The sequence below is a fragment of the Micrasema longulum genome, unplaced genomic scaffold, assembly GCF_059751315.1.
Source record: "Micrasema longulum isolate JH-2025_06_02 unplaced genomic scaffold, ASM5975131v1 h1tg000201l, whole genome shotgun sequence".
NCBI lineage: Eukaryota > Metazoa > Arthropoda > Insecta > Trichoptera > Brachycentridae > Micrasema > Micrasema longulum.
In genome coordinates this window covers 176,587-320,765 of record NW_028277406.1, presented here as the reverse complement: position 1 = coordinate 320,765, position 144,179 = coordinate 176,587, and the positions used below count along the sequence as shown (strand labels likewise).

General features: G+C 31.9%; 1 protein-coding gene across 1 annotated transcript; it reads right to left on the bottom strand.

The window, feature by feature from the left end:
- Window positions 1-43,360: 43,360 nt before the first annotated feature.
- Window positions 43,361-131,420, bottom strand: Cngl (Cyclic nucleotide-gated ion channel-like). The gene is made up of 27 exons (XM_088243308.1): window positions 131,409-131,420; window positions 114,163-114,317; window positions 112,289-112,461; window positions 111,159-111,178; window positions 92,531-92,743; window positions 87,377-87,625; window positions 86,968-87,120; window positions 81,737-81,867; window positions 77,736-77,819; window positions 70,278-70,431; window positions 67,856-68,017; window positions 65,494-65,593; window positions 64,404-64,542; window positions 57,875-58,047; window positions 57,131-57,213; window positions 55,891-56,079; window positions 55,035-55,148; window positions 52,015-54,235; window positions 51,843-51,942; window positions 51,466-51,736; window positions 51,276-51,376; window positions 50,794-50,982; window positions 50,301-50,414; window positions 47,669-47,844; window positions 45,497-45,674; window positions 44,420-44,663; window positions 43,361-43,651 (listed from the first exon to the last, which is right to left on the bottom strand). Exons 1-27 carry the CDS (start codon window positions 131,418-131,420, stop codon window positions 43,361-43,363), a joined length of 6,189 nt encoding a protein of 2,062 aa, XP_088099434.1.
- Window positions 131,421-144,179: the final 12,759 nt, after the last annotated feature.

The window sequence follows — 144,179 nt, the reverse complement described above, 5'->3', positions numbered from 1 at the left end:
ATGCCTAGGTTGATTTAAGTGCTCCGTTTACCCTATTTCCGGCTCTCGCTCTCCTTCCAATACCTTTCACAGTATGCGGACTCACGGATCAAAGGTCCGAGGTTCTAACCCCACTCTACCCCAACTTGATTTCCATTTTCTAATATTTCGTTATTTACAACTCGTTGAAAATGGCCACCAAAATTGAAACATTTGTGGAACTTATAAGAACGATAATTTTTTTTTTTTTTTAAATTTAAATTCCTAGTAAACATACTTCTCAAATTCACAGATTCCATTAATAAAATGTGATAAAAAGCAATGTTATAAATGCCATCGATGTGTCATAGACGTTACTGAAATAGATAACTTAGCTACATTCACAACAACAAAGTATGTATCAATACATCTCGCATACATATGTAATAATATGTAACCAGCTTCCCTCGAGAGAACCCTTTACAAACAATAACATTGTGATTATAAGTGTGGCCTTTGGATTGTATATAGGGTGGTCCAACCATAACGCACAATGTTATTTGTAAATAAAACAAAAAGTTTTCAGAGAATTATCTTAATTTTTTTCATTATGATTGAAAAAACTTTGAAAATTATGTGTTGAACAAAATATCGGCCAAATGCTCGCCACGGCTTCGGTGGCATACCTCTATCCGATGGCGCATATTTTCAATGACGGTGAGGCATAATTAAGGTTCAATGTCGTTAATTTTCCGAATTATCTCGGATTGCTCTTGGCTTATTGATGCACACTTTTTCTTTAAAACATCGTCCAATGGTTGTTATGTAGTAGATTTACATAACTTTCATACAGATCTAACCTACCTATATATAGATTAGTATAGATTTAATATGTAAAATTAAGAAATAGTTTGACGCAAGGGAATATTAATACAAAAATACTAAAATTATGGTCACCCTATCTATAAAATCAAGGACATGTTTGCTTAGGCAGTTTTATGATCAAGGAAATAATAACTCATAATGAAATATAGCTGCCGGATGTTCAAATTTACAAGCGTTTACAATAGTGAAGATCTGTTCCTTTTTGAATTACGTCAACATCAGTGGCCTCCCAGAATTTCAGGGAATTATACACACACACAGAGAAAGTGTGCGTTACCATAACTCATTTATCCATAAATTAGCCACTAATGTAATTGTAGACGAAGAACTAAAACTAGTAAAAAATTGTAGTCAACATGGACATAATACGAGAATATCAGACAAATACCATATACAACTTTCTAAAACAAGACAAGGACAATCAAGACTAATGAACCAGGGACTGAAATTATATAATAAACTACCAGACAAAACTAAAAAACAAAAGACTCAGACAAACTTTTCAAAAGATGTAAAAAATATTATCTTGAACAACAGAGTATAAATGAAAAATGTATATATTATTTTATGTCATATGAATGTAATAATCCGTAAGGGTTTATAAATAAATTTTCAAATAAAAAAAATAAAAAAAAATAAATAAAAAAACATATTTTAAAATGGACCGCCAATAGATCTTATTGGCTTACTTATGGATAGAATCCTAGCGGCCATTTTGGGTATGTATTATCTAGTCTCTCATTGGACATTCAATTTTGCACTAAGCCGTTACAGATCTAGCTCTTACTATTGGCCACTCACACTGTCAAGTGTAATATTTTATTAATTAAATGCTATAAAAGCGAAAACTTAAATTTTAGAGGCATTCTAGGGTATTCTAACATCGGTCAGTGTCCGTAGTTTAATCTTGTCGTATCGCGGACTTATTCCCGCTGAATAGTTTGGATTCCATCATGTTGAAGATGGACAAAATCCTGTTCTTCCGAGAAATTGCTTAGTGCGGAATTAATTAATTTAATACACTCCGTGAAAATATTATTTTCATCAACAGCAGTTCTTTACCGTCGATTCCGTCGCCTAGAGACTGAAGTCCGGGATATTAGGTATCGCTGCCTACCGGCAATAATATTTGTGAATGGGGTATGTAAACCATTACCCCAACCACTATACTCGAACGTCTAAATAAGAACCCGAGCGGTAAATTAATTGTATGGATAATTGCCGACACGCAATTGTGCAAATAAATCCGACAAAAAGTTACGAGTGGAAGAGCCAGTGCCCAGCCGTCCCCCAGACCATAGAGACTGCACAATCAACCTGGAGCTCTACCCTAGTTCTGGCCAGGAAACTACAGTCAGCCGTGAGTCCTTTTTGTCTTCCAAACAATTTCTTATAAGGACAATATGATTCGATAGTTAGATTAGCTGTGGCAATTATTTAGCTCGCAGGGATTGACCTCCCCGTCATGTATTCGTCTACTTTATTATAACAGATGTAATCTTAAGCCCAATTTTAGTTGGTTGCTGAAATAAACATGCTCCACCAGAGCTTATCTTAACTTGGATTTTTATTTCTTATTTATCATCTAATTGTTGTACCTCGGACACGTGAAATCAAACCTGTGGGAAATCAAGGCAGAATATGATGAAGGGGTCAAAAGACCCCGACGGAGCCTAAAGCCGAGGTCCACCTCTACATGGTGTCAAATCACGTGATCGTGATGACCAATTGACATCGCCACGACGTGTGTTACACAGCCATTGAATTTCTCGCGCAAAAGAACCATTGTTTCGTTGGCTGTGTGGCAAGTGGCACCATCTTATTAGAACCACTTATTGTACAGCTCTATATCCTCAATTTCTGGCCACAAAAAGTCCGTTATCATCTCGCAAAAGCGAACACCATTTACGGTAACTGCTTGGCCGACCTCATTTTCGAAGAAGTACGGGCCGATGACGCCGCCAGCCCATAAACCGCACCAAACAGCCACTCTTTGTGGATGCATCGGCTTTTCAACAACCAAAAACAAGTGTACAATATGTATCAATAAACCAAGAACAATTCAAGAGCTAAAGGATGATATTATTCGGCGTATTAAGGGCATTGAACCTCAATTGAACATAGTTATGCAGAAAGCAGCCAGTCCAAAATTTTACAAAAATGGGATTTTTGTGTTTTCGGGTACAGTAAAGTCAATTCTATGTTCTGTTAAAAATAGCCAGACCGGTTTGATACAAAAAACTGTAAAAATCATATTTTGAAAATAGGGTCGATCACAAAAACGTCATTTCACGATCTGCAAAAAAACTCACAGCAATGGAAAAATCTGATGCTGCTGTAAAAATCATTAAAACTGGTCAAATACAAAATTAGATTCTTGTTTGTAATACAAAAAATAATAATCTGTTCATTGTTTATCATTGTTGTCAAAGTCAAAAACATTCCAACTGATGTGTAGATTTGACAGTTCACTCGTTTTATAAAGGTGCTATTATCTTAGTTTCACTTTTGTATGGCTGGCTGCTTTCTGCATAACTACGTTCAATTATGTCTCAGCGTCATCAAAAATATGGACCATGGGCTAGAGGTTTGCCACCGAAGGCAAGCATTATGCCCATATTTTGTTTTACAGATAACAGACATAGATCTTTCAATCATAGTTTTTAAAAAATAAGATAATTCTCTGAAAACTTTTTGTTTTATTTACAATTAACATCGTGCGTTATGTTTGGATCACCCTTTACATGAATACAATACACATAGGTTCTTGAACAACATAACAATCAATGCAAAACGATATTATATGTTCACATAACATGTAAAATATACATATACTCAACACTTGATCTAATTAGGGGAACACGAGACTATTGAGAGATATCTCCTTGAGAAGTGAATATTGAATTCTAGGTTAGAGCTTATAACTTGTTATAGGCTTGACTTATTTGTTCGAGGATATGTACTTACAAAAATAAACCATTTATATACCTTATTTAAAAAATACTGAAATCAATCCCAATGTCTTCCAAATTGAACCTTACACCATATATGATTATATTGCCTGTACATACAATGAAATGCAGCTCTAAAAACCCTGAACTCGGTAGAATTCAATTCTTAATTATGCTGATAATGCTTACAGACGCTTAATTGTGTCGTTGAGTATAACATTATTTGAGTACCTGGACACCAGCGGCGAGCAGTGATTTATTTTATGGGTAATCTACAAAAAATGTTCATTCATTTGAACCTACATAATAAATTAACTCATACAACAATTATAATTTACTTGGCGATATACGTAACTTTATTAAAAAATATTTTAATGCAACACTTTTACAAAAGTTTATTGAAAAATATAACAATGCAATTCAGCAGATATTTCCATTATGATTGAGATGTTAACACTAATCACTGGCCGATTCCTTATAAAATGAATAATCCTGAAAACGGTCCCTTCGAACGACACATGTCCCATGTGATAAATAATATGTCAATAGTATCCTGTCAAATAAAAATAGTCCTTTGGAAATAATGTTCGAAATACTAGTTTCCAAATAAAGAATCTCCAAATAATACTTGCACAAATGTACAAATATTTAATAACATTTAGTAAAATGTTTGACCATAAAGTAAATGCTTTAAATATATTTAATATTTTATCAACGATGTTACACCTTTACACATGTTTTGTGAATGTGATGTTTTGTATCACAAAAGAAGCCGCATCTTCGGTGGACTATTAGTTGAACCTAAGGATGTGATAACACTTACCCCTTACCAATCCATTTAATGACACCACAAGACAGTGACATTTTACAGTGGTAATGCATTGAAGATGGTAGGATTTGTTCTGCGTACTGCCAGGGTTTTTAAAAATACCCGCGTACTCAGAAACTCTTTACAACTCCTTGGTGCGAAGTAGACTCGAGATTGGCTCGATGATTTGGAGGCCACATGAACTGAAGTACTCTCTTATGATAGAGAAAATCCAAAAGAAGTTTCTAAGATATATCTACATGAGAGAGTGCGGGTATTATCCTCGGCTCTACCTGACTGAGTTTCTCCAGGGTATGCTTGGCTACAATAGTTCAAATACTAGAAGAAATGTGTATTTGACTACACATTTTTATGGATTGTTGCGCGACATGATCGATAATTCAGAGATTATGATGAGCATTGGTTTATATGTTCCTGATAATTACCTAAGACAGCGTCAGCGCAGATTGTTTCATATTCCAATAAACAAGACCAGCCTGCCTATGGTTATGCCTGTTGGAAGGGCTACCGCTACGCTGAACAACGTCGCTCTGGATGTTAATCTGTTCCATGTAGCCGAAGACGTTTTCCGGAGCAGCATTCTCCTACTACTTTGACATGAGTCTCTTTCATGTATTTTTTTCTTTTATATAATATGTGCATATTGAATATATGTTTGTATTATATATTATATTTAAAATAAATTAATTGAATTGAATTGAATTGAAATACTTAAAATATAACAGCACTCGTTCTCAATTAAGTAGTCTACCTCGCCAAAGGCCTGGGCTTGGAGGCCAAGAATTAATGTTCATAGACTCATCACAATTCATTTATTTATTTACTTACAAACAATTTATTACCCAATTTTGAGACATAAGTACCGACTCTATTGGATCAAAAGTCATGTGCTGAGTTGGAACGAACAATAGATCTTTATACGTCGCAGTGATGACTGGAGCTTGTTTGGCTCATCAGAGTCATCGTATCCAAGAAAACTGTATATTTCAATGGGTTTATTGCACCAAAAAAGTAATTAACTATTAGTAGGGTATCAATAACAAAACATCATTGAAATCAATGTCATATATAAGACTGCATAACATGACTTGTTTCATATTCTAATTGCATTTTCAAACTTGAACTTGTCTGAAAATGTCAAATGAAGACAAAACGCGTCACAAAATACACTCTGTTTTTATTAAATAAATGCCGAATTTTATCCAGTAATAGTTTGCTCTGAAAACGTTACATACAAGTACAATTATAACAAATTCTAATAATAAATACTTTAATAAGTTGAAGGAGCATATAAAAGCTTTTCTGAATAGTTAAAGTTTCCATATGAACTTCCATACAAAATACGCCCTTTTTCTTGTTACATAGGAATTCATATATATATACGAGTATATTTAAAAAAAAAATATTTATCAAAAGCATACAAAAATTAACATATAAATTATCAAGTCTTACTGAACTGCATAAAATGCAGTTCGTCAGCAGGTGCTTATAGTAAAGTTCTAATATACATATATACTTAATCTTATCCCTTAAATTCTATAAACATATAAAAACTCTTATTACTTTGGAAAAAAAAAATATGTACTTCGAAAATAAAAAAATTTCCAAATAAAAAAGAAAAACACAAAAAAACTGAAATATAAAAAAACACGTTCTAAAAGCTATATTCTCAGCAGACGTCTTTCTCTTGCGCCAGATAAGTTTTTTTGATTTTTGATTTTTTATATTTAATGGGAGCATATTGTACATTTTTGGGGTATTGTACTCTAGTGTTCTTTTCCCGTATTTATTATTGAATTAAGGGAGAGCTAGTCTATTTACACTAGTGAACCGAGTATTATATACATACTCCAATTTATTTCTATATTCAGATAGAGACGCATGCTGAGAAACCAGCTTGGACTATAATAGAGCTCTTACGGATAAAATATTTATACTAAAAGGATATTGGAATATCGTGTCGCTGACAGTACAATTTTTTTCAATTAATAATTTGATCATTGAATTTTGTAAGTAAGAAAAAGCCCATGAGGTTAAAGCGTATTAAACAGTGGTAGTAAAGAATCAATAATAAATTTTATAATTGATTCTGAAAGTGACAAAAAAATATTCTTAATATACATTAGTACAGTCTTCTACTACATAGTCTGGTGATGTCAGTCACGATAAAATCCAGTCACTGGTGTACAACTTAAAAGTGCTTGAAACTTAAAGACGTAGTTTACTCATTATTATTCAAAAAGTAAAGCTTAAAAAGTTTGAAATAGTTCTTGCGATATTGTCAGCATTCGAAAAATTATTTTTTTGTTTTGACGAAACAGCAACCGTTATTGAACTGTTAAAAGTTTAATTCTAAAGAATCGTGCGACGAGATCTTTATATAACAGAATAAACACAAAATATTGGATCAAAAATACTTGGCCTGTCTCGTGATTATAATCATCATCATCATTATAATCTTATCCACAAATAATGATGTTCATAGATTTTTAAACTACGTGGATTTCTTTCTAAAACGTGGTCCATAAAAAATTTGAGAACGTGAAATAAAATCGAGAAAGGTTAGCAGTAATGTGTTACTAATAAAAAGCAAACTATACAAAAAACCTTTCATTGCTTTTCGATACCATTACTGGGAAACGCCTCCAAACCCAAGTACCGACTTGTCATTCAAATGTATACAAAAGATATCACAAAACTCTTCATATAGTCGCTTCTTTAGGCAGGACACAAAGGCGGGCAGTGCTTGATAATAATTTGTTTATCTGTTTATTAAAATAAAAAGAAATTTCATAATGTAATTTTTTGTTGTATTAATACACCGATCACTGGGCTACGTAGTTTTTATCAGGTCATAGTAAATTTAATGACAAATTTGTTTTCAATATTGTTGATGCCTCTTCGTTCTGTTGCGGGTATCCAAATGAATTTTCTGAACACATCCTGAACTCTCGTTTTTTTTCTCTCTTCTTATATTACTCTCTTTTTCTCGCATCTCGCTACTATCCGTGGCCCTGCTATAGGTCCTGTCGGGCATACAGATCTGGTGACTTCCAAAAAGAATTTCAAGACTTTTATAAAGTTTTGCAATCATTTCAGCGAATTGAATGCTATTCTATGGCTCAAATTTGTTACTAGATATCGATTTGATGGTGATTCCCAGAAAAAGTATATTCATACACACAATACAAGGCTAGCACAACGTGAAAGCTTGTCAGTACCGAGGTATATTATTATTTAATTGATTTTATTGTTGAAGTACTTGTACGAATCAGGTTGTTCTTCCGCAGCTAGTGTCTCGGACTCCAAACCAACTTGATTACCAGTTTCTTATTGTGAGTTATTTACAACTCATTGAAAATTGTTCTCAAAATTAAATATTTCGGTAACTCATAAGAACGCAAATATTTCTTTTTTTTTTAAACATAAAAAAATATTCTGTGTAATTCTCTTATTACCAATACATACATTTTGAATGCTATTGAAAAATATTGACGAATTGTATGCTTTTTAGGTATGAATTTTCGTTAAATCACCTCATAAAATATATGACTTTATTGAATGAAAGTTAAAATTAAATCAAATAAAATTTGTTCCGTTACAATACGCCTTAGGCCGTAATACGTATACGGTACAGTATTCTAAAGCCAAAAGCATAAAAGAAAACATGCAAAGTTATTATAAGATATTCAGAGAAATCGGCATTAACGCAGACTATACAGATCAAAGTCTTTACTCTTTATACAGCCTTTAAAACAAAGGGTTTTTCTGTATATCCCTTTTATGTAGTCATTTTTCCTTCGAAACTTTCTCTGGTTATCTTAGATTTGAATATTTTTAATAACATCGATATTTATTGAAAATATTTTTTTTTAAACTCGATTAGATAATCATTTTGATAAAATTGGCAATAAAATGTCTCAGTTGCTTTGTTTAATTTGACCAACGAGTGATTTCGCCTAAGGCCCTAAGGCATATTTGGGGCTGTTTTTTTTTAATAGACCGCCCCCAATTAAAATATTAACCTGATCTTTTTATCTCCCAAAACTGATTGTTCGCATTCGATTTTCTTTGTTCTTCCATTCAGATAGTTCAATATATATGGATATTTTTTTTTTCTTTCAGGAAAGTATCAGTGTGGACTGTGTCTAACGCCTAAAAAAGTAAAAAGTAATAAGTAAAAAGTAAAAAGTAAAAAGTAAAAAGTAAAAAGTAAAAAGTAAAAAGTAAAAAGTAAAAAGTAAAAAGTAAAAAGTAAAAAGTAAAAAGTAAAAAGTAAAAAGTAAAAAGTAAAAAGTAAAAAGTAAAAAGTAAAAAGTAAAAAGTAAAAAGTAAAAAGTAAAAATTAAAAAGTAAAAAGTAAAAAGCAAAAAGTAAAAAGTAAAAAGTAAAAAGTAAAGTTTAAGTGGGGTCACATTATTTCCTTCATCTTTAATTGTTTGTATTAAGTTGTATATTGATGTCAACGACACGAAAATCTGTGAACGTATACTCAATTTTTGAAATCCATGTTATTATTTGGAATTTAATTAAGGTTTCCAAGGTGTTGGTACAGTCGATTGTATAGGACTTTTTAAAATATATTAGTTACCATATTGATGTGCCATATATGTATTTTTTTTTTTAAATACTATTTTTTATGTTTCTGATCTTATATTTGTGGTGATACACTCATGTGTCTGTGTCAACTAATTGCTCGTCCCAACTCAACTCAGGACTTAAAGGTCCCATGGAGTTGGGACTTATGTCTCAAATAATGTACAATAAACTTTTATTTTTAAATAAATGGTCAAGTTTGTAAGTAGTCTGAAGGTGCAAGCTCCTTTTTGTAAATTGTGGTCATTTTAGCTGCTTTCATTTCTCCAGGAAAAATTCCGCTTGCGGATTTGTGGTTGTTAATTAGGTTTACATTGGTCGTTGTTATTCCACACTTGGTTATTTTACTGTTAGTACTTTAAATTTCGTCATAGCTGGGTGATTTTAAGCTCGTTCAATTTCTTTTTTATTCGTGTTTTTTTTTTAATTTGGAAATTTTCGCTTGGATGGAAAGACCGAGAAAAGATATTGAAAGGAGTATGGAGTGAATGGCAACCTTACAAGGGCTGATGCGTCACTGTACAAGGACAGCACAGCATGTGTGAAAGTGAATGGGTCATTCACATCGTGGTTTAACATTCCTAGAGGAGTCAAACAGAGACATGTAATGTCACCATGGTTGTTCAACGTATACATCAATAACTGTATGAAAAATTTCAGAATGAGATAAAAAATGAGTAGTACAACTATTTTCTGTATGCTGATGAAACGAATATGTAGGCCTCTTCCTCGTTTCTTTATTAATGTACATATGATACAGGAAAAGATCCTACATACTGATAAAAAGTGTGACACAAGTTTCAATGGGATTGGACAGGGTCTGATTTCCCGCAATCCGATACATATATGTGGCAAGGGTCTCGATATTCTAGTTTCTGCCCCTGCGAGTGACATGATTTACCGCCTTTATTTAAGGGGCAGCTAATTAGATTACAAATCGAGACTCCTAGCCGAAAATAAGCCAACACATAAATAATACTGTAAAACACTTGTATCGTACACTCTCGTCCGAGCGCCATTCGTCGCCCTGGCGGCCACTCGGGAAGCTTCGGTCGCGGCCGGGGGGTTCAACCGCCTCTCCGCGTTCATTTGCACGATTTTTCTCGTGCAGCTATCATCTCCGACTAGGAGCCCGCAAAATGGCCGCTCAGCTTGGTGTCGATGTTTAATGCTCAGCGCTTATTCGCCACGTCACGGGCCGCGTTCTATGTCCCTTCGCCGCACGCGCGGCGATGTCCGATACAATATGTACACAAATGTCGAGATCCGTGAAGTGTGTAAGGCTGAGACATGCATCATTGACAGGATCAAGAAAGGGGTGCTGCGTTGGTTTTGACATGTAAAGCGAATGGACAGTGAAAGAACTGCTAAAAGGATCTACGATGCGAATGTTGGTGGATGCAGAAAACGAGGAAGACCGAGAAAGCCATGGCACGATTAAGTCCATCAAATACTTGAAGATGGACATGTCAAAAGTAGGAATAATCGGCGTGCGTGCATGAGAAGATGTATGAATGTAGAGAAAGCGAGGTCTGTATGCCAAGATAGAGTGTTATGGCATTCTATCTTCTCTTCCTATCCCTACGGGGAAACGGCGTGATGGTTTGTTGGTGTTGTTGTTGGAAATTTCGTCCTTTTTAATTTTCTTTGGTTATGGTTTTAATTGTTTTCTGTACTTCGTAACTGTTTTTATTTGTTTAGTTAGTGTGACTAAAAAGTGGTTTTTTTGTTCTTTTTTGTTTTTTTTTATTTTTTATTTGTACAGACGGTCTCTTATTTTTATTTTTTATTGCATGTACTTTGTCATCCAGCCTTATTTATTTATTTTTATCATTATTATGGATAACTTATAATATAGCGCCATTTTCGCAATATAAAACAACGAGATATTCTTAACTCCTCGTCCACCCCCCAACTACATGGAAAATCACAATGTTAGAGCTTCAAATAATATTCATACTATATTTATTAATAATCCACAAATAATGAAGTGGTTAAACTATTTTTTAAAAAATAAATATTAGCGTTCTTGTAATTTACCCAAATATTTCAATTAAGGTGACTATGTTCAACAAAATGTAAATAACTCACTCTTAGAAAATAGTAATCGAGTTGGGGTAGAGTAGGGTTCGAGCCTCGGATCTCTGATCCTTGAGTCTGCAACACTAGCCACTGGAATAAAACCCGATTCCGACTAAAATTATTCATATTTTATAGCAGAGGTGGAGAATAATTTAGAGGAGGTGATATGGAAGTCTAGACATTAAAATGTCTTATAACTTATCATTGGCTGGTTTATGTGACCACTTTACACACTTTGTAAAATTCACAGCTGTTGCAATATATTAATTGAAATAAATCCACAGGGGCCAAATCAAAATGCAATTAAAAAATTAATAGATTTAAACATATTTATTAACAAACATAATAAAAATTCGTTTTCGAAATTGAGAGAACATGTTTTCATAATTACTCTGAGTAGGGTTAAAAAATAAGGGTGTTTGTGAACTAAACCCAATCACAACTAGTAAACAACTTTATGCATTTCTACCTTAATGGTCTAGCATTTAAAGCCTTCAATACGTAGGGTGGTTTGAAGTTGATTGAGTAAAGATACTAAAAGGCTTCGCGGGTAGGCTTTGAAGTGGTTTATCTCGGGTTAATTTTCAGGAAAACATACCCCAACCCTATTAAAACATATAAGGGATATTTTCTCTGCAATAAAGCTTCTTTATTGGCAGTTTAAACTGCATTTTGCTTTATAATCTCGTAACATAACGAAATGTCACTATGAATGTTTTATTACTGTTTCTATAGGGGCCATTTAAATATAGCATAAATAAAACTCGATTTCATTCAATCCGTGAAAGTAGATTTCAATCAATTGCTTTCTAACATTATGTGAGAGTAATATTTAAGGTTTTATAAAGCACATATACAGTATAATATAATTGTAAATATATATTTTTTTTTTCAAAAATGCAGACTTTACTTTTAGGAAAATTGAAATAAAGGTATCCTTATTGGAAAAAAGGGAATAAATTAGAAACAACAATATTTTGTGTTTATCCAAATTTTTCTAGACAAGAAAAGGATTAAGCTCCTTGGGTAGCTGTTGATATTAGCATATTACAACAGAGATAAAGAACATTTTTGAGAAGGTAAAATAAAAGTCTAGGCATCTACAGGGTTAAATGACCTGTAATTGGCTGGTTTGATTGGCCACTTTAAACACTGTGTAACATTCACCATTCTGCCCATGGTTGAATGATTACGTAAAATAATACAACTTCATGAATCTCATCCGCATAAATAAAGGTTTTAGCTCTTTTACTGAAGTTTGTGAAAAAACATCAACAGATGAAAGAATTGAAGGAATAAAGATGTTCAAATATGGGCAGGATGGTGAATGTTACCTAGTGTGTAAAGTGGCAACTAAAACCAGCCAACGACAGGTAACAAGCCTTGTAGATGCCTAGACTTCTATGTTACCTTCTCTGAAATTTTCTTTATCTCTATTGTAATATGTTAATTTTAACAGCTCCCCGGGGCGTTGAATCCAGTCCTTGTCTATAAAAAATTGGATGAACTCAAAATATTTTCGATATTGTTAAGTGTCCTCGGCACGAGTAACACTATTGACGTTATATTCATTTTATTAGATATTAATCTTTGTTAAAAATAGAAAAAATGAATAAATAAACATGTTTTACCCATTATACGTGAACACCCACTTATTTTTTAACATTCATTTCCTGTAGCAGTAAATTTCCTCATATTCTAGCATCCCTACTTTATAATCGACTAAGTAAGGAGACATTGACTGATAAAAGAAAGGTGTTATTAAGATTATTTAAGCTTTCATATTGATCCAAAAATCGTATTATTTTTGAAATCTTATTGTGGCATTATTTTTCTTTTTTATTATTACCTAGCTAAATACTAGTCACTTTATGTTTATGTTGAATTATTCTCAATTTTAATTTGCTTTATTTATATTAAGAACATAGGGTTTTTTGCTTTAATTGTTATCTTTTATTTGTCATCTCAAATATGTATGTTCCTTTTTTACTTTTTTGCAGTTATTAAAAAAAAATATTTACTAATTTGTTTAGTTTTAATTATTTAGTTGGATTAAATAGTTGTTTTTCATATGATATTTATTACACAATGAATTGTTCACTGCTAGAATTATTTCTGTAAAACCTTTTACTGTAAAAGGTTTTTTTAACCGTTATTTTTAAATAAAAATAATAAAATAAAAGTAAGTAAGTTAAATGAATAAAAATGCTTTCAACTGTAAATGCCGATTCATTTATATTACCTTCGTTAAAAATGTTATCATCCATATTAAAATACTTAGATGAACAGTTAAACTTCATTGATAAACTTCTCTGGTTGCTGTCTTCAACCATTTGGACGTACTCAAATATTGTTGATTAACATTTACTCAGCTTGTAACTGCATTCTAATGGTTGTTTAAATTAAATTGAATAAATTTGACTTAGCCCATAAGATTGACAACTGTTTTAAAACAAACTTGTTCAAACAATTTAATTGTGCTCTTAACTTGGAGCGACTAGGCCTTAAAGTGGTCAAATTTGAATATCTTACAAACTTCTTGGAGAAATATTTTAATATTTATGAACCTAAATAAAATTAAAGCAATCAATCATTGTAAACCAAAAATTATTTCGAGTTTACCAATTTCCAAATTATACCTACATGAACGATAACTTTATATCCACAAATGTAAGAAAGTTCTTTTAAAAAAACACTTATTGACCTCTTAAAAATATTTGTTATTGTTTTAGCATTTTCTTTCTATTATTTTTTCGTTTTCTTGTTCATTTAATAAAATTTATTTATTTTTCTCTTATATAGTCCATAATAACCTTTTTTTCAATTTCAATTTTACATATTTATATATATGTATATCAAAAAATGAAATATCTTTATTCATACATATATAAATAATTTAAGTAATAAGGTTAAATTATGTATGTATAAAAATAACACATAAGTAATTTTAATATCCAGAGAATAATACGTTTAAAAAGTAAGAGAATCTTGTGACGAAAAACTCCCTTAGAGACGTAAAAAATGTCAATGTCCAAAGTAATATTGTTCAACATAAAGATAGTCCTTCTAACAGGCAAAACCATTGGCAGGTTAGTTCTGTATATTGAAATATGAAACAGTCTATGCTGACGCTGTCTAAGATCCGGAACATAAAAGCCAATGCTCCGCATTATTTCAGGGTTGTCGATAATACTGTGCAACAATCGAAAAAAGTGCGTAGTTAAATACACATTCTTTCTGGTCTTCAAACTGCTGCAACCAAGCATAGCCTGGAGAAACTCAGTGGGATAAAACCATGGATAATATCCGCACTCTTTGATGTAGAGAAATCGAAGAAATTTCTTCTGAATCCTCTCCACCATAAGAGATAACTTCAGCCCACACGTTCCCCAAATCATCGAGCCACTCTCAAGTCTACTTCGCACCAACGAGTTTTAAAGAATTCTCAGTACTCGTGTATTACCAAAAGCCCTGGCTGTACGTAAGACGAATCCTAACAGATTTTGAAGATTCAACGAAGTATAAATATCACTAAAACTTTAAATTTCATTGTCAAATAAAAAGTAAATAAAATGCAAACAGGGGTTAGATTTTTTACTGTCCATGCTCTCTGTAGCTGCAAAACGTGCTGTAATCTAGCTTATATATATCATAATTGGAAACTAGGAATTAGAATCCCAACTGTTCATGCGCTCTGTAGCTGCAAGAAGTGCTGGGATATTTATTTACCAAACAGCGCCCTTGAGGTGATTTTTACAAAAATGGTGCTATATAAATTGTCAAAAAATATGAGAAATAGAGGTGATACTAAACCACGCTTGCCTACTTCACGAGACATCCGGCTCTCGAAGTCTTGGACTTCCACTGTTGTATGTTTGTTGGCAGATTATGTCAGAACTTCGGGACGCTAACCTTACTTGGGAGGACGCATATGAGCTGGCAGCCGACAGAGATGCGTGGAGGCTCACCACCATATGCTCCAAATAGGGAGCGGACATGAAATAAAATGATGGTGATCTTCACATAAGTGGTGTCTGTTTTTTCCAAATTCTAGAATGAACACCAAAAGTGAAACAAAATGTTAAAAGTCAGTCGAATGAAAGTTTTCTGCGCCACAAGATATAAAATTTGCTTTTAAATAACGTTTATTATTTTATTTGATGACATGACTTCAAAACAGAATGTTAAGTGGACGAAAGCTATTGTTGTACTGATGCGGTGCCCTATGGACCATTAGGTGCGGAAAGAGATGATGATGATGATGCGAGAGTAGTGATGAATTTAACTGAACTATATTTTCATGGAATTTATTGCTTATGAATTTCCGTTTGAATTTTCTCTTCAAAATTACAACCGGTGCTAGGTAGTTATTTGAAGTTTGGCATAACACAAGCTACATGACATTAGCATGAAAAAGATAATAAATTCTCTTTGTCAAATGAAATTTCAATATCCTCCATCTGAAAATACAATTTTTCAGGGAACAGAATTTTTAGAAAAATATTCCTGAAAGTATTTGACTGTTTCGTTACTTTGTACAATTGAAAAATAGAAAAAAAACTTATCCGACTGAGAGGTTTTTTTTTCTTTTTTCATCATTTTAAGTCGGTATTTGTAAAGAAAATGTAAAAATGGTAAATATTGCGAGATGTTTTATAAGGGAGACGGAAATCTTTTTTAGGAAAACAAAATTAATTATGAAAATTAAAGCCTTAATGAGTTTACGAAAAGTCGTTGACTGGTCCATATGCCCTATTTATTCACGTGAAAAGTTTTTTTTTTAAACGTTTGTCTAAAAAAACTCTACGAATAACTAAGTAAATTAATATTCATTAAAAAAAATTGCAACAGAAAGATAAAATATTTTAAGCCATTGGCTGATTTAGATGGCCACTGTACAAACTATGCCCATTTCCTCAACTCTTCCATTCGTTGATTTTTGCGAAGTATTCATGCGGTAGAACCATTTCACCTACTAGGCAATGCCTGAAAATATTTTTCAAACTTTCATACTTTTTCCTCTACAAGTTGTTTTAATCAACAATTTTAAGTGTTTGAACCAAATGTATACCTACCTACCCGTCCTTCCCAGTTCTTAGCGTACTCAACGCAACAACAATTCTACATGTGAGTGCCGTAACAAAAATTTTATTATCATTACAAAATCTAACATAACGAGTGAAGTGCTTTGCCAATATTTTCACAGGCGAACTGTGCCCGCGTCATTTTAGACCACCAGATCCATCGAGACAAGCTATGTCAGCGTTTTCCGACTGCCAGTTTTACCAGGGTTCCAGCACTTGTTACGCCTCATCCATCAGTAGGTTAGTGGAGTTGCGCAACCTTCTTCCCCTAACAATACAGTCCACTTACTAAATTTTCCTCCTCCTAGGACGAAGTATTCATCACACCTCGTCCACTCCTCAACACTAAGAGTATGTCAAAATATTTTAAGACACGCTAAATTTCCTCCCTAAGGAGTTATTTAAATCTAAATTTCTAGCTAGGAAACCCAGGGACTCCTTCGGTGAAACATAAAACACTTTTTTTTAATCTCATTAAAAAATTTGCCCAAACATAAAATATAGTATGTGTATATTATTACCGCAAATATAAGGAACATTTTATAGAACGAAATATGAAAGTCTAAGCCTGCGTGGTGTAGTGGTTAAGACGTTCATCTTACGCACGGGAGGTTACAGGTTCAATTCCTGGTAAGAACAAAGAAATTGCTGCTGTTACTATGGGTCATTAATTTTGAAGATGTTTTTAAATTATTTTTTTTTATTTATTTATTTAAAGATTCTTTAAAGATTCGTCTTATCATTTCTTTGAATCCCTTAAAATATGTACCTATGTGTATATTAACGTTTTTTCTTTTCAAAAAAATGTTATTATTATTTTATTTTATTTTTACATGTAAGCATGTTTTTCATTCTTTATTTTAATTCTTTACTTTCAATTACTATTATAAATTTTCTTTATTTTTTTACTTTAATTTAAATTTTTAAAAGACTTCTATTTATGTTTTTTTCCTTCTCTTTTTTGTACTTTAATTAATAACCTTACATGTAATTACTATATAATATGAAAAGTTTGCTGGTCCATTAGAGTTAAGTGTAACTGTGTAAAATATAGAATTTTGTAACTGTACTCTATGTTTCCTAAATAAAAGAAAATAAAAAAATAAATAAATTTAAAAAATGCGATTTTTCTCAAGCCTCGGTTCTCTGTGTTGTAATTCACCACTGTAAATGAGCCTCCTGGCCTGTTGTGCTACAAAAAAAAATTGTGGCTAACGATTCTTCGTAGGCTGCTTCAAGTGACCACTTCACAAATTATGTATTCACAGTTTTGCCCATGTTTGAACATCTTTATTACTCAATTCTTCCATCCATTGATCTTTGTGAAGTAAAATAGCTAATACTTCTATCTCTCCTGATACGGGTGAGATTCTTCCCAAATTATTTCACTGAACGTACTAGGCAACACTTGAAAATAAAACTATTTTTTTAAAACTTTTTTCGGACCTGCTGGTTTTATCAACAATATTTTGATTCTGTGTGATAGACATCATTATTTCTTTAATTTTACAAACAAATTTGGTTGCGTGAGTGGTTGGTGATATTGAGTGGTTTCTGGTAAGACGGACCGCCAGTTGATGAGGGTCCACCTACCTTACCTATCCTGTGATTTCCCAGCTTCCTATATTTGTTTATTCTCCTCGTCACCATGGGTAGCTACGGTTTCAATGAGAACAGTTTTCCAAATCCATAGCAACCGACATCAACAATAACGTTTTATCTCGCTGAATAATTTGTTCTGTCAACAACCACATGCATCATATTTTTTTCTGCCCGAATCTATTCGCCTTTTGATCATCTGCCCGCATCCGAACACTTTTTCATACTCTAACCAACGCGCTGCCACATTCGTTTAAATATTCCCCGCAGTACTATAGTGAAAATGTTGTGTTTGCCAAAAAAAGAAAACACTACCCAGAAACCAGGACTTTGAGATTTAGCATCCTGATTCCTATCCCTAATCCCCTTTCCCGACTTCTCAATGGTAGGATTTTTGTCTGCTGTGGTTTGTTTGGCCGCATACTGTTTTGTCAACATCTGCAATCATTGCTCAAACGCATCTTTTCTCACCCTACAAACATTAACACGGATCAACGATTTATTCAAATAATACCCACGCAAATTGTAAATCGCCACCCTCATATGGAAGAGTTGACATTGACAGTGTATAAAGTGGCAACTCGAACCAACCAATGGCATGTCATAAGCCCTGTAAATGCCTAAACTTCTACTTTTCCTTCCATAAAATGTTCCTTATGTCTGTGGCGCCAGCAGGCGCGACGTCACGCGGAAAGTGTTCGGTGAGCCGAAAAGAGCCGAACATAGACGAAAGGAATTACACTAGGCTGACCGAATAACCGAAAACGAAAGAGGTCTCCCCGAATCGTCCACCGAACCGCACGCACTTCGTGCAGCACCTGAATCGCTTCGTCATCCACGTTTTATCTAAATGCCTAGTTTTTAGTATTTCGTATTCTACATTAATTAAATAGTCATTAATCAACTCTTGTATTGATTCAGTGTCATAAACATCGAACAAACCGTGAGTACTCTCTTTCACTTACTATCGCACCTTACATATACCATTTCAACATAAGGGTTCCCGTCCGTGACCGAGAAGTTAAGGTTACTCTTACGAGGTTTCCTTTGCGGAGCGGGACACGCGGACGTTAATCCTTATCAATTTGGTGGAGCACGCTGACGGAAAGCGTACCGGCAGTCCCTGAGCGTGCTAACATAACGGCTGCGCCAAAAAGCCCTAGCCACCACACACCAAATGTCTCTTGAAATATTTTTTTTTAGATTTAGTTAGATTAATTAACATTGTTTTAAGTATGTCCAAATGTTTGTAGATAGGCATGGTTTTCTACCTAGGGAGTTATTAAGATTTAAATTTGCTGTTATAGAGAGTGAAAATGTTTTTGAGAAGAAATATGGATGGGCACTTAAACCAGCCAATGACAGGCCATAAGCCCTGTAAATACCCAGACTTCCAGATAATCTTCTCAAAAATATTTTCCTTCCGTTGACACAAATTAAAATATGAATAACTCCTTAGGGAGGAAATTCACCCAGTCTGCAAGCATTTGGACATACTCAAAACATTGTCGAGTTAACTACCTAGGAAAAGAAGAAGCATAAAAATTGGAAAATTGTTTTCAGGTGTTGCCTAGTTGGGGACTTGGTTCAGCCGGATGAATCTTACCAACAGGATAAAAGTTTCAGCTGTTTTACTTCACAAAAGTCAACAGATTGAAGAGTTGAGGAAATGTGGATGTTCAAACATAAGCAGAATAATAAATGTTACACGGTGTGTGTAGTGGATGCTTAAACCAGCCAATGACAGGTCATAAGCCCTGTAAATGCATAGACTTCCGTATTACTTTCTCAAAAATGTTTTCCCTCGCTGCTTTTTGTGCACCCAGCTTTTTGAAATATTTAAAAACCGCTTAGATACATTTAATACAACAAATAGCGAGCAACGCAAATTGATCGTTCACTGAACCAATAAACAAAATATTGAAAATGCATAAAACGTACTAAAATCGCCCGAAAACGATCAAATAACGTTAAAAATATAAACCGTTGCTTGCATTGTCATTTTTTACAGACAAATGAACATCGAAGCTCTTAATAATAAATCAATGTTCATATAACAAGCTTGTACCTTAATTGAACGTTGTTATACAAAAAGCAATTAACCATGAAACTGAGATAGTAGTAATTCTACAGAACAGTTGGAATCTCTTTTACTTTGTCAAATGAAAAGTAATGCATATATTTGTTTTTTTTACAATATAAAAAATAATTTTATCTCACGATGGCCAATGAAGACGATCTGATACATACCGATAAAAGGTGTATAAAGGTGATTTAAAACGTGTGTTTTACTCGAAGATAAGTTTTTTTATATTGCAAACATACTCGCCATCATAATTTATTTTAAAAAGTCGCCACCAGGGTAAAAATCTCCCATTAAATTTGAAATAAACATCAGTTGCACGTATTTTGTCAAAAATGTAATTTAGCTGAAGTTCAAAGAGTGATTTCTTTGTTTTTTTTTTTAATTTGAATTTGTAATTGTTTCCGCAACTTCATTATATATGAAAAGATATTCATAAAAATCGTTATTTCTTGTTTTCCTTACATTTTTGTATTTTTTTACCTTTTGATGCCGATGCAAACTAAACGCTTGATATAAACCGAAAGTACCGCTGTGCCAAATCCATTAATCCTGTCAATTTTTATAAAAATATTTTTTCTGTAAACCGTATATCTTTAAAAAGTACCGTTAGGTTATTTTAGTAAAGTAACATGGACACGCAATGCGCATCTCGCAAGAGTGTTTTGAAGCTGGGCAATATATGTATACCCGGACAAAGAGAGTGCGTGCCTATTGTTTTTACCGAGAAAGCACTTCCGAGAACCGGCCACATGGTTAGGATTTTGAAACTAGAATTCGAAACAAGTTTAAAATTATATTTATATTTCAAAATCTACGTTACATTCAATTCACATGTATGTACACTAAAAACTATTTATTCAGTTGGCAGAGAAGATGGAACGTCACTTGACCCTATCTCTGCATACAGATCTCACTTCCTCTACCTTCATACATCTTCTCGTGCACGCGCGCCGATTATTTCAATTGTTAATATAATTTAATTATAAGGCTAGGGTAATTTTATGTTTTAGTTTTTTAGAATAAGTTAGATTTTAAGAACGAATGAAGAAATTTGGCGGGAAAAGTGGACCGACCCCCAATCGAAGTATGCGCCAATCAGGGAAACGAGTCCGAGAAGTGGGGGGCGTCAGCCCAATCCGGGAGTGGGGACGCCCAGAAGCTGATAAGAAGCGCGACACCCGCTTCCAGATCTCTCTCTCCGGACTTTTTTCTTTGGACTCTCTTCTTCGGACTCTCTTTTTTGGACGCTCTTCTCCGTAATATCTTCTTCGCTATCTATTTTCCTGCGTCACCGTATCTTCACTCTATGGGTGAGTTTGTCTTCGAGGGTCACGGGCGGGTGCCTTGCCATCCCCGTGGCAAAGTCAGCAGCCCAGGAGAGAAGCCACTACACAACGTTGCCGCCTACCACACATACTTCGCGCTTCCACGCCTTCGCCCAAGACGGCCGCCCTCACGTCGCCGCACCACGAGACGCAACCTACGCACTCACGTCGCCGTACCACGATAACGCAACCCACGCGCCCACACCGCTGCTCATGACGAGCCGCCTACGTCGTGCGTCCCTCAAGCACCCGATGTTATTTCTCGTGCCCCACCATGGGACAGGAAACCATGCCGCCGCTCCTGACGAGCCATCCACGCGGCACACCTCTCCGCAGCTGGACACCGGTGTCCCAGCTACCCTGTCGCCGCACCCTGATACTGCTCCTGTACACTGCACCATGCCGCCGCCCGCATCGAGTCCTGCGCCCACGCGCCACTCCAAGGACCCACCCGCATCAAGGCGTAAGGCTAATTTCAACTAATTGTTTAAGTAGGTTAAAGGCTAGTTTAAGTTAGGTTTGTCAAAGTTTAATATAATAATTTCTCTTAAATACATTATCAAATTTACGCAACTTATTTTTATTCCATTCCTACCCCTCCACATTGATATAATTATACTGAATGCAAACTTAACTAATTGTTATTCTCTACGAATAACTGGCGCCCGACAAATACACCGACCTCTCTCACTCTCATCATCATTAATTTATATTTTTTTATTGATTTAAATTTTTATTTTTCTTTTTTCAAAATTTTGTAATTTTTAAATTTAATCAACTATTTCTAGGCTGTCAAGCTATTTTATAGAGGTCACAGTTTCAGCTCTTACTTATATAGAGGTCAATTCAGAGAGAACGACTCTCTCATACAGAGTTTTTTGCCTTTCTCTTTTACAGGAATTTTTAGGGGTAAAACTACAGAGGCTTAAGCAAGCTCACTTTTAAAGGGGTTTCTCTTGTGTCCAGGTCTCTAAAATCTAGGTTTGACTATATTTAAATCTCAGTTTATTTCGATTTTTTCATTAGGTTTCTTTTTATACGGCGTAACAATTTTTTTAATAAATATCTGATTGAAAATTAAAAACTGTATTTAAAAAAAAAATCTAACATTTTAATGCGTATTTCGGTTTATCCACGTAAGAAATAAATAAAAAAATAGGATTTTTTTATCACGGGCGTCCCACACCCGGTGCATTCACTCCGTAGTGTAAAACAGGTACATAGACGCCGGGTTAATAATCCTAACCGTCCTAATTCTTAAGAACTCTATTTAAATAATATTAAAATGGGATATAGTCTAATCTAATACCAGTTCATACCCCAACATACTCACAGCATGCAAAATTGGTTCTAACATAAAGTGTATGTAAATTCGTCAGCAAATTCCTTAATTTCCTAAGCAAACACAAATAACGTGACACGCCAGATAACTAATACCAGAATCAAAGCTTTTCATATAATTTTCCACTCCGTAAGACCACTTAAGGGGGTGAAATGGCACCACAGAGAGGGTGCAACTACGGGGTAACATTGTAAACAATATTATAAGGGTAAAACGGACAAACCCGTAAACCCTGAATTCAAATTTACGCAGTATCTTAGAAGTGAAGACCTTTCAATGATCCGCTACTGAGAAATTTGATGTGTCAATTTGACAAGTGAGGATAACCAATTATATTGGAGAAACTATCTTTAAAAAAATATATGTATATCTAATCATATCAACTAATCTAAAGGCCAGTTATACCAAACAGATTTAAGCTTGAAAATGTTTAAATCAATCATGAAAAGTTCTAAAAGTACAGACGTATTTAAGAGAAGTGTTTGCAATTGGCTGATGCACATTGATGGAGACGAGGTTGTTAAGTTGTAAAAGGTTCAGAAAAAGTGAAAAATTCCTTAAACGCGTTAATAAATTTATTAATTCATTACTAACTCATTCATATGTACGTAGTGTCCTAGAGTTTGGTTCGCCAATTTGGAATCCTCAATTCAATACTTACAAAAATCGTACTAAACATATTCAAAACTATTTTCTTAGACAATTAGATTTCAAAAATAGTGTTTCATTTTCAAGTAGGACTAAGTCCACTAATTTTTACAAGGTTCAAAATCTCGCAACTCGGCGTACCATGTTGGATATGAGCTTTCTCTAAAGAATTGCTAATAACCTAATTGATAGCCCAGAAATTGTTAGAAGCATTTCATATCGAGTCCCTGTCCGTAGAATTCGTCAATCTGTACTCTTTGACATTTCTAACGCTATTAATATATTTTAAAGAAACAATCAGTCAATAATTATGTAATAGCATTTTTTTTAAATACAGTTTAAAGACAGACCAGCAAAGTTTCTAAATAAAAATCATATATCTTCTCGAATTGTGTTACAACAAAAGGATGTGTTTATATGTATTTATGACTAATTATATGAAAAAAAGCACTCTTCGAAGAATACAGATGACCTATAATGACAGTTGTAGTGGCATCGACATATTACACTGTAAATACCATATTTTTTTATCAGATCTGTTAAAAACATTTCATATTTATCTGGTACTTAACTTTTTACTTTTCATTTTGACTTTTAATTTTATCTTTCTATTTTTACTTTTTAATTTTAATTCTTAATTTTAACTTTTAATTATAACTTTTAATTTTAATTTCAAATTTTACTCATTCATGTGTACATCTACTACCTGCATCTAATTAATTATTGTTTGTTGTGAATTTTTATGAATAAATATAAATGTTTATGGAACCAGAGAGAGAGGGGAGGAAAGTAAAGTTGAAGCTATACAATGTCTTCTTCATTTAATTGTTTTTTTTTTTTTTTTTTAATCTAATTTATTTTTTCCCCTCTCCTCCTGCATTCAAACAAAACAATGTGAAATCTGTAATTGGTCTTACTTTTTTTAATTGTTCTTTTGTACCTTGCATTTATATAAAGACTATGATTTCCTTAATAAATTAATGAATAATTTATGGCATCCTTTTTTGCCTTTCTCCCTTTTATATACTTAATTCTCGTTGTATATATTTTGAGATTTTGTTCAATTTTTTATATCGTATAAGTAGGCGGTAAGGTGGGATGTAAAAAATAATACATTAAAAATTAATTCTTTAAATTTCTTGGATTTTCTTGATTTGTCTACTGTTAGTTTGGTTAGCTACATAATTTTGTGTACTTTTTGTCTAATTTATTCTGCAAATGTTTCTTAATAAATTTGTTTTAATTGGTTTAGTCGTATATGTAAAAAGTAAATGACATTACTTGAAAATTAAATAATGGTATTTATGATGACAAGGTTATCAGATTTAATCGGCTGGTTTACACATCATTTTAGGATTATCAAACTTTGGGTCCTTTATATCCTTAAGAAAGTCATTAGAGACTAATATCATCTTGATTCAACCAATAGGTTTCTAACAACAACACGTGTCACATAACAGACAAAACACAATTCAGGCATTAATTACAATATTTGAGTTTGTCCAAACGTTTGTAAACAAAAGACTGGATTTCATCCCCTCGGGAGTCATTAAAATTAACAAATTACAACAGGGATGGACCTTTAATAAGGGAATATGGAAGTCTGGGCATTTACAGGGATTATGATCTGTCACTGGCTGGTTTAAGTGGCCCCTTTACACACTGTGTAACATTAACCATTTTGCCTATGTTTGAACATCCATATTTCTTAAATTCTTCCATTTGTTGATTTTAGTGAAGTTAAAGAGCTGAAACCTTTATTGCTGTAAAGAGATTCATCTAACTGAATTATTTCACATACTAGGCAACGCCTGATAACAATTTTCCAATTTTTAAACTTCTTCTTGGACCAGTTGGTTTCATTACAGTATTTGAGTTTATCAAAATGTTTGTAAACAAAAGACTGGATTTCACCCCCTCGGGGGTCATTAAGATTAACAAATTACAACAGGGATGGAGAATACCTTAAATAAGTGAATATAGAAGTCTAGGCATTTACAGGGCTTATGACCTGTCATTGTTTGGTTTAAGTGGCCACTTTACGCACTGTGTAACATTCACCATTTTGCCTATGATTAAAGGTCATAAGCCCTGTAAATGCCTAGACTTCCATATTCCCTGATTTAATGTTTTCTCCATCCCTGTTGTAATTTGTTAAGGCATTAATGTTTTTTTTTTCAAAACATTAAAATTTATTCCAACACAAAGAAAAAATATTTTCAGACGGAAATGTGGTGTCTGGGCATTTAAGGGGCATATGACTTGTCGTCGGCTGATTTAATTCTCCATATTTATCTCTGACGTAATATGTTAACCATATCCTTCATCATCACCATAATCGGGAAATATTAGGCTTTTTTTTTACAATTATGAGTTAATAAAGGTAAATGAAATACTTCAAAGTCAAAAAAATATTTTTTTTGCACTTATTAGTAGCATAAAAAATATTTTTAAATTCATCATTGTGAATTCCCGCGAAAACACTTTATTTCATAGGCCACGCCCGTCATACGTCACAAACCGCATTTAAGTTTGACGTTCTGTCATTTTTGTATGCAGAAACTGTTGTGTATTATTTCATCTGAGTTTATTTACATATATTAGTGATTTTACAACTATTTTTTGTGCATTATATCTTAAATAAAGGGCTTTTAATACTGTTTAGTACCCAAACGCAGGATTACTTCGAAGACAACGCCAGAAAAAATGTTTTTAATGTGCCCAAAGATGCATCAATACGAAGAAAATAGTGCTTCGCTATGAAGAGAGATATAAAGAAAAAAAGGATGTTAACTTCCAAATCCGTTATCTATCGTTGTGAAGATCACTTTAATGTAGTATTATTTAAAGTTTACTTTTGTTTTTATACGTATTTAGTTTGTCATTGATCACGGAAATTCTGACATTTCGTATAACCTAAAATTTATTTTGTCGCTACGCTATCGATAAATTATACTTTTCCACGTTCATAGCGAGTATTTTTTATTTATTCAATGAGTCTCGGATCATATCGGTATTGTAATGATATTTACTCAAGTGTATAAATAATATATTGCTATTCATTTAAGGGTTTCTATTTATTACAGTTGGAAAAGTATTTGGAGAATAACATGAGTGTGCCAAAAGTCCTAAATGATGAAGCAAAAGTGAATCGTGTGCAAATTTCCCAGGAAATTCGAAACTGTGTCCAAGAAAACCCAAATTTCCTTGACAATGTGATAACCAGTGATGACCCGGAGACCATACACCAGAGCACCGAGTGGCACACCAACAACTCCCCGTGTACAAAGAAAGCCAGAATGAGCAAATCAAGGGTCAAATCCATGCTAATATCCTTTTTTGACCGTCGCGGTATGGTTCACACTGAGTTCGTATCCCCTGGATAGACTGTGAATGCCATTTTTTTACGTGGACGTGGGTACGAGAAGACAATATTTTTATAACTAAATTTATTTGGGAAACAGAACAGTTCTACGTACGTATTTATAGTTCATAACATCATATTATTTACTGCATGGATGACTTTTGACATGTCTATCTTCAAGTATTTGTTGAATTGAGTCATGCCATGTCTTTCTCGGTCTTCCTCTATTTCTGCATCCATCAACATTCACATTGTAAATATTTTTAGACGTTTTTTCGCTGTCCATTCGCTCTACATGTCCAAACCAATGCACAGCTCCTTTCTTAATTTTGTCGATAATGCCTACCACAGCATTACATAATGTACGGATATCGCCATTTGTGTATCTATCGTTTGTACGATAGATGCACGAAACTATGTAGTTTCAGACCACATTCGCCTGAGAGATCGCATTTCAGCCTACTCTACGCTCCCATACATTAGAGTCGGGACCAGGACTCCATTGTGAACTGATAATTTGGCCTCTTGTGGCAAACATTTATTTGCCGAGGTTTATTTAAGTTCACAGTTCACTCTGTTCCCGGCACTCACCCTCCCGTTCCTGGTTCCTTACTTCGACGATGAAGCCATGACAAAAGAACAACGGCGTGCTTGCAACCTCCTGAAAATAAATGAGTATTTTTACTGACTTTTATATAACTGGTCATACCATCTTAATATGATGTTGGAGTTCAATTCTATGGATTTTTTCATATGGGAGTTGCATTATTTTTTACTTTGCTTATAATATGCAAGGTTTATATTTCAAAAAGAGGATTTTTCTGATAATATATTACTTTATTTTAGCTAAACTGTTGAAATTCTGTGGATTAAAAATCTTTTAACTCCTTTTTAAAAGCGGGTATGCAATTTAAAAACTGTAAAAGGCGTCAAATATTGTTGTTTTCAATATAAAACTATTTTCGCCTATTTTACACCTTTCTTTTCTTCATATTATAAAATATTAATCTGGGATATTAGATTAAATAAGTTAATATGATGGACAAAATACTTGTTTAGTTTATACCGAAAAGTTTTAGTTGCCCATTAAAAATATATTAGATATTTCTGAATACTTATTATGACAGGTCAAAAAAAAGGTTTTATTCTTGCTTTCTCAAAACAAAGTACAAGTCAGATGATGAACATTTTGTTACATTGCTACTAACCTTGAGCCGCTGGACAATTTTCACATAAACAAGACTCCACTATTTCCTCCCTTTCATTTTATATCAAAGTAACAGAATATTCTTTTTGGCGTACTTTGTGCTCCGGTGTGTCACGTGCTTTTACTTAACACAATTCTCCAATTCGTTGAACGTGCACGTATCCAATTGCATTATTGCCATAATTTTCCCTAGACGACCCGTGTAAAAAATATATAATCGTCAATATCTATCAATCTGGTGATTAAAATAAAATATTATAAACATTCATGTCTTGAATATAACATTTATCTGATACCAAGTACATTATTGCTAATAATAAATATAGATTTAAAAAGCGAATCATACATTTTAGAAAGAACACGGATTATAAATGTACACATACAATAGCATAAACTTCGTTCTTAACCATCGGGAACAAAAAATTAGGTTACGACTAGTAATGTCAAGTAATATTTTAATCAATATTTTACACAACAATTGATACACATCGAACTTATTTCATCATTATTGTTAAATATTTACATGCCTTCGTTTTTTAAAGTTTAGGATGTTTAATATATCAACATTGCGTGTGTAGTGTCTAGAGTCGATTATTGTAATGGTATCTTTGCAGGTCTACCAATGAACAAAATGACTCGCCTACAATCTGTATTGAATGCCGCAGCGAGACTTATTTTCCGAATTTCTAAGTTCAGTCATATCACTCCACTACTTCGGGAACTACACTGGCTACGTTTTCCACAGAGGGTCGAATACAAACTCTGTTGGCTTATGTATAAGTCACTGCACAATTCGGCTCCGGAATATCTAAGGGAACTATGCATTCCAGATGAACTAGCTGACAGGCGTCTCACGCTTAGATCAGCTACGTCTACGGCGAGAGGAAAAGTTATTATACCTCTACGCAAACAGCGCACTAAATTTAGTGAACTCGCATTTGCGGTCGCAGGCCCTATGGCATGGAATGTTCTCCCAGCAGAGGTGCGAGGCTGTGAAAGTGAAGTGATGTTTCGGAAAAAACTTAAAACCCACTTGTTCTCTAAATCATTTGAATTAATCCGTAACACGTGACAACAAAATAAATTATTTTAATTAAATTACAAATTTAAAAGCTTCAATTAAATTAACTTAACAATACAATTAACATGCAAAGCGCCCTTGAGGTATTTTATTACGAAAATGGCGCTATATAAGTTATCCATAATAATTATAACAACAATTTATAATGCCAACTGGTTTTTTAACACAAAACGAGGTTAGAATGACACTTGTATTCGGGGAATGTTTAAGATATTATTTAAATGATTCTTGTCAAACGTCAACACATATAATTGATAAATACATTTAATCTTTCAATATTTATAATAATTACTTACCTTGCAGCCTTGATTCCTTGAATTTTCACACTATTATACTGCATATTTGTAGGAAAAAAAGACCCTAAAATAATCGCATCATCTTTCGGCAAATTATCCAATTGGGCTTTTGAAATTCCGTCCTCCATTATTTTTAATGATTTCTTTATCACTGTAGAATAATTATAATTTACAGTTATAACTTAATACATAATTCACAACGTCAAAATCCTTTGTAAAAAGCACGCGACAATGACAGCCCGTACAAACAGTATGCAAATATGACAGGCATTGAAGACGAACGCGGCTTGTGACGTCACGACCAATCAAATGGCGTTTTTGTAAAGGCGTATTTTTCAACATTTTTATTTTAAAAATTTAGAATGAAAACATATTTCTACAATATCCATATTGATTATAAAAATATATTTTTTTTTTTTTATCCTTTTCACATATTTTAATCGGTGTTCGTAGTATGTGATATTTCCCTATTCCATGTCCGCTCCCTAGTAAAAACATGTGGAGTCCACAGCCTCAAGGCATTTCTGTAGGCTGCCAGCTTCTGTGCGTCCTCTCAAGTCAGGCACACGTCTCACATTTCTGATATAAACTGCTAACAAACAGTCTGCAGAGGATGTCCGGGACGTTGATAATCTAATGCCTCGTAAAGTAAGCGTAAAGTAAGCGTGGTCAAGGCTCTCAGAAGGCATCCAAAATATATTTCCCAGCCAAGCGTATCGCCTCCGCTTGATGACAGTTGTCGAGAATAGGTGTTTTGCAGTCGTTTCATAGGTGGTATTTAGTTTTCACTGAGAAAATACCCTATCTGCATACAGCTTATACACTGTTGAATGTGGTGACTGCTATTCCTAGCCGCTCTCATTTCTTTTTAAAAGCTGCATGAAGAAATTTGAAATATTTTTAATGCAATCAATTAGTCTAAGAAAAGGTTTTAAAATGGAATATCTTAAGGTGCTGCCTAGATTTTAGGTGAAACAATTCATTTAAATCTTAAGTGCATAAATAAGAGTTTTAGCTCTATAAATTCACAAAAATTGACATCGAAAAATTTAAGAAATTTGAACATTTTAACTTAGGAAAAATAGTGTTTTAAAAAACCCAATAAGAAAATAAAAGTTAATTTCAATATCAATGTTGTAAGATGTCAATTTGTTTCAACAAAAACCGAAAATATTTTTGAGACGGGAATATTAAAGTCTAAGTCTAGTCTCTATTACATAACGGGTAACATTCACAATTTTGCATAAATTTGAATATCTACATTCCTTCAATTCTTCCATCCGTTGATCCAGTCCTTGTCCAAAAAATTAGACAAATTAAAAAGTTGTGAAAAAACCAACTGATTTAAGAATTTTAATTTTTTTAAATATTTTCGGGCGCGGCCTAGTATGCAGGTGATAACATTCAGTCAGATGAATCTCAGCCTCACCCAAAAATGTTTCAGCTCTTCAAATTCAAAAACCTTGAAGAGTTGAAAAAATATAAATGTACAAACATAGGCAGAACGACGAAAGCTATGCAGTGTGTAAAGTGGCCACTTAAACAAGTCAATGACTGGTATTTAATTATCGGGTCCAGACTTTAGACCTTGCCACTCCAGTGTGCAACTACAGGTATCGCCTAGTCAGTAACCATCCTCAAATCATTATCATCACAAGTTACCTGTATTTGTGGACACTGCAGCAGATGAGGATCATCCTGCACCTCTCCACAATCGCAGTTCATGTCATCTCCCTTCAAAAAACCCCACCTCCGTTGATTTTGTTTGCACCTAGATACGCCTACCCTTAGTCTATTGAGAACTTTCCACGTCGGTAAGTCCAAATTGTGGGTGGTGATTGTGGTTTCAGATGGCATTATCCAGAGCCTATCGCCGAGTTCCTCTCTCCACAAATCCTCTCTGCGTTTTTCTGCAGAGGTCTTCGATTCAGTTGTGACTTTGAGGAAACTCCTTCTCGATCTTTGTCTCGGAGGAGCCATTCGATGGTCATAAAGGGGGTGTCTCAGGTCATGACTGGTCATAAACCTTGTAAATACCTAGACTCTTATATTCTGTTCTTCATTTTAGTGTAATATATATAATGATTTTTAATTCCCAAGTGGGTTGAATCCTTTCCTTCTCTACAAATTTTTTTACCAATTAAAAATATTGTGAATTACTTGGTTTTCGACCTTTTGTTGGTTATTTTATGGCCACTTAACACTAAATATATTAGGAAAATTCACCACCAGGGTAGACTCTATGGAAATTTCCTTTAACTACCCGCTAAAAGTATGGAAAGTATTGTCAAACCTACAAAAGTTTTCAATTTCCGTCAACAGATGGTTGTAGTAGTCAGGAAAATACAAAACCAAAAATATTCCAGTATTTTGTTGACAAAATACTGGAATATACCCCCTAGGGAGTCATTAAAAAAAACAAATCAACAAAAGGAAGAATTAAAGAAATACGGATTTTCAAACAAAAGCAAAATGGTCAATGTTCCTTAGTGTACAAAATGGTCACTAACACCAGCCAATGACAGATCGTAAGTCCTGTAAATGCCTAGACTTTCATATTCCCTTCTCTAAAACGTTATTCATTCCTTTTGTAATATGTTAACAATAAATACTGTTTTAATTAATGCTTTAGCTTATTGTAACAGTTTTGTTGTACAAACCGTTATTTATTTTAATGATTGTGATAAAATTATAAATAAACTTATCAATGAAACTTCTTGGTTTAGTTTTATTTTTTATTAATTTGACCAACGAGCGCTTTCGCCTAAGTAGGCATCTTCAAGACTGGTGACTGTCAATTTTATCATAATCATTAACTATGGAGTTTTATCAAGAAATATCAACAAAAAACATCAATGTTACTTATTTTTTTGTATTAACAAACCTTTGAAGACTAAAACTGGGATTAACCACTATTCTGCCATTGTAAAGGCTTTAGTCGTACCTGCTGAAATGAAAATTTTACATGAGATTTATTTTTGAATATTAAAGGTTTTTTTTCATATTGGAGAAGCGAAATGACTTCTTGGCATAGAAAATATTTGAGACTATCGAGTATCTAATATTTAAAAAAAAAATAAACCCAAAACTATTTATTTTTTGAATAATTACTGGGAAAAATGAAAATCTAGGCATATACAATGTTATTATCATAACCCGGCGTCGGAGTTAAGAGCTGGCTAGGCCAGGGTGGCGCACCATGCAGACCCAAAGCCTTTTTTTTCTCTTCCTACAAAATAAGTCTCGGGGGGCGCAAAATTAATATCTTGCTATGGACGTTTATGATCCTAGACATAACGCTGCTGCTCTGCCCTCCGTGCGATGGGGGCAGTTTCTCTGTAATACATTTTGCTGAGAAAAACGCAATCAAAGAAAGTACTCTTGTTTTTGTTGTAATCTCAATATTATGCATGTCTCACTATGTACCGATTATCAAAATAAAGGAAAAAACTGATAGATTTATTTAGTTTTTAAATGAATATGAATATTTGAATTTAGAACATTCAATAAAAAAAAAAATAATATGTGTAAATATTGTATGTTTCTGGATAATATTATCAAGAATGGTAAAAGAAAAAATTGATTATTAAAAAAAAAAATTAATCCATCGAATGGCAGGCAAATGAGTCGGCCTCGTGGTGTAATGATCCGCGCGTTTGCCTATCATGCAGAGGTTTCGGGTCCAATTCCAGATATGGTTAGCGTGAAATATTTATTAAAAAAGTTGTTTTAACGCTTGGATACCTCATAGTCCTTGGACTGATACTTGAAGCGTAAGGCTGATCATCTTACTTCATGTTACGAAAATGATCAAGATACACCTGCAATTGGTGTACCAATGCTGTGCCCTGTGTACCATGATGTGCGGAAAGGGAATTATGATGAATCCATTGAATAATTATGTTTGTAGGTATCTAAATATTTTAGACTCCTCAAATAAAAATAGAAATAAGTTCTAATAAATTATGTTTATCTCTAGAATAGTATATGTGTGTCAAATAAGATTTAATTTATTTTTTTTATATTAAATATGTATTACCAAAGTTTTGGGTGTTTTTCATAATATTATTATGATTTTCGTTATATTTCCAATTTATATTGTTTAAGTTTTGAGATCAATTATGTTATATGCATTTTAAAGTTTTATAAGTTTCATCTGATTTTTCTGTCTGGATTTCTGTTATATTGTTTTGCCTCATTTAACATTTATAAATATTGTATGTATCTGTCTAATATTACCAAGAATGGTAAAAGCCAAAATATTTTTTTTTTTAAATTGTAATATTACGAAATGAATAAAAGCGCACTGACTTAATACAAAAATTTATTCCATCCAAAAAAAGGGTAGCTTTCTACTAAAGTGATCATTTTTTGTTGGATTTACAATAGTGGAAAACAGTTGGATAAAAATTGAAAAAAATAATGGTCATAAGTCATTTTCTTTATTCGTATATTAAAAAGATAATTTTTGGATAGTATATTTCTCGTTATCCACTTAGTTGTATTCTGTTCAATAAATGTAATGTATAATATTTATATTACAACATAATATTCAGTAAAATTAATTAAATATTGTATTTCATACAAATTTATTCATTATTCGATTTCCTATAATAACAGGTATAGGAGTTATATAATTTTGAATACAGATTCATGTTTTTATTACCCATAAATAATTCCAAAAAATATTACAGTGTACTGTAAATGAATTTTGCAATAAGAGTTTTATTGACATAAATAAAATGGACAAAAACACGATACAAAAAGATATATTTTTCCCAAATATTATTGCAACTTCGAGAAAAATAAATGTATCTTTACTCCAAGCATGCACAATTTAAGAAGGATCATAGTGTTACTTTACAAACAATTAAAGATATAGTAAACTTTTTTAAATATGTAATAAAGAATAATGATAAAAATAAATATTTCAAATACACATAAGTACCTACCTACCTACGCAAATGATGACCACAAAATAATTGTTAATGATGACGACATACTCATCTCATCGTCATTAATTATTTTGCCAATTTTAAACGACTATTTGAATAGTCCACAAAAATGAAAACCTGGAATTAACCCTTCCAGCTAAAGGGTGTTATCTAGAATCCCCCAGGTAGCATTTTTTTTTAGTGTCGTTTTCGTTGATCATTAAATTGATTTTTTTTCCATAATCCTGCCCCATAATGTTAAAAACATATCAAAATTATAAAAAAAATAATTGCCAAATTCTTTTCAATAATAATTCAAATTTGTCTTTGTTTTTCCCCGTGCAAACATCATTACAATTTATTCGCTACAGTTTGATAATCTTGCATACATTGCGGGTTGATTAGTTCGCACGTGAGCTTGTGCTATTTGGAAGCATATTTCCGGCGATAACCACAAAAATCCGTATTTTATGCGTAAGATTTAACAAACATTCTTCTCCCTAATTTCCCGCTGTACCACCCCGCAAACAAGATGTGTAATTTAGACCAGTTTTATTCAACGCAGTAGCGAGAGGAACGCCATAGCGTTATATGACATATCATATAGTGTCCTTTTGTAACAGTATTCAAAAAATCAAAGAATTTCGCAGAAATCTTGAAATATCATTACAAAACAGATTTATAAACACTACCATGAAAAAAACAACGACTTTTTTGAAACCAAGAAGTATTCATACCATTTTAGCTGTGATATTCCTGGTATTATTACATTTATATTGAACATGGCCAGGCACTCGAGATTAAAACGAAATGTGGTGACAGAACACCCTTAGACCTTTTGAATAATATTAACCATTTTCGAGATAGTAATTTTTTACCATTTTCCTCCAGGATCTCGCTTTAGTTACGTAAAAATTAAGAGTCGTGTTTTTTAAGTAAACAACGCTTTGATATTTTTAAAAAAAGTAAACTTTTTGTAACCATTTTAAAATTACATAAAGAACCACAATTTTATTAACTTTTGCAGATTATTACCACCAATATTAAGACATTTGTCATATCGAACTACAAGCTTTTGTATTCCGTCGTAATAGAAGTTTGCCACCAAATGTCAGTGATCGCTAAAGTTCGTCTACTCCGTTCCTTGTCATGAACATTCGTTCAGCCATCTTTGAAAGCTCTGACCCATTTGCGTATCATTTCATCACTCGTAATGTTTTGTCTACACACTTAACAAATTTGACGGTGAATGTCAACTGCTTTCACGTTTTTATCACTATAACTGCGCGTATTTTACAGTCGCAGTCGGTGGGATTCTCTATCGGCAGAGGCATTTTGAATACACAAAATGAAATGTAAACATGATTAACTGATGCCGCAATGGCGTCTGTGGCTTGTCAACAGAAGTAGGTACATAGTGCGCATGCGCGGTACACTGACGCGGTACGCAGCGCTGCCACGGTGGAATTTCAAAATGGTACTTACTTAAAAAACCTCGCCTCGTATATTGTAGGGGATAAAATACTTCTTTTTATTTTTTCATCAATTAACAATAAAGTATCAAATACCTGATCGTAGAAAAAAAATTAGATATGTTGCATTATTGTAAAAAGAGTAAAATACCAGGATCTTAAAATTAAAATTAAAATATACTGTCATTCTTGTTAAGGAACACTTTTTTCCATTCTGAAAAGAGTGAATTAAAAATACTAACAATAAAGTAATACATTGGTATGATTTATTCAATTATTTTTTTATATAAAAATTATTATCAAAGTATATTATACTGTGGGTATACTGGCAAAAAACTTTAATTTTCAAATCCCTGTTTTGAGAATTCAAGCATTTAAGTTTTGTTGCAATTTTACTCTTTTATATCTTATTTAAATATAGTAAGATAAAGTGTTTTATTGTTCAATTATGTTTATAATTTTACATGTTCAAACTGTTCCCTTTTATGATTTGTAATATTTGTTTCATTAAAATAATTATGTTTAAACTAATTCTTTATTTATTTACAATAAATTCATCTTACATTTTTAGGTTTATGTAAAATATTTTAACGTTATTATTATTACTTCATGGCGTTTATTTTTTAATGTTAATTTTAATAGTTATAATTTGTCATTCATATAAGATTATGTGAGTGAATATTTTAATTTTTCTAGCTATAAAGTTCTATCTTTCTTCTAATATTTTACTGTAAGTTTCTCTTTTCTGTTAAATAGGCACTATCAGGTTTTGGTGGGTTTTTCTGTTAGTGCCTATTTCAATTTATGTAAAAAAAAATCTTAGTTTAGTGTTATATGTTTATTATTACAATTAATATTTTGATGTTATTATTGTATTTATATAACTTATTGTTAACTAGTGTTTGTATTTATATTGTTATTCCGTTCTGTTTATGCTGTTCTTTTGTTTATTTTAAATTAATGTAACTTGTTTTTGGCCGCTGTTATCAAGTTTTGGTAGATGGCCGTAATAAAGGAAAATAAAAATAAAAAAGTGCTTATTTAAGAACATGTTTTTAATTTTTCTGTTTTTCAATTTTATATTGAGTAAATATTAAATTATTGAAAACTTTTAGCCTATTTTACCCGGTAAACAAATAAACCTTAAATAATTTTTTTTAACTCCAGATATATGAAATGTAATATGACTTGGTGTATTTTGCCAGTTTGTAGAGCGTTAAAAACTTTACAAAACTGCACCATTAAGTCAAATCCGCATATTTTCCAGTAAACGTTTTTTGTCAGTATACCCACGAAAACGGAAAGCATTTGAATGAAAATGATTAGTTGACCATGCCTTTATTTTACAAGTGTTATATTACCACATTTTTCTACGTGTGAAATTTTTAATCTCGTAGTTGTCAATTAAAATTAATATTAAGGAGAAAAGCCGTGCACTTACAAGTTGGAATTCACTAAAACATACTGACATATTTTTCTGTACATATTCGCAGCTAAGTACCTATATATTTCGGGAGACGGTTGTCGATTTTTCTATACGTATATCAATGTACGGATACATCGCACCCCCCCCATCAAGTGTGCTATAAGTAAAAAAAAAACTGTGTTTTTATTTAAGCATGACACTAAATAGAATTTGGAATGTAATAAGTACACTGTGCCAAACCACCATAACTTAAAATTTCTTTATGAACACATTCAAGTTTATTATCGTCATCGTCGTTTCATTTTCGCACTAAATGTGTAATTGTGGTCAAAACATGCGAATTTTGACACATTAAGAGTTGTAGCACTAGACGGGGAAGTGCAATGTATGCATATATGAGAGGTTCAAAGCACCAGTAAATGACTATTGGTTGATAAAACACAATAAAATAACAATTGCTACATGTGTCCAGTCAAAAAACTTTTAACACTAGAAACTATGACAAAAACAGTAGGCGGACATAACTTTTGGTAAAAAACAAATCTATCAGTTTCGAAGTTGTCAAAAGGTAATAGTGCGTCTTCCCATTATTGTTCTTACATTGAAAGTGTTTTTATAAGGAAAGGTGTGGTAAGTGTTTTATTTGATGCTATTTCTTAAGCAATTCTTTGAATATATCCATATTCTAATGTGTTAGGGCAAACGAGTGGAGGCGTATAAAAAAAAAAAAAAAAAAAATGTGTTAGGGTGTTTTATAATGTTATGATGTAATTAAATCTGAGTATTATTTTTACTGGGGTAGTAGTGCTCATTTACTAGTGATTCTACATTTTTTTAGAGTAATATTAATTATATTTTTAATACTCGTATTTCAATAAAAAAGTAAAAGTAGTAAGGAAAATTAATGTGTTTTTTATTGTTTTCTTTTATTTTGTACGCTTAAATAATAAAATTTATACCTTTAATGTGGATTTCCCTAAAAACTGAACTTTAAACGGCCATTCATTGGTGCTTTGATTCTATATGTACCTGTGTGTATTTACTAACTAACAAAAATGCATTTTAAATGTTAATAAATAAAGTAGATGCTAACCTCCTCAATAAAATACAAATAAATGCAAGATTGAGAACACTCAGGCGTCGGGAAATATTTAAACTGCCTTTGTTTTCAAGTAATGCTACATACCACACACCTTTGGCACGCATATGTCGGGAATATAATATATACTGCCGAAATAACTAATTGCATTTTTTCATGATACTCTCCCGATTTTTGCGAATAAACTCTTAAAAATACATTTTAATTAATAAGTACACACGTACAACTGATTTTTCATTGTATTGTATACTGTATAAGGAATAGAAAAAAAAACAAAGGTAATTCTATCTATTTTGTGTAGTATATTGAATTTTTCTACTGACATTTCTTGGTGGAACTGCATTTTAATTATAATAATAAAAATACGTTATAGTTTTAATTCACTTTTATTTTTAAATTATAAATTTTTTACCAGTGACCGGGCTTTGTCGTGATCGACATCGTCAGACTGGTTTTCATTTTTATCAGAATTTACGATGTTGTCACATATTGGTTTGTGGTCAGCACGGGAGTTCATCAAGGCTGCATTCTTGCACTATTCCTTTTTATTAAAATATTATTATCCTTGTGGATTTCATTGTTAGGAAATCAATTTCACTAGATCAAGGAATATCTCTTTGTTCCTCCTAAAAACTCTGATTATGCAATTATAACCATCGATTCAGTCCGGCGTCGGCAAGTCACTGATGATGGGCTAAATGGATATTTCGCGTGCAAAAGTTTCAAAATACGCCTGCCAAAACTCATGTACTGAGTAAAACTTTAAGGTTTGATGCACAAAATTCCCACATATGAGCCCAAAACAGTCAAATAATATGTTTTGAGGATAAAAGTCACAGAAGAATCGTGGGTGTGCGATGCTGTGGCTTCGTGAATAATGAAGGAATCAGAAAACGAACGCAGCAAATTTCAGTGAAAACTGTTATTAAGTGTTCTAGAACTGGCTCATAACAAGTGAGATAAGTGGGACATAAGGTGAGATATTCTGTCTTGTTGGAAAGGGTTCATAAAAAAAAATCTTAAGTATCTTTACATCAGAAAGTGTGACAATTGTCAGTGCTTCTATTCCACTCCATTTCTTTTGAAGCATGCGCAGGACCAACTATTTGCAACTTAAAAAAGATGAGCTTACACTGACCCATTTTTTACTGGCCGATAAACAGTTACATTGAGAACTTTTCAGAGTTGTCTTAGGTCCTGTGAGGAAAACAACCATTGGCGTCGTCGCTATAATAGGGAGTTATATACTTTCTACGGAGCGCCTGATGTCAGCTCCATCGAGGTGAGGCGTTTGAGGTGAGCTGGCCATGTAATTGAAATAGATGACGACAACTAAATAAAAAAATCATTAAATAACCATGTGAAAGAAAACAACTATTGGCGTCGTCGCTACAATAGGAAGTTACATGACTTTTATGAAGCGCCCCATGTGAGTAAAGTGAGGTGTTTGAGGTGGGCTGGCCATGTAATTGGAATGGACAAAATAATAAAAAATGCATAACTCTATCCGTGCTACAAGGAATACGAAAACAAAACAATTGAATCACCGCGAAAATGATATCTTTGGAAGTAGGGCATTGAAAAGGAAGGGCAGTAGACCAACAAAAGTGGAGGAGACTCCTGGATACAGCCAAGACCCACCAAGGCCTTTGATAATGATGACGATTCTTTTTATTGGAGAATATAATGCTTTTTAAATATCAATCCATAGCTCAAAGGTGACTGGCCTAATTTAACGCAACAAATAAATAAGATTTTGCTTGAGGATGCATAGGAGCTGAAAGTTGAATAAATAGATTGACATAGAGAGTAACTACGTAGACTTTTTATGTTAAGTCACTTAGCACTGAACTGGACTAAAGTTGGAACTGCTTTGTATGAAATGAGTCATTGAACTAAATGGTTTAGCATATTGACTGTGTTATCCGATTATGTATCTAAATATTATTCAGCGTTCATATCAATATGGCTGATATTTGCACATGTCAGAAATAATGTGTCATAAGTAATTTTAATGATTTATTGACAGAGGAACTGTGTGATTTCGTTTTTGCATTGTCCTTAATTTGATATTTAGTTAACTGACTGTGAGCATTAATTTTCGGGTGAGCTCGAAATCCGTATAAATGCTTTTTTTGTATGTTATGTTATTTTGGTCCAATAAAAGTTCATTCAAATCATCCATAACTGATATCCGATAATGTTTTAATTTGATGTTTTATTAACAATTCATGGAAACTGTACAAGTATAAAGGGCAATAGATGTATGTAAAAGAATCAGTGACGTATTAATAAAAATTAAAATATTATTCATATTTTCGTTGGAAAATACTTTTATAAAGTATTATAAAAAATCAATCGTTCATACAATCGTGTAATAGTGAGAAAAATTCTCAACATATAAAGTAGGTATAATATTATATAGTCTATATTCTTAATTAATTGTTTTTGTGCACTTCTATTATAAACCAATGATTTTGGATTAAGGTTTGTGTTTTATGTTAACAGTATTAGTTTTAGCAACGTAGGTAACTTTACATAAATATCTTTATAAAAAAAAACAAAAAATGTCAAGTGAAAAATGTATAAAGTATGGTGACCATACAAACAAATTACCATATTGTAATGAATAATTGTCAATATTTACTTAGTCAAAATTAAGTGGGTAAAAATCGATAAAATATTTTTTTTTCCTTACAAAAAAATTAAATAAATTGTTTCAAATGTATTAAAGTTAGGCAGCAAAATATTAAATTTAGTAATAATTGGATAAATTTTATGGTCACTTCTTTGACACAATTTTCAGACTCAACGCTATTTGAAATAAATGAATATTTATTAGGTACATAATATAATTAAAGTTTTTTTATTTATATGATTAAAATATTTTATATCACTTTGTAATAATTACAAATTATTTATATATTTTAAAACTAATTATTAGAAGATCAAATCTAAAAGAAGAAGTTTAAAGAGTAATTAACCTTATAAACAATTGATAGGTTTTATAAATAATTTCTTATAGAAATCAAATCTAAATAAATTTATTACTCTAAATTACCTAACTTAATCAATAACTACGAAGTAAATTAACTTATTTAATATTAAAATAAAATTGACTTCAAAGTATTGATCAAATTTCAAATAATTTAAAATTATAACGAATTAACGAAATTTTATTACTTTTGCTATTTCTTAAGAAATATCGCAGTTATCTTCTTTTATTGGCACTTAATGGTTTATTGGACAATGCATTAGAACTTGGAACACTAAATTCAGACTATATAAAAAAAAACGTGATTTAAAAATACAGTAACTAGGATAAATAAGTTTTTTTATGATTTTCAGTTGCCTTGTAGGTTAAATAATTCAGCCGGATTAAATTTCACCCACTTAAAAAAAGGTGTCAGCTCTTTTACTTCGCAAAAGTACAGATGAAAGAGCTGTAGAGATGTGGATGTGGAGACAGGATTGAAAACAGGCAGAATTATGAATGTTTCAGAGTGTGAAAAGTGGTCACTTAAACCAGCCAATAACAGCGGCATTCGCTTTGTACATGTCTTGACTTCCAATAAAAGTTCCATATTCCCTTCTCAAAAATGTTTTTCCTCTCTGTCGAAAGAAATTCGGATCTAAATAACTCCATAGGGAAGAAATCTAGCCTGTTTACAAACATTTAGACATACTTAGAACATATTAATTATTTTATTATTCAATAGTTGTTGCTTTCATCAAACAAATTTTTTTTTTTTCTATTAAGCAACTCAAAAGCTATTTTCTTTTATAATGTATCGGTGCAAGGTCAATGCAGAAATGCTGCCTGATAAGGTGATCTTCATGGTGTAATAGCTAAGGCGCTGAACTCACATATGGAGAGTCACGGATTCGATATCCGTTAAGATCACAAAAAAATGTGATATTTCTCAAGCCTGAATGTTCTGTGCTGTAATTTGATGCTATAATTGGTCCTCTTGGCCTGTTGTGGTCAAAAATAATTCAAATCAAATTGACAAATTCAATGTGACTCGATATGTCTTTTATCTCATATTCGGAGTTCTACATTTTTTTACTATAGATCACAAATATCTTAAAAATGACAAAGTAAGAAACCTCCAAAAATAATTTGCTATTTTAACATTTTACAAAACCATTTGATTAATTTGATTTAAATTATTTATAGACAATTCTTGATGGAGTTCCATTGTAATGATGTAATAACTAATATTCACATATGTGTTATTAATTTGAAAATACTCGGTACACTTTAGCTTATTTGTTTGACTAATGAGCGCTTTCTCCTTCCAAGTCTGAAGATGCCTATTAGAGGATGAAAGCGCTAATTGATCATGTGTCACTATGTACTTATTATTACACCATTTAATTAAGTTTTTGAATCAAGGTCAATGTAAGTATGACATTTAATTTAAAAACGGCTAAAAACGTTACGATGGATTTACTTAAACACTAGAGGCAAAAATTGAATTAATGAAAAAAAAAAGAAATACCGTTTGCTCAGAACTCTGAACTCTAATATTTCTAGATTTGATAGGTTTATTTGTGAGCTTCAGAAAAAAATCAAAATTTTACTTATTATGGGTACTTATATATTTTTTTCAAAAACTGATTTAGAAATGTTTCTTCGAAAGAAATAGCATAAATAATTTCCTTATTAAAATCATTTAGTTATAATAAATTTTAAAAACTATACAAGACTACCTATCTAGAGAATTACTTACAAGAAAACAGTTAAAATAATACCACAGCTTCTAATTTCACATTTCATAACAATTGTTATTCACAAAACTTGCTTCTTACTTTAGATAATGCCTGTACTTTTCACAAGTTTTTAAAGTTTCACTTAGCATAACATTTTCTTGAGATCAATTCGAGTCTTCGGGCGCTTGGCAGATTCACTTAAAAGTAAATACACGATAATATTGGTCGCATTCGTGGTAAAAAAAACATTTAATTATACTGATGACGTTAGATCAAAACGTAGAGAAATATATAACGTAACAGTCCCAATAGAAACAGTAGAATATGATCAGTTCGCGAGATTCTTTTCCGTCATTCACTAAACACCATAGCGACAAGCATCAGAGTCTCTTGTGGCTTCCTTCAGTACTGCTGGACTTGGTGGTCAGCCCTGAAGACGGGGGAGATCTGGAGGGCTCCGGATGTTCGAGGCTGGATGCCCTCAGAATCAGTCCGCGAGATCTTCGCTGCAGCCAGTCGGGAAGGGTAGATGACGTAGAACTGTGACCAGAAAACGATCCAGTTTTTTGAAGCCGATGGAGAGGAGTATAGTGAGAACCTTGCTCCTGGGTTTGTTGATCATCTTCCTCAGGAAACGCAGTGTGCTGGGGTGGTGTTGGACTATCCGATTCCTAGAAATACATGATTTCATATAACTAACGAAATATCAAATCATTTGAATTAGCGTAATATAACAAAGCGGTGCATCAGCTTATCGACACAAATGAGAAATGAGATTTTAGAACACAGATACAAATAACATAAAAACTAAAAAAGTTCATTTACTGAAAGCTGATGATATAATTTAGAAGAAAGATTTAATTAAAAACGTAACTAATAATAATTTTGTCTTTAAAAATTCAACAATTATTTTTTAATCCAACCAAGGCCAGGAGGCCCAATTACAGTGGTAAATTACATTACAGAACACCCAGGCTTGAGAAAAATCACATTCAATTTTTGTGTTTTTACCGGGAATCGAACCCGGAACCTTCCGTGTGTGAGTCAAGCGTCTTGACCACTACACCACGGAGGCCGCCGAACGTTGATGATTTTTTTCATGTAATGTCAAAGGATATTATTCATTATGTAACAGATAAATGTTTTGATTCCCAATAGTAAAAAAAAAACTATCAAAACCTAGAACAACATTTTGTCAAAAATTAACACACGCAATGATGTATTGATAGACATGATAAAAGCATGATGACAATCAAGCAATGAAAAGTCAAAAGTTAAAACCAGAGAAGTAATACTGATGGTCCATCGTGATGACCCCCAAACAATAACTACACGGATATTATGAAATGCTTAGCTCAGAGCTAGCATCAACGCTTGTTGGCCATGCTCGCTTCCAAGTGGAGTTTTACCTGTCTTCTGGGTTTCCTATATCTCCTTACCTCCTCCAGACTCCTCAAAGGAACTGGCTCTCTTCTTCTGCCCCTTCTTGCTTCGTCTCTCTCCCTTCTTTCGAGTTCTTCAGCTAACATCCTTACTTCCCAGTCTCCTCCGCTTCCTCCAGATGTTGATCCTGAAACGCCCGCTCGACTGGAGCTTCCTTCGCCGAGTCGGACTTCTCGGAAGTGCTCGAAAATTGGTGTTCGTGGAAGATAGTCAGATTCCCCGCTGCTGCTTGATGGAGAACTACAATTTAATTTACTTTATCATTTATGCTTTCAGTTCTTAATAATGTTTATATAACTTTTTAAATTTATATAATCTCTCGAACGTTTTTGTTTGTAAAGGAAAAATAAGAAACCTGCTGACAAGCTGGTTTTGCCTTAGACTGGGTTTCTTTTTTTTTCCTTTTATATTTTCTGTTAATGTTTACCTTTTTAAGTAAAACATTATATTCAAATACCATCCTTAAAAGACCACAAGTGTTATTTCAGTTTTTATTAAGGTTTATTACTATTGTATTATTATTTGAGATTCGAATCGAGCGGATATAAATAAAATACAAAATTATCTTTGCTCTTCTAATAAAAAAAAGTGTTTTGAATTTTAAACATGATTCTTGACTATTTGTACATTGGCAACTGCGTATGACATTCTTTTTCAAACTGCATTAATACAATCATGTTAATTAAATTTTAACTGCACTGATTAAACATTTTTATTTTATGGCTCTTAATTATCGGTTATTGTAATTTTTATTGGCATAAATTCTCAGATTTCGATTTCGAAATCTGGAAAAGGATATTTATCCTGGTATTTAAGGGTTTTCTAGAGTCAGCGTTGTTCCTTCTTATTGTTGATTAGTTTAGTTTTAGGAGACAGTGTCCTGAAATATTCAATAAAAGAGATATTGCGAGCATAAAAATGTGGTTTCAAAAGATTTGGATACCAGTATTTTAGAAATGATCTGAGAGCAAACTCTCTCTCTCTCTACAAGATTCTAAAATCAGGGTATTTTCAAGAGTCAGCACTATGAATGATAATGACAATAACCTGGTGACAATGCAACCTTGGCTTACCTGTTACCGTCACTGGAACCATTCTCACTGCCCATATCCAGGACAACAGTATCTTCTCTCTGTGGAGTTGTACCTCTGGAGGATGGACTGCCTTGTTTCCCAGAAGCATTGGTACCGCGGTTATATCCAAAGAAAGATCCTAAGCTGAATTTTCGATGCTCGTGGTCTGATCTTGCTTCTAAAAATAAAATTATCATCAAGGTTTCTGGAATGCGTAAATCATTAATTTTTTTCAGTCATAATTAAAAAAAAACTAAATAAAAGGTATTTGGAATAACATTACAAATAATCATCAGAGTTTTTCTTTTCACTACTAACGTTACAAAAAACACTACATTGGTATTTTAACGGCAGCCTATCTCAATCACCTAAGTTACATAAAGGTAAGATGATCAGTCTTACGCTTCGAAGGCCAGTCTAGGAAACGTGAAATTTCGTAGATTAAAAACATCCAGTTAAATTAAATGTTTAATTGCAATATTTGAGTTTGTCCAAATGTGTAGACAGAAGACTTGATTGGAGTAAAACCAACTGGTCCAAAAAGAAGTTGAACGTGAAATAATTCAGTCAGATGAATCTCTTCACAACAATAAAGGTTTCAACTTTTTAACTTTACTTAAACCTGATGATGAAAAATATGGATGTTTAAACACAGGCAAAATGGTGAATGTTACACAGTGTGTAAAGTGGCCACTTAAACCAGTCAATGACAGGTCATTAGCCCTGTTAATGCCTAGACTTCCATATACCCTTCGTCAGGTATTTTCCATCCCTATTTATTTTATTTATTTATTTATTTATTTTTTATTTTCTTTTATTCAGGAAACATACAGTACAGTTACAAAGTTTAATATTTTACACAATTGGGCTTAATTCTAATGGACCAGTGAAGTTTCCATATTAAAAAGCAATTAAATCTAATGTTAATTATGAAAGTATAAAAAAGAGAAGGAAAAAGAAAACATAAATGAAAGTTGTTTGAAAATTTAAATTTAAGTGAAAAATATATATTTTAAGGTTTGTAGTTTGTAGTGAGTATTTACAAATGGAAATAATATTAAAAATGAAGAAAATTTGTAAGAGTAATTAAGAATTAAGAATGGAAATAAAGAATGAAAAACATAACATTTATCTAAATGTTCAATGTTTAACATGTCGAGAATCGAACTCGACATCTCGTGTATAGGCGTTTACCAAACGCGACATCATTAGAACAACAAAAACGCAACTGAAGTCCAAACTTAAAAAGGAATTAAAAAATTTAAAAATGGTACTACAAAAACCGTTGAATTTTGTTAAAAGCATGAGTATTATTACTGCACTACTAGTGTTTTAGAACAAACTATTTCAGAAGTGGTATACCGGAGGACTCCAATGTTTTTAGCATTTATAGAATCTAAATATATGAACAAAATGACATTCGTAATTAAATTTTGCAAAAAATGTGACTTCTAGCCTTTCAGTTTTAAGGCACAGAAATATTCTGCCTATAGTTAACTCATATCTAATTTGAATTTATATCAACAGAGAGGGAAAACATTGTTGAGAAGGGGAAATGGAAGTCTCGGCATTTACAGGGCTAATGACCTGTCATTGGCTGGTTTAAGTTGCCCATTTTACACACTGTAACATTCACTATTTTGTTCATGTTTAAACATCCACATTTCATCTTCCATCTGTTGACTTTTGTTAAGTAAAGGAGCTGAAACCCTTATTATATGGGTGAGATCTGCAAGCAGTCTGCAAGCATTTGAACATACTCAAACATATCTCATTTGCTGAGAACAAGTGCAAATGATTGACCCATTTTTCCATATTTCAAAAAGTACAAAATAAAACTTGATATAAAGACTTTTAATATCTTCGTAAAGTATAAGATTTATAAAGACAATCATAAAAAATGATGAAATTAACTTTAAAATTATACTTTGATTCACATCATCCAAACGCGCTCCCTTGTGCACGTGTAGCTCCGAAAATGGTAGGTAATTGAATAAATTATAAGTCGTGCAAAAAATGTGTTTATTGTTAATTAAGTGTTGTCTGCAATAGCCTATATAGATTTAAAAATAAAAATAGATAAAATGTTATTTTTAAAATTGCTTTAAAAAAGAGCAAAATTGTATAATATTTTGCTTTTTTATCGTTTAAAGAAAGACGACAAATAATTACCGCCAGTTTTTGTTCCCGCGTGGTGAATCCCCGTGTCTACCGAAAGGGTCTTTTTGATCTTACTCCTCCCAGGGTCCAAGTGAGAGCCGAACATGTGGAAGTGCGAGGAGCTGGTCCTCCGGCCTTTGGACTCCGACTGTCTCCTGCGGTCAGGACTCAGCAAGGTGTGGTGATCGCTTATTGTGTGGGGAGAAAGAGACCTGATGATGATATTAGTATTTTTTGACATGCAGAGATAAAATGTTAACATTAACAGTATTATACAAACTAAACTCAAAGAACATTCACGGAGACTAGACTGCTGAACACGTGCAAACCAAGAGCCCACTGCCTATCTCACGTGCTTGTCCCAATTCACACCATGGCAAAAACTACTCGGTTTGATAATTTAAAAATGTGGGTTGAATTGATATTTATTGTATTATATATAATGTATCATTATTATTCGGTGATATATTATTAAAATAAAAAGCAAAGACGTTGTGGTACCTGACTCTTCGATAGAACACTAATTTTAAACCAACATGCAAAACTCCCCATACACCTTAACCATAGTTGTTGCACAAAAATATAAAACCAATACGACATGCATTTTAATAAACATATGCACCGATTAGGAAAAACATGCACTGATTATAGATTGGAGTATGAAAATATTTTACGACGTTGTTTGAGAAATAGTAAAAAAAAACTACCTAATTAATTTTAATCATGACAAATCAAAATACAGGAGTTAAAATCTTACAAACAAATAATAAGGGGTTAATAGTAAATAATATGGAAATATTTCACGTTAGAAAAGCTTTAAAAAATAATGATCATTTGATCAATAATTACACAAACTTTCAATATAGCCCGTTATACGATGTTCCATTGTGGTGGTCACCCTAAACCTATTAAACTCATGCCCCTCCCTTCATCCCCTCCCCTCTCTTTTCAACTATTTCGCAAACAACATAAACAACAACATATTTTCATCATCTAATCAGTGCATCTTTGTTGTAATTAGTGCATGTGTTTATTAAAAGGCATGTCGTGTTGGTTTTATATTTGTATGCAACAACTATAGTGAAGGTGTATAGTGGATTTTGCATGTTGGTTTAATTCGTGTCCTGACTAAGAGACGGGCACGTCTCGAAACAGATAGATATAGAAAAGTCAATGACAGGCGATAAACCCTGTGGATGCCTAGACTTCTACATTCCTTTCTTTAAAATGTTATTTATCTCTGTTGTAATATGTTAACAAAGAGAAACCATAAATTGTCTCAAAATGTGACAATCCATCAGTTCTATTGAAATCGATTCGGAGTCCGCGACACCCACGAAACCATAGCCTGTCTTTACATCTCATATATATAAATATATGTACTCAAACATATATTGTAAAAGTACACATTAAATATTTGTTTGTTTCAAAATGATAGACAAAACGTGGTTTATATAAAATAATAATTTTCTGTTGATATGTTTTTTTAATCAAGTCATCTCTTCATTGTAGTATGGTTTGAGCTTACCGCGACCCGCTAGCTTTACATATATTTGACCAAATGTTTTCTCGTTGGTTTCTATTCTGGCTCTGATGGTTTCTCGTTGAGTAACATATATACAAAAATCAAAAATGTTACCTGTGTGGATATTCGCTAATAAGCGGAATGGGGAATGTTGTAGTACCTACTTAAAGTGGCCACTTAACCCAGCCAATGACAGGTCATAAGCCCTGTAAACGCTTGAATATCCATAATCCTGAATTTGAAAAAAAAAAAAAATCTACCTCATCTCTGTAGGGATATAAATAAAAAAAATTTACATATATTTGTTTGTGATTGCTTAGTTGCATTCATTCGCTCAATATCGCGCTACGGTCAAGGTTGTATTTGTTCATAAAAATAAAGATTACCTTAAAAGGTATGCACTAAAGTTTTTTTTTGTTTTTAAACGTGTTTGGTGCTGCTACTATAAAATAAATTACAAATTTGGTTATTTTATGGTGCTTTTTTATTTGTTTTTTACCTTCTCAAAAGTTTTTCTTGAAATTTTCACTAAATGTGTATGTTTTGAAATTGTGTAATATACAAATTTTAATGTTCAATTTAATCAGTTACCGTTTTTTTTTTATTTTTCAAATATCTACTACATTGACGATTTTCAGTCAAGAGACTTTTTTTAACATAAAAGAGCTTTTGAAACAAGATAAGTTTGTGACAGTGTATAATAATGTTATTTTAAAATTTCAGGTAACACATCAAATATGTTTCGCTTTAAATACGCAGATTTTCGTAGATTTCAATTTTTTGAAAATTTCAAATATTCGTATCAGTTAACTATCACATTAAAAAAAATAGTAATAGTATTTAACAATATTTTTCATCATGAACCGATGTAACATCACACAAGTAGGTTTCGAGACCTTTAAGAATTTTTAGCATCTAGCATGTTTTAAATAAAACGCTGTGCGCCAACTTGCCTCACCCGCGCACGCACTACAAATTCTGTTATTTTGAACGTTTTCTAGGGGGTAGAGAACTCGTTGCTTGCACGCAGTTTACGTACTAATTTAGTGAGTATTAAAAACGTGAGTAGTATTACAGGTGCAATCTAATTTCATAATATCGGAACATAAATTTAGTTACCTTGGCAATTCTTGAAGTTCCATACTCTCTTGGTCACTGCTTTCCTCCCAGGATCTTCGTTCTCTCAATTTAGTTGCTCTTTGTCTAGAATAAGTGACGTCTAATTTCTCTAACCTAAAATATAAAAAAAACATTTATTGAAAAGTTCTCAATACTGTGTTAATTTTTTTCCGTCGTCAAACCAATATCAATCAAATGTTCGGCAAGGATTACACCAACACTGAATTTAATGTTTGGCAAGGATTACATGAACACTGAGTTTGCTTATTTATCTCACATATTCACTTATAGTATTAATGATGCAAAAAACATACAAAAACGAGCAATCGGCGTTTTGAATCCTTTAAAAAATTTAATTAAAATAAAAACAAATTTTAAAAATGTCATAGGCAAACTGACTCAACCAAATAACGAAACTCATTGGTCGGTTTCTCAATATTTTTTTCAACACGAATATATTTTCTAATTTGATCAATCTAACCTCAAGTCTGACCTGCTCGGTTGAGAAAGTCTCCTATCTCCACTCATAAGAATCTCTAACTGTTCCGGATTCAATCCTGCAGCAGCTAACGTCTCGAGTTCTTCCGTAAGTCTCCTTAAAGTTTCTTCATTATCCTGTCCACTGTCACTTAGTTCCGCAGCTAAGGAAGACATGGTTTCACCTCGCAAAGGATCTTGATCACTGAAAAATTTATTGAAAATATGTTTTTAAGTACAAGATGAGTCGATCGCAGAACCTTAAGACAGGCCAGTTCACTGGCCATTCGATCTGGGGGGTAATCAAAACCTCTAACAAAACTTATAAAAAATAATAAACATATGTTTTTATAAATGAGAATTTAGTCATAAAACTGATAGAAAATACAATATTAAGTGTTTTTAAACATATTTATTTATTTTAAACATACTCATGTAACATTTGAAACATAAGAACAAGGTATAGCGATAAATAAATTAAATTAATTGTAAAATTACCATGAGTAGTCTTCCTGTTCAATATTATTAGCAACTTCTTCCTCTACAGCTGCCATATTTGGTGGTGATGTTGTAAAAAGAGTATCAAGAGAGTCTCCTCTCTGCAATAAATATTTTAAGGATTAAAAACAAAAACTTTTGAAAATAAGTAGGTTAATGAAAAATAACAATTAAAATAAAATAATCTTGCCATAAATCCTTGTTCTTGTGATATATCATCGCTTCCAGAGCTTCCGGTAAGCGCTGACGTAAAATCAGCTTGGATGGACGTTTCGTCCATCATCCCACTATTTTCATCTTGAGCCGTTGATCTTTGCTGTTGATTTTCTAGAAATTCCTCCTCTGTGTTTTCTGACTCTGGTCCAGAAGTCTGACCGACTCTTTCTAATTCTTGTATTCTAGATTGAAGCTGAGTTATTATTTCGTCTCTTTTCCTTACTTCCATTTCTAAACTGTTAAACCTTAAAAAATAAATTTGTGTTTTTTAATAGGAGTACATAATATTTCCTTTATGAACTCCTACTAAAGTTCCGATTAAATGGAATGAATTAAAACATGTTAGCAAACCTTTCTTGAAATTTTCCCTGAACTTCATGTAGATGTCCTTGAATAACGTGTTTTATTCCCAATAATACTTCACTGAAATATTCCTGTTCTTCTAATGAACCTGAAATGTATGAATCATGTAACAAAATTATATTTTAAATATAATAAACGTATAAATGGTTATCTTTTTTACCTCTAAATAATTTTCGCTGATTTGCCACAGCAGCTATCAAACTAAGTTTTGGCTTTTCCCTAGGCACTCTTATTTCTTCAGGACGCAATGCTTCTAAACTTGGCGTCGTATACCTGTATTTCGGATCTAAAGTCGAACTTATTTCTTCTAAATCCCGCGCTTGCTTTTCAGCTAAAAGTTCACCAATCAACGAAGTTGCATCAGGCACTAACGGTAAGGAATCACTACTATCTCTGTGTATGTTGATCAAACTACCACTCATTACTGGACTCGCAACATCGTCATCACAGACCCATATATCGCCAACATCTTCAACTCTGTCCGATTCACTTGACTGAACACTCGTGAGCCGTTGGTAAGGGTTAGATAAGGGAAACAGGGTTTTTTGTTCATTTGCACTATTTGGAGGGGACGTGAGAGTATCGCGATTAAAAGTAACACTTTTTATAAACTTTGAATGTCTGGCTGCATAGCCTTCAATCGTTGGCGCTCTTATAAGCTTTTTAAACTCTTTGGTACAAAATATCGGTTGGTCTTGTGTTTGGGTGTCTTCTGATAACTTTTTCAAAATGGATTTTAAGTTTCTCCTTTCAAGAGTTTCATTTGATTCAGGACTAAGGAGAGGTTGCGATCCGTCATACTGAGAGATTAATGAACTTGGGTCTAAAAGGGGAACCTGTTTTTTTCTTCTTTTATCCATTTTACTGCCTTCCGAATAACTTCTTGTTAATGTTTCAGTGTCACTTGGAATATCTGGGCAATCGAGACTAGAACTACGAGTAACAATAACTTTTTCTAATTCTTCTAATTTTTGTCTTTCGTTTAAAATTTTTAATTTCTTCACGAACGGCAGTGCTCTATATTCCGGAGATAGATCTTCTACTGAAGCGTATGTTTTATTCTTTTTTGTTATTGTAAATATATTTTGTGTGAAAGGTGCTTTTGAAACAATGTTTTTATTAGACTCTGGTACATGACTTGAAGAAACGTCTCTCAAAAAAGTTCCAGACTCACATGGAATACTTTTTTCTTGCACCTTATTAATTGACTCTTGTGTTTTGGCATCGTGACTGGGAGGTTCGGGCAACGTCGTATCACTTCTTGGGGTGTTCAGTAATTCTAAGTTTCTATTATCTAAATCTACATTATTATTATCACTTGTAACTATATTAGGGGATGGAACAGTACTAAGGGACGCAACAGGCGTAAAGATACATTTTCCTAAACCTAACTTAGGTAGACCTGAAAATTTGGCACTAGTGTCTGTTTTCGTGATTTTCTTATCGTGTGTACTCTCTGTAGTTACACTTGTTTGGGGACTTGTTTTTTCTCGAGACTCACCCAAAATAGAAGCTTTTTTCAGTTTTGACCAGGGTTTTTTGCTTCCAAGTAATTTATCTTCTTTTTTTTCTAGAACATTACTTGCTGATTCCATCGTAGGCAGCAATTTTGAATCTAAATTAACTTTAATACCACTTGAAGTATCTACTTTATTTGGCAAAATTTCCGTATTTGTGGCCTCTTTGGGACTTGGCGTTCCACTTTGTAAAAGTTTTAGTTTATCTCGGAATGTGGTTCCCATAGCTTTGGCCGGTGATTTTACTTTACTTACGACACTAGTTGGAATAGAAATAGTCTGAAGGTGCGTTATTCGATTATGATCAGTAGTAACAGTACTTTGTCTATCACTTGTAATTGAAATTGGCACATTTTTCTTATCACTTTTATCTTTCTCTACTGGAAGGGGTTGAGAAATCGAAGTTCCATCTCCTTGAAGCTTCATTATTTTATCCTTAAAACTAACTTTGGGTTTTGACGAGGAGTCACTTGAACCGGAAGAGTTTTTTCTAGAAGGCTTAGTCGTCGGACTAAGAGATTTTAATGGAGACGTAGGTCCCGAGCTTTTTCTCATGGGACTAAGAGTTTTAACAGTAGGACTCAGCGGACTTTTTAACGAACATGGACTGATTGTATCAGAACTCGAGGGGGGGTTACTACTAAGAGTGATCTTCTCCGGTCCACCAGCAGAAGCAGCGATGAGATTCCTCTCACGATCTTCCTTTGCTTTGAGAAGTAAAAGTCTCTGCAGCAATGGAAGTCCAGCTCCGATAACTTCAGGCTCACTTGGAGTTGAAGTTGATGGACTTGGTAACGGTGGAGCTGTAAGATGCGGAATGTTTAATCCACCTCGTTGCCTATTGGCCTCTTTTTCTTCTCTTTCCTGTAACATAAAATAAATATCTTAAAATAAAATTACGAGGCGACAAAAATGTAAAGGTATAAAAACAAAAAGTATTTGATTTATGGCTCCATTACTGGCTCTTTTTTTATGAGATTTTGCACAAAATACTTGAATGAATCTTTGTAAATAAATTTTAAAAACGGCATCCACTTTTTTAGGTAACATTTTCTATTTATAAAAAATAAAATTATATGTATTTTTAGATAAAAATAAGAATACAAGTTTTGGGGATTTAGAATAACTTATCATCAGAAGAAAACTTTAAGTCTTAACAAAAAACCGTCATGTTTCAAAACGGGTCGGCAGATCAAATTTATCTAGGGATTTTACTTAAATAAAATATTTCGTGTTTTTAATATGTATGAACTATACAATTTATGTACACCTGATGATAAGTAGTTTTAAACACTCACGTTCTCTATTATAACATCAATATTGAACTCATTTGTGCCGTATTTTATGTATAATTTAATGTATAAAACTAATTAAGTAGTTTTAGATTTTTTTTTAATGTTATTGTTTTATTAGTATAGGACTACTTACGCTCTAAAGATAAAAAAATCTCCATCTTAGAACAGGCTGTGCCATGTTAGATGGAGACTATCATAAACAGAGAACACTCCGTTTTCATTTTACATTAATTGGTTTTATACAGATTCCCTGTTATTAAGTATGTATATATATTTTTTTTTTTTGCAATAAATTTATAAATAAATAAATAAATAATGTAGAAGTAAGAGTTCTAATTAAAGATATTGCAAAGATGAAAACAGTATACTTGTCTTTCTTTGAGGAGTTTAAGACGAGCCAAAAGAGGAAGTCCCGCTCCAAGAGGAGATATCACCTTTTCTTCTTTTTGCGATGTCCCCGCTTCAGGACAACTTCCTTCATCCTACAACATGAAACCAAGAAAAAACATTTTATAAATATTTTTAATTAAGTTTTTTTCTAAATATGTTCTTAAATTACACTGATAGCAAAAATACAAGAAAAATCAGCAAAATAATTTGGTTAGTCAAAACTCAACTAGTTTAGATTTTTTGTTTAATATCATTATGCAAATCTATGGAAAATTATGCACGTTTTAAAATAACATTGGTTGCTTGAATTAAATTGGCATATGGCAATCATCCTATTGTTTAGTTTAAAACAGCATTTATTGATATTATTCCTGGCTGACTACATTTGACCACTTCTTATGGTAGTTACTTTTCACCAAGATGAATAACCTAAACATAAAGTTTAAAGATTAAAATAAAATTTGGACATTACATTACACAGCATAAAAATTCTTGGATTCGTCACGCGTTGCTGTAAAAGTTATCATGAATTGTCATTATAGTGCATAGTGACTTTCATAATCCGTTGCTCAAAATAGAAGAAAATCTTCTTAGCATCAGAGGTAGGTCCATTTCCGTGTTCCTGTCCTTTTTTAATCTATTTCCAACCTTTTACAAAACTGAATGAAATCCAGTCAATGTACAAATATGTATGTACAGAAATTAAATTAAATATTCAGCCTGCAAGCAAAGATGCAACATTGTGTGAAAAAACTGGAAAAACGGTGTTTATTCTTTGTTATTTTTAGGGCATCGATATGATCCGTTAATGTTACCGTTTGTTTTGATCCTAACCTCAGCATGATGATTCTCATCACTCTCAACCCTCGGCATCCTACGCAGAACGCCCTTACTCCCGACCCCTGATCCATTGGCTGAGGCGCCCGGAGACCCAGTACTCAGGGCTCTCATCTCCAAAGCTTCACTTCCTGCACCAGATCGACGGGAAGGACGAGAACGGCTTCGGAGAGCGTTGCGAAGACCCTGAAAGTTAAATCTAGTACTTTATACGTAATTTTTATCCATAAAAAATAACCCTGATATGAACGACAGCTCTTTTGCTTCACAAAATAATACAAAAAAAACCAAATGCGTTTTTTTATTGAAATGGGTTTTTCCATGTGAGCTTTATCCATGGGTGAAATAGAACTTTAATAAAACAATATGTATGCGAAGTTGTAGCGGTTTAAATATCGTGAATTTTTACAAAACGAAATAACTACACTTTATAGAGTTTTCACAAAGCGAAATATTTACATATTTTTTGGGGGTGTTAAGTTTTTTTAAAATCGAAAAAAAATCACAAACAAAACATGATTTCGGCCAAGAAAAAAGAAGTTTATTAATAACAATTAAATAATATTATTTGAAATCACTTTGTTTGTGCTATTATGTATGTTAAAATACATAGGAGGTAAATACCTAAATATGTAAATTTACATAGGTACTTAGATATGTCAGTAGGCTTATAATTTTACAAAAAAACAGCTTAAAATGATTTCATGCAAAAGTAAACTTATTTGATTCCCAACATAAATCAATTTTCTATACATTCCTATTACAAAAATTTGTAGACATTTCCTTTTTGTGAAATTTTGTAAATTTAGAGCATTTTTATGAATAATTTTACTGATTCTACATTGTTAATTTTTTGTTCGTATTTTATATATCTATAAAATGTAATATTTATATGATTTTAAATCGTAATAATTTAATTTTTAACATGAAAAATCCTTCTCCCGAAAAAATAACATTTTGTAGGTCGCTTTGTTAAATCGGTCCTTAAATAGGAAACGATAAGACATTTTTAATTTTTTTTATAAATGAGGGAAAAATTACTAAAAGAAATGCAAATGTTATTCGAAAGAATACAGATGTTCAAACGTAGCCAGAATAGTGAATGTTACACTGTATGTGAAGTGGCCACTTGAACCAGCCAACAACAGGTTATAATCCATGTAAACGCCTAAATTACTATATTTCCATCATTAGATTATTCTTCGTCTCTGCTGTAATATATTCCAATTGAAAATACCTTTACATCACTGCGCAATTTGTGAACGATTCTCTTCGGTCCACTGTTATCATCAGCATCCAGTTTGTCATCAATTTTTTCTCCTGAAAAATAAATTATTCTTGTAAAAATGTAACCTTAATATATTCATAATCCATTTTTGATCCAATTCTTTGAAATAAACGAATTTGTTACTGATTTGAAAATAAACTGAATAGGGAAATATCATAAAATTCCAATACTAATAAGACTGTATAAAATGGATTGAGGATAATAAATCATATTTTCAAAATTAATATGGGTATTGTGAAGAGCTATTTTCATACATAACTTTGGAAAAGAAATTATGAAAAAAATATGTCACTTTTGTGACGTCAAGATTCGTGACGATGTTCAATAAACATTTAAATGATTGGGAACAAAGTTTAAAATTAACACGAATATTAACGTATTAGGGGCGCGGCCAATGCAACGACCATTTTTGGGGGAATTCAAAATTACAAATTTAAACATATTTTTTATGCCTCTAAAAAGCAGCAGAAAAAATACTTCTTACTCGTCAGTATTTCAAAGACCTGTATTACTTTAAAATGCATAAAAAAGTGATATTTCCCTATTGATAGTAAGCAAGTAAAAAATATATTTTACTTTTATAGTTTAACAACATTTTACGTACATACCATGCAGGATAGCCGAACATTCCAAAATTCTCTTAGATTTGAAATAAATTGAATCTTGAATTATCAATTAAAAAATGATTAGTACTTTTTATACCCTTAGCCTTTCTAGAACAATTTCTGGCTTCTTGCAGACGTTTTCTTCCTAGGGTTTGAAGAATCTCCTGGGCCTCGGGATAGTCTTTCATAGCGGCCAAAACATCTTCTCTTGAAAGGGAAAACAGTTCCGAATAACCAACTGATCTCACGTCTGCCGTTCGTCTAAAAAAATATAAAAAAAGGAGTATTAAAACAACAAGTATTAATAAAAGAGTAGCCAGCTTAATACGCAATGGTTTAAATAAAATTAAATGTGATTGGTTTCGACATGTAGAGCAAATAGACAGCAAAAAAACGGCTAAAAATATTTACAATGCAAATGTTGATGGATGCTGAAAACGAGGACGACCGAGAGTGACAGGGCACGATCGAATCCATCAAATACTTGATGATAAACATGTCAAGAGTAGGAATAATCGGCGTACGAGCATAAGAAGATGTATGAATGTAGAAATAGTGAGGTCTGGTTACATAGCATTATATCCTCTCTGCCTAGCCCTACGGGAAAACGGCGTAATGGTTCATTGTTGTTGTTGAAAAGTAATTTTTAAATTTCAAATATTTTGTGCTGTAAATAACCTTTTATGTAATTATTATCGTTCCAAAGCCACAACTTTTCCATTTCCTAATAGGGCATAGAACACTAAATTGAGCAACTAATTGCAGTACACTTCAATTATCTACTTTGTTAAGGTAAGGTTCTCAGTCTTTCGCTTCAGGTGCCAGTTTAGAGACAGCGAAATACTTCAGTAGAAAACCACTGTTTAGTATAAAACACATCTTATCGATATTTTTCCTGGCCAATTACTATTCTTTCCCATCCTTTGCTTGACCCTTGCTTATGTTACCTACCTCACATCAAGACAAAATATATTAAAAGATGTGGAATAAAATAAACAAAATGTTGACATAACACCATTGATAATTCACGTCACGCGTCGTTGTGAAAGTTGTTATAATAAATAGTAATATCATAATAATAGTGAGCTTTCACCATCCAGTGCACTAATATTGATGAACACCTCTGTTGCATCAAAGGTAAGTCCATTCCCGTGCTCCTTTCCTTTATTCAAATAATCCAACTTCCAACTTCAAATCCAACGAAATTTCAAGATATTCGTTTTGACTTTATACAGTTTGCTAATGATTTACATTTGGTCACTTCGTCACCGGATATTATCAGGTTTTAATCATTCATTCAGTTTTGTTGGTTGGAGTATTGATCCTTTGTCAATAGATGTTTTTTGTCCATTATTCTGGTATTTTTCATAAACATCAATTCAGCTCTTCATAATTTTTGCTTAATAGAGACGATGCTTCTTTTATGCTTCGTATTCATAAAGATGAAGAACATTTGAGAGAAGTTAAAAATAAGTCAAGGCATCTACAGGGCTTATGACCTGTCATTGGCTGGTTAATGAACACTTTACATGCTGTGTAACATTCACCATTCTGCCCATATTTGAAAATCGATATTCCTTCAATTCTTTCCTCTGTTGATGTTTGTGAAGTTGAAGAGCTGAAACCTTTATTTATGTGGGTGAGAATTATTTCACCTACGTACTAGACAACGCCTGAAATATTTTATTTTATACTTCTTCATGGACCTGGTAGATTATCAAAAATATTTTGAGTTGGTCCAAATTTCTGTACACAATAATTGGATTAAATCCCGGGAGTTGAATCCAGTCATTGTCTACACAAATTTGGAGAACTGAAACATATTGTTGATATTCAAAATGTTTTAAAAGAATGTCGAACGCCACAGAGAACAGAGAGGGGGCAAAGAGCGTTGTTCCCTCATGCCGCAACAACATATCCGTGCAAAACGTGTTAAAGTAAAAAGGACTAACTGTCTTTCTTATCTCACAGTGAAGTCAAAGCAGTTTGTCGCGCTACTTTGCACTGGTTCATATTTGCTTAGCGTATACGGAAAAAAAACTACATGTTTATTAATTTTGTATCTCCGAATGTCAAGTATCGGAAAATATTCGTGAAATTTGGAAAGCTTATTATTTAGTGCCAATTATTTCTTAAATGAAATACTTGAATTTCATTAAGTAAAAAAAAAAAAATCTTTTAAAAAAGGCGATAAGCAACAACAACCCTGTGTCCGCAAGTGTTTTTTCTTGTATAAGCTAAGCAAATGTGAAGTAGTGCAAAAGGGCGCGACATACAGATTGTAATTCATTGTGAAGTGACATAGACTAGACAGGAAGCCCTTTTTACTCTACAACATGTTTTGCACGGCAATGTTGATGCGGCATGACGGAACAACGCTTGCCCCTTCTCCCATCTCCGTGGCGGACGACATTTTTGAAGCATTTTGAACATCGTTTCAACCAATAGTTGTATGAAGCATCATCTCTATTTAATTATATCTCAGTGTCTAGTGTATACTATACTATAAATATATTATCATATTGAACCGAGTTGTGGTCCCGTGGTAGTATTGTGGACTCACTGGCCTAAAGTCCGAAGTTCAAATCCCACTCTACCACAACTCGATATCCATTTATCCAACACTAGTTATTTACGACTTTGAGGAAATGGTCTGAAAATTGAAATATTTTAATAATTAATAAGAACTCAAGTATTTCTCTTCTAAATAAAAAAAAATATATGTTGAAAATTATAAAATTAATGACTTTGGTACCATTGTAGTTTCGACATTCATTTCTCCAAGCAAAGAAAATTCATTTTCGATTCCTTGAATTTGACATTTTATTTTCAACATGATGAAAGTTTATTTTTAATTTGTTTTACACTTCATATGCACTTTATATGGCGGGCATATTGCCTTAAGGCAATTTCTTCCTACCAACCCAAACCGTTCAGTTTGAGAAAATTATAAGTACATGGACATTATTTAACAGAACCCTTTAATTTTATTCAACAATTTTAAACAAAAATAAACTTTAAAAATTTCACTGATAACTTTGTACAAAAATTAAAATTAATTTAAAAAAACACACTTTACTATAAAGAGAGGAGAGGGAAGGTGATAGGATGGAAAGAAAAGAAAGAGAGGAACAACTCAATATGTTTAATAGTGACATTTCAATCTTGATTTAAATGTAAATTAAGAAGGGGCGTCTCTAACATCCGCGGGTAGATTATTCCATAATCGAAGAGCTACTACTGTAAAAGAAGGGACAAGAAAATAAGAGCGGTAAAGGGTTATTAAAAAAGTTTTTTTCGTTACCAGAGCGAAGAGATAGTTCATGTTGTGATAGAGGTTGTAAGAGCTCTCGCAGATAAACAGGCGAAGTGAGATTATTCAAAACGAAAAAAATATTCGGCTCTTTTACTGCCCGAATGTTAATAGTTGGAAGAGTTGAGGAAATGTGGATGTTTAGACATAGGCAGAATAATGAATGTTACACAGTGTGTAAAGTGGCCACTGAAACCAGCCAATGACAGGTCGTAAGCCCTATTAATGCCTAGACTTCCATAGCTCCTTCTCAAAAATGTTTTCTCTCTCAATGCAACTAATTTAGACCAAGTGCCTACAAGTACCAAGTTTGTTAACCCTCCCGGGAATCGAACCTCAAACATAGTAGGCGAACGGGCCAACAAATACACTACAAGGCGGACGCTTGTTCACTCGATTTTATTTTTTCTAGGATTTTTACCTGAAAGCAACCATCGAGTCAAAAACACTCGTTTAGTATTCTGGATCTATTTGACACTCAGACCCGTATTCTTTATCAGCCTGGACACAGAGAAATTATAACGCATATATAATAATTAATTTAAAAAAAAGTTTTTATCGAAGAGCTTTCTAATCAAGCCTTTACTTTCAACACAAGATAAATTGAACACAATTCCGCCTTTTTGAGAATCAGGCGGCGAAACTCAAATGGCACGAAAATGATTACATTTTTACTTACTTACAAGTAACCAGCAAAATCATACATAATAAATAAAACAGAAAATAATATAAAAGTTAACAAGGCCAGTTGTTTCTCTCTTTATTGAGTTTAAAATTATGTTAAACTTTGAAACCCTTTTTTCTCCATATTGCAAATTTCGGACTCTATAGTTCTTAACAGGCCATCTGTGGCTTGAAATAGAAAATTTAATTAAACAGTTTCCGGTAGCTTACAATTTCATATTATTGTTTGAAAACTACTATAAAATATTTTAAGAGATGGTAGCTATTTCAAACATATTGGTTTGTTAGCCACAAAGTAGAATTATATTAGAAAAAACGAAAACAAAATGAAACAAGATTTAATTGAATTTTACTTGTCCCAGTAATTATGGAACATCGATTATTCCATTTAGTATGCCAAACATATACATATATGGAGTCAATATAAGTTTTACGTGTTTGTAGACTAGAAATATTTAACATCGACTCTATTTCAGCATAAAAGACATATTATTATTATGGTTTTAAGGAACAACTTAATTATTTAAGCAGTTTCAAAATGTGCAATCCGAATCGTATTTATTTATAATAATATCCCGTCACTGGGATATATGTGTTTATTGTTTATGTTTTTTTTTGTACATGCCGTAATTCATCAGGGGCCTTAATTTTGATCCAAAAGATATGTACTTGTTTTTTTACATTTTACTTGATCTACACATTCTACACTAATCCGTACAAAACCTATCTCCATTGTCCATTTTTGATAGCAAATATACTTTTATAATATCATCATACATAACTTGTGTGAAGTTTTCTTTTCTACCTCAGATTAAATTCAACTTAACTAAGCAGCGCCGGAAAGTTAATGGTAGATTAACAGAATAAAAATATTTATTTATTAACGAACATTGTCCATGTATTCAATATATAGGGTTTAAATATTACAATAAAAGAATAGTTTAAAACATTTAAAAAAAGAAAAAAAATATGACAAACATAAGGGACATCAAGACAAGATCTGGACTATTTATTTAGTGCTCGTTTAAATCGTTGTAAACTTAAACCAAAAAAGTTCAGATCTTGTCTTAAGTTAACAATACGACAAAGACGGGTCATCGGAGAATTAAGGCCATAGTTTGTTCTATGCTGATCGATGAACAGTACTTTATTGTTTCTCAATCTACGAGTCGGAATATTAAATTTTACTTGTCCCAGTACTGATGGAACATCGATTATACCATTTAGTATGCCAAACATATATGCCAAACATATGGAGTCGATATTAGTTCTTTGTTTTTGTAGACTAGAAATATTTAACATTGACTCTATGTTAGCATTAGAATAATCATCTCTCTCTAGTCCAAGCATCCACGCTATTTTTCGAAACAAGCGATGTTGGACTGATTCAATGTGATTAATGCGATTGACATAGAATGGAGACCAGACCACGGAGGCATATTCTAGAAGAGGGTGAACAGTTGAGCAATAAAGAATTTTGATTGTACGGACATTAGTAAAATCAGAGGATATTCTGTTAATGAAGCCAAGTAATTTCAGTGATTTATTTACTGTATTGTCTATATGCTCGTTGCTTGTCAGTTTATAATCCAAAACAACTCTTTAATCTCAGATGAACTTAACTACATCAATTTTGGAGTTTTCTATGTAATTTTGGAGGTACTTGAGGGAAATCGGTTGTGAAATGGCATAATTTTGCATTGTTTAATATTTAGTTCTTATTTATTGATTTTACACCGTTAGTTAAAATAATTTATGTCTGATTTAATAAGAAAAATGTCTTGTACAGTTTTAATTATTTTGAGAATTTTCTTGTTGTCCGCAAAGAGCCAAATGCGAGAGTTAGAGAATGATTTAGCAACATCATTAATAAAAAAATTGAAAAGCAGGGGTGCCAAATGAGCACCTTGAGGTACACCTGATGTAACATCAATACTGATTGATAAATAAATATTTATCCGAACATTTTGTTTCCTACCAGTAAGGTACGATCTAAAAAATGAGAGTAATGGATCTCTTATTCCCATGTTCGATGTCGCGAAAGCGATGAAACCGGTCACCGGATATTTAAAATGTGTGGAAGAAAGTATCACTGAGTCTCGTTTTTTATTCATTTGTTTCGTTGTGATATTCAAAATATTTGACGAGATATTAATGAATAAAGTGTTATTTGCAACGCCGGTTACATCATAGGAACGGGCGGGTTAAAAAAGGCAAATAACTGAATTTAAAGTTGAGCTCGAAACGTAATTTTTTGGTAATACTCAACTTTTTTTAAAATGCGTCGAGCTGAATCTTGAAAACCGTCAAACTTATTGCAAAAAACAGTGGTATTTTATTTTTCCGCTATCTAATCGGTAATAATTTTTGTACCAAAAAATTTCTTGTAGCCATAATAGTTTTCATAAAAACCTGCAATAAACTTTTAAAAAGGACAAATCTCAGGGTGAAAGGGGGTGAAACGTCAAGTGGATAGTGGAGAAAGTCGTTGTTAAACACCCCATATAAAAAGACCGGGATACATTTAGAAAAAAGAAATAGTGTTGATACAAAAATCTGTAAAGAGAAGACCAATTTCACAACTAGCCTAAGAAGTAAAAATATATTTAATTTTGTTTACTTGTTGAGGCCATCGAGATTGAGGATTCCGATTTCTCCGAAAAAGTCGCCGGCCTTCATGGTTGTCAAAACTCTTCCAGTTTCTGAGATAACTTCAAGAATCCCATCAGCTATGATGAACATTTCTCTTGCAACCTCCCCTGTAATAGCAAAAATAGATAATCGATAAAATTATTACTTCAATCTGAAGCTGATTGGGCCCATCTGTCGCACACAAACAATTCAAAAAGTGCATTTTTTTTTTTATACTTTCAGTATCTTCCAGTAAAACCTTTTTTGAAGAAAGGACTGTAAAATAAAGGTTCAAGTCAAAATATGTTAAACTCACATCAAAATGTGTATTGACCTTTTTTACATGTTACCCTTTATTACACATCTGGCAAAAAGGTAACTAATATTTTTCGCGAAATTATTTTTAAGATTAAATTTTTTAATCTTTAAAACGAATTATTTCATTTTCGATTATAATTCGAAACATAGAATATTTATTATTTGCTGACAAAATTAAAATTACGTACATCTAATATTTTTTTCAACATCACAATTCCGTTTCTGCACCCAATGGTGCATAGGGCACTGCACTAGTACATGAGTTGCAGCGTATATTAATCATGTGTTAAATAAAGTTTAGATCATCAGTCTTACGCTTCAGTTGCCAGTCCATGGACTATAAAATATTCCAATGTAAAAACATCGTTTTAAATTAATATTTCATGTCAACCATATCGGGAAACGAACTTGAGACTTCTTGCATGGTAAGCAAGCGCGCTGACCATTACACTACGACGCGGAAAAACATTTTGAAACTGCTCAAATAATTAAGTTGTTCCTTAATACCATAATAATAATATGTCTTTTATCATTATTGTGGATAACTTGTAGAGCGCCAAAATTCAGGATTATTAATTTTAATTTATCAAATATTAGTTGCATTTATCCTCCATCACTAGTCTTGAAAAAAATTACATTATATTACAAAAGACTGGACATTATTGTATTAAAGTCTTGACATTATTGGAAAAAAGACTAAATATTACTGTACGAAGGACTTGACATTATTTTTTAAATGAATTGTAAACATTCAACCCTACCTTTTCTGCATATTGAATCTCCAGGAGTGAAAATATACGCTTTCATCTTTAGCACCAAATCATGAAGGAATTCTGGCTGGCATTCTTGGAAAATTGTAACCTAAAATAAAATAAAAAGAGTTAATCTCGGCAATGTTTGATTGATATCGTTTCGAAAAGCTGATTAATAATCAGAATCGCATAATTATATTTTTAAAAAATCATAAAATACTTGATGATAATTGAAATCATCGGTATTGGGGTGGCGCTTATAATTTGCGTGGATATTATTTGCCAAATTCGTTGATCTGTATTAATTTTTGCAGGAAAATAAATTGTGCGTTGCGCGGAGATGGCAAATGGGGAATCGAACAGTATGCGGTTAAACAAACCTCAGTAGACAAAAGTGCTACCTTTAGGAAGACATGAAAGGGAATCAGGGACAGGAATCCGTATGATATCTCCAAGTCCTGGATTTTGGGAAGTTTTTTTCCTTTTTGGTGAACACGACACATTCACTATAGTGCAAAATATAAAGATGAATGTGGCAAAGCAGCGGTCAGATGATGTAAAAATGTTCAGATGCGGGCAGATAATGGCAGAAATTATCAAGAATCGGAACAAATGTGTAATTATTAATGTTGATTGCTATGGATATGAAAAATTGTTCCCATAGCAACCGTAGCTACCCATGGCCATATAAACGAGGAGAATAACAAACATTGAAAGTTAGGAGATCACAGTATAGGTAGGATAGGTGGACCTTTATCCACCGGCGGTCCATCCAGTCACAAACCACTTAATCCACCAACCACTCGCGCAACCAGGTATGCATAATTATTAATTTTAGGTACCGATTTATGATTTACAAAAATAATTTATATCACCTGATGAAAAAACATCTAATTAAGTTTTATTTAACTTTTCCATTCCTGTGATACAACAGGAGCGGCGTTGCTAATTGGGCCTAATTAATTAATATATCGGCTACAACAACGAATGAAACTATGTTTTTATGTTATCTCTAAGTAAATCTTAACACTTTTTAAAAAAACACGTATTTGAGGATAATAAGGGAGTAACTGAGATATTCGCGAAAAACTTTTTTTTTTAAATTGTGAGATATTTAATTATACTTCATTAACTCAATTAAGAATGCTCAGTTTGGTGTGTCAAGTAGGATAGTTGAAATCTGTTTTACGCTATTATTTAGGTAGGTAGGTATGCATAGTTTATTTTGGCATCAATAACTAATTTTCCGTTTTTGTTGGAGATTTCTAAGTTTGCTTCTAACATCCTCAATTAAGTGAATCATATTATTTTTAATTATATATTTTATTCATCGGGATCTCCAAAACTGTCAATTCATCGAGTATCCGGAGACAAATTTATAAAACATTCATTTGAAATAAAGATATGTAATTTAATAAGATCATTAAGACACACTAGAACTACTTCCATCACGCTATTTTTTCGTGGGGGTAAGCAGAGAGAATGAACCATCACTTACGTTTATTTCAGCATACATTCCGTGTTTCTTCCACTTTCATAAATCTAATCGTACATGCCCTTTTGTTCTGCCCGCTTTTGATATAACCAGACTAAAGATTTTGGTTTATCTGATCATGCCATGTCTTTTTTGCTAGTCCTCGTCCCCGATACGGTTCATTCTCGCAATATATATCTGTTTTACCATTTTTTCTTCACCTATTTGTTCTACATCACCAAAACATCTCAGAGACCTTTTCTTAATCTTATCATTTAAACCTGACTCAGATTTACACTCTCGCCTAATTTCATCTTAAATAACTCTGTCATACATTGATTTCCTTTACATTTGACTAAGGTATTGATTTATGACCGTGTTCACTCGGCTTTCATCCTTCTTCTGCCGGTTCCATGTTTCACTTCCATACATAAGTGCTGGGACCAAAACTCCGTAGCGAACTGCTAGTTTAGCTTCGATTGACACATATTTATTAGCAATTACTGCGCTTAGTGCGCCGTTTACTGTTTTGCCTGCATTAACTCTTTTTTCAACATCTTTTTCTACTATCCCATTTCTTCAAATCATGCTTTCCAGATACACAAATTCTTCTAGTTGTTCAAGACTTTCGTTTTTTACATTTGTTGTGCAATCTTTGCTGTAAGAATACATCACAGTACTGTTTTGTGAGATTTTGTAACTGTTTTGAGGTTCTTTGGCGAGTGCTAAAAGACTCCGACGTTGGTTTTAAAACTTCCTACAGCAAAAACAACATTCATATATAAATCAAAACATCTATCAAACCATCAAACTTGCCTTAATCTACGATAATCTACTAAATAATAATGACAAGATTTGTAAAAATGGATTTAAAGATAGAGTAACAATAGTATCTACCTTTTTCAGTACACTCAGGTTAACATGAAGAGCCAGTTCAGTCTTTAGCTTATCAGGAAGTAGGCCAAGAGCTGTATTGATGTCACCTCCTCCCTGGATTCTTCCTCTGGACCATGAGTAGTCATACCAGCGGAGAACTCTTCTTTTCATGCCACCGGGAACCTGAAACATTAAAAAACACATACATGCCTAGATCTATTATTATTAACACTGGATTAAATCTTGCTCACGTTTCATTCATACTCTGACTAGACTTAGGCAGGTAGAATAGAGACACATTAGATGTTCTCTGCGTTCTTTCCATGTATATCTTAGTACAACAATTCATGACAAAACTTCTGATGTACAGATGGCTGTCTTTGTAATTATTGAACACACATGGTTTATTTAGATAAAAAAAATACTAACTACACTCACATAGCACGTACAAAACAAAATATAGCTGGGCCAGTAATCCGTAAAATTGCAATAAAAAAAAACCAAAAAGTACATATATGACACCCCCAGAAAGACACTGTGGTACGTCTCATTTCAACGTTTTACATTATCATCATTTCCTTTCCGCACCTAATGGTGCATAAGGCACTGCATAGGTACACCGATTAAGTTTTACAGAAGAGCAAAAACAAACTTTAAATTCTATTAGTGCTCTTTAGAATTTGAACATTTGAATGCCCAATTTTTTGTAGTTTATGCTCATTAATTTGACTGTAAAATATGAAAAAAAAAACTGTGCCGTTTTTCTCAAAATTTTACGTTATTAATTTCAAGAGATACTGAATTTTGGGATTCCTATATTTTGCTCAAAAAAATTATAGATACCTCATTGTAGTCAAAAAGAGAAACAAAACGTGGTAACTATATTTACAACCTGAAACAGCCAATTTTAGACTTACGGCAGTACCTATACTTCTCGGGGTGCAATGTAATATTTAAAAAAAATAGTCAGAAAACATAAAAATGTGAACAGTTTGAAAGAAAATGTCAGGTACACACAAAAATGATCTAGGGCAATAATAATAATTAGAAAAACTTCATCCTGTAAACGCTTCCGAGTCTCTGAGGATCTTAATGTTTCTTTTGGTCCCTTTGTGATATTTGCACAACCTGTGAAATTACTACTTCTACTACTACTACAACCATTACGCCATTTCCCCGTAGGGGTAGACAGAAAGAATGGACCGCCACACACGTCTATCCTGGTATACATTCCTAGCTTCTTCCACATTTATACATTTTTTTATACATACTCTTCGGTTCTGTCTGCTTTTGACATGACCAGACTTAAAATTTTGGTTTATCTGATCATGCCACGTCTTTCTTAGTCGTTTTTGTCTCATATTACCGATCATTTTTGCTATATATACTTGTTTTACCATTCTTTCGTCGTCCATTCGTTTTACGTATCTTAACCATCTCAGAGACCCTTTCTTAATCTTTATACTTGACTCAGATTAACACTCTCTCGCCTGATTACATCATTCGTAACCCTGTCATACATTGATTTCTTACACATATGTCTAAGAGATTGCATTTCAACCGCGTTCACTCAGCTTTCATCCTTCCTCTGCCAGTTCCATGTTTCACTTCCATACATGAGTGTTAGGACTTAACGTTGTGCACTGCCAATTAAGCTTCGATTGACATATTTTTATTGGCAATTACTGTGCTTAGTGCTCCGTTTATTTTGTTGCCCGCATTCACTCTCCTTTCAACATATTTTTCTACTCTTCCATCTCTTGAAAACACGCTTCCCAGATACACAAATTCTTCTACTTGTTTGAGACATTTGTTGTTTACATTTATTATGCAGTCAGTAAAATCACTCTTCCTTTCAAATACCATTACTTTTGACTTACTATCGTTCATCGCCAATTCACTCTCCAGGCATACATTATACATTCTATAGACTTTTCATTGCAAATCATTCTTGCTGCTTGCTAACAGAACTGCATCATCAGCATACAACAAGCAGCTTACTGAAAAATTATCAATTTTTGCTTCAATACCCATACATTCTATCTCCTTCATACAGTTGTCCATGTATAGATTAAACAACCATGGTGACATTACACATCCCTGTTTCACGCCTTTTGAGATCGCAAACTAAGATGTAAACTCTCCATTAACTTTTACACACGCTGAACTCTCCTCATAGAGAGAAATAAATCAACTAATAGAAGACCTTGTTCAAAAAATATTGAATTGTGTCCAAAATTTTCCAAAACCATGTTAATGGATTATGTTTTTCTCTGTATAGACAGATAGACGCATAGGCGTCCATATAATCGTTATTTTTAAATAAAGTAAAACCATGGTATACATTTAAAGCACTCTCATGAAAAATTGTTGAATCGTTACATTTGAGATTTTTTAAGCGAGGTCTTTAGTTAGTAAATAAATCAAGTTACAAATTTCATACCTTGTGATGCCTCATGTAGGTTTTGGCTCCATCAAGAAGTCTCTCGAACTCGAGTCTATTAGCATTTCTGTTGGTGATCACGTTTCCCACTTGACCAACTATTGTAGCGAAGATGAACACGCCGATGAGGTAGCTTACAATGGTGAACACATACCTTTAACATTTAACAAAAATGCATTAAAAAATATATTACGTAAACTCAACAAGAGTTTTTGCAAGGTCAAACGATACTCGTACATTGTCAACTGAGAACCGGATTGAGGTCTAGTCTCGCGGAAGGATCAGAGATCTGTGGTTTATTACAATTTATTGGAATTGGACCACGAAATAAAGATATTTTATTAAATCATCAGAATGCAAATATTTATTTAACTACTCATTTTTATTGAAGAAAATCATTTTTGTCTAATTTACCAAAAAGACAATAATTAAATAAATGACAATTATAATTTATAAAAATTTGACAAAATAATATTAAAAATACGAGATTGTCCATTTTTAATTCTCTTGTAAGTTTCCGTGGTAGTATGATAATTTCAGGTCAGAGAATCAAAGTTTGAACTTTACTTCATTACAACTTAATTAATTTTGAAAAAAAAAAATCAAAACTTCTATCGTTTTAAACAAATTCTGGATTTTTATGTAACGAAATTTTAGATATCGTATGACAAGAAATCCACATTTTTGAAAATTTCTTATTTTTGAAACATACCCAAAATATCATCAGATTGAAATAAAGCATAAAAATTGTAATTTAGGTTATTAACAAATTAGTTGTGTCTAAGATGCTGACACATGGCTCTAAACCTGCTAATGAGCAGATGTAATTATTTAAGAAGACAAATAAATTCATACGTAAATTGATAAACAACTTAGCATTTATTATTACATTTAAACACATATATAATACATTAAAATTCATAGTCAATGTAGCCTCGATTTCATCGTCATTCGTAGACATTTCTTAAAGTTTCAAAACGTTTTACCGACTGCTGACTTTATAAAGAAACAAACTTTAATTATTAAGTTTTTAATGGATCTTTTTAAAAGCTTCTTTTACTACGGTGTGAAATCTAGAAAGCTCAATTCAATGTTATTTTCTAACATCAAAGACATCGCCTACCTCGTTCTAGAAATTTCAAAATTTAGAAATTATTTTATTATCACGCAAATATGGGTTTACGTCTAATTTTCTTGGCGGCTTCTAATGGAGTACATTAATTAACTAACGCATCTGAGGTAAGGCATTAAGTTTTAATTATTTAATACATTCATATCACTTCTGTAATTTTTAGCTTTTCTGGTTTTTGTCATGTTAAATGAACCGGGTTGTGGTCCCGTGGTAGTATCGTGAACTCGCGAATCTAGGGTCCGAGGTTCAAATTTCTGCCCACTCTGCCACAACTCGAATTCCATTTATTTCAGCACAAGTTACTTACGACTTTTAGGAAATGGTCTGAAAATTTAAATCTTTAAGTTGTACGTCAAGGGTTTTCAAACAAACAATTTTTTATTTAAAAAAAAACACTAAATAAAAAAACACCTCACTAATTCCTGAATTGATGTGTGTAGGAAAATAGTGAATCTTACACAAAGTGTAAATTATCACTAATCAATAACGGGTTATTAACTCCAATGACCGCATTTCTTAAATCCTCAAAAAGTGTCTCCAGCTTCATTAATATAAAACGTATTTAAAAAAAACCAAATAAATATGTTTTTGTTGCTCGTTAATCAAATTTTGTTTCATAATTATAAATACACAAAACAAACTAATTCAATGTTGAAAAATAAATCAAAAAACCAGAACAAATACCCTTAAATGAGAAAAAAATGGTTATTAAATTACTTTCATCCCCAGTGTTCATTTAAATGTACACGAAATTGTTAATTTATTTGTTTGCGTAGGTTCCTACCGAAATTAAAAATCTGACAGATTATTTTTTATCAAAAATATTTTACATTTTTACAATTTTTTGTAGACAAGAAATGAAAGAGAACAATTGAGGGAAGATAATATAGAACTCTTAACTTCTACAGGGCGTATGATCTGTCATTCGCTGGTTTAAGTGGCCACTTTACATCCTTTCAATCAAAAAAACAATCGCTAAAATTATATTTAAAAAGCCTAGAATCTACCCCCATCAAATTTAGTTTTTAAATACCTAGATGTACCCTCAAGTGATGAAATATTTAGAAAATCATATATTACTAGACAAGACTTTATAATATTTCTTTTACACCCAAGTGGGTTTTTAAAAAAATAAAACAAAAATTCACGCTTTTGACAACTCGGTTGATAGATCGAAGAATTTATTTAAATAAAGAGATTCAAAATAAACGCATCGTTTTCATAAGCTTGACAAAGCTTCTGGGGGATGAAACCCGATCAATGTATGTTTGAATACATATATGGTTACGTCACAAAACGTTTTCTTGGATTTGAGAAAAATAATAAATCTTCAGTTTTGTGTCTGACAGATACGGAATATTGAGACTTTGTCGTCTCGAAGCAATAAATTTTGACATTCTCTTCAACTCTAAAGAACTGTGGCAAATAGCATATATAGGTATAGCTCTGGCATGCAAATATTTCAACTAGGGTGATGCTTTCTGAAGCTGAATAACAAAGAAAAACAATTCTACAGATTTAAAAAAGAAAAAACAAATCTGCACAATAATTTTTATTTTCCCGTTATATTCCCTGAGAAAACACAGAAATTCAGTAATAAACCAATGTAATTAAAATTTACGGTTTGCTGTAGTGCATAAAAAAACCTCACAGAACAAGCTGGAAGGCCCAATTGCAGTACAAAGCATCCAGGTTTGAGAAAAATCACATTTGTTTTATGTGATCTCACCGGGTATCGAACCCGGAACCCTCTGTGCTTGAAGCAAGTGACTTAGCTACTACATCACAGAGGCCGTCGGAATTTCGAATTCGTTGTGTAAAACTTGGTTTATAATTATTTCAGTTCTATAGTATAAAGAGAACTATAGATCAAAACAAAAAAAATACAACTAATTATTTTTTATTTAATTTATTTATTTATTTTTGAAACAAACACAGTCATAGGAATAAATAGTACATAAAGAATAACAACAAATAACGAGACTAATTGTGTGTTTCATATGGAATTTTTTTAAAAAAGAACACAACGTTCAGTTCGCTAGGGGTGAAAGGATCCGGGATGAGAAAATAGGGAAGGAAGAGAAGAAGAAGAAATAATAAAACAATTAAAAAAGAAATCAAAATGTATATAAATGTACACATACTACATACATACATATACATTCACACACACATCCATATATATATATGTATGTATATATATATATATATACATACATACATACCATACATACATACACAAACATACACACATGAACATATACGCGTTCACTAATTATGGAATATTTTTTTCTCCTTTATTATTTTATGACGTATAACGCTTTTCTAGAACATTATTATTGGATTTTATTATTCTATGTGTATGCGCCCATACAATTTTTATTTTTAAATATTTCTAAAAAAAATCGTAGGTACCTCGTTTTCACTGTTTAAAATACGGTGTTTTTGTAAAAACGTCAATTTTCCAGATCAATTGGTTTGAAAACAGCAATACGGAAATATCACTAAAATTTTTTTTACAATTTTGAATTAATATCGGTCTATGAAATACTCTCGAGTAAAATATATTATTTTTGTACTTATTGGTAGAATAAAAATTTTTAATAATTTTTTATTTGAAATTCCCGCGAAAACGGTGATTTTCAAGATCAATTGATTTGAAAACAGCAATTTAGGATTTTTGTTTTTTTTACAATTTTGAATTAATAAGGGTCTATGAAATATTCTCGAGTAAAAAAATATTTTTTGTACTTATTAGTTGCATTTTTTTTTTAAAATATTTTTTTATTACAAAACGTTTTAAAAGCCTTGAAATTATTTTTGGAAGCCACTAGACCTGTTTATCCAACAGGACCTATAACAGGACTACGGATAGTAGCAAAAAGCTCCATTCGGTAATCGTAGAGAGCGAGAAAAGAACAAGACTACAGGATGCCTTCAGAAGGTCGATTAGAATATTTGCGGCAGCACGAAGCGGAATCTACAATGCTAAAAAAAAAAAAAAATTTATTCAATTTACCATGACTTGATAAAAACTTCGTAGTCAATTTCTATACAGTGCGCTTAAAATATATATGTAAAGCGTGCGCGATCCGTTCATAGAACGCATGGAACCATTAGTTCCACTACATTTTGGCAAATAATGTTTATAAAATAGCATATTTAATAAATTAATTATCAGTCATAATACCAAACATTTAAATTACTATTAACAAATTATGAAATAATAATTTGATTTATAATCGGGATAAATTGTGAAGGAATTTTACTATCGCCTTATAAAAATATGTTAAAAAGCAACGTAACCTTCCGTACATCCATTTACCAGCGCTGTCATGCGCGTACTGATCGGTGAGTACTTACTACCGGCTGGCTGCGTATCGATTTAAAGAACGATCGCGATGGAAGCATATTCGAAATTCCGTTCCAGCGCCGTACTGAACGCGCAGTCCGGGCGCAGGGGCAGACTTCAATCTCACTAGGCAACGGAAGCAGTCGAAACATTCCAATACATTATTTTCCATGTAGTTTACATACGATGCGAACGCAACGCCGCGCCACGCCACGCAGCACAGAGATGCGATTTTGGTATTTTGGCGCTGGACATAATAGTTTAATTGTTATTTTGTAGTAGAGTAGAAATACAAGGTAAAATATAGAAATCAATTCAAACATAACATTAATATAATGTTGATTTTTTATAAGAAAAAAGTTTATAATCTACCACATATGTTGATTTTTCGGGTTCAAATAATGACCAATTCTTTTTCGTTGAAAAGTCATGTTTTTTACAAGGTAATATATATTTTGGTTTCACTGCATTTTAGTAAATAAAATATATTGCCACAAAATACTTCGCATTAATTTATAGTAAAATAAATTAAAGTGAAGTTGGTTGATTTGTTATCACAATTTATGACTAGATACGTACAATTATTGTTACTATTTCTAATCATATGTATAAAGTATTTAGTTTGCCTTTAATTTCTTAAGGGCAGTGTATATTATTATGTACCAATTACTTGAATATTAATTGCTTCCCTAATCAAAAACCCCACCGCACGCCCCTGATGTATAGTATATACAATTAGTAACAAGAAAGTATTAAAAAAGGCTATAAAAAAATGAAAAGCGGAGCTAGATAGAAGTTTAATAAATTGTCTCATTTTCCCAAACCAATATTGAATCAATTTCTCCACAATTGTATCGTTTATGTTATGTTTGTGATTTTTTATTTGGCGTTATATAAAATATTATAATATGAATAATAAATGTATCCATAAATTAAATATAACCATAAATACCTTGTGTACAAAACTGTCAAAACATTTTGTTAATTATCTCAGTATATTAAGTCTTCTTTATGTATTCTCACACGTAAAAATATGTTTAAAAGTACGTTGTTAAGTGTCTTCGGTACGAGTAACCCCAGTGAGGTCACCTTAATTTTATGATCAATCATCAAATAAATAAATACGATTTTTTTTTTCATTATAGGACATGAAGACGACAGCACTCTCCTAAAAATATATTGAATAGCAATTCAAAGTCTTCAATTTCATTGAAAACAAAATCCATTTCTAGATTACATTATTTCCACTCCGCCAGATCTGCATTTTATAGTTACAACCGTTTTGTCCGAGCGGTCTTTTTTCCGATATGTATTGGAAAACGATGGAGAAATCGTGTCTCGTAACGCTTATTTTACATGTCGGACGGAGATAAAACGAATCGAAATAAAACCAAGCAGACGAACAAAGTTTTCGAACAGTCAAGTTCTCCGCGAGATGAAATCGAGGCGGTCATCGACTCGGCGAAACGAAGAAAGAGGGAAAAGCGCGAAACAGTGTAAAAAATGTCAGGGCTAGCGTGAAACGAATGAAGGCTGTCCGAAAACTTTGTCGTTGTTAGTTACATTTCGCGCGTGTTAAAAATGATCCGCCCGATTATCAAATATGTCCAAGTGTTAACTCAGGCGCGCCGGATCAACGTTGCCAAACAATCTTACTCTTATCGCGAAATGTATATTTAATGCGAAAAGTTTATTGTTAGCGACAAGTCCTCGTAAGTCAGCGAACAGCCTCCAAATTTCTGCCGCCGCCAAAGTATCCCAGAACTATATTTACATTCGTGGAAGCGGGGAAGGGAGGGGACAGATCTATTTACATATGTGTTCAGAATGTTAAACAAAAGTAAAAGAGAACAAAACGCAGAAACTGGGACAAGGACAAACTCTGGCGGAAGTCAAAACAGTAAATCAAACAGTTCTAGCGCAGAAAAAATTACGACCCAGGTATTTTCACCCCGTTACAATTTGTTTTTTCAAACGCGAGGTATTTTTCTTAAGCGCTTCCTGTTGACTTTGCCGTGAAATACATTGAAAAAAATATAATGTAAAAGAAAAAATTCTCATTTGAATATGATATTTTTTACTTTCCGTGTCGCGTAATAAAAAAAACTCGCATTGAATATGAATACCAAATAATACTATTATTTGTAAGCTATCTGAAAAAAAAACAAAATTTTTTTTTTACTATGTATGGTGTGCAGTGCGTTTTATTTTTGACTAAAATTGGTCGGTGGTCCCATGACTAGTGTGCGGCCTCGCGAATCGGAGGTCTGAGGTTCAAACCACATTACCTTAACCTGATTTTCATTTTCTAATTGTAAGTTATTTACAACTGGTTGAAAATGGCCCAAAAATTTACATATTTAGGTAAACCACAAAAATGACAATATTTCTTAAACGATAAAAAAATTTGAACAAGAAAAATAAACTAGAACAAATATTTATATGTGCATAATATTAAAACACCACAAGTTCATATTAATAACTGATAAAATCATTGAGCACGGCACAGAGCGCACAGGCTTGAGAAAAAAAGCATTTTATTTTCTGGAACCTTCTAAATAGAAGCTAGATAAATATCAAGCTCATTAGCTGTTACACACCACGACGCCGTCAGTATCGAATAAAAAAAAACATTAATTTTACCTTAACTTACAACATAAAATAAATTTATGTTCTTCAGTTTGTATTCATTCAATTTGATTATTTGATTTAAAGTTGCATTACAAAATCACTTTTCATTTTGTGAATTATTGTTTTGCAAACAAACGCAGTTTTACAGTTTCGTGAATATTACAGCTATTTAAGGGTTAAAAACAAAACATTATACACAATGTTAAAATAATCACCGATTCATTTATTGAATCCTCTTTCATTTCATCTTATTTGTTGAAAAATGATTTTGATTACTGTTTTGACTTGCATAGAGTGTATTTACTACCCATAATCAGTTAACCCATAGATTGCCACCACATACCCCTTGTTAGAGCGGAACTGCAATAGTCTCGACTTGAGGCCCCGTCGCGGCAAAGATTTGGGCCCATCCGCTGATTGAGAAGCCCTAGTGTTGGTTATTAATGTAACACCATTATTTTTGTGAAAAAATACGCATTTTTAAATAAGCATTATTCTAATTAATGAGAGGCAAAAGACAAACTTTGAAAAAATATAGAAAAATAAGGAATAAGGAAAAATAAAGTATTTTATTAATTGTAATATTTCTACCCACCGGTTTTAAAGCTATGCGAACTTCTATATCAATTTATAGTTGAACGCAGTTATGCAGAAAGCAGCCAGTCCACAATTTTGAAAAAATGAGATATTGATGTTATCAGGTAAAGTAGGGTCAATCTTATGTTCTGCTTAAAACAGCCAGGCTGCTCTCATACAAAAAATTGTAATACTAAAAATAGTGTCGATCTCAAAAGCGGCATTTTTTAATTTGTAAAAAACACCTACAGCTCTAAAAAACTTTACAGTACTTTTAAATGACTACTGAAACTGGTCAAATGTGTAATAAGATGCTTGTTTGAAAAATAAAAAAAACTAATATATTAATTGTTTATAATTTGTCAAAGTCAAAATCATTCCAACTGTTATGTTGATTTGATTATTCACACTTTTTACAAAAGTGATATTATCTCAGTTTCACTTTTCTATGGCTGGCTGCTTTCTGCATAACTACGTACAGTTAACAAATGAATTTTACTCAATTTTATTTTAAAACTGATTACTAAATATTACATCAAAAATGTGAACCGAGTAATTCAAGTATTTTTGTCATGGTATTCTTGTAAAGATGAAAAGTTTGAAATGAGATAGATATGATCATTAAAACTAGACAAGAGTGGACCAAAGGAAGTATTGTAGCTTGGAGACCGGTGAGTAGAGAAAATAAGTGGTTAAAAACAAAGTTGCTTTAAACTTATATCATTATAATGAATAACCACAAATTTAGTTCTTCAAATACACATTTTTATTTTATTTTATGTAATATTTCTGTTAGATTTTAAACAAAAAATCACTGTATTGAAATATTTTTCCTTGCTACTACTTAAAACGTAAAACATTAAAAAACTGTAAATAATGTAAATATAGTTTAATGCGAATATGTATTAACATTTCATTGTACAGCGCTCCTGAGTTGGTGTATCATATAAAAAGCGCTTTATAAATTAGTTATAATTTTTTAATATTAATTTGGTTTGTTGATTCCAAAGCATCTGATAAACGTAAAAGTAATGTTTTCTCAATAGGTTTTTTTTTTAATATGGTCTCACTGTGAAATCTTACAGCTGATAGCAGCTTGCCCACCACATACCGCACACCGCATCTAACGACATAAGTCTCCTTGGCGGTGCCCACTTTGTTGTCAAATGAAAAAAGCTACCCGAAGGGGCTCTCTGAAATCTGGTAGCCTCAGAATCTTTGTGCTGAAGGAAAACAATTCTGAAGTACATAATATGTACTTCATTGGATTGAGAAAAGAGGTAAGTGAATTCTTCACTGATTGGGAAATAAATTGATTGGACATGATCAATTCGCCGAAATTATTACAAAACGTTTTAAAAGCCTTGAAATTCTTTTTGGAAGCCACCAGATCTGTACATCTGACAGGACCTATAACAGGGCCACGGATAGTAGCGAGCTCACATCTAACAGCTGATAACTGTTTTGCATTCAGTATTGTTTGTCATCTCATTGTGAAAAGACGAATGCCCGATCAGCGCTTACAAATTGTAGAAATTTATTTCTAAAATCATTGTTCAGTCGATCTGTTTTACCGTCAACTTTTGTAGACCGTTTTAGCTCATTTCTGCCGTTATGGTTTGTCAATAAGCACAATTCTTGCATCTGGATTGACTCTAATCCAGAGGCGGTCTATCAACTATCGATGAACTCAAACATGCTCTGTTTAGTGCAAATTGTAGGCTGGAGGCATTATACGTCGTACTTCTTCAAAAATGTAAAATTTCACCATCAAGGAATTCGGTACAGAGCAACGCTTAACAATTTTGTATGCCAAAAGTACGGAAATATATAGTCCGTAAGACATTTGGTTTCAACGGGATGGTGCCATATATAATACAACAGGTGAAACCATTGACTTATTAAAAGAAGAGTTTTATACAATGTTATGGTTTTACACCTCTTAACAGTATTGTGGGGGTATTTGAAGTCGTCGGTATACGCCAACAAGCCAATAACTTTTTCAGCCTTAAAAGTCAAAATCAAACACGTCATATGTGTAAAAGTTGTAGACAATATAAGCTTTTGGATATTGTTTGGAACAATCCATGGTAGCCATATTTATGAGATAAATCAATTTTCATCATCAATATCAAATAATTGACTACAAAATAAAAATATAATAAGCTCTTTTTCATAACTCGTGTGTGTTTTTTTCTAATTTGTAATCTTCAAGCTCTTTAAAAAACATGGTTTATATGTTAATGTATTCTAGTTTTTGATGGCAACACTAAGAAATATAAATATACAGTTTTTGATACTTTTTTTACAATGAATAGTTTAACAACGCTATTTTTGTGAAAACACCACCTCAAGAGCGCTGCACAATATCCCAACACGTCTTGCAGTTATAGTAAAATTAAATGGCATATATTAGCAATATTCGATAATTGTTATCTGATAATGGTAAATCAAATTGTTAAAACCATACAAAAATACGATTTTAGTGCAGACAAAATCAAATCCAAATAATAGAATTCGGATTCTGAAAGTACACTTTTTGTCATTTTGAAAATTATTTTTGCAAAATCGCGGATTCTTTGGTGAATTGTAAAAACGCTGTTGGGTGTTTCCAGGGTTTTTAATAAAACGTTATTTTTAATTTAGCAAAAAATTTCGATGGTAACGGTGCTATCATTTTTTCCTTGCGACTCGACGCGATAAATTTTTAACAATGATTTGAAATGCGCACATTTTGATGACCTGAAAACAAGACGTTTCGCGCCCTATGGGATTAACGGCACGTATTACTTTACCGCGCCATACTTGTACGCATTTTGTTAGAAGCAGGTGCTAAACATGAGTCGTGCCACCAACTGCGAGCCGTTTCCTATGTGCTCATTTTTAAACCCCAAAATTTAGAATGGAAACTATTTTTATATACAATGATAGTTCTGTTGAAAGATGGCAAATCATGACATGTTATCTTTAATACATCAAACAAAGAGCCATTCGTAAGTTTGATTGGCTCTGTAAAATATTGATTATAATTATTAACAAACCTAATTTGTTTGTTTATTCAGCATTTTTTTCACCGTAGCGACAAAAAAAAATACTAAAAAATCAGGTTTCTCAAATATCTTTGATGGATGTTACATTAAAATTTATCTGCATTTTTGTTCATTTCTCAATTTATATCAGAAAATGTTCTTTGCGTATGGCTGCATCAACGGAATATAAAAATATTATAAATAGTTTGTGCCTATTAAACATTGGTTTTATTCAAACAAGTATGCGCATTTGTGTCATATTTTGAGTGGCACAAATAGTACACGATGGTCTCAGTTAATACAAGAACAGTAATTTGTACCATTCATTGGGTGATAAAATTAGTAAAAAAAAATTCTAGTTGTATAATTAGATTCATTTCTGTCCCATCTTTTTTTATTTAAGTAGTATATGTTGAATGTTTAAAACGATCTGTAAATAATAACCCATTTCACCAAATATGAGCTCTTTAGCTAAATAATTGGGTTCAAAAAAGGGTTTTTTTGCTCTCCTGAAGAATAAATTGTATGCCGTTTCATATAATACTCTTATATCTGCCCATCAAAGATAAATAAAAAACTTAATTTGGATACTTAGTCGTCTTTCATTGCTATTGTAAAAGTCTGCTTTAAATATTCCCGCTTTGTGAAAATACCCCGTTAACTTTGTAATTTATTTTTCTGTGGTTAAGAACGAAATACAATGGATATAAATTAGTGAAAATGATTGGGTTTAACATACTCTGCGTTGGTCTCTGGAGTAGGAAGATCTCCGATGGTGGTCAGGGTTAGGGTTGACCAGTAAAGGGAGCCCAGGTACTTCCTGGTCAAAGTGGCGTAGTCACCTGGTCTGTGAGGATATACCCAATCACCCTGGAAATAAATTAATAAAATCATAATATTTTGAATTAATTTTGAAACATTCAAGTTGGTTAGTGAAAATTTCTGGAGGAAGTTAATTGTAATTTACTAAAGAAATAAAAGACATGTAATTCCTAAATCTACAAATTGACCTTTTGGAATAACAAGGATCAACCTGAAACTGATATTTTATTATTTAATACAGTCGATTTCTGAACCAGTTTCGCAAAAAGTAATTTTTCATATTAACTATTGAAAAATATTTTCTTTTAAGTACCTAAACATATACGAAAGTAGTAACATAGCATATGGTTAGGTCGTTATTGATAATGTGTCTCAGCGCAAATTAATTCCTATACTTGTCTCCTGATTTAATTCCGTCCCTTTTGCAGATATATGAAGATTCGGAAAAACAAATTATTACTAATTTTAATCACATGTTAGTGTCCGCTTTGTCCTTAAAAGAAAAACGTGTTTGATCGCTAACTGATTTTTAGTACAAAAACGCATCGCAAAATTTAATTAAGAATAAACAAAAATAAATTTACTGTAACAAAAAAAATGAAGATTTTAATCCAGAGGAATAAGAAAAAAACTGCAAAAAAACAGTCCAATCACTCCATTTTCTTGTTATCCATTTGCGCTCTGGCATTTACAAAATTTGATATACCTGCTATTGTGAACCAACTCACACTCCGCCAGTATATAAAAATATGATAAAATAATAAGAAAAAAAATCCCACAAAGGTATATGCTGTCCGTAAGTACGAGTATACTCATTTAGTTAGTTTTACGTAACAACACGATCGTGTGAACAATATAACACACACATACATTCTAATACAATGCATACTTACATATGTTTTTTTATAAAAATGTCTGCCTCAAAACAGGTTGTACTTAGTTAGGCAGGCTTGACATGATCTTAAAAAATCTATTACTTAAGTATGTATGTAGTAGAAAAAGAAATTGTAATTTTTGTTAATAAACCATTATTATTATATATAGATACAAACACACATATAGTTCATTCATTATTTCATACACGCACATGCACCCTCTTCCTCATTCATTCACACATATACACATTCATGAATACAAACGTCACACACACACAATTACGTAAATTCTTTTCTTATATATTATGTATTATGAGATTTACAGTGGATTTTTTCAAGTGACTCTAGTTATTGTTTATATACTTCTACTTGTTTTTTCAGTAATAGCTGTTTGAATTCCAAATAAAATAAAAATAGAATAAATAAAAAATACGCCATAGAAATATTTTAGCGTAAAAAACTAAAACAAAACGTATTTTACTAGAAATTTAGCTGAAGAAATCAAGCACATCCTTCTTCATGTGCCAATTCTTTTAATCGTTTTTTAAGGATGTGATAAATACGAGTAACTAGATGCAGTAACACTGCCTTATTCTTTAAGTAGATAATTTTAGTGTGTGCAAAGAAAAAAGGACTATTGAAAATGGAACTATGTATTTTACTCGGCAGTTCAAATAAGGTTTAATTGTTAGTTGGAATCTTGAAAAAGATGGAAATTTCAAATAACTTCACTTTTTTTCGACATTTAACTTCACAAACATCAACAGATGAAAGTATTGAAGGAATATAAATTTTCAAATATGGGCAGAATAGTGAGTGTTACACAGCGTGTAAAGTGGCCACTGAAACCAGCCATTGATAGGTCATAAGCCCTGAGATGCCTAGACTTCGATATTACCTTCTCTTAAATGTTTTTCATCTCTGTTGTAATATGTTAATATAAACAGCTCCCCAGGGAGTTGAATCCAGTCCTTGTCTACAAAAAATTGGACAAACTCAAAATTTTGTTGATAAATCCACGTGGTCCATGAAGAAGTATAGAAATTGAAAAAATTACAATTTTAGGCGTTGCCAAGTATGTGGGTGAAATAATTCAATTAGATAAATCGCGCCAGCATAAATAAAGGTTTCAGCTCTTTAACTTCACAAACATCAACAGATGAAAGAATTGAAGGAGTATAGATATTCAAATATGGGCAAAACGGTGAATGTTACACAGTGTGTAATGTGCCACTTGAACCAGCCATTGACAGGTCATAAGCCCTGTAGATGCCTAGACTTCTCTACAACCTTCTCTTAAATGTACTTCTTCTCAGTTGTAATATGTTAATTTAAAGAGGTATTCCCCATTTTTAAATCCACTGTAATAAATTTACTAATCATGTTTTAATGTTCCATTTGTTATACGTTTTAACATACAGTCATTAGGTTTACCACAATAGAATAATCGAGAACTTTCATCACAACAATATAATAAAATATGTATGTATTCAAACTCAGTAAATTTTTATTTTAACCCCGGAAAACTTTGTTAAAAAGTTATTCAGACAAAATTTATCAATTGTTAATATTTAAAACATTAACTTTGTTGTCAAACATTTTAATAAATGTTATTGAATATATATAAATAGTTAAAAGTAAATAATTCGAAAATATTTCACATTAGGAAAGCTTCAAAAAATTATGTTCTTTTGATCAATAATCAAACAAACTTCCAATATAGTCCTTTATACGATGTTCCACTGTAATGGTTACCCTATTGAACCTATTAAGCTTACCCCCTCCCTCCATCCCCTCAACTTTTTTCAATAATTCTCAAACAAAATAAAACTTCAATAATTTAATCAGTGCATATTTTTCCTAATCGGTGCATGTGCTTATTAAATTACATGTCGTGTTGGTTTTGTATTCTTGTGCAACACAATTATGGTAAAGGTGTATAGTGGGTTTTGTATGTTGGTTTAATTGGTATCCTGACGATGAGACGGGTGCGTCTCGAAACCGGTAGACATTCAACTACTGTTTAATAACTATCCTAACTAATTTTGTATTAATATGTTGAATAAAAAAAAAAGAAAATCTTTTGTAAACAAATAATTTAAAAAAAAAAAAAACATTCATTCAGATAAAAATTGAACGTTTTTATTCAGAAAGCGGCGAGTCCACAATTGAAAAAAAAGAAATATTGGTGTTATCGGGTCCAGTAAGTTCAAATTTATGTTCTGCTAAAAACAGCAAGACCGCTTTCATACAAAAAAAAACGGAAACAATTACCTTCTAAAAATAGTGTCGATCACAAAAACGGCATTTCTCAATTTGCAGAAAACACCCACGGCACTCGAAAAATCTTAAGGTACATTCAAAATCATCAAAACTGGTCAAATACAAAATTAAAATCTTATTTGTAAAAAATAAATAAATTATATATTCATTGTATATCATTTGTCAAATTCAAAAAAATTCCAACTCTTGTGTAGATTTGATTATTCACTCTTTTCACAAAGGTGCTATTATCTCAGCTTTACTTTTCAATGGCTGGCTGCTTTCTACATAACTACCTTTAATTGATCTTGCAATGTGCAAATCTCAAAAGAGGCCACAAAACCTTTCAAACGGATCCGGGTCAGTGAGTGGACATTTTAATTTCCAGATACGAAACTGTAAAATAAATAAACACAGGCCACAACAATTACTCTTTGACATTTCAAGTTGACAGTTAACAGTATCACAGGCGTGAGATACGCGCGCAGTTATGAGTTAAAATATTTGTTGAAAATTAGAACGTGTTCACTGATTTTTCAAAAATTTAACCACAGATTTCACCCGATTTGTAGATGACATGACACAACATACATTCTATGGTCTTGTAAATCTTAAAATCTTCAAGATCTTATACTATTTTCTGACCTGTCTTATACGAGCTTAATGCTATAAAAAACATTCGATTTATCATAAATCAAACTATTTTCTTTCTCATAAAATAATACATTTTTGAATTATGGTTGAGGGAGATTTATTAAAAACGTAATATTTTTTTAGGATTGAAAATAACTTAAATATACCGGTTTATTTCCAAAACCAAACAAGAAAATAAAATCTTCCCTCTCAAAGTATTTCTCCAGACAAGGAAACCACATTCACTCGAATAATTATCAGACCCTTAAAGAGATAAAAAATCATTTACCTTTTTATAAAGAATAAACAGGATTTGCTCATTGAATAAGATATAATAAGAACGCTCTAACCGGCATGACTCGCGTAATATTTTACATATTTTGGCAAGCTGAAAATTCTGCATTGTAGTGTACGCTGTTTTGAAGTTCAAACCAGATGATTGTTGATGTGAAATAATTTGAATTACACATTAGAACCTGATCAACATCATCTAAATATATTTATTTTTTAACTAATGCAAAAAAACAGCACCAGCCGTCTCGTAGTTCAGTAGCGAGGCCATTTATCAACAAGGGTGGGTATCAATCGTATAAAATATTAAATTCCTTTACCACCCAACAACTAGAACAAACCAACAAACTATCACGCCGTTTTCCCGTAAGGGTAGATATTACTAAACTACAGAGCGAACGAATTGTGATGTTTGCTGTTTGCACGGTGGAAAAGCAAGGAAAAATATAAATTTCGATTTAAAAAATTCGGCAGGAATTTGCCATTATGAAGTAGGATTACCAAAAAAATCAAATCAATATGATGATTAATATTTTTTTTTAAAAGGAGTTCGCTACATGGGAGACCTTGTATCCCTTTAGATCCTGATATGTTAATTCACTTTTCCAAACTACAAAAACAATCAACGCTTATTAGGCATTGTTATTCTCAAAAACCCAATCCCTGATAAGTATGAATCTTTTTATAATTTTTTTTTAATTTTGGAAATTTCGAATGCAGGGGAATAGCTTTTAAACCGTTAACTAATTTAACATTGCAAGTTAACAATTTATGAAAAATACGAGATTAATTTGTTTGGTTAAACAATGATAAATAATATTTAAAATATATAAATATTTAAATTACAAACAGAGACTACCTACTTGTTATCAAACATGTGAACACTAATAAATTACACATTCAAATAAAATAAACAATTTAAATTATGTATATTTAAACTTAATTATTGATGTTTTATTATTTAAATAAATAATATTTCTGTATTACATAACCAAATAAAATAACAGTCTTTACTGTCAAATGAAAAATAAAATTAAGTTAAACGTGATTGTATTTTATTAATTCTAAAATAAATAAAGAGACGTACCTGGAACCCTTCAGCTTCTGACAAGAGGAAATAGAAGCAGCCAAACCAATGCGCCAATATGAGGAGAATATGGATGAGGTTAATGACTCTCCAGAAGTTGGGGTAGACGGTTCGTGACTCCACAATGTAGTAACAGTTCACGGCTCTATAAACCTAGAATCATAATACGGAGCATGAATATGGGGTTGGTTGTATGATCAGTAACGAGAACTCTTAGATTTTTGTACGTAAACTTATCACGGACTGGCTTGTGTCATCATTAACATGGACTCTTAGTTTTCTTGTAAATATAAATTGTATAAAAATTAAATATTACTATCAGTTCTTTTACAAATTACTAAAACAAACCAGATTGCATTTTCATTAATATAAACTCTCAGTTTTTTTTACATAATATCATATTATTTACCTTCAGGAACCTCGGAAACCTCAGCATTGGGTTGGCTCCGAACCTCAGCTGCAGAAGGTCCAGCGGAGTAAGGGACACAAGGTCTAACAGGAAGGCTCTGGAATTTAGGTAGTGTCCCGCCAGCTTCTTGGAGTCGTATACCATGAGGCCTTGCTCCAAATACCCAGTGCGGAGCTGAACCGCCAGGTCGGCTGCAAATACGGCGTCTGTCAAGCAGTCGCACGCGAACCAGAAGGTTGAAGCCAAAGCCTGTAAAGCAAAACAATTGTTAATAATACTTGTCATCATTATCATCATTCGCCTGTCCATACCCAGTGGTGCATAGGGTACTGCAGTTGAAAATCAAATGCAGCGTATGTCAATAATCTGTAACATGAAAGAAATGCTATCAGTTTTACGCTTTAGCTACCGGTCCTGGAACAATGAAATATGTCAATTTAAACAACCTTTAGAAACAAAACTTTACATCCAGAAATCAAACCCAGGACCTGAAAAAAGGTAGATGAAGATGCCAACCACACAGCAAGGGTTACACAACTTTTTGTTAGAGCACATTTTACGTATCTGTTTTGATGGGTTTTTTGTTAATTTGTTTTCTATATGTTTAGCAGGAAAAAGTCTGACATTATGAACAACTATTTAAAACATAATACATTTTATTTGGCAGAAAGAAGAAAAGTAAGATACAGAAGTGGGCAACGGATCATTATTTTCAAAACATATTTTGCATCACCGTTAAAGCTTCTGTTCTGGTTTTGGTAGCTCCTCCCCATCTCATTATGCCATATGTTCATGTGGACTGTACAAAACCAAAATTAATTAATTTCAGTGTCCTTTAGTCAATGGCGTTTTGTAATTACATGAAAACATAACACAGTTTTCTTATTTTCTTAGAGACGTAGTCAATATGATCAGTCAAGTCAAGTCTGCTATCAATAATAACACCTAAATATTTGAACAATTAGACCTTCTCCAAAGGTGGACAGTCACAATAATTATTTTTATGTCATGTATGGATTTTTTAATCAATTTGATTTAAGAAGCCATTTGACACACTGTGTAACAGTCACCATTCTGCCTATGTTTGAATAAACATCTTTTTTCTTTCAATTCTACTATCCGTTTATTTTTGTGAAGTTAAAGAGCTTTAACCTTTTTTGATACGGGAAACATTTTGACTGAATTATTTCACCTACATATTCATTTATTTAACTTTTTGTACATAACGTTGATTGTGCATTGGCGGGCTTGTTGCCAAAATGGCAATTTTTTCTAACCAAACAATAAAATAAAAGTTTTATTCTTATAATTCAAGTTACAAATATATTCAATAAAAAAGCAAAAGATGTAAAACAATAGAAATTACTGTATTTGTATATTAATTACCTTAAATCAATGCAATTACTTAATGGGAAAACAAAGAGAGGAAAAGGGAAAGAAAGAGATATTAACGAAGAGAATTCAGATGTTTTTTTCAGAACTGATTGAAACAGATATACTGTGGCAACATTTTTGATAGTGGATGGGAGATGATTCCACAGTCGAGCCGCATGGACACTCTGTGAGTTAGAGAAGAAAGAGGAATTGTGGATGGGTATTATGGGAGTGTTTTGAATATTAGAACGAAGAGGTTAGCCATGAACTGATAAGCGTTGAAATTTTAACGGAGGTATATGGGAGCGTTAGGATTAAAAAGTACAGTGAACAGAAGTTACCATACTAGGAACATACTAGGCAACGCCTAAAAACAATTTTAAATTTTTATACTTCTTCTAGGACCAGCTGGTTTTATCAACAATATTTTGAGCGTTTCCAATTTTTTGTAGACTAGAACTGGATTATACTGGAATAACATTTTAATATGAATAGCTCCCAAGGGGGTCAAATCCAATTCTTATCTACAGAAAATTGCAGAGACTCAAAATTTTGATAATATATATGTAGTTTATTGATTAAGCTCTTAGTTAAGGTTAAAGGTAAAGTTATCTATGTATCAGTTTGAGATTTAAAACACATATTTTTTTCAAATCAAGATTAATTTGATATTTATTCCAGCCCTGTTCTAAAGGTAGAGCTTCCTGCGTTTGGGAACTTGGTATTTACGGGGTGTCACTAAAGGTGTACTTGTCTGTACACGGGGGTGCTACATTCTCTGTGCCTTTTGCCTTACCGCCCTACCCCAACAAGACCCGGAAAGGAGCAATTCCGATAAATTACTGCAGCCATACCAATTTCATTTTGCTTTCATTAGGAACTAGCTGCCTCGGGTACCAAATCAACCCGTGCTGGAATTGCCCTGAGCAGAGGAGCTCAATCAAATAATTATTTTTTTATTTTATTACGACTAAATTATAAATTTTAAATATTGTTACTTTGCTATTCAGCGAATCTGCAGCCTTTTTTATTTTAATTTCATGAAAAATTATTTTTAGCTAAATTAAGTAAAAAAAACTTACTAAAAAATCTTTGAATTAATAATTTCACTCAGAATCAACTCATTTCTCTTTAACATCTACTGGTTCAATTTTAATATTTGTTCACATATTATTTTCAACCAATTTAAAAAACACGTATGTCAATATGTAATCATGTTTTTAATGATGTTTAAAAAAAGGATAATCTAATAATTACGTGTCTATTGAAAAACTAAAGACAGATAATTGGTAACTTTACAGTATCTAATAGCTTCTTAAAAAGTAATGAAGCTTTATTTTTGCTCACCTGCAAACCTCGCATATTAAAATACAATAGACATACGTTTGAAAATTCCACACTGTCAAATAGCTTTTTTCTTCGTTTGGAAATTCTACAGTATCAGATAGCTTCTTAAAAAAAACTAGCTTTTTTTTCGCTGTCCCGTAAACCTCGCATTTTGAAATACTAAAGATATATGTTTGTCAATTCTACAGTATCTAATAGCTTCTTAAAAATTGATCAAACCTTTTATTTACTCTCCTGTAAACCCCGCATTTTGATTCTGAAAAGACCAACGTTTGGCAATTCTACAGTATCTGATAGCTTTTAAACAAATGATTTTTTTTTTTCCTGCAAACCTCGCATATTGAAATACGAAAGACACCGGATTGGCAATTTTATAGTGACATCTTCTTAAAAAATGATCAAGCCGTATTTTCGTTCTCCTGCAAACCTTGCATATAAAAATACAAAGGACACACGTTTGTAAATTCTACAGTATCTAAAAATTTACTTTGAAATTATCAAGTTTTGTATTTGCTCTAGGGAAAACTTCGTAAAATGCAGATTCGACAGTCTAGAATCTGGGTCATGGTGTAAAATGTGTAATGAGAGTGTGTTTACAATGTGTAAATCAATCATTTAAACTAGCCAATGACAGGTCGTAAGCTCTGTAAATGAGTTAACATACAGATTCCCTTTGAATAAATATATTTCTTTTTCAATGGCAATGAATTTCAATCTTGAGAATTTCAATCCCTAAAAGGTGAAATCTAGCCTGTCTACAAACATTTGGATTACATTTACCCACAAAATATTGTTGACTGAAATAATCATTCCCAGAACGATATTTCAAAGTTTTTTTCCCTAGAATTAAATCCATCTTCTTTTTGTTTTACCCCTCCATTTTTTCATGCCAAAATTTCAATTGCTAAGTGAAAACTTTCGATTGATTTTCCAACGGCCATATTGTCGTAATACAAAATTATCTGACAGATTGTCATCGACAAAATACGTCACACCATTCCCGACACGTTTTTAACTTTTACGTTTTGAAATTCAAATCACGTTCGAGAATCATTTTTACGCGAAAGCAAGCACAAAATGGCGACATCTTTTTCGAAAATTTTTAGATTTCACAAAATCGAGGAGTTCGACAAGATCGATTTGCATAAATATGGAAAGAGGTCAATTGTTTCTCATGAGCATGAGGAAAAATGCAAAATCTGGAATAAGTTTTTTATATAATTTGCCAAACAGTGAGAGGCGCAGGCCTAAAAGTTAAATTAAATAAACTCTTGTGTGGCTGTAATGTAACACGAGTCTACATACAAATACAAGACTTGATTTATCTCTCTTAATTATTTAAATGATGAAGTATCATTGTTTGTAATCTTCAAATGAACATTTTCACATCAAATTAGAAAGGTGAAATTTGTATAAACATGCAGATTTAACCAAAAAAAATATCTTTCTTATGCGAATAATAATCATACGGATGTTAGAGATACAAATACCACAATAAATCTGTTTTACTAAATAACAAAGAGCAGAAAAACAGAACTTATAACAGAGAAGACAGAGACGCTGTTTTGTGGCCGGTGTTTGTGTGAAAGAGACAAAAAATATTAAATTTGTTCAATCAGTCGGTACGCATTGGCAGTGCACGCTAGTTACATGAACGGCGAATCAATAATTTTTAATTTATTTTGGTATAAGAAGACAACATTTTATTGCAAACTAGTTTTTAGTGCATTTTCAGACACGGAGATGATTGCATCCTTCTATAACTCTGCACGGCGATGGTAGAGGTAAAAATGAATTTAAGTATTTGCATGTAGATGTAGTGATTGTCCTAATGAAAAGACGGGTATATCTTGAAACCTGAGTGGTTACATACAAATATTTACTAACATTAGATTATAATATCTTATTTATTGAATAATAAATATAAATTACTTATTAATTTAAGTAAATGTTTTCTTGATGCATAGATTTGTCATAAATGAATAAACTCGTATGGAAAGGCAAACTGAGTCATGCAAATAATTTTGATTTGCATTTTCGTTTCGCTGGCTTTGCCTAGTTTTCCATTAATACGTTGAATGTACATTATTATAACCCAGTTCTAACTTGATTCTATTCCTGATGCAGATAAATGCACTTCCAGTCACTAAGTCACATTCTGCAGTATAACAATACACAAATGCATACTGTGAAAGTCCCGGAGGTTGCCTGTGTAGAACAAGCGTATTTGGAATTATACGAAAGAAGCTTATGTAGGCATATTTATTTTATTTATTTATTTATAATATATACATAAGTTAACTGTACATTATTTGAGACAATAAGTCCCAATTCTTCTGGATTTCACAGACATTTTTTCTCGGGAGACAAGGTGATAAGTCCTGCGCTCCCGGCGGCTAGATCAAAAAATGAACGTGGATGAGATTTGTTTACCTGCAGTTCCGGGAAGCTCTGCCTCACGATGAGAGTCCACAAGTTGTAGAGCACGCAGCCCGTGAGGACCCACAGCCAGTAGAAGTAGAAGTTCTCATCCGGGTTGACCACGGAGCGCGGCGGGCGGGGGGCGCGGCGGCGGCGGCGCGAGGGCAGCCCGCCGCCACCGCCGCCCGCGCCTCCGCCGCCGCCCTCGGACCCGGTGTCCTCGACCTGGAGGCGAAAAATGCATAAAAATATCATCGAAAAGACTCTTACGTATTACGAAACACTACTCTCTTCCTTTGCTTTGAATTCCTTTCTATTTTAAAACAATTATGTTTCTTTATTTGCGGACTTATTTAAAAAAAATAATTTTTCCAACTAAACTGATTTTTTTTATTCAGTAAAATACACTTGTTTTAACTCTTGTGTGGCTGTGATGTCACACTAGTCGACATAGGACACAAGATTGATATATCTCTCATATTTTTTTTAATGATGAACTCGTATTTTTTCGATTCTTCAAATGTACATTTTTACACCGGATGTTAATAAATATATATTTTTTTTTTATTTGGAAAAATAACAGGAAATTTATAAACAGCTCGTACTATAATATAATGTATTAGCCCAATAAAATCTTTTCACGACTAAATAATACTTTTTTTAGACATACTAATGAACAAATTAAAAATATGTACGAGTATATAAAAATATTTTTAAAATATCACACTAAAAGATTTAATTATATAGTAAATTTATCATTGCTACGCGAAGAATGAATGTTCGCTAATTCAGCAACACATCTGTAGAAAAGAGCAAGAAGATATAACTCATAACAAGGAAGACAGATACGCTTTTCTTTGGCGGGTGTTGAGTAAAACAGATTAAGTCTTCAGTCGGTCGACTGACAGTGATGGGGGACGCGCGCGTGTAATGTGAGCGGCGTATTTATCATTTTCAATTTATTTTGCCATAACCAGTATAATTATTTGTTTTTTTGCATAAATTATGGGAAAGGAATTATTAAACAGTATGTTTCCATCATTTTTTCTTTTTCAAGTGTCTGAATTTTAGAATATTCCGTCTTTTACTAGTGGTAACACGTTGTTACATCACCGCGTGGAATGGGAATATTTACCACAGTCCTTAAGGAGTTAATTAATATTTAAAATCATAATATTTTTTACAAATCTTATCAGAATAAAAACCTTAAATATTAAAACATATTTGTTCCGATAAACTATTTGATAACACAATTTTTGAGTTTGTCCAAATGTTTGTAGACAAAAGACTAAGATATTCTCCGTCCCTGTTGTAATTTGTTGACATTTAATAATAATTTGTCATCGGGTGCTCAGACATTAGTTTTTATTAAGTTTTAAATAAACTTGACTAAAATTGAGACCTTAAAAATTGTGCACAAAATAACACTGGGAAACATACAAGACGACGACATAATATTAGTCAAAAATGCTGACATACATAAATATAACACCAGACAACAAAAACACTATCATATTGAAAAAGCAAAGACAAACACAGGACAGTCAAAAATACTACATAATGGACTTAAACACTACAACGACCTACCTTACTACTTGAAAACTTTTAATGGAGACAAATTTAAAATCAATCTGAAAAAGCACATGATGACTGAACTAACTAGACTAGACGAGACATAAAATGACTAGACAATATTTAATTTCTAATGTAACCCTAACGGGTTTTTTAAAATTGTAAATAAATAAAAAAAATAAAAAAAAAGAGTAACGTCTTAATTATATTGTACACATATAAAATGATGAACATATATTTATTTTGTTTTTGATGCTTTGAAAATTTTGAAAACAGCATTAAGAAGAAAGAAAGAAAAAAAACTTAACACGACCAAATAAAATGTTTTAAAATATTTTTTTAAATGCAGAAAAAAGAGAAAAAAACGATTAAATTTAATAATAAATATGTATTTTAATAGGTTTACATAAAAATTTGGATTTTTTTTTTTTAAAAGTAGTGGGTTCTCATAAATGCAACAAAAAAATGTTAAAAATTAAACATAATTAATCAACAACAATAATTTGTATCTCCAAAACAACAATTAAAGTGTTTTTTTTTTTTTTTAATACGTTTGATAAAAATAAAGATACAAAATAATAACTGATAATATTTGAATACTTGGGTAAATGAATAAATTAAGATACTAATTCTTTAATAGAAAAAAAACAACACAATACTCACTTTTAACCAGACATGACCTGTAAAATCTGTTCGCGTACTTATAATACTACTCAATTCATTGATATATAAATTATTGAGTGAACACATTATCATTTCGATAAATCGTAATGAGGTTTTAATTTTCAATAGACTATTAAACTGAGCAAATTATTCTTTTATTTTTATGTATCGTATTATCAGCGCTACGATATTTTAAAGTTTTGTTTGTCTGAAATAACTCCGCGTGTGAAGTTAGAGATTCTTCTCTGTCAGTTCTCTCGATTGGTTCGTTTGCGGTAAGCAAATCGGATATTCTTCACAGCTCTCATATCATTGATTGGTTCATATAAACCAGTGACGTCGTTCAAAGTAGTGCGTTCTAATTAAATATTTTTAATATTTTTTTTCGTATATTTTCAAGAAACTTTGCCGAACAATTTAATGCTTTAATGAAATGATTTTTTCTATCCAATTTCCCGTATGGCTGAAATTCCTCATAACTATAGGTACACAATTAAGTTTTTAAACTCAAACAGTCAAAATATTATTGTCACGAGAGTAAATTAGCTATTTAGGGCGCTGTTTACGTAGTTTTGACATTTGACATATTCCTTATTGGTTTATATTTAAACGTAGACTAAACAAACCATAAACAGGCAATACTAAATTACCATAAACAAACAGCGTATTAAATAGAATGACGATAAATAAAATAATCGGGTTGTGGTCCCGTGGCTATTGTTGCGGACTCACGGATCAAAGGTCCGAGGTTTGAAACCCACTTTACCCCAACTTGATTTCCATCGCCTAATAGTTATTTACAATTCGTTGAAAATGACAATCAAAATTGAAATATTTTGATAGATTATAAGAACGCTAATATTTCTTTTAAAAATATATGTAAATAATTATTTTCTCTTTGTTTGTAAAATATAATGGATTGCGCCAAAGGCAGACGGATCATGAACCGTGTAAATGCCTAAACTTCCAAATCCACCCAAAAATGTTCTTCATCTTTAAAATCGAGCACTAAAAAGACTCGTTTTCTGACAAAGTATGAAGGAAAGTATTGTTATTAATTACTGAATCTCACAAATTGCTTGCCATAAATGTAGTCATAAGTTTCTTAATTAAAACTTTTTTCTGTTTACCGGAAACGAAGCCAACAAATTTCTTCCCCTGATTTTTTCCTAGTTTATTTCATTACCAAAGGCTCTCGCGCCACGCCATGAAATATTTCATACACACCGGAAGTCGAAAGCCTCTCTAGGGTCATTCAACTTTGTGAAGTGTAATTCGGAAGCCACTTATGGAGGAATTAAGAATCATCGAGAAACCAGGCTTGCTAAGAAAAGTTACAAACATTGAATTAAATTATCTGCCGTTCGAGATATAGTAATGATGAAATATTACTTTATAATAGTCTAATGTTAACAAAAATGAACGAATCATTAAAAATAAGCACGTTGGGGATTTATGGGAATTGTGATATGTGATGACAGGATTGAACCAATATAGATTGGCAGAATGGTAAATGCTACACAGTGTGTAAAGTGGCCACTTAAGCCAGCAAATGACAGATCGTAAGCCCTGTAGATGCCTAGACTTACATATTACTTTCTCTAAAATGTTCTATATCTCTTTTGCAATATTGTTATATTAACAGCTCCCCAGAAAGTTAAATCCAATCTTTGTCTACAGAAATTTGGACAAACTCAAAATATTGCTGATCAATTGTATGATATCAAAATGATTTTTTTTTCTTTTTAAACCCGAAGCTTTAAGCAACGACAAATAATCATCTTTAGTAACACGCTTTTCTGAATGACTGATATGAGCCAATATAAGGTACATATCGAGACGGTATAAAGAAAAACCGATATTTATGTACGAAAATGTGTATATTTGCATAAAATTTAGAGTGTTTTTATTTTTCATTCAAAAAAAATAATTTTACTTTGTGAATAAAATTGAAGGCTTAACTTAGATACCAAGGAACTTCAATACATGACAGGTGACAGTAGATAAATATAACCATAGAAAAACATAACAGTTGAACTCTTATTCAGGAATAAACCAGTGTAAATTCAGTAATGGTTGACATACATGCCAACGATTCTAATAATAATAAATAATTAACATATTACAACAGAGATGAAGAACATTTAAGAGAAGGTAATATAGAAGTCTAGGCATCTACAGGGCTTAGGACCTGTCAATGGCTGGTTTAAGTGGCCACTTTACACACTGTATAACATTCACCATTCTACCCATATTGGAACATCTTTATTCCTTCAATTCTTTCATCTGTTGATGTTCGTGAAGTTAAAGAGCTGAAACTTTTTTTTATGCGGGTGAGATTCATCTAATTGAATTATTTCACCTACATACTAGGCAACGCCTGAAAATGTTATTTTTTCAATTTCTATACTTCTTCATGGACCAGGTAATTTATCAACAATATTTACTTTCTCCTAAATGTTCTTTATCTCTGTTGTAATATGTTAATATAAACAGCTCCCCAGGGAGTTGAATCCAGTCCTTGTCGACAAAAATTTGGACAAACTCAAAATATTGTTAATAATAAATAATATTATTTGGCCATTCGGATCTAATGCAAATCTTGGTTCAATTACTATTAACGTTTTTTAAAAATTATTTTCATTTTGCCATGGGTCAATTTTAATTTTTCATAAACGAAAATTTTGCTGCTTAATTTCCAGATCGTAATAACATACGTAATCATACATTTTTTAAACAAAATAATTATTTACCGTTATATATATCATTTTAAATTATTTTTCAAAATGTGTACAGCGCCGAAAAAATATTTATAATACTAATAACAATCTTGAACAGTTCAAATTTTATTAAATCCGTAATTTAGATGAAAAATTAAATTCACATTTTTGAAAATAGTTCATAGGTGTGATTGGTCATAATAGATTAATGAATTTTATGTTGGTCACATTGTTTTCCAAATGTCAGTTTTACCACTACAACACTCGTTAACATTTCTAATTGACAAACTAAATTGAATGACCATAAAGTGTGCAGAGTAATTAAATAATAAAACCACTTTATGTATTTTCATATGTTATCATTGATTGATTAACGTTAACACCCAATTTTATATAAAGTATGTACAAATATTTTTTGGTAGTAGGTTTCAACGATAAAAATCAAAATCGACGATTTATAACCTATAATTATTTTATTTAAAATCTTTGATTCAACAACTATTAACATAGGTTGAGTTAAAATATGGAGCGCTTTATTTTCTTAAATTTGTTGCTTATCTGAAAACAGGACAATAAAAATGAAGATATTTTTGTTGATTACTGTCAGTAGGCGCTACTCAGGGGACGACTTTGTGACGAAACCAAATTAGTTTATAAGAAATTCATGGCGTTGCCAAAATACTGTGATAAAAACGAGGATTTTTTTGTTGGGCGACGTTAGCAGGCTCTACTCAGGGGTGGCTTTGTGACGTGATGAAATTGGTTTATGATAAATTCATGACGTCGCCGAGATACAAAATTACGTGGTGTTTCGATATTGAACAGTGTAGGTAGCCGCCTAGTTACAAAATTATTTTTATATATGTTTAATTCTGATTTGAATATGTTTATGTATTTGTCGCTATTTTTTTCGAATTATTTTTAATGGCTATCCTGTTTACAAATTATATTTGAAACACTTAATGATATATTTTTACATTATTTAATGTTACTTTTGTATTTTTTATGTGTACCATATTGTTAGTTCTTCTAATTTACTATTTTTTTTATTACAATGTATAAAACTGCATATTTTTGTAATAGACAATATTTTTTAATAATACACATCTGATTTCAGCTGTCAGTTGATTTTCTTTCCGATATTTTTTATTTTTCGATGGTTAAAACTCTATGGAATTCAAAGACAATAAAATTTTTACTGTCATGTATTGGAATGCCCACGTATCTAAGTTTCCCTAAATTGAAAATAAATGTCAGTTTCTCATTGAAATACGGGCTCTGATCTCTTCTTTTTAACAAAAACTTTTTTTTTCATTATTGTTATCGTAATTTATGCTTTCAATTTTGTTTTACAAAAAAAAATATATTTGTTAAATACAATTGTTATTATTTACAACGTGTAGTTGCCGAAACTAGTCGGTTGTGTCAATAAAAAGTGGTAGATATATTTTTTTTGTATTTTAAAATATAACAATGACCCACAGAGCAAGTGCTGCAAATATCCAAAATACTTGTTATTTTTTCTGCCGATCGGCTTCAAAGCTAAAAAAGCTTCTTTATCAAGGTGTACTTAACTATTAAATTCTATCCTATTATGTTTTATTAATGTTTACTAAATATTACACATGGAGCTAATAAATCGGGTCTTTTGGTCTTGTAAGGATGAGAAGTTTAATGTAAGCTGGATACGATGGAAACATTATTAAAAAATAAGTGGTTTATAACAAAGTTGTTTTTATTTATTTCATTATAATGAATAACCATAAAGTTTGTGCTTCAAATTCAAAAATTGTATTTTTATTATATCAACAAATAAACTATTATGAACTGTAAACAATATTATTCTTATTTACATTTAAAGCATTAACTTTGTGGTCAAACATTTTACTAAATGTTATTAAATATTTGTATATAACCACTAACAGAACTTTTCCGAATTCGCAAATAAAATAATTAATTTTCATAATTACTTCAATAAAAATACAGGAGTTGAAATCTTTTATTCAAATAATAAAGTGTTCAAAGTAAATAACATGGAAATATATCACTTTAAGAACGCTTTGAATAATAATGTTCCTTTGATCAAGAATCAAACAACCTTCTAATATGGCCCGTTTTACAATGTTTCATTGTAATGATCACCCAACCTATTAATCTCAAGCTCCTCCTTTCACCCCATCTCCTTTATTTAAACTATTTCTCAAATAACATAAAATATTTTCATAATTTAATCAGTGCATGTTTGTCCTAATCACTGCATATGCTTATTAAAATGCATGTCGTGTTGGTTTTATATATTTGTGCAACTACTATGGCAAAAGTGTCTAGTGGGTTTTGCATGGTGGTTTAATTAGAGTCCTGACGAAGATACAAGTACGTCTCGAAACTGGTAGACACAAAAAGTCGGTAAGTGGTTAGATACGAATATTTAATAACATTTAGTAATTTCATTATTTTTTTGTATTTGTTTAATTTTTTTAATTTCCCAGAATTATTTTTGTAATTAATGTTAAGTAACCAGTACCTAAACGAAAAGATCGCAGATAAATGTCTCATTTCGAATCAAGGCTTCGTAACGTAGATGACATAAAGCATCCCTCTAAGCCTGCGAAGGCTGCATTTCCTGGAATAATCATCCCTCTCTACAATAAGACTCCCGGGGATTGTATGGCATGGGAAGAAAAGGCTTTCAGCATTAATTCTTATCACTTTAATGTGCCATCAAAACGGCATTTCGCCACTTTAATTACACTTATTGCGAGAGACATAATTCACTGTTGCATTCGAGTTATTAAGTTCACTGTTAAAGTAATATCACTAGAGCTTTGTTATTTATATTTGAAAGCTTATTTTATTGACACTTTATTTCAGATCAATTTATTTCAAACAAGATACAGAGTTTTTTTGACAAATTAATATTAAATATACGTAAATGCAAAAACGACGATTTTACTTCAATAAATGTAGTATGCCAATCGGTTTTAGAACATAGCTTTTCCCTTCAAATTACAATTTTAGTATTATTTTTAACTGTTTTCAAAGTAAAATTTAATTTTGTATTCGAAAATAGTTATATGTGTGAGAAAAATTTAAGTATCACTGCCAGAAACCTGTACTTAAACATGTCTAAAAATATTTTTTGTGTAAATATTTATTTTTCATTCAGAACATTCGATGTTACTTTATAGACAGCTTAATATAATACGAGCTCAGAGTTTATGACCCATCATTATTATTTTTATTACTATGGATACTTTCTGTATCGCAATTTTTATGAAATCACCTCTAGGGTGCTGTACAAAAAATATTCCAAGACGCCTTAACGTCGAAGTCTAAAGGTTGTTGAATTTTAGTGTTAACCATCATCATTTTCCCAGTGCTGCATCAGGCAATGCATTGGTACAGCATCATTGAAGTAAATTTTTATCTGTTTCAAGAAGATAAAGGGATCTTTCTTACGCTTCAGGTGCTAATCCGGGAACTATTTATTTATTAATTTATTTATTTATTCTTTAACATTGTTTGTATTCTTTTTTTATACAGAATAATGTTCCCTCCCTGGGATGTCCCGTGCCGAGGGAAACATTTTACAAAAATGTGAAACATGCCTATTTAACAAAGTTATGAAATATATTTAACAAAGTTTAAAAAATTAACAAAATAAGAACAATAAAAAAAAACGTAATTAAACCAATTAACCTAATTATAATTAACAAAATAAACAAAATAAAAAACAAAAATATTCATAAAAAACATTAACAATTTATATAAACTAATTAATAAACTATGAAACATTGCAGTGTGCAACCACCTTAATATCAATATTTCACGTCCACACTCTGCATGAATTAAACCTAGGACCTGAAGCATGGTAATGTGGTGAGCAACACCAACAGCCAGGAGGATGGCAGGTCCAAACTCCGCTTTGGCCCGCAACGCATAGTCCGCTGCAATGTCAGCCCGGACGAGATATATAACGCCGTGCATCGAAAGAACACATTACATTCAATCTTGGCATTTTGGATTGCCTGTCCACAGCTCTCCGCCAGTGCTCGCTATTATGAATTCCTTCTGTACAACTTAATTGGAAGTAACTTGTGTTTAACTACTAAATAAATAACTTCAATAGAAATCCAACTTTCCTATTTAACCTCAAATCAACTTACGCGCACCCATTCTATAGTATCATCAACTTAAACTTCAGGGTGCCTGGAAGACTGACTAGACAGGTGCCACCGTTTTGTAGCAACAATTCACGGACAGTGTATACTTGTAATGCCGTATTAAATAGACTTCATGAACTCGACAATAGTTATTCCCACGTATCTGATATATTTAGTGTAGGGTATTGTTCCTATAGAAAAAACCTTTTAAACTTTTTCAAAGATGGTGAATGTTAATTATATTTATTTATTCATGCATTTCATAATACATATAAAAATATACAGTTTTTTGTTCACTTTGCCTAGCTGTGTGAAACAGTAACTATGATTTTCTTGTTGTTTTACTGTAGAATGTTTTATTATTTAAACTTTCTACTGAATATGCTGTATAATTTTAGGTTAATTTTTTAAGTAATGAATCTTTTATAATTTTTGGTTTATTTTTTTTTATAAATCATGGGTGTAAGAAAATTCATGTTTCTTAAAAAAAATAAATATATTTAGCCAAATATGTTAATATTATAAACGTTTGTAAAAGGCAGATTTGCCGTTTATGTTTATAAAATAAAATACTCTAGAGGCCACAAAAGATTCATTTCTGTGAGCAAATGTCGTACGTGTTTTTGGTATTAAATTATTAAAATTACAGAAAAACCTCGTAAACATTTAATTGAACAAGTATTTCTAATGCTGCAGTCCATCACACTCAACTTCTAAAGTTATTTTGCAAACCCAAAAAGTTATGTGAACTTATCAAAAACATGATCCTTGGGTGCTCACTATTTGTCACACTGGTATGTAGAGGTAATAACCCGGGGCAGGTACCCTTAAAGGGATAACCATAAAAATGAATGATGTCGCATTAATAACTCACGCGTGAAATTCTTGAGACAAAATTTCGCGTATGAATAGCTTTTCTTCCCCGAACATCCCTTAATCTTACGGAAGAGTTAACGAAGTACAACATTTATTTATTTTTAAATCACGACAATAAAAAAAAAGAACCGAAATAATCAAAACAATATTTTAAGTGCACGCAAATATTTACAGATATGTATTGGCTTTTATCAAACATTTGGGTCTCATAGAATAGTGGTCAACGCATTTGCCTACCATGCGAGACGTCTCCGGTTCAATTCCCGCTATGGTTGAAAAGAAATATTTAATTAAAAAGGTGTTTTCACCCTAGAATATTTCATAGTTCCTGTACTGTTGCCTGAAACGTAAGACTGATCATCTTTACCCCATGTAATCAAAATGGTCAAGATACGTTGCAATTTGTGTAAAAATTCAGTGCCCTATGCACCATTATGTGCAAAAAGGGAATGATGATTGGCTTTTGCCTACTATGAAATTTCATTTCAAGATTTTTTATACTTTTAATACTGCGGATGCCTCCTGAGAGCCTCAACCTTCTTTACAAGGCATCAAGTTGTCAACGTCTTAAACGTCCTTTGTTGACAGTTTGTCGGCAGTTTATGTAAGAACTTTGGGACGAAAACCTGACTTTGGAGGATTCAGTGAAGTTGGCAGGCGACAGAGATGCATGTAGGTTTTTTGTGAATACAATATGCTCCAACTAGGGAGTGGATATGGAATGATGACGATGATAAACCTACTACATTTATTATAAGTACGTACTTATTACCAGGGAATATGTTTAATACAGGTTCATATGTATATGAATATGGTAGGTGTATATGAATATAGTTCATTTGTATATTTCCCATTCGTGCTGCTGCGGATATCCTAACCAATATTCTGAACTCATCCTGTGGTCTTGTCCCTTTCGCTTCTTTATGATCACCGAATGGAGCTTCTCGCTACTTTCCGTGGCCCTGTTATAGGTCTTGTCGGGCATACAGATCTGGTGGCTTCGAAAAAGAATTTCAAAGCTTTTAAAAAGTCTTGTAATCATTTCGGCGAATTGATCAGGCCCAATCAATTTAATCCCAGTCAGTGAAGAATTCACTTCCCTCTTTTCTTAATCCAAAGAAGTACATATTATGTACTTCTAGATAACTTTCTTTCAACAAAAAGATGCTAAGGCTACCAGATTTTAGAAAGCTTCTTCGGGCACATTTTCTTGTTTGACAGCAAGCAAATTTTCTGTGTAATGTAGGCACCGCCAAGGAGGCTTATGTCCTCAGATGCGGTGCGCGGAATGTGGTGGGCAAGCTGTATATAAATATAGAGTACCCCCCGGTCAAGTTAGTATCTATCTAGCATGGCTCAACTTGTTTTAAGATAGAGATTTTTGGTGTTTGAAATTATTTGCAGAACATGTCAGAGTCTGATTCAGTTACGCACCCTTAAAACGCTCGTTAAGGCTGTTAAGTCTGTTTTCGAAATTTAATGTTGGTTATGAAATCGACCCACTTTATCCCGAATTTTATAAATAAGAAATTGCTCTCAAAACTCTAAAAAATGTTGTTTTGAATTTTAGTAAGGTACAGGATTTGCACACATATTTAACATCAAAGCAAGCAATATGGCAAGAAATATAGATATGTATTTTTATAATTGAATAATAATTTTAAAATAAGAATTGAATTTAAATGTCTACTTACAGTTTCCTGAGTTTCTGGTATTTGTCGAGTAGAAAATCTCTTCAAAAACGAGTCTTCTCTTTTCAGGGGAGGTTTCTTTTGTATCGTTGAAATAGCTGAACTTAGCTGGACAGTTGTTCGGAGCTTCATCCAGCGTTGGTTGGATTTCGTCCTATCGATCACAAATACAATTTTCAATTAAACATTTGTAAAGAATTTATCACTTTGGGTTTACGAAATGTATGGACTTAGCTAAAACTGTTAGGTGATGTGATTTATTGTCAGGCCAACAACAGGAGTTAGTAGACGTGCCCATTTGCAAATGGAAAGGAGATTTCTAATAAGTTACTTTTCTACAAGTGTTTAGTTACATTTGCATGTACATTTAATTTGAAAACGATGTCAGTGGTTTAGAGATTTGATTTTGTTTTTTTATACAACATGCTATGTTACTGGTATGTTATGTACTATTATGTTAGATATTTTAATTATGATTTGATAAATACAAATCTGTTTTGTTTTGTAAATAATGCTTCCACACTTATAAGAAATAACACCGCTTAACCTAATTAATCTAATATATTACGATATTGCAGAATCACAGACGAAAATTTTCAAATTCTGTTATATGCGTCAATATAAACTCAACTGTTTGTTACCGATTTATTGATATTTTAAACGGTGTTTTTTTTTTTCATCGGAACTGTATACAAAAGTAAATTCTTATGTGTGTAAAAATATTTATCTAAAATATATACAAAACAGATACATAAATTTTCTATAAAAGTATTATATTCTATGAATATTTAGATCTAACATGTAAAATAAATTTAATACAAACAAGTCAAACACTTCGTGCAAATCTTTAAATGTCTGAAGAAATGCCCCATGCTTAAAAAAACTAACACAATGAAAATTTTATTATGCCATATTGAAGAAAACCCTTTGAATAATATTAAAAAAAATAACATAAAAATGTTTTATAAAACCTTGTTTTTTTTATGTTTTCGACGATATTTAAAACATTTATTTTTGTAAACAACTTATTTTCAAACATGACATTTTTTAAATCAAACTCTATTTCTAATTATATGCAAAATGCCTGAAAGAAGGAATGAAACCCAAATTATAAAACATATTAATACAAATAACAAGATTGAAATGGATCACACAACTAGTTTCTAACATTTTTAAGAGTTCTAATTCAATATAAAGGGAAGAAAGAAATCATTTTAATAGTTTGAAAGTTTACATGGAAACGGCTGCTTAAAGAAAGAAAGTCAAATAAACAGAGAAATTATGACAGTCTATTTTTATCTAAAAATTTAACGACACACATCGAAAACTTGAAGTAATTTTACTTTTTTACATCAATGGAATAATATTTATATAGAAAGTAATATTTGAAAAAAAACAGCTCAAAATACTCAAACGGCGTATGTCGATTTATTTAAATAACAATATCAAAATAAAAAGTTTTTATTTAAGGTATGCCAATATTTAGACCTGCCAACAACTGGGAAATTTACTCTTCACTTTTACCCTATAATCTAATATTTTTATTTTTATAATTTGAATGATTTAGTATACGACGTGTTGAGTATTTTAACCACGTTAAATCTAGTAAAGAAATCCGCTAGTCACACCCAAGCTCCATTCCCTTTCGACTATCTAGATGAAGAGGAAGAAGAAGGCTAGTAGGGTAAAATACCCTAAATCTGGCCAAAGTCACACGTAGCATTACCAGGAAGAATAAGTGACGCAAGCAAAGGTTCGTAAAGGATATGCCACTAGTAAAATTATTATCTGATCGAATTTTGAAAAAAAAATGCAAAACATGTTTATTTATTAACTTAGTACTGAAAACAGTTTTAAAATGTGTTCACATACAATTATTTTACTTATTTCTTGTTTTGACCTTAACGTGTATTTTAAAATAAATATTTAAAGAAGCACATATTAATAATGAAATTTTCATGTACTTAAAAACAATTTTTTTTTTAAAAACCTATTGTCCTTTTTAGATATTTTACTTGCTTTATTTTTGAAGAGTAATTATTATTATAACAACTTCAGTGTAATGTTCTACCGAATGTATATAATTTATTGTATTTTTTCAGACAGCTGTACAAAATAATATTTAATAACAACATGTTATTCCTTACGAATAAATATTGTTTAAAACACTGTGTTGTTGTGGTTTTAGATCGGGTTGTGGTCCCGTGACTAGTGTCTCGGACTCACGGCTTAAAGGTCCGTGGTTTGGATCCCACTCCACCCCAACTTGATCCCATTTTCTAAAACTGAGTTATTTACAACTCGTTGAAAATGGCCCTCAAAATTAAATATTTGCGTAAATCATAAGAAAGCAAATATTTTTTTTATTAAAAAAAATAAAAACTTCATGAAAGTTGTTATTAATGCAGACACTTTTTAAAGACACTTTGAATAGCTAGCTACCTATATAGATGTTTGTTTTCAACGAAAACTATCGCTATTTCACTAAACGACGCGATTGTTTCAGCATCCTTAATATCTTTAGGGCAACCAAATAAATATGTCCGGTTATTTGTTTGTTATAAATGTGAATTTTAGAATTATTCGTATTCTTGGTCGACATACCCACTACCAATCTCTTTTTTACTCTGCAAATTCTAAAACAGGCCATCACTTGCTCTAGCCTATCCCCAGGCTCCAGAAATATGGTAATCAGTATGAGAATATGGCTCATATATTTGGTTCTGGACTTGATAGTTATACAATGAGTTGGTTTTTTTTTTCGCGTCATAATTCTTAGGCTTTTTAGATGTTCAAAAATGTTAGCTTTTTCAAAAGTTTATTTGTATGTTTAGTAAGTTATTTGTATGACTATTATTATCGTTATGTAATTTAATTGTATGTATATACAAGCTTGGTAAAAATAACCAGACAGCGGAGTTGCCGAAAAGAAAGGGGCTATGTTGGGCTGCTTTCGGAAAACTAATATATATTTTTGAAAAAAGACGAGTCCCTGTATGCTTCAAAATTCAAGTCTATGAATAGAGTATAATTTTTTTCTTTTTTTTTTCATTTTTTTTTGCACCACAACAGGCCAGGACGCTCAATTACAGTGGTAATTACATTACAGAACAACAAGGCTTGAGAAATATCACATTTTAATTTTTGTGTTCTCACCGGGAACCGAACCCGGAACCTTCCGTGCGTGAGTTAAGCTTCTTGACCACTACACCACGGAGGCCGCGGTTTGGTATTGCCAGTGACGACATGCGGACTAGAAACTATGTCTGTAACACAGAAAAGTAGCCAGAAACTAAAATACACGCAACAATCCATGGAAATACAGATGCTCGGTATATGTCGAAGAGACAGAATAAAAAATGAAGGAATAAGGTGCTGAACTGAAGTCGTGAATAACAGGGATCGTTTGGCATAATTAAAATGGCAGTGTGCAGGACACAATCTCACTTCTTTAGATTATCATACCCTTAATGTTAAATCGGAAAATATAATATGTCACTTTAGTTTAGTAAGAATGAAAGTTTTAGTACACAATTTAAATCGCCCTTGAGGTGATTTTTCACAGTAATGGCGCTGTATAAATCAGACAAATATTATTAGTGAGGCAAATGGTAGCAGGTGGACACCCAGAATAATAAAATAGAGACAATGGGCAAACAAAAAAAGTGATAGAAGGCCACAGAAAAGATGGGCCATAAAAAGACAAAGACGTTGTTCTGTGGTCGGTGTTTGTGTGAAAGAGGTTAAACCATTTATTGGCAGAGATTACGGGTGCACGCATATAAGATGACAAGCGTATTTATGATTTATATTTTATTTTGGTACAGTTGGTTAAAATTATATTTTTTTTAAATTATGGAAAAGGAATTATTGAACCGGATGTCTCTGTGTTTTTTTTCCAAACGTCTGAACTGAGCATATTCAGTCTTTTGCTTGAGGTATCACGATGTTTCATCACTGTGTGCAAATTGCTTTTTTACGTTACGTAAACCTTGAGAAAAAAACTAATTTGCTTTGAAACCAGTCGGTGAAAAAAGTTAGTGGTTATAAACAAAGTCGTTGTATTTATTTAATTATAATGTTTAATTTTTAATTTTACCCTGATAAGAAAGCTTGTATTGCTTGAAAACCATTCGGCAATAAAAAAAAAGTCGTGAAAAATGTTTCTTTTAATTAAAATTTAAAGTTATTTTAGTGTACAATAAGTGTACAATAAATGAACTATTCAATTTAATCAAGCAGATGCTTCTTAGGGGATGGAATGGAATGATGTAGGTAGGATCAAACTCTAAACCCCTTTGATCAACTTAACTCCTGTTTATCTTTCTACTTGCTCCTCTATACAGCATATAGGTCACAATGGTAAATAAACTTTCAAGAAGGGAAGTAGGTAAGTATTTTTGAAATAAATATTTGCGTTCTTATGGTTTACCCAAATATTTTAACTTAACGACTTTTTTAAACTAGGTGTAAGGTGAATAAATATTAATAGGTGGGAATCAAGTTGTGGTAGAGGGGGTTTACACCTCGGATCTCTCTCTGATCCCTGCGCCCGAGAGACGACCACAATCAAAACCCTGTTTAAGACAAAAACACCATTCTCCAAAACACGATAAATCTCAAGGTAACCCCACAAGAAATTAAAATAATTTTATCAATATTATTTATTTAATTAAACATCTAATTAAATAAGAAGCATTTCATTGATTGATTGATTTGGTATTTTTGATGTTTGAAGCACTTACTTCGTGTAACATTATTATTCAATATATTTAAATAAAATAAAATCACTTTGTTTTTATGTACCACTTATATTTTTTCAAATTTAACAACCAAATTTTTTTGTGCAATACTATGCCTTCTTCAGAGTTAATTACAAAAATGGAGTTAGTTGTCAAATTATAACAAAATATAAGCGGTACATAAAAACAAAGTGATTTTATTTTATTTTAATATATTAGATTGATTTGGTGTTTATTTAGTAGAATTCCATATTTAAACTTATAATATAAGAAATCAAACACTGATTTGAGTCTACTGAACACTTTATTTTATTTTTACAAATATAAAAAACAAAAATTTCGTGACGATTGTTTCGCCTTGTTAGGACATTTTCGAAAAAATATAGAGATAAGATGGACTGATTTATTTATTTATTTATGTATGTATTTCACAGTTTTAAAATGTACAGAGTTTATTTGTTCCAGGTCCCGACTAGCTAGGAAATTCCTGTGTTTAGGAAGGACCTTATTTTTTTCATGTGTTTTTTTTAATATTTTTAATATCATTAAATGATGCTCAATAAATTCAAAGAATAATAATAACATTAGAAAAATCAATATAAATATAAATTAGAAAACATGCCAGTAATAATAATGAAAATTGAATCATAAAAATAAATTAGAAAATATGCCATTAATAATAAATAAATGAGACATAATTATTATAAATTATAAAACATACCGATAATAATAAAAATTGAACCACAAATACACATTATAAAATATAAAATTAGTAATAAAGAAATTAAACAAAAATATAAATTGGAAAACATACCGATAATAATAAAAATTAAAGCTTAAATACAAATTTGAAAATATATCGTTAGTAATTAAAAATTGAAGAACAAAAATAATTTACAGAATATACCATTAATAGTTTTAAAAATTAAGATACGTGAAAAATACTATTGTTAAAAAGAAAAATAAAACATATGTAAATGAATAAACATAGAAAGTAAAAATTAAATATACATAAAAACAATAAGAGATTTTTTTTTCAATTAAAAGCAACACAATTTTTAGTCATGAGTATAATTACAGGATATAAAAAGATTGTCCTTATATAGTTAAATAATTCAAGGTCCTTAAGTAAAAAATAAAAATTATCTCATGAACACATTTATCATAACACATTAATCATAATTTTACAATTCCATTTATATTTTTAGAAATTCTTAAAATGTAAATATTGTATAAAAAATCTAATCTATTTTTATTTAAAATTCTTCAAAATATTTTAATCATGTATTAATATTATAAACAACAACAACCTATTATAATATTATTGATCTATTTTCTACAACTATTATCTAAAGATGTAAAACTAGAAAGCTTCGTTTACTATCTTACAATACGTACATGACATGTATGTCAATAAATACTTACTTTGTTATAATTTCTTCCGAAATTTAAATATAAATACCCGAATTTCCTATTGCCTATTAAACACTTAGCCTTGCCCCACAATAATGATTAATGTACATGCTATAGTTCATAAGATTATTTTAACTTTTTACTTGAGTACCTTGAATTATGTAACTATATTAGTACATTCAATAGATCTAACCCTCACATTCGTTTGAAAATGCCCTTACAATGCGAAACAATTGTCACGAAATTTTGTTTTTATATTTGTAAAAAAAAAATGAAGTTGACTCAAATCGGTGTTTGATTTTTTATGTTATAAGAAGCATTCCAATTCGAAAATCAACGTTTTAAAATTAATTAAAAATTAATGTGAAAAAAAATCTACCTCTCTTCCTTCTTAAAAATACTTTATTCAAAAATGAATACGCAATCTAACCACTCTTACATTTAAAAGTGCTTGTTAAATCGAAATAAACTTATTGCAAAAATGAACATCATTTTTAAAAAGTGAGTATGGAATGTTGTTCTATGATATATTGCTCATAACTCTCTATGGGGTGAAATCAAGTTCTTGTCTACCAACATTTGGACAAACTTAAAACATTGTTGATTGTAATTTAATCTAATCATTCAATGAAGTGATTTCAGGTAGTTTTCATATGTTTTAAATGTGTGTACGTGTGGGAAGTGTAGGTGTGACATTATCATCAGTATTGGTTTGTGCATAAACTAGTTATAATCATTTTTTTACTGTTTCAAAGTCTGGCAACATGATGTTCTCAAGCGTCCGAGTGTACGAAAAATACCTTTTCCAGTTTTTTGACACCTAGAAATTTAAATTATTTCAAAAATAGCGAACAGGCAACCGATCATTTTGTAAGTGTTTACTTGAAATGGGTGTTGCTAAAAATGTGTCCAGTAAAATAAATGTATTTGGGTAGGTGAATCAAACTCAAAATATTTCTTTAATAAACTGATTACATCATTGACGAGCCGACATCGCTTTAGAAAAAAATAATCACAAAATCATCAAGGATTAAAAAAATAACATTTAATTTTTGCGATCTAATTTAGAATTGAACGTAGTTATGCAGAAAACAGCCAGCCATAGAAAAGCGAAACTGAGATAATAGCATTTTTCTAAAAAGAGTTAATTATCAAATATACACAACTGTTGGAATGTTTATGATAAACACTAAATATATATTATTTTTTTTATATTACAAAGAAGAATCTTATTATGTATTTGACCAGTTTGAATTATTTTTAAAGTACGGTAAATTTTTTATAGTGTTGTGGGTGTTTTCTGCCATTTTTGTGATCGACACTATTTTCAGAAGGTGATTTTTATAGTTTTTTGTATGAAAGCGGTTTGGCTGTTTTTAGCAGATTATAGAATTATCATTCCTTCACACGATAACATAAATATCTAATTTTTTCAAAATTGTGGACTGGCTGCTTTCTACATAACTATTTTAAATTGAACCCGGAATTTCAAAATAAATTTTAAAATAAATAAATTCTAAAGCGTTTTTGTAGTAATGGAGTAATAGTAAGTCCGTTATTAAATAAATAAATTACTGGAACCGATAATAAAAATACCAAATTTTTCAGAAATTGTAGACTTGTTGCTTCTTGCATAATTACGTTCATATATCCCTTCCAATGTACAAGTTTAAGAGGAAAAAGAGATTGAATGGTCAACATTTTGTAATGTGTATAATATACCATATCTTTTTAGACATTTGTGTTGATAGACTTCTTCGAAAATTAAATCTGGTAATTAACTTAATTTGTAAATACTTTAAGTATATAAGTTGAGTTTGCTACGCCAATTTCACGCTTTTGGCATATTCTTTACACTCCTCTACAAGTGTCCCGAACCTTTTGATCTTCCTTAGAGAGCAATAATACGCCATGACAGCTCGGACATTACTCCAATTCTGGCTGCCGGACATTCTGCGTCCAGCAGCGCCCCCCCTAGTCCCGTAGCCCCTCGGGTGCTCTCCGTCATCAGGCAACTCCTCGAGCAACTTCTTTCTCAGAGGAGACGTCAGCCTGGAAGAGCACGGAGCCACCAGCGAGGACGAACGACGCGAGAGACGCTTCCTAAAATCGGTGCGTAATTCTAATACTAATGCTATGTGAGAGCTTAAGAAAGACAGCAGTATGTTAAACAAGAAATTGAAATTTTAAAAAACAACCAATATAAATCATTTTGACATATCACTGCGAATTCCGGGATTCGAACCAGGAAATCGGTGATTGTTTGGTATACCTTTACTAAATGACCAAAGAAATAACAATATAATAGATTCAATAATGTTCAGAAGTCATTCCAAAAACTTATAAATTTTGTACTTGTTTTCAAACTCGTTCAGCCTAACTGACAAAAATCAAACAGATAATTTAAAAACATACGTAAATGATAAATAATACTACTACTACCATCACGCCATTTCCCTGTAGGGGTAGGCAGAGAGAATAGACCGCCACACACGTCTATCCTGGCATACAATCCTAGCCTCTTCCACATTCATACATCTTGTCATACATGCCCTTCGGTTCTGTCTGCTTTTGACAAGACCAGACTTAAGATTTTGGTTTATCTGATCATGCCACGTCTTCCTTGGTCGTCCTCGTCTAACGTTTCCGTTCATTTTTGCCATATATACTTGTTTCACCATTCTCTCGTCGTCCATTCGTTCTACGTGACCAAACCATCTCAGAGACCCTTTCTTAATATTATCAATTATACTTGTCTCAGATTTACACTCTCGCCTGATTTCATCATTCGTAACCCTGTCATACATTGATTTCCCGCACATTCGTCTAAGAGATCGCATTTCAACCGCGTTCACTCGGCTTTCATCCTTCCTCTGCCAGTTCCATGTTTCACTTCCATACATAAGTGTTGGGACTAAAACTCCGTTGTGCACTGCCAGTTTAGCTTCGATTGACATATTTTTATTAGAAATTACTGTGCTTAGTGCTCCGTTCATTTTGTTGCCCGCATTCACTCTTCTTTCAACATCTTTTTCTACTCTTCCATCTCTTGAAAACATGCTTCCCAGATACACAAATTCTAAATTAGACAAAATTGTATAATATTTTTTTTAGATTGTAAAACAACGTATAAACTAATAAAATAATTGACTATTACATTATTTTAAGCGTAAAATCAGTATACGAATAAACTTACAAAAAATGTACATAATTAAAATGTAATTTCTTCTCTCCCGGCAGATAAAGCCTCTTGAAATTTAAACTTAACTTATGTACGTATATCGGTACTGATATAAAAATAAAGTTTTCATCAATATTTGTTGGAATGATTTAAAAATAATATGTTACATAAAAAAGCACTGTAAGCAATGTATATATTTTTTTGTTTTTGAAAATAAATAAAAGTATTTTATAATATACCACTTTTGCAATTTTATAATTTAATTCTAGGTTAAATTATGTCTTTATTGAATGTTGAAAAACACGTTTTAATTCATACTTTATTAAAGTTTTATTTTATTTTATTTATCTTTTTTAAAAAACTTTTAAAAAAAAGAATGTTTTGGTTTAAGATCTTCAATTTACACGGTATGTTTTAAGCATGCAAAGGTTCATATTGGCGATTTGACGGTATTTATCATTTATCGTAACTAACATAGTCATACTGGGTATATTACGATACAAAATTAGGAAAGGTAAAGGGCGTATTATAACATAATAATTAAATCGTTATCTTTCGTGAATTGACAGAGTTTTATAAAACGATCGAGTAAGCTAATGATAATAGATTATTGATAGTCTCACCTCTGTCCGGGGCTCTTCCCCTCGGAGCTAGCGTTGTTGCTGGAGTCGTCATCGTCCTCGTCCCTGGAAGTGGCCAGTGAATGACCTTGGGATCCAGTCCCTCCTGCTTCCTCCGAGGAACCTCCGCCAGTTATTCCTTGGTCGGGTTCCTCCACCTGAAACAAAAAAAACAACCTTAATATTTGCAAAATCTAATGGTTCTTACAGTTTTCTTTGCACGAGAAATATGAGATTGATTTCAAATTTTATATTTCAAAGTCATCGGACTGATTCTGAAGCATAAAATCAATGATGTGATCATATTTAGAAAACATATCTCAATTATAATTTCAATTATGCTTTTATATATATATATTCTATTTCTGTTGATTTCAATGATACTCTTTTTTGTGTTTTTTTTAATACTTCTATATTTGACTATTATTTTGTTGATTTTAATGATACCATTTTGTATATTTGATTATGTGTGATTCTTAATTTGTATAATTTATATTTTAAAAATTATTTCTGATTATCTTTTTTGCACTGTATTCTTTGGAATTTAATAATTTATTACATTTACCTTTTTTTTCTAGATTGTTATTCTATGTCATTATGATTTGATCTAATTAAATTTACTATGTATTTTTATTGTGATTTATTGTGGCTTGACACGGGCATTGTCTAAAAAGCCTTAACAAGTTCATAAATATTTAATTTTGTAATTTTGAATGAATAAATAAATAAATAAATAAATAAATTTATTTCGGTATTTCCACAATTCAATATTTTTCCGGTATTCTTTTTCTAAGCAGTAAAAATCAGTATAAAGTCATGCAAAAATGCTCATCATAGAAGCATGCGGACGAGTCAGTCTGCAAGCATTTGGACATACTCAAACATTGTTGAAGATACCTAACTCTTATAATTTATGTAATAAAAGTTTTTTCAATTCAATTAAATGAATGTAAAAAACGAATGCTTTTTGAATGCCATCAATACGGGTGTACGTGTTTTCTTTGAAAACCATTAAATATTACGCAATAAAATCCCAAGGACGCCATAAGACACAATGTATAAATATTTCAGTGATTTCTCACCTAGGAAAGGGGGGATTGAGGTGATCCTTACTATGAAGGGTTAAATATTACTCAGATATGATGTTGTTATTTAATAGGGTTGAATGTTTCGAGTGGCCTAATTATTTATATGGAGTTGCTTAACCAAAGCTGAGAATAAATTTTGTGGGATTTTCTTAATTTCTAACTCATTTCCTCTTGAGACCCGAGACAAACTTGGCCACCGAAACAGCTTATTTTTTCTGTATTTCGGGAGTTGACATAAGTTATGTCTTGTTTTTCCCATTTATGCTCTGGCAAAAAGAGGGCTGCGCCATGAGTAGGAACTGATAAAAGAGTACTCGCAAAAACTTGCTTTCGACTTCCTGATAAATCTCAGCCAAATCGAGTGAGGGTTATCACTAGAGCCCGCCCAGGGCGCTGCAGATTGAACAAACACCTTGCTAGAATGAACCTTTCCGAAACTTCTAGATGTAGGTTATGCAGTGCAGGTGAGGAAACACCTATACACATTCTAGGTGAATGTCATAATCCCATCATAAAACGAGCTTCATCCTCGGAGGACCACTGTTAAACCTGAGCATGTAAAAGAGCTCGCTTCCTACCTAGTACCCTGGGAGATTTAGCAAAATGTTAACTCTTGCCTTCCACACAGTGGCCAGGTTCTTTATGGATCTGAGCTTGGAAGGCGAGAACTATTCACGGCCACCCGTCAGAATTGATCTTCATAGGTCGCAGTGACGTCAGGAGATTGCATAACACTGAACCCCACCACTAAGAATAAAAATATGAATTCTCCGAAAATAAAATCAAATATTCTTTGCATCTTCAACCTTGCACTGAGGAAATATTGCGAACAGCTTTGTCAGCTTTATTCCTCGATTGCACGCGAACAGATTAAGTAGAAATGTCGAAAATGCTTCCTTTCGTCTACTTGATATTCCATTTAAAAAGCTTGTAAATAAATAAAATAATACATGTAACGTTCAACCAAATAATACAACGTAAAGAAGAACAGAAAATTTTCTTTCAAATGACTTAAAACTTTTATAATTTTGTTTCGATTTTGGTGCTCATTTTTAAATTTGGAAAAAAACGGACACAACTTATGTTAACACCTAATAAATACAACATAGACTGTTTCACATTCCAATATACATATAAGTCCAACCCGCCAATGATTATGCATGTTAGATAGACTATCTCTATGTTAAACAATATTACTTTAGACATTGAAAATTTTCACGTCTTGATGGAGTTTTTCGTTACAAAATTATCTTACTTTTTTAACATAATATTATTCTCAAGATATTTTACTTTTACATTATTTTTTTTTGCACCACAACAGGCCAGGAGGCCTAATTACAGTGGTGAATTACATCACAGAACACCCAGGCTTGAGAAAAATCACATTTTCAATTTTTGTGTTCTCACCGGGAATCGAACCCGGAACTTTCCGTGCGTGAGTCTAGCGTCTTGACCACTACACCACGGAGGCCACCATATTATGTATACCTATGTGTTATTTTTGAATGTACCTAATTTAACGGAATTTTCATTATTATTATTTATTTATGTATAAATAAGGATACCATTTTTAGTAATGTACATGTATACATAAATAAATAAAATTGAGAATTGAAATTAATATAATAATAATTAATAAAGAGCTGAAGTTTCATTATTGTGTAGATTGTAAATAGTCATCTGATTTTACTACTCAATTCTAGGCAACGCCTGATCCATTTTTATGCTTTTATCAATATTTTTATTAATTTACTTAACTTTATGTACATAATGTTATTTTTACATTGGCGGGTATATCAAATGGCAATTACTTCTAACCAACCAATAAAATAAGAGTTTTATTGTTAGTATTTAAGTTACAGAACATATTCAAGAAAAAAATAAAAAAATGCTTAAGATATATAAAAATAGAAATAAACGTTTTGGTTTATAAATTACCTTAAATCAAAACTATTACTCAATGAGAAAAAGGAAAAAAGAGGAAAAAAGATAGGAGGAGAGATTAGGGAAGAGAAAGGAGATGTTTCTTCAGACGTGATTTAAACAGAGATAATGTAGTAACATCTTTGATGGTGGATGAGAGATGATTCCACAGTCGAGCCGCATGGACACTATATGAGTTAGAGAAGAAAGAGAAATTGTGGATAGGTATTAAGAGAGTACCTTGAGAATTAGAACGAAAAGATTAACCGTGAACTGATAAGCGTTGAAATTTTTCACGCAGGTATATAGGAGCGTTAGGACTATGAAGTACATTGAACAGAAGTGAGAGTGAGAAAAGTGAGAGATTATTGAGTGGATAAATCGAGGCAATGTCATCGACCCACCTTTTTGTGGCTTTTTAACATTTTTTTGTATGTCAATGGTCCCATTTAATTATTCTCGGTGTCCACATGCTATCTTTTTGCTTCGCCAAGTGTCCCCCCCATTGCCGAAGGAGTATAGAAATCGAAATTTTTTAGGCATTGCCTAGTATGTAGGTGAAATAATTCAATTAAATAAATCATACCCGCATAAATAAAGGTTTCACCTCTTTAACTTCGAAAAAATCAACATATGAAAGAATTAAACGAATAAAGATGTTTAAATATGGGCGGAATGGTGAATTTTGCACACTATGTAAAGTGGTAACTTAAACCAGCCAATGATAGGTCATAAGCCTTTTTGATGCCTAGTCTTCTATATTACCTTATCTAAAATCGGTCGGGTTGTGATCCTGTGGCTAGCGTCTCGGACTCATGGACCAAAGGTCTGTGGTTTGAATCCCACTCTACCGCAACTCGATTCCTTATTTCTATTTCTAATAGTAAGTTATTTACAACTCGTTGAAAATGGCCCTCAAATTAAATATTCGGGTATATCATAAGAACGCATATATTTCTTTTAAAAAAAAAATTACAGGTCCCTATGGAGTTTAATCCAGTCCTTTTCTACAAAAAATTCGACAAACTCAAAATCACTTTATTAAATTGGTTACATTTGGAGACGGACCACTACAAATTTGTTCCAAAGTGGCCCATTTATCTACCATTTTTTCATGTGTCACTTTCTACAAAACAGCCAGTATATATGTAAATAAAGTATTGTATAGAATACGTTTTGTTATACGTAAGTAAACTCTCATTAGTCACAAATTACAATGGACCAGATAATTTTGCTGACAAAAGGGGTGATTAATGCCATCTGCTGTTATTGGGAGGGAGCATTTGTTTTCTAGTTGGATTGTACAAATTTCAAACCTATTATCAGCTTTCCTGATATACGACATTCTTAAATACTTATTTGTATTCAGATTGTTTTATAATTACCGAAATTAAATCTAATGCCTCTCCTTAATTCCTTTTTTTTCTATATTTTATGAAAGCAACAGAAAACAACACAAATATGTTTGTTTATATATACGCCCAATGGGCATTTTTATACATAGAAAATTATTATGGTAAAATTAGAAAGACTCAATGGTTTATAGTAGACTTTTGGTTTATATATCAAAACAACAAGATAAATAATAATGCTTAGGTGTAAAATGACATTTTAGTTGTGTTTTAAAAATAAAAAAAATACCATAAAGAAAAGAAAACTTGAGTACTTTGGGCATGTGAAGAGAGGCAAAAAATATAAAATTTTACAAGTCATTCTACAGGAAAGGATTGAAGGGAGACGCAGTGCAGGTAGAAGGCGCATCTCTTGGCTTAAGAACTTGCGCGACTGGTTCCATTGCAGCACTCAGTCCTTGTTCAGGGCAGCTGCCAATAAAGTAAGAATCGCAATGATGATTTCCAACCTCCATCGGGGAGAGGAACCATAAGAAGAAGAAGAAATAGTTGTATATTTTTTTGTTTGTTTTTTTTACAGTATACATAATAGGTTAAACATATTTTTTTTAATAAAGGATAATTACATAGAAATGAAATACATATTAACAGTAAAAATAGTAAGCAAAAAAATCCCGCAAAGGCATGGCCTGTTCGTGGGTATACAAAAAATGTTTATGAATTTTTGCTCGTATAATAAAAAGACAGTATTAATATTTTTGTGTAACACAAAGAGAAAAAAAAGTATTCTGTAAAAGATTCTAAGGTATTTTGTTTTATTTATCATAATTAAAAAAGGAAATATAAAATAAGGTTGAAGAATTTGTATATCTGGGTAGTATGTTTACTAGAGATGGAAATATGGACAAGGATATTGAAAGGAGGGTTAGTGCCGGTAACAGAGTTAATGGTGCCTTAAAGTCTGTCGTAGCAAATAAGTGTCTATCGCAAGAGGCTAAATTAGCAGTTCATAATGGAGTTCTGGTACCAACCCTAATGTTTGGAAGCGAAGCATGGAGTTGGAAAAAAAGGGACGAAATGCGATCCCTCAGGCGAATGTGCGGAAAAACAATGTATGATAGGTGCCCTAATGTCGAAATTAGAGCAGAATGCAAGGCTGAGTTAAGCATTATCGACAAAATTAAGAAAGGTCTTTTGCGATGGTTCGGTCATGTGGAGCGAATGAATGATGAAAGAACGGCTAAAAAGATTTATGATGCGAATGTGTCTGGTTGTAGAAGTCGAGGAAGGCCGAGAGAGACATGGCATGATCAAGTACAACAAATTCTTGAAAGTGGTCATGTGAAAAGTCGGAATAATCGACGTGCGTGCATGAGAAGATGTATGAATGTGAAGGAAGCAAAGGAAGTGTGCCAGGACAGAGTGGTGTGGCGTTCTATCCTCTCTGCCTACCCCTCTGGGGAAATGGCGTGATGGTTAATTAGTTAGTTAGTTAAATATAAAATATAAATAAACATCAAAATATTCCTTATAATTAAAGGGCAACAAAATATATCATAGAAAAAAAGAGTTCATATCTTTAGTTTGAATCCAGGATTGTGCGTGTATTCCAATTAAGGCCTAATTTTTTTACTAGGTATATCAAATAAAAAAAATTGACAAAACTTTTAAGAAAAACATAATGTAATGCCTAATTTGTAAACAGTAAACTATTTAATTTTTTGTTTTCACATTTTATGTGAAAATACTTACGCTTTTAGTGCTTTAAAACGTTTATATTACTTTTTAAATTCACGTTATTTCTTAAACTTTTTTCTTTGTAAAGGAAAAATAAAAAACCTGCTGATAAGTCGGTTTCGCGGTTTATTGGGCTTTATTATTTTTTCTTTTATATTTTCCATTCATGTTCACTTTCTTGAATAAAAAAAAAATAATTAAAAAGTCAAAACGATGATTTTAAAATAGTTTTAACGAAAACTGTGTTTTTTTTTATCTATTACTAAAGTTTAAACGTAATTTAAAGTTGAACCTTTTTCCATTTCGGTTTGAAACTAGATTTCCAAAAATGAGTTATCTCTAAAGAAATAAAATTTAAATCCTAAAACAAAGTAATGATCACGGTTTTTTGGAGGCTTCAACTATTTGTGGCCATTCCAAATGTCACTTTGGTAATATATAGCCTTAAACCATTTGTGAAAAGCTAAAATCGGGAAAATCCTGGAAAATAAATTACTTGACATTTCACTCGAACGATAGTCTCATAGACATTTAAACATTTTCATTCTATCTCTTGAAATAAGTTTGGTCTCAAAATCAACAACAAAATATACCCTTCTAAAAAAATATATGAGATTAGAGTGTTTATTCTTTTATTCAAGATCTTCTATGTGAAATAACATGATTCCATCTCTAGTAAACAAAGGAAGAACAGTGTATTTTATTTGAATTATTTATTTATCATTATTTATTTATTTAGCATCAAATCGACGTTTTGTAGACTCGGTAGATCTATAAAAGTGTATTAATTTATTAAGACACTTTATATACACAAGGGCGGGCATATAGCCGTTAAGCAATTTCTTCTTATCAACATTTCATTTTGAGAAAATCAGTGGTATATGAAAATATTGTACGTATATATTATAATGTAAAAATAAAACGCGTTTTTTTTTAGAAACAGAAATTGACTAAATATCTACACTGTACTATGATAAAAGTAGTAAAAGTGGGAAGGATAGAAGGAGGAAAAAAAAAACTGATGTGGGTGAGATTCATTTGATCGAATTATTTCTCCCTCTAGCCATCGTCAAAAAATATTTTTTTAAATATTTATATCAGATTCTGATTTATTTATACCTTCAGATCTTTTATTAAAAATAAGAAAAAAATATTTCAGAAGAGATAACTTTTTTATCAATATGCGAAATATTATTTATTCCATAAGTTTTAGAAATACCATTTGGCTTTTTACACCTGATCTTAAAATAAAAATCAGTCTCAACGTCTCCTATACACTATTAAGAAATGCTATTCAATAAAAAATTGGAATTTAAAAATACTTCCGATTTGTCGGCTTTAAATTCAAGAAATAAATAAGAAAAAACTTGTTAAGATTAATATTTATCCTTTAAAACGAATTTTTCAACAATAATGTCGAAGTCAACTAATAAAATCAATAAAAAAGTTATATCTCAGAAGCAATTCTATGATTTATTAAACATTTTTGTCATTCAACAATGCTTTAAGTTTGTGCAAATGTTTGTCAACACACTAGATCCTCCCTAGGGAGTCATTAAGCTATAAATTTGTTGCAACCGAAGGAAAATGTTTTTAAAAAGGGTACATATTACCTTCTCAAAAAAAAATTCCCTCTGATGCAAAACATTTTGATATTTGCCAGTTTTTACAGCCCTTGTACGTTCTATTACCTACATTTTTCTTACGTCAAGTATTAAGCCATCCTGTATACATTGTCATTGTAAAATAAATATTATTTTTTCAATTAAATCTTATGTCACAAACTTTTTGGTATTTTTTTATATAAAAAGACTTAAGCGATAAATTTAATAGAACCTTATTCAAGGACAGATTATTCCCGCATTAAGCGGTAAAAAATATTTCTCTACACAAAACCTTCGAGTGTACTTGCGGCCAGATGTACTTGAATTGTTTTCCATAAATCAAAAAATATTATTTCGGTATCACAAAGATAAACACGAGGGTCGGAAAATGTATATTTTTTTACTGAGTGAATATTATGTCCTGTTAGGGGGGTTAGGTGTTATTTTAGAAGTTGACTCATGTGAAAATTGAAGATCGTTGTTAGGCTGTATTAAAATATCAAATTAAATATTCTGGAGTTGTAAAACTCACTCTAACTCACTCTTTTGTTGTGTTAAGTAAGATGTAATAGTAGTGACATCACCAGATGTCTCCTGAAGACCATAAGTCCTTCAATCATTTATTCATACTAACTTCTGCATCGGGTAGATTCCATAAAATTTCTTGGTGTTATCATTGATATAAATGTGCGATGGGAGGCTCAGGTGCAGTCACTAAACTCTAGGTTGAGAAAGCTGCGCTATCTTTTCTGCTCCCTTAGAGACATTCTGGATATTGGCACTCTCAGAAGTGTGTATTTTGCTCTGTTTTAATCCACTGCAACCTATGAAATAGCTAGCTGGAGGGGTTGTGCGGCATCCATTTTAAAGCCTCTCATAATTTCACAGAAATTATTATTCAGAATAAAATTCCGGCGCCCTCTTACATACCCGTCAGAACAGTTGCTCTAATACATTAAGGTGCTGGATATGGAACAACTGTACCTAAAAGAAGCACTTACACACTTCTGGTCGAACAATAAGGAGAGGTCTCAGCAAAATGTCCGGACGAGATTTTCCCAGGGCATGAATTATGTCATACCCAAAAGCCGTATGACTTTTGCGGGGCGTATTAAACTCTCAAGAACAAAAACTATTTTCTAGAATGTACTCAAGGACTGGATTTTTCTAAGTGGGAGGGATTTAAGTAGGAAACTCTTTGATGATTTTCCGAATATTTGAGTTTACTGTTTACCAAATTAACGTGCCAAATATATATAAATGTATATTTTATTAATTCTTTTTTATGTTTTTGATGTGTATGTTTGTTTGTGGTAATATTCTCATGTGTCTGTTTCAACTAATTGCTGGTCCCATCTCAACACAGGACTTTTAGTCCCATGGAGTTGGGACTTGTGTCTGAAATAATGTACAATAAACTTATGTACGTAAAAAAATAAATAAAAAAATCAAAGAAATCCCGCGTCCCTTAGTTGCGTCGAATAAAGCCGTAATATCGTCATCGACATCCTTCCAGGACGACGCGGAGGGAACCCAGAAATGTGAAGAAGAGGCAATTTGGTTTAAGGGTCTCCTGAGACGTCCGTAGCACTTTATTAAGCCAGGTCCACCGCTGAACCTTTAACTAATTATAGGACACATATTGTGTGTTGATTCACGTCTTGCAAACGTGACAAAATAGATTTTATGTTTTTTTTTTATTTTTTATTTAAAATTTATTTATTAACTTACATAACATTCACTTTACAAAAATAAAGAATCTTTTTCATTCATACTTTGTTGTTGAAAATAATATTTTTCACACCTTTCGAAAAGTTTGTCTGAGTCTTTTGTTAAGTTTTGTCTGGTAGTTTATTGTAGAACTTCAGTCCCTGATTTATTAGTTTCGATTGTTCTTGTCTCGTATTGGAATGTTGTATGTAATATTGTTCTGATATTCTTGTATTTTGTCCATGTTTATTACAATTTTTCACAAGTTTTAGTTCTTTGTCTACAATGGTATCAGTGGTTAACTTATGAATAAATTTTAGAGATTCTAGTTGAAAAAGTTCATTAACATTTAACAGTTCTTTGGTTGGTGTTAGATGAGGGAGGTCGTATACTAGCTTCAATATTTTATGTTGCTATCATTTTGGTTTCCTGTTCCCCATAGTTGCATAAGACATATTATAGATTTGACGTAGGCTGCATTTTATGGAACAAAATTTTTTACTTTTGATAAAATTCTCGATAAGGTTGCTATATTGCTTTTTATTTTTAGTCCTAAATATTTCACATATTCAATTTCAATTATTTTTTATAGTTTTTTTTACTTTTTTAAAAGAGAAAAATAAATATTTGCGTTCTCATGGTTTGCCCGAATATAATGTATAATTTTAAGGGCCATTTTCAGCAAGTTGTAAATAACTCACATAAAAAAATGTGAATAAAATGTGAACAAATGTGAATAAAGTTGGGATAGAGTAGGATTCGAACCATGTTATATTTATAAAATACCGCGCCAAATGACTGTAATCAGTGTGTCACTTTTCAGTAGTGACGTCATGAAACGGTTGGCGTTCTTACTTTCACTCACCGCGGTAAGTTGTATTTCTCCAGCCAATAACAAAACTGACAAGAATCTATGGAATATTGCTTTGATTACTTCATTTAGTTGATCGTAATTTGTTCATTTCTATGTAATGGTTGTTTTTACGAACGTAGATCTGGCAACGTTGTTGAAATGTCAAAACTTTTCAATCACAAATTATACTCTTTTTTTTCCATGGTCAAAACGTTCCTTACAAGGTTCGGGGGCTTTAAAGCGGAAACCGGAAATAACACACGTAGATATAAGAAGTGACGTCATTATTTACGATTTTTAATTTTTATAGTAATATTTAACATTTTTTATTTATTTTTGCGTGCGTTTTTGAGATATTTCATCATACTCCAAAATTTTTATATATTCACGTGTACACGAAAACATTTTTAAAATTTAATTCAGTTAATGGCAGTCACAATCATTATTACAATTCACCAATACCTAGACTACACCGGCTAGGTAATGAGTATGGTGACGTTGATATATTTCGTCTGTCTTTAAATAAATATAGGTTAAGTATTCAAAAGGTTATAGATTAATTTGTATAAAATTTCTTAATATTGTTCTTTATTTACTTTTTTTTTCTCATGTATCTCTATAATAATGTACAAACTTATATGTATGTATATGTATGTGTGTATGTTTTCATATGTAAATTTATTAAATATTTTTCTATGTACCCTATACCTACGTTGGTACATTTCCTTATTTTGACTTATTATTGTATCTTTTAGCTTTTCTTATGTTATCTTTAACTTTAACTAAATTTACATACTCATGTTTCACTGCTGCACTTGAATGCAATTTCTAAAATATGTAAAAGCCCGTAGGGCGTGTAAATTAATAAATATATAAATTAATAAATTCCGGGTTGGGCTGGAATTCCTCATTCAAAAAACGTTTAAAATCAATGTTTCTGTGAAGGAAATTGTTTTGGTGCTAAACCGTTCAATAATAATAAAAAAATTGTACGTTTTATTATTTATCAAATGTGTGTGCTTTTTCCCCACGGTGTTTGTTTTTATTACTGAGTCTTGGAGGTTTAATAACATTTTATATTTCTTCGCCCACGCTTCTGTCACGTTCAAACCTCTTAAAACACTTAATGTTGATCAAGTCAACGTCGGGTTATGTTAACCTCACTAAATCAAGTTGTATTTATTGCTCAGACATGGAAGAATAACAAAGGATGTGTCACACACGGCTTTAATATAAAAAAACATTATTCTGCTTTCGGGGGATGAATAATACAGTTATGTCTGTGAAATAGAACCAAAACTCTGGACGAGTGTTTTCAATTCGAAAGCTGCTCTCAGATCATTATCATTCTCAGCTGTCTCTTGTCCAATGGTGAACATGGACCTCTCTCTTGAGTTTCCACATCTCCTCATCATGAGCCAACCGCATCTAACCCCTAATTGCAACCAGTCTCATGTCATCAGACTACCTTGTCCTAGGCCTGCCGACACTTCATCTGCCTGTTCTGGGTCGCTTTTTAAGGGGATTTTTTATCCACATTGATTATTCATTTATTTTGTTTATTTATTTATGTAACACTTCATATACAATATGTATAAGGGCGGCATATTGCCTTAAGACAATTTCTTCCTATATACCCAAACCGTTCGATTTGAGAAAATTACGAGTACATGAACATTAGAATGGGCCGATGTTGTATGAAGTTTTTTATTTTTTAGACATCAAAATGAAAGGGGTCTAAAAAGATGCATTTTGGATCAAATTGAACGTAAAAATCAATAAAAAAACATTCCATATTATTTTTGGCCTTCAACCGAGGTTTGAAGTTTATAACTGCCTGAATATTTTGTTAATTAACTATAATGATAAAATATTTTTTTTGTTAGTAAATATATAACTTAATCACATTAAAAATTCAAACACGTTTTAAAACTATAGAAATGCAAAAAGTTTATACTCCGCGGAACTGATTCCGTTGAGCGCCTGGCTAATATTGACGAAAACAATGCCGAAAACAACGCTTCTCATTTATTATAAAACAAAGTGCAACTCACGCCCTTTGATGCTTATTAAATAAGAGTTAATGCACATTATGAAATTCATTTGGACTGAATTTCTTACTTAAACACGAAATGACAATCGGTTTAGCGCACAAAATTGACTTTTTCGAAAACTTCCAGCTCTGGTTGAGGGCCAAAAGTAGTGTCAAATATTTTTTTTGATATTTTTTGCATTCCAAGAAATCGAAAAAGCAAATTTTTAGACCCCTTTTATTTCAAAATTCGGAAAAAAAATATCAGCCCGCCCTAATGGACATATTGAATCTTATGATGACAAAATTAAAAACAAATCATAACTAAAATTTTATTTATAAAATTAACACTATACTATGAAGAAAGGAGAGGCAATGGGAAGAAAAGAAGAAAGATAAAGGAACAACTTAAATATTTAGAAAGTGATATTTCGATCTTGACTTAATGTCAATAAAGAAGGGATGTCTCTTACATTAGGGGTAGTTTATTATATAATATATAATCGAGCAGCTACTACTGTGAAAGAGAAGGCAAGAAAATTAGAGCGATGAAAGGGTATTAAAGGGGTTTTCTCGTCACCAGAACGGAGAGATATTCAGTGTTGTGATAAAGGTTGGAAGACCTCTCTTAAATAAACAGACGAAGTGGTACTTTAAATATTGTGAAGAAGTGATAGAATGTGAACGTTTCTTCTATGCCTGATACTGGGTTAAATCCAGTCTTGTTTACAAAAATTTGGAAAAACTCAATATATTGTTAATAAAGATAAGGTTGAAAGACAGACCAGCGAAGTTTCAACATAATAATAATACATATTAAATTATGGTGCAATCTTAAATGGGTGCGTGGTACATATATGCGTAAGAGGGTGTGTTTGTGTATATTTGTACGAGATTGAGTATTCAAGTGTGTGTAAGCGTGTTTATCATTAAAAAGCAAATGGGAGTGTATCAAATCATGAACTTGGAAGACCGCTACGGTGTTTGTTAAATCAAATTATTACATTTCTCTTGGTTTGGTTAGTACATTTGCTAATAGGATCTCTAAATAAATTTAATTTCACACACACTGCTTATTTTTAAAGGGTTTTCATTTTATTTTGAGATATCAAGATTTTTCCCTGAATTGTTTGTAAAAGAATGCAGGTTAAATATCAGTAAGAGTATATCAATATTTTAAACATTGTACCGGTGAAAATATTTTTTTACGTGGCTTATTTTCAGTTTAAATATTGTATTTGCACAATAAAAGTATTTTGGTACGAAATAAGTTTTTTTTAAAAATTTACTACCCAATTTAAGAGGGAAAAAACAAACACTCTAATTACGCAATAAAATATTTTGAATTGCCTGAAGCGCTGAATAAAATTTGAGAATGATAATTCTATTTTCAGCAGATTGCTTTTATGTAATTAGTGATGTATTTAACTACATTTTAATTGTTTTATTGTTAACATCTGTTATTCCGGCGATTCCGAAAGTAAGCCTTAAACTACTATAAAAGCATGGTAAAAATAATGTCTATCAGTTCATAACTCAACAAAATGGCTAAATAAAAAAATACTCTTCAGTAATATTAATATTCACGATATTGGCCCTTACAGATTTGAGCCACAGGTAATTTAAAAATACAATATAAATTACTATTCGAAAATAGAATCGTAATGCACAAAAGTAAAGATTAAATTATTGACGGTAAACAAACAATCACTACTTATTCTCTGACGTTTGGCTTTTACTCATCTCTACTCTCTACCCCCAGACTCGGCTTTCTACTCGACTTTACTTTACTTTGCTTGACACCTTCGCTACACCCCGGACTTGGATTTTGGACTTCTCTCCTTACGGATTCCTGACCACAGAGAATTAGAGGCCCTTTTGAGGGCATCTCCGGCCTTGACGAGACTTAACTGGGTCGCCTAGCCGCCCCTGTCTTACAACCAGTGGACCGGGACGAGCGCTCTAGTGACTACAGCGGAGCCACAACACGACGCCTGTGCGCGTTTTGTATTTTTTTTACATTTAGCTTTACCTTAACTTAAAAACAATATGTTTAAATGAGAATAATTTCAAAAACAAAACATTGTTATAAAATCCAGACGCTTTCCGATGACACTCTACTCATATGGATGTTTGTTTTTGACAAAACTTATCGCCATCTTACGAAACGATGCTATAGACAAGTGGTCTCCAAAATTAATAAAGATGTGAGCTTCTTTCAGAAATTGAACTTGTCTGGCGAGCTATCTATACAAATTCCCTTTGTATAGTTTTTTATCATCGGCCCCTATTGTACCATAAATAATATTTTTAAATTAGTTTAAAGCAATTAGATCATCAGATTAACCATAAAACATAAAATGCGTACTTCAAATACTTTTTATAATTAAAATAATTATTGAAAATATGTGTGATTAAAAATTAACATAAAAATAATAGTAAAAATAAAGAGTAGAAATAATTAGTGAAAATAATGATATTCACATAGAATTAAGAAAAGTCCAGAAGGAGCGTTTAACCATATTTAAATACATCGAATTGTGTCCAATAATCCCTCCACTATGCTCTATTATCGCCACGCGCATTCGTGATGTCTCCGCGTAATGTTGCACGATGGGAAAAAATATAACTGTAACACAAATGTAAGGTAAAAAAAACCAATCTGTTAATTTCTATAAAATTTTATTGTGCACGTGGAAATATTGATTGACACAACGGAGTAGAAAACTAAAGGGTCATTTAATAAGAGTAATTGAATTAATTAACTATAAACTTAAAATAAAACACAAATTTTATTTTAAATAAAACGAATATTTTTACATCATGTTATGTTATATTTGATGTTTTAAAGATAATGTCGGTCGAATGTCTACAATAGAGTTTTTTAATCCGAGATCCAACTTTCATTAGTTATCTCATTAGATGAGCAAAGTAGGGTAAAAAAATTTACTACCCTGGCACGAAATGTTCATTTAGTTTTTTCGACAATCTGACAGATGGAAAAATAATTCAATTTTTAAGTAATACATTTGCTACATACACATTCATTTACTAATTACACATGAAATGTGATTGCATCCTGTTTTTTTATGATACTGGCAGTATTTTTACACTTCAAAAGGACACAACACGGCATAGTTGAATTCAAATCAGGAGTTGCGTAATGAGCGACGTCTACAAATAAACTAATGTGTCAAAACGTTAATCTTCTCATTTATGGGTAGTTTAGTCACCTACTGCTTAATGTGCGTATGCAGTTTCTGGACTATTCTTAATTCTATGTAATTTTATGGATATTCACTTTACTCCAAAAAAATTTCGATTCTCGGTTAGTACCTTGTCACTACCATCCGAATGCAATTATTTAAATGTAAATCTGTGACTCGGTTTCTATTTAAACTCTTAAATTCTATGGATATTCACTTTACTCTAAAAAAAATTCAATTCTCGGTAAGTACCTAGTCACTCCCATCCGAATGCAATTATTAATCTGTGAGTCTGTTCTATATTTACTCTTTACAAACTTCATAGTGGAAAACGTTGACAGCAACCTTTTAAGCATTTCGTTGAAATTTAGCACATTTTAAATTAATTTTCGGAGTTCAATAAAAAAAAATTATTCGACAAATTTAATATCCTATGCGAATTACCGAAAAAGCCTTGGTAAGCTACCAGTAGCTCACGAGCTAACGTGTGGCAATCACTGCTATAGACCTAGCATTCCTCATCTCTTTTGGCAACTCATTAAACATCTTAAGTCCTTTATGATACAGATTGTTTTGAGTTGCCCGAGTTCTTAATTTGGAGAGTCTGAAATCCTCTCCTCCCCTCGTACTGGTGGATTTATTAAGGCTGGCGCGTTCGCAATACTTACACAAACGCGTTGTGTAGATCTGTGAGTAATCTCATGGTATGACATCGCACGGAATACGCAATATGAAAAACATATCTGTCTCTAGACGCGCTTATTAGCGTGACATAGACAACTATTGCTTTGTTAGTTGCTTACGATATGGTAATAAAACATACACAGAATGCTTCTGCGTTCGTCTTAATTCCTAATAGTAAAAATATAATAATATACTCGTATATTCAATGTTTGGCCAAGGATTAAAAACACTGGTTTATAAATGTATATTTTCATTTAATCAAATGATGCATAGTGCTGGCGCTTTTGCAAAACTTGCACAAAAACATTTTTAATGTACAGAATATTGATTTTGTCAGAATCTGGATTATTAATGTTGTTGTTTAAATTAAATGTTTTTCAAAATTTCTTTTGAATTAGAGCAAAAAAAACCAATTACACAGGAAAAGTTCATTTTTTATTTATTTAAAAAAAGCATGTTTTTTATATTAATAAAAATATTACAATAATCTATTCGGGGAATAATTAATTTTTTTGTTTAAATATTAACACGAAAGTATTTAAAATTACTCTTTGCTTTACCGAAAGCATTTTCAGTACGACGCGACGGTACGGTTGACGAACATTTGCTGAATTTTTGTATATGTTGTAATATGTTGATCAGAATAAATTGATCTCAACATGCTATTATTAACCGTCAAATCAGAATCCGGTTAACATATACGGTAAACTATACGATTAACATATTAGAACAGAGATAAAGAACCTCTTAGAGAAGGAAATATGGAAGTTTAGGCATGACAAACTCAAAAAATTGTTTATCCGAGTATAATGTTATCTTTCATTCAGAAGTTAATAAGCTGTCACGCCGTCACGTGAAGCTACATGGGTGTTTACTGCTCCCAAAACTTTTGTTAAAACTACTCTAACCTTTTGTGATAGGTTGACAAATCCTAGTTTAGGAAAACTTCGATAAATTCAACTCGTTATAAACGTATAATTCGCCTAAATCTGCGTACCCTCCCTAGCGGGTGATTTTCACTCCCAAAACCCTTTTAATTACTTTCACCATAAGCGTTTACCTCGTAACACATCGTCTGATTAGGTAGTATAAAAATGTTCAAATACGTGCTGCGAAACTGACTCAAATTTTAATCCGGAAAGTAGTGATGAATCTACACATAACCATCAACGAATGAATAACAATGAAACATTACAAGGGAATGACTATATTCGCATGTCCAGATGCGGTATAAATCATCATTGGGTTTGGCCAGCCAAGGAAGACTCTTCAATTTATAAAAGCAAAGATATTATAAAGAAAACAAAAAACCCAGAAAAGATTTCTTCTACCAGAGCAGTATACAAAATTTCTTGATTGAGATTCTTGTTTGGATTTATGTTACTTTTTTAATTTCTTAATACCTACGAACATTTTTTCAGTTCAATTAACTTCAGTTTAATTCGGTTATATAATTTCTCAACTTTTCTGTTATTTTTGCAAATTAGACTTTATTATCTTGTCAAAATAAATGACTTTTAGTAAAGCTGTGTTTTTTTATATTTTCAATAATTTTTGTAACTTGAATACAGTGTTGACATTTAGCGTTACAACAATCAACAAGACTTGTTTTTTGTGAAAAAAAGTGATAGTTTCCAAAGTAGTACATAGTTGGGAACTTCGATGCCTATCTATATACCACTTTTAGAAAAATATTTTCGTATGTGGCTCGACTGTGGAATCATTTCCTATCCAATATTAAAGATATCTACAGTATCTCTGTTTGGCAACCTCCGTGCTGTAGTGGTTTAGACACTTAACTTGACTAACACACAGAAAAAATATTTTTTTAAAAAATGAGTTTTCTCAAGCCTCGGTGAACTGTTATAATTCACCACTATGATTAGGCCTCAAGGCATGTTTTGGTACAAAAAAAATATATCTGAAGAAACATCTCCTTTCTACCTCTATTTCTTATTCTTTCGTGTTTCCTCTGCATTCCTTTTACCCATTGATTTAAATAATTGATTAAATGCTGTTTTTTCTATTTTTAAATGCCTTTTGTTTTTTATTTTAGTTTCTATTGAATATTTTTGTAAGTTAAATTATGCCAATGCAATTATTATTTTTTTGGTTGGTCGGTTGAAAAAAATTGGCATTGGCCATAAGCTAGCCAATATACAACTTGCAGTATGGACATAAAGTAAATGTTTTTTTTTTTAAACTATCAATCAATTAAAGTCAATCAATCCCTATTCCCCGCGGTGTTAGCTGAGAGGTTAGAACGCCACTTAAGGTTGTCTTTGCGTTCATACCTTACTTACTCTACATTCATACATCTCATGCAAACACGACGGTTTTGAAATGTTCATGAAATTACATTTTTAATCAATAAATGTTAGTTTATTTGTACATTTAACCATACGCTCGCTGTTCTATGCCTACCTGTTTAAAGATGTACTCATCTCTTCGTCAGAAAACTAGCATATCAGAGATAAAATTACTGAGGAAAATAGCAGAGAAAATCTTAGGGGACATGGTACGGTGGGACAGAACAAGGAGAAGATTCTGGAAATATTACGTCAACAGAATGGACAGCTCGAGAATATCATATACCGTGGTTCATGGAACCCCAGCTAGTCGCCGTCTCCCAGCATGAAGAACTCAGCGTCTCAAGAATCACCATCTATTTGATAGCAGATCAACCGATTTAAACAGAGAAAAATATGAAAGAAGATGTTTTAATAATGACAGTTTATTAAAAATGGGTAAATTCGTTGTATCTTAGGTAAATGTATGTCTAACGCCATTAAATAGTAAAAAATCGTTTTTAATTTCAAATGCATTAAACCAAGTGTGTTTTTAGTATGTTTCTGCAATGATTGGCCTAGATATCCTAACGTGTTCTAGTTAAATCTCGGTGTGACCCCTTTCTTCTCTGGATTAGTCCCGTAGAGATATAAAAGCCCTCTCAAATGAAGGGCTTAATTTTTAAGCCCACGACAAATTGAGCAAGATAATTTTAAAATTTATTTACTATGGAAATTGTAATTTTCAGTGAATTACAAAGTATTAAATAAGAATGAAAATAAAGACAAATTTGAGATATCATATAATTATTTAAGAAGTGATGGATACCTACAGAAAATAAAACAAATAAGAATAATATCAAAAGAGAGGATGTTGTATGGTGACCATTAGTTGATTTAAAATAAAGATCCTTGGATATGTGCTGCGTTTGATACTCTACGTAGATCTACACTTTGTAAAATACTTGAACTTTACTTAAGTAGCAAATGATGAAACATATTTATTAATATTATCACAGATTGGTTTAAGGTCACTAACGGAGTTCATCAAGGTTGCGTCCTTGCACCGTACCTTTTTACAATCCAAAGGGAGACTATTCCAATAAATAGCGGAAAATCCATCACCTGCTCCGAAAAACAATGTGACTTTGAGTATGCCGATGAAATGGTTATTGTTGATGATTTAGTCGGGTCAGGTCACTGTAGATAAGCTAATAGGTACTCCGCATGCACGGGTTAAAAAATAAATATTTCGAAAACCCATATATTGTGCTTTGATGCTCAAAATTCCTTGACTCAGTCAAACCAAATCTTCGAAAGGGTTGAGAGTTTTAAATACCTGGGAATATGTGTTACAGAAAATGGTGGCTTAAAAAAAAAATTTAAAATCATCAAACAAAATTTTAATAACTTATAAAAAATCTATTCAACTTAAGTCAAATCACTATTTTTAATATTTTCTTAACTTAATTTCCACTTTTCTACTCTTATCGACACCAAATAATCTATTCCCTGTTTTTTTACACGTGTATCTAAAGTTATTATCTAGTCGATTGTGTCAATAAACAGTGGTTCATAAAACAAAGTAGTTTAGTTTTTATATTTCTAAAATAAAACGGTTTTCTACAAAATAAGTGCTACAAATATTCTAAATAATAAAAAATTATTCTTTAAAACAAAATCATGTACTTCTCATGTCATCCCCGCTACTAGTGGTCTGCCACAGGGAAGTCACTTAGGCCCAGCATTATTCCTGGTTTTCATAAATGATATTGTTGAATGTTTTATTGATGTCGAATTTTTACTTTTTGCTGACGACATAGAAATCAACAAGGATATAAAAGACTTACAAAATTGACTGCTGCACACTTTACCCAAATTTAAATTGATTAAATAAATGTTGAATCTCTAATAATTTGTTTTTAAATGTTGATAAGTGTAAATTATTTTCTTATTGTAAAAGAAATTGCTAGAATACTTCAAATAAATAAATAAACTTAAAACTAACAAGTTCAGTAGTGTAATAACGTAATTTTAGTAATGTTTCTTCGTAAGTAGGTAAGAAGCATCCCTTATGCGGGCGATCGATGTTTGGCGAGTGTATTATAAACGGCCACAAATGTTTCCCGAGGTTTTGTAAGGCTTCCTTCCCGGCTGTGTTCAATATAACACGAGATAACAAATTTGTTACACGTTACTTTACGTCGGAGCAACCCTTCAATCACTATGTGTTACATCTCCCTCATCAACAAACCCGCTTTCTTTCTCAACAAGTCAAGTTCTCGCAAGATAACGTTTTGGTTCAATTTCACATACAGAAGTGTATATTGCAAAGAAAAAAAGTTATGTATTTGACACGTATTTATATATTTACTTATCCATTCAAAATTACACTCTTTTTCATCTTGATGAACCCACTAAGTTTTTTTAGGCTGTGCTTGTTTAAAGCCATAAAAGTTAACAAGAATATAAAAATACATACCTAGTAAAATAAACCAAATTGTAAAAACATGTGATGCAATAGAATAACAACCCAGAAAATTAATGCATGAATGATAATTAACATTCCAAAGAAGATAATATAAATAATAATCAGATTCAAATATCAAAATAAAACCCCATTCTCCTTCCATCTGGGGGGTTTATAGCCCATGATCGAAGACGCACACACGTGCTAAATAATTTCAACTAAAATCATAGTGCGAAGACCGATGAAGCAAGTCAGCGTTTTCTATTGAATTCAATACATTACATTCTGCGAAACACGACATCAACGTCCTGCTATTTATTAAAATCGTCTCTACCACGGAGATATGAAGAATAAAGGAACGTGGTCTATAAAGAGAAAACAGGACACGGTAACGCCCAGTTCAGTCAGTCATTTAGTGCATATATTTATATTTTTGTGCAACAACTATGGTGAAGGTGTATAGTGGGTTTTGCATGTTGGTTTAATTGGTGTCCTGTCGAAGAGACGGGTACGTCTCGAAACCGGTAGACATGGAAAAGTCGGTAAACGGTTATTTGCCAATATTTAATAACATTTAGTCATTTAGTGAATCCCAGTGCAGCCAGTTCAACACCTCATAGCGGTAACACTTGCGCAACATAATTTATTATTTTTTCACCATGTAATAAGCACACATTAAACAGAAACAGTAATCTCGTGTATTCTGTCAATATCTAACTGGGGTAGGAGCTCCACCAACTCTCAGGAACCAAAATCCTACACATCTTCTCATGTTTAGAAATTGGAATTATTTATTGTGTTGTGTACGTAATTGGTGCTGTGTTAGGTTTATGTTTTTTTGTAATAATTTCATTGTATCAAATCAACATAGCATTGCATGCACAAGAATATATATTTAAAAAAAATAAAAAGCTAAAAAGATTTTTAAGTTTTCGTGGGAACTGTAATCAGCTACCACTGCAGAAGCGATCTTCAGAGTAAATTGTATGTTTCGTAGAAAAAATGTGTTCACATACAAATAATTTGTAGCGTGTCGCAGTCGGCAGCAGGCACATTTCGCTTCATTTTTGTAGTGTGTAGTGCCGGGAACCATTTTGAGTTTAATTCCAGCGAGTCGTCTGTGTTTATGTTATTTGGATATTTGTGTATTTCAATTCCCTCTTTTATTATTCATGCAAAGTAATTTTTAGATTAATTCAAAATCTTTGGTTCGAAGGTGAAAAGATGTTCTGCATTTATACAGTGTTCCTTAGTTTACATGAGTCCTTATATTCATAGATTATTTTCTTTGCTGTGCGCCCTGTTTGAAATACATGTGTGAAAAATATACATTCACTCAAAAAAGATACATGTATAAGAACGCTGTTACCCTCGCTAGGCTATTTACAGCAGACCGTCTACTAAAACTTATATATTTATATTCTTTGCCATTAAATCTTCATCAGCATATTTCCATACTATTTCAAACCGATAAATCCCTTAAACGCAATAAAACCCAATGCTTTTAGTAACACCCGGTCCAAAGAACAAAAAATATGTGCCCATGATACCGAAGTACTACACTTTTGCCCAAATAATATATTATACAATATTTTGATGTTTGTTCAAATTTTTGTGGCAAGGACTGGATTCAAATGCTTAGGAAGCTGTTAATATTAACATATTACAACAGGGATGAAGAACATTTTAGAAAAATTTATTTAAAAGTCTAGGCACCTACAGGGCTTATGACCTGTCATTGGTCGGTTTAAGTGGCCACTTTACACATTGTGTAACATTCACCATTGCGCCCATATTTAAACATTTTCTAACCTCAGGTTTCCTAAGGTTAACTTAACGTTCATCATTCCTTTTCCGCACTTAATGGAGCATAAGGCACTGCATTGGTACACCAATTGCAGCGTACCTTGATTATTTTTGTAAGTTTATTGAAAGATGATCAGTCTTACGCTTAAGGTACCAGTCCAGGGCCTATGAAATATTTTAGTGGGAAAAAACCCTTTTCAAATAAATATTTCATATCAACCATGTCGGGAATCGAACCCGAAACCTCTTGCATGGCTAACCAATACACCACGAAGTCAACATAGAGACATTCTGTAAAATAATTGCAATACCATAATCAATAAAAATTATAATATAATTTAGGCTTGTTTTAGCCAAATAAATTAAAACTCATATATACCCTTTGATTTAACCAGCGTGCACTCCTGCTCACTGCTAATAACCGACTGATTAAACGAGTTCTTTTTTTCTGTTTTTGCTTCTTTCACACAGACACTCGCCATAGAACAGCGTATCCGTCTAACTTGTTATAAGTTATATTCTGGTGCTCTTTCTTATACAGTAAAACAGATTTACTGTGGTGTTTTATGGCAGGACTTTCGTACATATAATTATTCTTCGTATAGCAGCAATAAATATTTTTTGTATCATGATCCAGCATATTTATACAAATTTGACTTTTCAAATCTGGTGTGAAAATATCCATTTGAAGGTTTAAACAAAAATAAAACTTCATTACACGAACAAATAAGAGAAATATGTCAAGTTTTGTATCCTATGTAGACTCGTGTTAAACCACAGCCACACAAGACGTAATGTCGAGCCATTTTGATGTATTTTTCCAACTGGCTTCAATATTTCGTTTTATTTCTAATGTTATTTTGGTCCAATAATAAAAATATTTAAATGATGAAAAAGCAGCTTACAATTTTTTTTATTTAAGAACTAGGGCACCCGACAGACGTTGTCCTGCCCAAACGTTGGCTTGCCTTCTATTAGCTTTTGAAAAATACATTTTATTGATAAGTAGGTACCTAGGTACTTGTTTACGGTTGAATTCCAAAACATAGAATAATTCATTTTCAAATATAAAATTATTTTTGCAAATGTCAAACTCGGCTCTTCTCACAAACGGGGGTGTACTTAATTCATGAATTCAATTTTTTTAAATGTATTGTATGTCAGTTTATATTATTTTCGTTTTACCAAAAACCTTGTAAAAAGAAATTAATGGAAGAAATTATAAAGAATAAAAGCAAATGCTTTTTTTGTAAAAACAAACTTTTTTAAACACAAAAAAAAACATATTCTTTTGATTTTTCTTGTTTATGCACTCTTGTAGAATGCAACCCTGGTAAATCGATGAAAAAAAAAATAGGCTCCTAGCTTCTTATTTACAGATTCGATTGAAAATTTTAATATCTACGAACACGCGCTGCGTAAAGATCTACATTTCGCTGAAAACCGCACGTAAATTGGTTTTGCAGTTTAGCAGAAGTTCAGTGACATCACACGTACTGTAAAATTATATACATAAAGATTAGAGATTAAATTAACTTTGAAAAATTATAAGTAATATAAAAAAATGTAAAGAAAGTATGTTTTTCGAAAATTACTTTCATTCGATAAACAGTTCTTGTTTGCGTTTTATACTGTAGTGAAAATTTATTTCCGCAGCTTTCAAATTTATTTCTGTATCGTTTCTACTGAGAACAGCCGATTACTCCAATTTACAAGGTACACTTAAAATGAGTTTGACCAAAACATACATAAATAACTTACGTCTCCAAAACAACTTTCCCTTGAAATTAACGAATAAAATATAGCCTTGAAGGCTCTTTGCCGACAAGTTTTTCTTTCTACAAAATATTCTCAATAAAAGGGAAAATCTATTTCAATAAAAATATCGTTAAATCAATTTAATTTGATTTGTAAATCCGTCGCAAAGTTTCAATCTAAAAAAATATTTACTTTTTTGATTAAAGAAAAATTTATTGCACCTTTATTTTTTGTATTTATTTTTATTAACGAAGGTAAACATGAACAGAAAATATAAAAGAAAAAATAATGAAACCCACTTAACCACAAAACCGGCTTGTCAGCAGGTTTCTTATTTTTCCTTCACAAAGAAAAACGTTAGAGAAATTATCTAAATTAAAAAAAAAATTTAAACATTAATAAGTACTAAAAGCATACGTATTTTTTACAAAAAAAATATTTAGAAAAATTTAAACAGATGGCTATTAACATAAAATAATAATCAATATAAATCCCTGTTACATATTAGCCATTACACCTTTTCTGGTAGTTACTATCAAATCGATATCTAGTAACAAATTTGAGCCATAGAATAGCATTTACGGACAGACTTATTATTACATTACCTATGTTTCTTATTTTACTACCGACTAGAAAACATTTCACAATTTGCTTTCTTGTTATCAAAAAAAAAACTGAATGTGTGAATAAATTTCTAAGATTTTTACGGGCGTTGCATGAAGTTTTTTTCTGGGTCATCAAGCCGTATGTCATTCGTAGTCTTTTTCGACATTTCGAATCGCATTACGGCATCCATAGTGGGGTCATTCTTAGTGACCGACCACTAAAAGATTTTTAGCAGAAACCGAATTTCAGCTTCTGTTCTAGTTTGGGCCGAAGCCGGAATCTGTTGAAATAAGTTAAAAGTCATTTAAAACGCCCCAAACGAAGCTTTTCTATTTTTAAGCCTTATTCTTATTCTTGGTGGTGGGGTTCAGTGCTATGCATGCTAGCTTTAATTATGGTTTTTCAACCTTACGTTTTCATTCAAATGAGCGTTAAATAAAATACAAAATGAAGTAAAAGGAATAAATTTAATGAGTAAATGTGTTTATTTTTATCTCTTTTTGGTTCATTTTAACATTATACGAGTACATAAAACTTATTTATAACAGTTCTTCGATGTACGCAAATGGAACTTAAACTCATTAATCATAAAAAAATAAGCACAATATAAATATAAAAGATCTTAGAACTCACGATAACCGAGAGCCATAGGATGCACACGAGTACAGCCGAACGTAATCCGACACATCCCGACCGCAGGTTTTGGCTGAGCCTGAAATTTTTGGCCTAATCCAAAACTCGGTTTACTGCCCAACACTGGCCAAAACTGAAATCCAAACTTTGATCTGACTGACTGTAGTTATTTGTATAAATATATACTATAAATGTTAGGTACTTTCGACTTGTACCGTCTCCCAGTCATTGTGTGCTGCTTGTTTATTTGAAATCTGTATCGCTTTACAGTCTACGTTTTAATGTTTTTTTTTGTAACTGGGTGTCAGATTGATTTTAATCGCATTCCACATTTTTTTTTACATTGTCGGGAAGTTTGCAAATCTCAATCGCTTATTTAAGCAATGGAGTTTGATGCCTTTTTTCTGATTTCCATCTGTAACTAGAAAAGTCAATCTTAATCATCAATCAGTCAATAACAGGAATTAAGCCTTGTGGATAAATACCATCTAGATAAAGTGAATGTAGTCATGCAGAAAGCAGCCAGTTTGTAGTTTGGAAAAATGAGATATTAGTGTTATCGGGTGCTATAAGGTCAAATCAATGTTTTTCTGAAAAGAGCAAGGCTGTTTTCATATTTTTTTATCAGGTATTTTTATCAATATTTTGTTCTGTTATGAAATTATTAATAACCAAACAATACTTTCATATACCACTGATTTTCTCAAATCAAACGGTTTAGGTTGGTAGGAAGAAATTGCTTAAATGCAATATGCCTGCCCTTGTGCATTTGTATGTAAACTGAATACTTTATTTTATTTTATTAATATTAACGGCAAATCTGCCTTTTACAAACATTTATAATATTACAAATTTGGCTTAATATGTATATATATATTTTTTTTAACATAAATTTCTTTATACCCATGATTTATACAAAAAAAATAAACCTAAAAATTATACAAGATTTATATTTATAAAATTAACGTAAAAATTATACAGCATATTCAGTAGAATGTTTAAATAATAAAACATTCTACAGTAATACAACAAAAAAATCATAAGTACTGTTTCATACAGCTGGGCAAAGTGAACAAAAAACTGTGTATATTATAAAATGCATAAATAAATAAATTTAGTTAGCATTTTTACCATAGCGTCTTTAAAAAAATTCAAAAGGTTTTTTCTATAGGAACAATACCCTACACTAAATATATCGGATACGTGGGAACATCTATTGCCGAGTTCATGAAGTCTGTTCAATACGGCATAACAAGTATACATTGTCCGTGAATTGTTGCTACAAAACGGTGGCACCTGTCTAGTCATTCTTCCAGGCACCAGGTATATGTTGATAAAGTGTTTAAATAAATAAATTGCTCGAAGGCAAGATTACTATATAGGCCTAAGGCCCATTACCTTATCCCAAATTCACGGGTGTGTGGTGGGATTGACAGGCTGAGGAAGGTGCTGGCTGCATTTTTAATATGTATTGGTCGAAGAGTTGTTGTCCGATGTAGAAAAACGTAAGTTGGTTTCAGTTTTTACTGGTGTTAGTAGTATATTTATGATTTGCTTTTAAATCTAAAATTAGGGCACACATAATCATATTTGTATCTGTGCTCTAGTAATATTACTGTGAATACGTGTATTTCATTTACAAATAATTTTATATATTTTCTTCTTTAGCTTTCTATCCTCCACTGCTGAATATAGGCCTCTTCCGTATTCTTCCATTTTTCTCGGTCGCTATGTCGTCAGACCATCTTTTTTGAGGTCTTCCGACGCCTCGCTTATTTATTTATTTAGTTCCATGTAACATAGTCTAATATATATTTACAACACAATATTTACATCTATACTTATTCTAACATTATTTATCACTATTATACACTTAATATCCTAATTTATAATATTAACTGTTTCATATGTACATTTTCATTAATTATATTCACTATTTACACTATATACTACCTAAAATTTTTCACATATATACTTTTTACATTTAATTTTTAATATATTTACATTAATTTCATTTTCTATGCTTTCTGGCATTTCTTCAAATAGTTTTATTCCCTTGTACATAAGGCAGTTCTAGGACATTGCTTTTGATTTCTTTTCCAGTCTTATATTTTTAGATCCTCTTGTTGCATAGTTATGAAAGAACTCATTATTTTTAGTTTATTTTGAAAATATCTCGGAACTATTCCTTTAATAATTTTGTTTATTTCATTGGCAACATTGAATTTGATTGTTTGATCAATTGTCATGATATCTAGAAGTTGAATCATGTTCTTAACATTTGTTCGTCTCCCACATCTTAATATTATCCTCATCGCTTTGTTTTGTATTATTTGGAGTCTCTTTAGATCTCCTTCATTACTTAAATATAAAATACTGGAGCAATAATCAATGTGGGGAACGATAATACTTTTAAATATCAGCAGATAGGTTTTAATGTCTAATTTATTCCTTATCCTTCCTAACAGGGATACCTTCTTTGCGATTTTCTTACTCTTATAGTCTGTATTTTTTGAAAAAGATAATTTAGAGTCAATCAAGTTCTAGATATTTTATGCTTTCAACATTCTCAAGAACTTTTCCATCAAATTTAACACTGTAATCACTGTTAAAATAGCGTTTTTTACCCATTATCATAAATTTGTTTTTCCTACATTTAGTTTTAGCTTATTTGCTTTAAGCCATTTGGAGACTGTTTTTAATTCTGCATTTATTTTCCTTATTGCTGAATCATATTCGTTATCAGCTACATAAATTCAGGTATCATCTGCAATAAGTCGAACTTGGCAATCAGACAATGTTAAAGTCATATCATTTATGTACAAAATAAACAATAGTGGTCCCAGAACAGATCCTTGTGGAACTCCCAAATCATTTTTTTGTTGATCTGACGTTTATTCTCCCAAGGTCTCCACCTTAAACTTTAAGGGGTCCATATTGTGGGGTCTTGTCTCGCCACATGTCCCGCCCATTGCCACTTCAGTCCTACTACGTAATCCATAATATCCGTTTTTCTGTTTTTGTTTCTAATTTCTTCATTTTGTATCATAGGCTTATACCAAGCATGGTTTGCTGTGTGCATTTGAGGTTTTCTACATTTCTTTGTGTAACGGGCCATGGTACAACATGTCTGGCCTTGATAACTGTGTCGTCAAAATTCATGACGGTGTTTTTTTTAAATTTAAACGATCACAAACAAAGTTCAAAATTTACCTGAATCGTGACGTAAAAAGGCGTGGCCAACGCAAGGGACCGTGTGCGCGGGAATTCAAATTTATAAATCTACAAATATTTTTTGTTTTTATTTAATTTTTTTATTTATTAAGGAAAAACAACAGTTGTTTTATGAGAATACAAAATATAAAAAATTGTAGATTCATCTAGTTTGAGTTTTTCACAAATATAATGAGAGAAAATGTTACACAGTAAAGAGAAAAAAAATATTTTATATAAGACATAAGAAAAAAAAAGCTCTTAAGAAGGTTAAGGGATGAGGAAATAGCGTAGAGGAGTGGGGGAGAGGGATTTTCATAATATAATTGAACAATTCAAAATTTTGACATTATAATAAAATAAAAATAATTAAAGGAACATAAACTTATTACACACTGACAAATTTTACAGTGTTTCAAAAAGTTTTTTTTTTTGAGGTCACAAAATTTTGTATTAAAAATATCTAAATGGGGACAAAGTAAATTAAATTTGAAGCAGCTACGATAAATAAACGACTTTTGAACATAATATTTTTTGGGCAATAAATTATGAAAAAATGAACTTGTCGTGTTGACTTTACGAGACAATTAATTGAAATACGCTCCAAGAGATATGGACTATTGATAAAATTGATTTATGCTACTAATAAGTAGTTAATCGGAAATCAAACCCAGAACCTCAAGAATGGGAGGCGATCTTGCCTCCCACTACACAAAGAGGTGCACAAAAATGATTATAAGACAAATGAATCTCGTCATTAGTTTTTTATTCGTTTTTTATTTATAAAACTAAAAGGTTTTTTCAGCTCTTGAGTGCCTTCTCTGGTTACGTGGATGCCTAAATAATGAAAGAGAAATGTGGAAGGCTCTCTTGCACGCCACTCAGAGTTGGATGGTGTTATGCAAATATGTTTTAAACTATACTAACCTCAAACTCAAATAAATAACGTTTAACATCAGGCGCATTTAAAATAAAACACATTTATCTGGGCTGTTAAGTTTCATAATACGTGCTAACATTTAAAACGTATACCAACAGGGTAAAAAATTTAAGAATC

Coding starts and splice junctions, on each gene's coding strand:
- Cngl (XM_088243308.1), bottom strand. Junction 51,737..51,842: donor CAGGGAAAATTTCAAGAAAG/GTTTGCTAACAT, acceptor TTATTTTTTAAG/GTTTAACAGTTTAGAAATGG. Junction 47,845..50,300: donor GAACTTCAAGAATTGCCAAG/GTAACTAAATTT, acceptor CCACACAATAAG/CGATCACCACACCTTGCTGA.